At 40.4% G+C, this 144,179-nt stretch overlaps 3 protein-coding genes across 5 annotated transcripts; 2 read left to right on the top strand and 1 right to left on the bottom strand.

Moving 5' to 3' along the window:
• Window positions 1–3,168: 3,168 nt before the first annotated feature.
• LOC122655234 (zinc finger BED domain-containing protein RICESLEEPER 2-like) lies at window positions 3,169–4,234 on the top strand. Its single transcript, XM_043849445.1, has 2 exons — window positions 3,169–3,969; window positions 4,064–4,234. Exons 1-2 carry the CDS (start codon window positions 3,169–3,171, stop codon window positions 4,232–4,234), a joined length of 972 nt encoding a protein of 323 aa, XP_043705380.1.
• Window positions 4,235–30,363: 26,129 nt separating this feature from the next.
• On the bottom strand, window positions 30,364–121,679 carry LOC122656403 (protease Do-like 10, mitochondrial). 3 transcript variants are annotated; one of them, XM_043850892.1, is made up of 8 exons: window positions 121,231–121,679; window positions 120,533–120,778; window positions 90,091–90,286; window positions 65,727–65,986; window positions 61,229–61,356; window positions 44,019–44,222; window positions 31,058–31,108; window positions 30,364–30,736 (listed from the first exon to the last, which is right to left on the bottom strand). In XM_043850892.1, the coding sequence occupies exons 1-8, from the start codon at window positions 121,631–121,633 to the stop codon at window positions 30,491–30,493; spliced, it is 1,734 nt and encodes a 577-aa protein (XP_043706827.1). In that variant the 5' UTR covers window positions 121,634–121,679; the 3' UTR covers window positions 30,364–30,490. The 3 variants fall into 3 exon arrangements, with proteins under 3 accessions (XP_043706827.1, XP_043706828.1, XP_043706830.1); XM_043850893.1 differs by lacking the exon at window positions 31,058–31,108; XM_043850895.1 differs by lacking the exon at window positions 120,533–120,778.
• Window positions 121,680–128,034: 6,355 nt separating this feature from the next.
• On the top strand, window positions 128,035–130,829 carry LOC122655233 (protein FAR1-RELATED SEQUENCE 11-like). Its single transcript, XM_043849444.1, has 7 exons — window positions 128,035–128,584; window positions 128,762–129,054; window positions 129,119–129,156; window positions 129,256–129,700; window positions 129,824–129,948; window positions 130,162–130,684; window positions 130,794–130,829. Exons 1-7 carry the CDS (start codon window positions 128,035–128,037, stop codon window positions 130,827–130,829), a joined length of 2,010 nt encoding a protein of 669 aa, XP_043705379.1.
• Window positions 130,830–144,179: the final 13,350 nt, after the last annotated feature.

Genomic DNA, 144,179 nt, shown 5'->3' with positions numbered 1-144,179 from the left:
TTGTACAGCTCATGTAGTTTAATAGCTTTATATTCTTTGCATTAGACTGCATATGAATTAGGTTGCATTGGCATACTGCATTGCATTGATATTTATTTGATACTGTACAATTGATGATAATGAAGCACTGTTTACTTTACAATTGGTCTGAACTTACATATGCCATCATGAATTAGATTGCATTAGGTTAGGATATATATATTATTACCCCATACTACATCCCTTACCAACAGGGGAAGAGGTGTTGGACAACCCGTGGTAGGTCTGAAGGGTAATACCAGGATGCCATTCACTGTCCCATGTTAGCGTGCACACTTTGCTGTTGGAACAACAGTAAGGTTGGTCATTGGGGTTCTGCTAGGGTCAGATGTATGATGCCTAAACTGGCGGGTCCTCACCATAGTAGAATGGTTTCGCTCGGGTGACCGATGTCAGGTTATGTGTTTCTGGGACCGAGGTTAGCATCTACTACAGTAGTAATTATACCCCATATGACTTAGTTTCCATGATAGGAGCATGCTAGATTGGAACATTTATCATGGATTATTATGTTGTGTTTGTATGCATTTCCTTACTGGGCTCGGTGGAGCTCACCCCCGTGGATCCTCATATTTTTCAGATGAAACTACTCTCGGTGTTGCTGGTATTTCTATGGGGACTCCTTCTGCTCTGGATCTTCCTACTGCTCATAGAGTTGATTCTCCTCTACTGGTGGAGCATAAAGCTTCGTGCTCATGTGACCACTGCGCCTTCTCCTGATCTTCCTGATTGATCAGGCTATCTCTACCCCTTTTTGTTATAACACTTTTGTAAAGAGTACTGTATATAAGTCTTGTGGGTTTTTGGGTTACTTTTGAGAACTTACCTTGTAACCTCAAAGTTTCTTTTGAATATATATACATATCACTGTTCAGTTTAGATCTTCTTTATTACTGTCTTATTCTTATATTAAATTGCTTCCGTTGCATTTAATTCTGTTATCTGTGAATAAGACTTGTGAATAGAGTACAATACTTGCGATCCTGGTGGGTTGGTTGGATGTGAGACACATCCAGTCACACTTGGCCCTTACAAACTGGGCCGGGGTGTGACATAATGTATTGTTACACATAAAGAATACATGTAATTGATCAAGTGTAGGGACCAATAGGTGAATTTATTCCCCACCATGAGGCAGCTAGTAGCATTTGGTATCACTTCTATGGAGTGATTTTAAAGGTTTTGATGCTCAATGGAACAAGTTTAGTGCAAATTCTATTGTTTGACATGATTAAAGAATTTTTTGTACTATTTTATGCTTTGAAGTGACAAATTGCAAAGATGATACATAGTATATATTATTCATTCTCTGCAAAAATCACTAGTCAAAATCAAAGAATCCTTTCTCAGAGGAATCTCTTTAAGCAAATGAAAGGGATACCAAGAAGATAAAGAACAGATGACCATGGCTTTTCTGAGAGAATGGATGACCAGCCAATCAGCTCTGAAGTTTCCTTCCCAACATATTATCTCAGTGAAGGATCTGTGTAATGTGTATCCTATAAAATAGAAGAGTCCCAATTCTCCTTGAGCAACAGCCAAAAACACCCATTTGTATTCACATCCTCAGCCAGGTATACATGATTCCCATATTCCCAATCACTGTATTATATCAAAGACAATGCCCCAACTAACCAACCAAAACTCTACTGGTAAAGCACAGTTTGGATCCACTGGTAAAGCCTATTATGTCAGGAAACCACCAATTCAAGTGTGCAATCAAAGTATATGAGACTGAGGGTAATGAGTCCAGATCAACAGTTTGATTGGCTTCAACACAATCCCAGGTCTTGGCTATTTTCATGACAAACCAGGGGTTGAGAAGATTGTTACTTTTTACGTTCCAGCAGACTGTTATAGTCATGAGACCCCTTTTATGATATTTCAATTAGGGAAAAGGTTATCTATGCTGCTAGGGTAGGGTACAGTAGCGTCTTTTTGTCTATCTCTCTTCTCAAATGAAATGACTTTGCTACTTTCCAGTGCCAATTCTGTTTTGTCCCATTTTATTTGTTGTTGAAACTGTCTTTTATAACATTCCATAATTTACTTTTCACTTTCCATAGTGATGTTGGACTGTTGGTGGCCTGTCTTGAATTTATACTTAGCATGTAAATTTATTTCACTTTCCACAAATTTTGTTGATCTGAGGTTTTTCATTGAGTCCTATTAACATGATTCATTAATTTGGAATTGTAGGTGTTTAGATATTACTTCTTTCTTACTCCACTAAAATGAAATGGGTTACAACTGAGATGAGTGAGTCAAATCGGGGTACTTTTGTACCAGATCCCTCTGATAGTACTTCAGTACCACAGACACAGGGACCTTCTGAACCTTCTGTTAGTCAACAAGTAGAGAATCATGATAATGATGATAATGTTGACAATGTTTCCCAAGTAAGTAAAAGGGCCAAGGCTAGGTCATCAATTTGTTGGACAAGTAATTGGTTCAAAATGGTCGACCCCCAGAAATTTCCAGATGGAAAGCCCAGAGCAGAATGCACTAAGTGTGGGCAAGTGTTTATGGCTCACCCCCAAAAAAATGGGACCATTGATTTAAATAATCACATGAAAAGGTGTCCTAAACGTGATAACAAGGACATAGGCCAGATGATTTTGCAACCATCTGATGGGAATGTGAACTTAAGGAATTTGAAGATTGACCCCAATACTGTGCGAGACATGATTTTGACTTCAATGGTAAGAAATAAACTCCCTCTAAGATTTGTAGAGTATGAAGACTTTAGGAAATTGATGTTATATATCTATCCTGATTACTCTCCTATAAGTAGAAATACTCTTTTAAGTGATATTCATAAGGTGTTTAAGAGGAAGAAACATTCTATAAGAGAGGCGGTGAAAAATTCTGCTGGAAGAATGTCAGTCACTACTGATTTGTGGACCTCAATAGCAAATGATGGGTATATGACACTTATTGCCCACTATATTGATAATTCATGGGTTTTGCATAAGAAGTTGATCAAGTTTTCTATATTGGCACCTCCACATTCAGGTGCTAATATTTGTGAGGCTATTCCCAAGATATTGATTGAGTGGGGGCATTGAAGAGAGAATATTTTCGGTGACAGTTGATAATGCGAGTGTCAATGATTTGGGAATTAGTTATATGAAAACAACTTTGAATGCAAAGAATGCACTAGTTTGTAAGGGAGAATTTTTTAATGTTCGATGCTATGCTCATATTTTGAACCTTATAGTTCAAGATGGCATCAAATTAATTGATGCATCTATCCAAAAGGTTCTAGATAGTATTAAATTTGTTAAGAGCTCACAAGCTAGGAAGTTAAAGTTTCAAGAATGTTGCGAGCGCTTGACTTTGAATACCAACAGGGGCTTGCATGGAGATGTAACCACAAGATGGAATTCAACATTCCAAATGCTTAGTGATGCTTTGTATTATTGGCCAGCATTTGACACTTTGGAATTTTCAGAACAGTCCTACACATTAAGCCCTACCGAGGATGACTGGGAAAAGATAGAAAAAATTTTAAAGTTGTTAGAGCCATTTTATGAGGTCACCAAGGTTCTCTCGAGTTCAAAGTATCCAACTTCAAACCTCTATTTCCATACTATGGTGCTCATTTATTTGACTTTAAATGATGGATCATTCTTAGATGAGTTCATGATAGATATGATACATGCCATGAGAGCCAAATTCAATAAATATTGGGAAAAATACTCATTGGTTTTATCAGTTGCTGTCATTTTGGATCCCCGTTACAAGTTATCGGTTCTTAGGTGGGCATTTAATGAGATCCATCATGGAAAGACCAACTTAATGAATGAGGAGATTGATCGGGTGAAAAGTGCTTTGGAAAGACTTTATGGGGAATATAAGAGCATGCCAAAAGATCAAGGGTTTTCTTCTACTGCTCGTGTTGGTGATGTTTCAGCTCGTTATGCACAGGTATATTACTTTTTGACTATCTAATATTTTAACATATGATTGACATTTCACTAGTTTTTGTGTTTAATGGTGCCTTCTTTATCTCTTTTTGTAGGATTATCTCTCTTTTTGTATTCAGGATAATGATGTGGTCACCAATGGAAAGTCTAAATTGGAGCAATATCTGGAAGAGCCACCCAAAACTTGGGTGGCTGAATATAATGTTCTTGCATATTGGAAGTCAAATCAGAGCATATTGGAAGTCAAATCAGAGCCAATACCCTGATTTAGCTCAGCTGGCCTATGATATATTGGCAATTCCTGTGTCCACAGTTGCATCTGAGTCGCCATTCAGTGCTGGTGATAGGGTTATTGATAAATACTGAAATAAATTACTCCCTAAGAATGTTGAGGCTTTGGTATGCCTCCGTGATTGGATGTTCGATGTGAATTATGGAGGTAATATTTTTTTTTCTTTTAATCACTATGTGCATTAGTGCATATCCTTATTTTACAAGTTCAGAGAAATTACTTTAACTTTTTTTTTTGTTATAACTGAACCGGATCTAGATCAAGATACTGAAGAATTATCTGATGCATTGGGAGATGTTTTTACAATGTATAATGCTTATACTGTAGCGCATACAACTTCTAACCCCACTATTATTAACTAATTATCAAGTGCAATGTGAGTTTCTATCTTGGAACTTTTCTTCATTTGATTGATTGTCTCTTTCTTTAGTTATCAATAAATGGATCTTTAAGTAGCTATTTGCCTACTTCAATTGCTTTTGTTCGACTTCTCAAATGGTTATGTAAATTCTGTTCAACTTCCAATTATCAACTCAAATGTAATTTCTTTTGTAAACTATTTTAGCCTTCTGATTTTGTTTCCCTCTTCTAATTTAGTTGTTGATCTCTCTGTTTTCTTCTCTAGGTTTGAGTGTGCAAGACCTGTAAAAATGGGTGGAAGTGGACTATGTACTACGGAGACATTAGAGCAAGAACTTTATTTTTCTTATGTCAATTTGTTTAGTTGTCAGTCAATGTTCCATCACATTATCTGAGTTGATAATTGGAATATATTAGCAGGTATTTGGCTTTTGATCTATTGTTGCCTTGTTGGGTGTTGTTTCAAATGTGAATCTTATTGTATTCATTCTGATTGTTATATTGGTAAACAGGGATTTAGTTCATAGTATATCGGTACTGATATTGGTCTGCCCTTAAGATTCTGATATCTTATTTTTGTACATAGGCTATATAAAGGACATGTAGCCTATGTTCATTATGTTGGTTGCTGGCATGCTGCATCCCACAAGTGAAACAAAGGGAAAGGGAGCAAGGTAGGGTGGGGATAAATGTCATTAATGGCATGGTTCAAGTATGCGTAACCATGCCCAAATGAAGAAAAGCTCATAGCCACAATATGGCATTCTTTGATTTATCAAAAAAATTTGGCATTCTTTGTGTTATTGATCCCATATTCCCATATTCATAATTTCATATGATAAAAACGTTTCAATAATGAATAAAAAATTGGTTCCAATATCGAATAAGCATCATTTCTAATACCGGTAAAAAAAAATGAATTTCAAACCATTTCAGATCGAATTTATACTATTTTTATACCCTTTTTTTATAAAAACCAAATTTATACCATTTTTGTACCATATGCATACCATTTTCATACTGTATCGAAACCGTATTATAGTGGTACGGTTACGGTATTAAAAATAGAACTCCTAAACAGTACGGTATGGTATCGGTATTGAGTACCTATTTTTGGTACCGTACCAGTTGACAAGCCTAATTGTAATATGCATTAATAAATTATATAAGTACAAATATTTAACATTAATACAATGATATTTCACAAAAGTATAATTACATAAAACAATACTTATGTCCTTTGACATTTTAAGTCTATTCTATTTTAATTTATTAGTATATATATTATTTATATAACTATAATATAGTACTTTCTTTTATAGTTTTTAATTATATTTTATTTTGATTTTTATTTTAAATTTTTGTGTAAGTTTTAAGTCAACCGGATTTAGGGTTTTATACCCTACGGATTCAGGGTTGAAGTCCTACGGTCGACCGTAGGGCTTCACAGTGGCCTACCTGAGATTTTAACCCAACTGGATTCACACTAAAAATTCGATCGGATTCAGGCTTCGGGTGAACCGGTCGACCGGTTCACGAAACAGTGGCTTACCTTTATAAAAACGTGATTTGTTTCTTTTCATTTCACACTTTAGTCTTTTCTTCTCCAATCTCTCTAACTCTCCAAGGAGCTTGCCTAAGGTTCTCTAACTTATCTTGGAAGGCTTCCAACCTCAAGAATCTCTCCTCTAAACTAAATGTAAGTGTTCTAAACTCATCTTTCCCAATCTCATGTCTCCTTTCAAAAACCTAGCTTAGGTTTTTATTCTTTTTCCTAAGTTCTTGAGCAATGTATCAAACTTTACTTTTCTTTGTATTTCTTCTTAGATTCTTTCATGTTTGTGTATATAGTGCCCTCCTCTCTTTCTCTTTCTCATCTTCAAGGATTTTTATCATTCCTATGTTCTCTATACTTGTAATGCACCAACAGTGCACACCAAGTGTTTGATAGAATGTTTTAAAGACCCTTTTAGCCTATTTCTTACCTATTTTAGAGTCTAATATATTTGTAATGTTAGCAATCTCACTCCTCTATCTTCCTTTCCATAAAATTGCTCTTCTTATTAGTTTTCCTATGTCTATTATCTCTTTATCTAATCATGTATTAAAACAATGCACACTAAGTGTTTGATAAAATGTTTATATGAGGTTTTTTGCCTCTGTCCTTGTTTATTTTGAACCCAATGCATCCTTAAGTCTTCTTAATACATATACATACAAGTTGTTATTAGTATTCTTATACTTATACACACTATGGTAACCATATGCACACAAGCCTATTACCTATACTTCACATTTTTATGCAACTCATACAACCATTTCATTTGAATAGTTGCTGTCTCATTCTATTCATGCTAGCTTAAACACCCAATTACTTTATCCTTCTAATGATTTTCTTATTAAAATGCAGCAATCAACATAGATGGCTGCAGCCCGAGGTAGAGGTGGTTGAGGGAGGGGTGGAAGAGGAAAAGGGGCTGCAAATCTTGATGCCGAATTCGAGCCCTTGTTCTTCCGTAATGCACAGGAGAAAATTAGATACGGGGAGTACTTCATGGAGCGATCTATAGAACTAGAGCGCGGGGTAGTTCTCGAGCATTTGACAGCATTTAAAATCCAAGAGAGGTTTGAGAATCAAGGTTGGCTGCCAATGATTCAGCCGAAACGCCATTGTTATCCCCGCCTTGTCCGGCTCTTCTACAGTAACCTAGCCTAGAGACATGAGGGGGGTGACTTCTTCGTGAGAAGTTATGTCAAGGGCAAGGAGATCTTCTTCAGGTCGGGCAACTCGCCCAACTATTAAATATATCCAATAAAGGGGAATGGAGGTACTGCCCTCCAAGGACTAAGACTACGGAGTTCCACTCTCTTGTGGAGATACAGTGGTTGTTTTCCATGCTCACCAACGAAACTTCTTATGAAAGAGTGATGTTAGAGTTGGATTTCATCCCTTCATCTCGGGTGCCCTTGAGGATCTCTGGCCATAACGTCTCCCAGAAATTAGGCCATCGCACTGAGCTCTCTTCTATGCAGGTTCTCACCACCTATTGTTTATACACAGGATACCAGATCTGCTTGCCTTACGCCATCATGCGTACTATGTCGTACTTACATGACCATCCCAGAGGTGGAAATTTTCTTTTTGGAAGATTACTTACTAAGATCTTCTGGAGGTTTAGGGTCCCACTTCTTGATGAAGAGCCCTTGACAAAGAAGGTTTTAAATGTCAACCGGGTTACTTTGATCAAGATGCACATTTAGATGCCACCATTCTCTCCTGAGCTAGGCCACCTTGATTGCACAGAGACAGGACAGGCCGGAGTGACAGAGGAGATACCCATTGAGGAGGAGGGAGAGGATGTTCATATGGAGATGCCCGGTGACCTCCCTATTACTACTCAGCCTACAGCACCACTTGGATATCTGGGTGCTTCCTCTTCTTCTGCTGCCCCACGCATTCCAGGCGATGGTACCACATGGGGACAGATCTTCAGTCTCCTTGACAGCTTGGAGAGGGCTGTACACCAGGGTTTCTCACAGTTAAGTGGGCGAGTGGGTGCAGTGGAGGCTCAGTTGCTAGAGTGGAGATCTCACTTTTCAGGGTAGGCACCACCACTACCACCATAGCCATGACTACCTGATGACTGTCATCCTTACTGTTTCTAGATTTAGGATTTTAGTCTTCAATCTTTATAAAGACAAATCAACTTCTTCAAGTTTTTTACTTCACAAATGTAACTTGATCAGCACACAATGCTAAAATTTTGTACTTAACATCTTGTAGATATATATATAAGTTTATATTTTATTTTTCATTACATTTTTATACTTCACTATTCTTTTATACTTATAGGTTTTAGTTGAAGCTTTTAATTTTTTATTCTAAAGTAGACTCACCTTCAGGCCAATGAGTCTAAGATGCTGTTGTATTATGATTTAGGTTGTAAACAGGAGTAGAGTACAGTTGCTCTGATACCACTAAAATGTTACACCCCGGCCCGATTAGTAAGGGCAAGGTGTGACCATCCGATGCCAACTGGCACCCAAACAATCCACCAGGATCATAAGTGCAGTACTCCCATTCACAGTTCATCAAACATAGTAAATCATCGCAGCGGAAGAGAAATAAACAGTAATAATAATAACAATAAATAGAGAAATCAAGTGATAACTAGATATTTATATTAACTAAACTTTGTATTACAGTGATAATGTTCTCACAAGATACTTCCCAACAAAAGTATAACAGTATCTGTAAAGTATACTACACAAAAAAAATTTATAAACACAAAAAGTAATAGCCTGCTCCATCAGGCCAATCATGAGAAACGCGCAAGCATCACATCCACAGGATGCTTCATGAACTTCAAAGTCTTGCATCGTATGACCCTCATCGGTGTGGAAGTCCAAAGCAGAAACAAAACTATCATCTAGTTTCTTAGAACCAGTAGCACTATCTGAAAAAGAAAAGGTACCAGCGGGGGGGAGCTCCATTGAACCCAGTAAGGGAAACATGCAAACATGTGCATATAGTCCATGATGCATGACCTAAAACTAAGAATGCTACTAGCATCAATTCTAGGTCTCATGAGGTATAAATGCTACTGTAATAGGTATGATATTCTCAATCACGGAATGAACTCATCAGTCTTTCCAAAAATACCATTCTACTACGGTGGGGACCCGTCAGTTCTGGAATGAACTCATCAGACCCCAATGAATCCCCAATGATAACCCTACTATTTGTTCCCATTCCGGTATATACCCTTCAGACCTAGGACAGTGAATGATATTCCGATATGTGCTCTTCAGATCTGCCACGGGTTATCCAACACCTCACCTCTGTTGGCAAAGGTTGTAGCATTGGGTTCATGCCAGTCCTAACCATATGCATACTATCATGATGACATATGAATCATTATCAACTAAGAGAGTATTTTCATTTCTGTCCAACAATAATAATAACATCAATTCAAGAACATAAGTAATTTTTATGCATATGCATCACGTAATGCATTCTAATAACATGCATCATCTAATGCAAAGAAGGAAAAATCTATAAAACTATATGAACAGTATAATAATATGTTGTATGACATGACACACATTAACAAATAGAAATTAATCCAACAAACACACTGAAATTAAGTCAAATCCCCTTACCTGTATTAGAGAAATATCCTAGCCAAATGAAGCTCCAATACACTCAAACTACCCCACCACTTGATGATATTATAGCCTATATAAACATTACACATAATGTATTAGGTCTAACATGGCCCTAAGTAAAAGGCCCAAGCATACAAGAATCAAAACTAGGTCTATGGGTAGAACCGGATTCAGAGTTGGCTGAATCCGGTCGGCCGTAGGATTCAGCTAGATGAATTCAGTGGCCAAACCAATGGCTATTTTAGGTCTTATTTTTGCTGGATTAAACCTTGTACAGGTCCCCATCACCCAAATTGAATTAGGGCTATACAAGGGTATAGTCTTGGGTCTAAAATGACCCACTTGTATGAAGCATCCATCTAATGGTTGAAACCCTAGAAAGGATTAAAGGAAATTTCTGAGTTTTATAGGTAAATGGGCAGGTATGTATGGAACTAAAAGGATTAGGGTTCTAATGGGTTGGGTGATGCCCTAGAATGGTAGATTGGTCTAATTAGGTTAGGATTTAGGGTCATTAACAACCCCTAACTTAGGGTTTCTTATGCTAGGGTCGGTATGGGTTATGAACCCAGCTGAAACCAAAGAAGAAGGGAAGAGATTGATATTTCAACATGGCTTTGGTGACCTACCAAGCTATTTCCATGTCCAATTTTGGGATTATACCATCTATTATCGAATCCCTAAGGTTTGGGCTAAAATGAATTACAAATCCAAGAAGAATTCAGCAAGAAATTAGAGAAGAGATTGAGAAATCAAAGTTGGGGTTGGGTTATCTACCTGAAATTTGGGTGGAGATGATGGTGATAGCCCCAATTCCAAGCTCCAAGTGAAATCCCCAAGTTCCAAATGATCAAACCCTAGCTTTCCTTCTCTTCTCTTCTTCCTCCTTCTCTTTTCTCTTCTTTCTCCTAAGCTGAATTCGTTTCTTAGCCTTAGATAGGAAATGAAGTGAATAAAAGCTAAGTCTTATATTTATAGTAAGGCCCTACTGAGGAGTGTTTGGTTTGGGTTAGGTAGAATTAGTTTTAGGAAATGTGTTTCTCAAAACAAATTTTAAAAATAATTATTTACTCAATTCAAATTTTTAAGTTATGATTTAAGCCTTAATAGGCCATAAAGGTGGGTCCGAGTATGCTGGCACATAGGTAGCCCCTGACTACAGTTTGGGTGTGGGATCCACTAGGAAAAAATTACCATTCTGCCCCTAATACATTAATTAAACTATTATACCATACACATATATATAAGAAATAGATTATTACCTATAATCTGGCCTAAGAGATTGTGAGGTTCTACATATGCTAGATCCAGCATGTTTGGCATATGAAGCTGATATGTTGGGACCTGGCAGGATTCTCAGACTCAAGGATATCTAGCAGTGCTGGCTCCTCGGAATCCTCCATAGGTGAGTCAATGGATTGCTCCGAATCCACCACTAACGTAGCCCACAACATAGAGGCAAGCATAGACTCTGACCTAGAACTTATAATCACACAAGTTTAAAAAAGTTCAAATTTGAGGTGGGTTTCACATCTGTTCTTGTCACTGTTGTGCGTAGAGCGCAAAGGTGCATAGTAGAGAGAGAGAGAGAGAGAGACAGAGAGAGAGAGAGAGAGAGACAAGCGTGCACGTGCTAGGGCCATAAAAGGGAGCAGCCGCACCAGGCGCATGGCAACAGGGAGCAGCCACGTGAGGTGGCAGGGCATAGGTGTGCAACAATGACAGTTTGTGGTGGTGCATGCACATTGCCATGGTAGCGTGCACCGTCGCTGTTTGCGAATCTCAAGAAAACTCCCAAAAAAATTTCTCCTAGCGAACCAAAAACCTAATGGCTTTGATACCAATATAAACAAATATTGAATCTCATAGATACAGTTCGGGTGTTACCTAAAGATGGGAATGCAGCTGAAATAGGAATACCAAGGTATAATGGTTACGAGTTCCATGATCTTCTTCAATGTCTAGATATCTTGAAAGACTTCTCCATGGAGAAATCCACACCACAAGATCTTGGGAATTGATGGAATCCCACAAAGAACACACTAATAGGTTGAAGAGCAAGAATGAGACTAAGAGAGAGAATTTTGATCTCAACTTAGGGTTTAGGGGGAAGGCCACATAAATTGGCCGACCTCCCCATGCGAGTCGTACCTTGCGCGGCTGCCCTCCCACGGGTGGGCGCCAGAACTGGGTTATACCTTTTTCGATTTATATGAACCATTACTGAAGTTGAACTGCCACTTGGGTGACCATTGAACCAATATACTGGTTGTGTAAGAATTATGAGCTTAATTAATTATTTAGGTTAATTAATTGGTGAGAATCAAGTTACACAGACTGGTTCGGTTTACTCTCTAGTTTAGACATATGCTGACTCGATCAATTGAGATTTAGGATTTAAGGTCAGGATAATATTATATATACTATGTTTTGGGTCCTCGCAGCCCTCATTCTATTCTTCTCTACTTTACCACAAAAGAAAGAGAGAGAGAGAGAGAGAGAGCAAAAAGGAGGTCTGAGGTGTTGTGGAAGATCCAAAACCAAAGGGGAGAAGATAATGAAGAACTGCATCAAAACCATCGCTAATATACTTCGATGCAAGGACACATCTATTCTTCAATATTTATTTGATTCGTATTCTAGATCTTGTATCAGTGTCAATTAGGGTTAGATGCAAAACCCCAAGTAAGTCTAATAGTTGGTATTAGAGCAACCCATACAGGTCTGGAATTGATTTAATTGTTTGTACGGTTATATCATAATCTGAGTTTTGTTTTATTTAAAAAATCTTGGGTGTGATCGAGTAACGCAGGGCAGTGCACGCATAGGTAGAAGACCTCCCACTTGAATTCGTTGTGATTGTGCTGCTCATTGTCCAGGCAGCATGCAACTGCTTTCTGAGACTTTTGTTGTCATTTCTTGGTGGGTCTTCAATCTGTAGATATTGTTAAAAAAAAAGGCAAAACACGATCTATTTTGGGATATTTTTGTTAGTTTTTAATGGGCTTAATTAATTATACCTTAACTATTGGTGTGGGTCCATGGACATAAAACCTAGCTTGGGACCACTTTGAGGTTAATGGGGGTATATTAATCCTTTCCATTGTGGGGGTTGACAAGGATTAGGGTTTTGTATTATAAATACAAGGTTGGGGCCCCTGCAGTCACTTGATCTAATTCTCTGTTCTTTCCACCAAGAATTAGAGAGGTGCATATGAGTCAAAAAGACTGGAGAAGACTCAAACCAAAGTTTTTATTCGTGTTCTTCGTGGGATCTCTATCAAATCTTCTCCAACATACGTAGGTGCAAGGTACACACCGTCTCTCTTGTTTTCATTATTCAATCGTGTTCTAGTTCACTGTATGGAATTGACTTAGGGTTTTGATCGAGCTATAATTATGCATTGAATTTCTATTTAATTGTTGGTTTCAATTTAATATCTTTGGTTTAATTAATTCTATTTTGCTATGTAATTGTGATTGCAGGGTGTTACAGGGTCATGCATATAAAAGATATTGAATGAAAGGATTTGATGTAATCTAGGCACCGGTCTACCCATGGATCGACTCACATGTGATCAAGGGCGAGATGGAAAAAAGTTTCACTGAAGACCCAAGGGCATTGAAGAGATTTCACCTCAAATTAGAAGTATGACCAAGAAATTGGGCAACAAAGGAAAATCAAGTACAAGGGCATAACCATAATTTTAAAAAATTAGAAAATTTTTAGAAGATACTCGATATTGGGCTTATATAGTCTGAAACATTAATTGGAGCAACTTTAATTCTCAGATTAGGTTCATCCGAGGCCAGGATAGAGAGAGATTTTCAAAAAGAGGATTTTAATCAATTTTAGAATTTATGTTGATTTTTAGATTTAAATAAATAGGTTAAATTCTCTCTCATTTTCTAATTCTATCTCTCTCTTCCCTATCACTCTCACACACGGTTCTCTCTTTCCTAACTCGCTCACATCTTCTCTCTCCCCAATGTTTTTCAATCCCTATCATACCTTTTCTATCTCCCATTTTCTCTCTTCAAATCTCTCTCATAAAATCCTTCCCTTCACGTCCCTTTCAACCCCAAAAATCTCTCCCACCGAATTTCTATCTCTTTCCAAAAACCCCTATTTCTCAAAATCCTTACACGATTCTTTCTCCCTTTCATCTCATAAAAAATTCTTGGATGGTTCCCTATTTTCATCTTATCTTTTCATTTCTCTCCAAAAGGAGGTTGGACGATCTCTCTCTTTGCTCTCATTTTTATTTTTTTTTCTTTTGGATCTCCGAGCAAGCAAAGGGACAAAGACGCACCGCATACTTCACCACCATCACCCTAGCCTTGCCCTCCATTGTTTCAGCAATAAATCCATTCTTCACCACAGCTGCTCTTGCACTCGGTGTTCCATGGAAGATCACCATTGCTGTCCCCTGTCAGTTAGCCCCATGAGTGGCTAAGTATCTTTTGTTTTTAGGTATAGATGAAGCATTGAATTTTGTTAATTAAATTTATGGATGATACATTTGATTGCTTGATGTTAAGACTTATAATTTTATTTCATTGAATGGATTTTATTGCTAAATCTAGTTTAGGGAATTTGTTTCTGTGATTCATCTTCTCTATTCAAACAATGGTATTCCTGTGATTGTAATTGAAACCAATGATAGTCTATAACTGACCGAACTAAGCGTACTAAGCTAAAAGCGAAAAATGATAGTGATCGGTAAGATAGGTTATAACTAGGTCGAATTGTAATTTATCATTATGTGGTGTCATTAGGCTTGTAGTTGTAATGAACCGTAAGTGTATGCCATAAATTAATGAATCAATATGGATTCAAAACCTGAAGATAGTCTCTCTCTTTCATCTCTTAATTGATTTTTAGTATCCCTTATAGTTAATTAAATTATTGCTTTTTGTTTAATCTAATCAAAACCTGAAACGACTATATTTCATCCTTAGCATTTTAGCATTCCAGTTCTCAGTGGATTCGATCCCTACTTACCACTGTTCTAGTAGTTCTAATTAGGGTTTATTTTTTATCACATAATGACACGATCAGGTTTTACAAAACCCAAAGAGTTTCTAACAATTGGTATCAGAGTCATCCATACAGACCTAAAATTGATTGCATACATGTCTACACACTTGAATCGATTTTTTAAGCATGAAAAATGATTTTTCATCGGGTTTTTGGTGAGCCCGTACGGTTTTTTGCCCATTGCCAGAATTTTTCACTGGATAAATTCAATATTTTTATACCAGAATGTAGCCCTCAGCGAGATGATCACGTTGATGTGTGGATCGTCACCATCGGCAATCGAACACGGTGCTATGCGTCAGCCAAAGTGGCGAGTAAGATCCACTCGCCGATTGGTTTTTTTTAAAAAAAGTTCAAGGGGTAATGCCTTGGTAGGGTTTTTTTAGTCGACTTGGCCGAGTCACCACGGGCCAGTCCAGTTTGAACCAGGATACAAAACCATTGGTGCACGTGCGAGTCACACGTACGACCCAGATACGACTCGAGACCTGCCCCGATGGTCGGACAACACGACCATTGACCCAAAATTCTGACCCGATGACCCAATTCAACTAACCATACTGCACCGGGTTGAGTCATCGGGTGAACCACGATTTGACCTAATCTAAACCAGACTGAGAGTAGTATCATGCATGAGGGCGCGTAGAGCCTCTGTTTGGGCCTCATTTTGGCTTGTTTTGCTCGCCTCCTCCTTCCCTACATGATGGTACCTTGTTTCGGTACTGTTGACACCTACAAGGACTCATTTTGACTATTTTTTTATATTTTGATAAATTTGACCCCGATTTTTTTGTATTTTAAGTTGTATTTGTGGGTGTCTGGATTTTAGATTTATTGATTAAATGGGGTACTTAAATGTACCATAGTGGCTTTAATGTTAAACTTAATTTGTGCATATATTTTGAAATCCCCAAGTTGGCTGTAAAGATTGGGATTGAAAAATATGATGATAGAGTTAGGCGAGACCCACCAAAGTGGCATACTTAATTCCTATTATGATGTTTTGCAATTCAAGGACATCTAATTAAATTACATTGGCAGCAAAGTGGATAATGTTCACCCAAAGGTGACATTGTCAAGGTTAAAAGGATATATGCACAAGGACATAAGAAGCATATCTTAGGAGTTTCTTATCACCCAAAGGTGGGGAGATTTTCGAATGTCATTGTGTTTTTGTAGTAATTACGGTGAGAGGACCAATGCATTTTTTGACCCAAAGGTTGAAAAATATAGTGCGGTTGAAACTCTTGTTTGCTAGTTTTATTCACTGCCACAGTTTATTAGGTGTGGGTGTATCACATCCAAGTGTTTACTGATTAATTAATATTGGGTTTATTTGATTATTTGATGTTACCACCACAGGATGGTTTTGAACTCTAATTTTTTAAATATATCCCTACCCTCACTGGGGAAATTATAAGAAATAGCTTAAGAAATTAGAATTGTGTTTGGTGCTTATGGACTTGGACCTCTGTTTGAGGAAAAATAAGTCTGCTGACCTTACTGTCATCACTCCTGATGGAAAGACATACTTTAAGCAGTGAAAAACAACCAATAGGAAAAGTATGCAGGTGATCAAACATTCTATTCCTGAGGAAATGCAAGGCAGTGTGGAATCCAAGGAGTTAGCAAAGGACTATTTGACAGAAGTGAAAGCCATGTTTGAAGAATCCAAGAAAGCAGCGTCAGGAAATTTGATGAGCAAGCTTACAAGAGCAAGATTTGATGGTAGTGGTAGAGTTAGAGAACATATATTAGGAATGGTAACAACAGGTAACAAAATTAGGGAACTAGGTATCAAATTTGATGATGATTTCTCGATCAACTTAGCTCTTAATTCTTTGTCGGATGAGTACAAGACCCTACAAACAACATACAATGCCTTGAAGGAAAAATGGACCTTGAATGAACTTATCAATGTGGTTACACAGGAAGAAGAAAGGATGAAACAGATTAAAGTGGAAAGTGCTAACATAGTTGAGAACAAAAAGACATCAGGTAGTGGTTTGCAAGGGACTGGTAAAAGGAAGAATAGGCCATATGATAAGGCCAACAAGGATGATATAAAGTGTGACTGGTGTTGTAAGAGGGGACATGTGAAGAGGGACTGTAATGCTCGTAAGGCGTGGATTGATAAAAGGAAAGGTACTGAGGCATCTGGTCAGGAAGGTTTCAACAAGGCTAATGTTTTGGTTCAGGTAGTTGGTTTAGACATTTGCATAATTTATTTAACTTTAAATTTTGTGGTGGTACATTGTTTGTTTTGGTTAATCAGTGGGAGCTTGTTTATTTTTATTGACTGTTATGTTTTAAATTCAGACTTGATTTATTAAAGCATAATTATGTGAATGTTATGGTTTATGCTTGGTTTAGCATTTGTGTGCATATATTTGTTGGCATGCTAAAGTTAAAGGCGATATTTAGCCAAAGTTAGGTGATAAGCCATTAGGTATTAACCGGATTTGTGGTGGTTTGCCCAAGAGATGATGGTTAATATCAAAGTAAAGGACCCTAAGGGCATGACAACAAGGTTTATGTGATCACAGGTTGGTTGTCATGGTTAATTTTTCATTGCAATTTTGGTTGGTAAGTAGGCTTGTGTTTGTAACTAACAGAAAGTTGTGCTCTGTATATTGAGGTGTATCTTTTGCTGTTGTTCGACATGAGTCAATTTGTTGACTGAATCAAGGACCTAAAGTAGTAATTTGCTATGTGACTCATTGGCAAAGCCAATAGAGAGGTGTGCATAATTAATGTAGCCTTAGTGGGAGACTGTTAGTTTTTAATAGGCTTAATTAATTATACCCAACTATTGGTGTGGGTTCATAGGCATAAAACCCGGATTGGTATCACTTTGAGGTTAGTGGGGGTATACTAGTCCTTTCCATTGTGATGGTAGATAAGGATTAAGGATTTGTATTATAAATACAGGGTTGGGGTTCCTGCAGTCACTTAATCTCATTCTCTGTTCTTCCCACCAACAATTAGAGAGGCGAATGTGAGTCAAAAAGACTGAAAAAGATCCGAACCAAAGTTTTTGTTTGTATTCTTCATGAGGTCTCTATCAAATCTTCTCCAACATACATAGGTGCAAGGTACACACCGTCTCTCCCGTTTTCATTATTCAATCATGTTCTAGGTCACTGTATGGAATTGACTTAAGGTCTCACAAAACCCAAAGAGTTTATATCAATTTTGACTGAAAATTAAGGGGTTTTCGACCAATGGATGAACGGTGATGGTTGTCAAAGTCCGACGAATCTTCGTCCGATGATGGAATGGGCGGCGGTGGGGTGTTTTATCACCTACTACCGCATATATAAAAAAAAATAAAGGTTTGGTCGATCTGCCGATGTGGTGCAAGGATTGTTCGCCAGAGATTCAAGGCATTTTACACCTGATGTCTGGTCGCCGGCCCATCACTATCCTTCATCGGAATTTTGGATTGCCGTCACCCTGTTTTGGCCTCCGTTCGCGGCTTTTTTTTAGGCAGAACCCCAACAAAGGGTTTTTGTTTTAGTTGATTTATGAAGAAGAAAGAATATTCTCCTTTGATTCCCTTATTAATTAAATTAAAAAAAGATAAATACAAACAAATTTAAGTGATTGTTCAAGACCAGACCGAATCAGAGTAAACCAAATCGAGCCGGTTTGGGTTAGTAGGTTAACCCGATCAGTTACCCTTTTTTTCCTATTAGGTCACCCAGTTCCTAGTGGCGGTTATCTCCGGTGAGTGACCGGTGTTGACCAGAAAACAAAAAAAAAAAAAAAAAAAAAAGGAAAATGAAAGAAAAATCAATTTGGTTTGGTTTATAGGCTGATTTAACTTTTTATTGTTTCTGATTCTGTTTTGGAATAAATTTCTATAATGGAACTGTTTTTGTTTCAAAAGTAGATTTCTGTTCCAGAATAGAAAATGTGTTCTAGAATTAATTTGGGACAATTCTAGCATTGTATTTGTTCCAGTTTTGCGCCGAATTGTTCTGAAAAATTTATAAATAGTTTAATTCTTTTATCTGGTTTGTTCATCTGCAATTTTATGCCTTATTTTGTTTCTAATGTCTAAGAAACACATTGAAATGTATATTCTTATACATATATGCATATATCCAATAGAGAAAACATGATAAAATTGAGTGGAATCCACCAAGTGGTACATTCAGTTCGATTTTCCCTAATAGTAAAAATGTCATTTTTTCAAAAGTGATGTCATCAAGTTTGAGATATATGCACATGTATAAGAAGAAACATTGACTTATGGGTTCTTTTTCCTAAAGGTGATTTAATTTCTGAAAGTTAGTGTTCTTTTCACAGTAAAGATAGCATTTTCTAAAAGATGATGTCATAAAGTATGTAGCATATGCACATGTATAAGAAGGGACATTAACTTAGGGGTTCTTTTACCCAAAGATAATTGAATTTCTAAAAATTTATGTTCTTTTTACAGTAAAAATAATATTTTTTTCAAAGGTAATGTCATCAAGTTTGTAGTGTATGCACATGAATAAGAAGAGACAATGACTTAGGGGTTCTTTTGCACAAAAGTGATTAAATTTTTGAAAGTTGATGTTCTCTTCACAGTTAATGCAAGGAAATAATAGGACCAGTTAATTCCTATCCCAAAGAATAGGGATACAATTGAAGTTATAACTCTTATTTAGAACACATCGCACTATTGTTTGTTTTAATATTATGATTCATGTTTTTAAATTAGCATGCATTGTGTTATTATTATTGTCCTTGTAGGATGGCTATTCCTTCTAGTTATTTATCTTCCATCCCAATTCTTACTGAGGATAACTATCAAAAATAGATGGAAGATTTGGACCTGCACTTAGGTCTCCTAGACTTAGACTTGACACTTAGGAAGCCTAAACCTAATGCTCTCACAAGCAAAAGCAGCACTGAGGAAAATATCAAGTTTGAAAAATGAGATAATGCAAATAGAAAATGCATATTGGTTGTGAAAAAAGGCAGTTTCTGAAACCATACATGGGAATGTGAAAGTCAAAGACATTACCAAAGAGTTCCTGAACGCAATTAAGGTCAGATTTGAACTTAACAAGAAAGCTGAATTAAGTGCATTGATGAGTAAACTAATTAATGCAAAGTATGATGGGAATGGTAGCGTTAGGGAATACATTTTGGGATTAACTACCCATGATGCTAAGCTGGGGGGGGATCTTGGCATTAAAATTGGTGACGAGTTTGTTATGCACATTGCACTGAATACTCTCTCTAGTCAGTACAACGTTCTTCAGACTACCTATAATGCACTGAGAGAGAAGTGGAGCTTAGATGAGTTTATTTTCATTTGCAACCAGAAGGAGAGTAAACCATAACATAACAAATTTGAGAGTGCAAATGCGACTTTCCATAAGAGATCTTGTGGTATACCGAACAGAAAGAGTAGGAAGTTTTCCAAGAAAGGAAAATTCAAACCATATGGCAATACCAAGGGAATTAAGTCACCTCAATCTGATCAAACTACTGAAGGTCCTTAGGACCTCAGTAACATAGACTGTTTCTGGTCTGACAAGAAAGGACAAGAAAAGGGATTGCAAAGCTAGGAAGGGTTGATTGGATAAGGAGAATGACTATGAGGTTCATAGGAGGGTACCGAGCAAAGATGATGTAAGTATTTTCGTGCAGATCGCGGTTGAAGCCATAGCAGTAGTTAGAATTTATCTTATTTTCGATATCTATGTTGATTTGGCAAACACCTTTTTGTTCCCTCCATGAGGAGGAGTAGATTTCTATTTCTAAAATTTACTAAAGTTGGATATTCTTTTGGTTTTTAATAAAGATGACTTCACCTTATCCCATGGTTCACATATTTTTGACAATGGTTGTTATTGAGTTGTTCGATATGTTTGGTTAGTGAAAGTTTTGTATCCTATTGACTGTTTATTTGTGTTTTGAACCTTAGCCCGTATGTTTGGGCATAGTTTGATGAATATTGGTTATATTCCTTATTTAATTTCTGCATTCATCCTATGCAAAGTTATTAATCATTCATTTATTTATTGAACGGTTTATAGGCAGTACTTGTCATATTTTATAGGTATTACTTGCCATAATTTATAGGCGGTTTTGCCAAAGTTCATAGGTAGTTTTGCCACAGTTTAAAGGCGGATTTGTCATAATTTATAGGTGGTAAGCCGCAGTTAGATATTAACCCCAGATTAAAGGCGGTTTGCCAAAGCATAGGCTACTATCAAAGTCAAGGACTTGCATGGAATGACATTTGTTTGACTGCACGATATGTCTCTATTTTCATGTTTATATCCCACAAGATTCATATTGGTAAATTCATTTATGTTTGTAATGATAGAAAGTTGTATACCATATGCCGAGGTGTATATTCTGCTATTGTTCGACATTAATGGATTTTTCAACTGAATCAAAGTAAGAGTGGTTAATTGAGTTCTATGGCCACACCAATTTAAAAGACATATTTATAATTAAAGTAGTCCAAGTGAGAGATTGTAAGAATTATTAGCTTAATTAATTATTTAGGTTGATTAATTGGTGATTCGGTTGACTCTCCAATTTAGGGATATGTTGGTCTGATCCATTGTGGTTTAGGGTTTAGGGTCAGGACAGTATTATATATAAAATGTTTTAGGTCCTTGCAGCCTTCATTCTATTCTTCTCCACTTTACTACAAAAGAGAGAGAACAAAAAGGAGGTCTGAGGTGTTGTGAAAGATCCAAAACCAAAAAGGAGAAGATTGTGAAGAACTGCATCGAAATGATTTCCAACATACTTCGGTGTAAGGTACGCATCTATTCTCCAATATTTATTTGATTCGTATTCTAGATCTTGTACGGGATTCAATTAGGGTTAGATGTAAAACCCCAAGTAAGTCTAACAGGTTGAACCATTAACCACAAAAACAAAAACAAAAAAAATTTGTTGGGAACCTTTCAAACTCAAACCCTTCAACCTGAACCAAATTCAACTTGTTACCACAGTAATCAAATACTCTACAACTGAGCCATTAAACTTCTTAGTGTTTACATCAATGCCAACCAAGCCGAACCACTGTGAACATATTTACTAGACAGACATATTCAAAAGTTTAATCATAAACAGATCCCCACATAGAATCATGAAAATCAATTAACAAGAAACATAAATGACATACCTGTCAATGACGGCTGCAGTCGATCCACGTAGCTTTCTCCTTCCCAAAAGCCTTCCACAACCTTTCACTTTTGCTCTCCCGTGAGTAGGAATAATAAAATAATCAAGTGATGGCTGTGGGGACCTTAGGGTTGAATATATAATATTTTCTCTGACCCTAATCACACTCCCACAATGTGTAAGGTCAGTTATACCCCTCACTTAACTTGGAGTAAAATAAAACACCTTATGGGCCCAATAAAGCAAACCCACATTAATTAAGCCCAATAAACCCAACAATCTCTCACTTGGGCAAAATTAATATAGGTGTCTTTATTGGAATTGACCAAAATCCCACTTTCACTCAAAATTACTTTGGTCCTATTAATGCCCACTTGTGTCAAACGATAGCAGAAGATATGCCTCAACATACGGCATACAACTTTCTGTCATCACGGCCACAAATGATCCATTAACTTGAACCGCCTTGGGTATATGTAACAACAAGAAAATCAAGAGCATAACAAGTGATCAACAAGTAAATGATCATTTCCTCATAAGTCCTCTACCTTAAAATTTCTCACAGATAGTACACTTTGATATTAACTCATACTTGGGCTAAACCGACATGAACTGGAGTTAACACCATACTTTGGCTTACTGCCCATGGCTTATCCTTTAATCTCAAAGCTTTGGCTAAATATCTCCTATGGCTAATTTCCATTTTAAAAACTTTGGCTAAATACCGCCTATGGCTAACCGCCATTTTGTAAGACATGTCATATAATAATAAGTAATCAATCATAACCAGTAGATGTATTAAGATGGCAAAAGAATACAAAAATCACTAGTTAAATAAAAGAGCTCAAATAATAACCAGGGAAAACAGACTCCCACTGAACAAGCATAAGAAAAACCAGACTCTTACTAAACAAGCATATCAAAAGACTCTGCTAGTCCCATACGAGTAACATGACCCCTGAATACTCCCACTGAAAGAGCCTTGGTGAGAGGATCAGCCACTATCTTCTCAGTAGGAATGTGTGCAACATCAACTTCTCCCTCAATCACTTTCTCCCTGACCAGAAGATATTGTATTTCAATGTGCTTTGAGCTGTTGGACTTCTTGCTATTCTTTGAGAAAATGACTGCAGAGTTGTTGTCACACCAGAGCTACAAAGGTTTGGAGATGGTGTCAACAACCCTCAATTCTGCAATGAAATTTCTCAGCCATACTGCTTGCTTAGTCACCTCAAACAATGCCACAAACTCTGCTTGCATGGTGGATGAAGCAATAATAGTCTGTTTGACACTTTTCCATAAAATTGCACCTCCACCTATCAAGAAGACATATCCAGAGGTTGACTTCATGTCATCAGTACAACCACTGAAATCTGAATCTGAGTAGCTGACCACCTCAAGTCTCTCATCTCTTCTATAGACAAGCTTGAAATCTCTGGTCCTCAGTAAGTACCGCATCACCTTCTTAGCAGCAGTCCAATGAGCCAAACCAACATCAGACTAGAACCTACTAAGCACGCTAACTGCAAAGGCGATGTCAGGTGGAGTACACACCTGTACATACTTCAAGCTTCCAACGGCTGAAGCATAAAGCTTGTCCTTCATAGAATCTCTCTCAAGGTTATTCTTCGGGCACTGTTGCTTATTCAACTTATCCCCTTTGCTGATGGGTGCATCATTCCCTGAACATTGGGACATGTTGAATCTCTTCAAAATTCTATTAATGTAAGCCCTTTGTGACAAACCAAGAAGACCTCGCTTTCTATCCCGACTTATCTCGATGCCAAGTACATAGGTGCTCTCACCCATGTCCTTCATCTCAAAGTTACTGGACAGAAACAGCTTAGTATCCTTAACAAAACCAAGATCACTACTGGCAAGTAGGATGTCATCAACATAAAGTACCAAGAAAATGAACTAAGAAAATGAACTTGCCCCTGGTAGCCTTCATGTAAATGCAATTGCCAATTGCATTCTCAACAAAACCGAAAGAGGTCACTATCTGATCGAACTTCAAGTACCACTTTCTCGAAGCCTGTTTCAGTCCATACAGTGATTTCTTCAGTTTGCAAACTGGATGCTCCTTCCCTTTCTCTTTGAAGCCTTCAGGTTGACACATATAAACCTGCTCGGCCAAATCCCCATTCAGAAAAGCCGTCTTCACATTCATTTGATGTAGCTCAAGGTCAAAGTGTGCTACTATGGCCATGATGATTCTGAATGAGTCTTTTGAAGATACAGGGGAAAAGGTCTCCTTGAAGTCAATCCCCTCTCTCTGGGTGAAGCCCTTTGCCACAAGTCTGGCCTTGTAGCGCTCTATGTTTCCCTGAGAATCAGTATTAGTCTTGAAGACCCATTTTGATGCAATGGTTTTGTAGCCCTGTGAAATCTCCACCAATTCCCAAACACCATTATTGTGCATAGATTTTAACTCTTCCTTCATAGCTACCACCCATTTATCAGATTCCTTGCTATTCATTACCTGCAGAAAAGTAATAGGATCCTCCTCCTTACTGATATCAAACTCACACTCATTCAGATATGTGACATAATCTGAGTGAATGGTAGACTTACGAGTCCAGGTGGATCTCCTCAAAGGCTCAGGGTCCACAGCAGTAACCATGTTGGCTAGTATCGGATCATCAATCTCAGGGAGTGGCACATACACTATTGCAGTGGCAGGGACGACAGGATCTGTAGGCACATCCACATCAACATCCATGCGAGAATCATCGTCTTCAATCAATAATGGCCTGCTCGACTCTGGTGCCACATTGGATGTTCCAATCTGTCTTTCATCAAACCTTAAGTTTTGGGGTACAGAAAGATCTCCTTCTGACTCAAGAAACCTGGCATGGGTGGTTTCCACTATTCTATTCCCTGCACCTAGGCAATAGAATCTATAGCCTTTAGACCTTTCTGGGTACCCAATAAATTAGCAGCTCACAGTTTTTGGGTCCTAGACTTTCTGTTGTGGATTGAAGAGTTTGGCTTCGGTAGGGCAACCCCAGACTCGAAGATGTCTAAGGCTAGGCTTCGTACCTGTCCAGAGTTCATAGGGAGTCTTGCTTACTGACTTACTCGGCACTCTGTTGAGAATGTAGGCAACAGTTTTGAGTGCTTCTCCCCATAAAAACTCTGGAAGGCTGGTGTTACTGACCATGGTTCGCACCATGTCTTTTAGAGTACGATTCCTCCTCTCTGCTACACCATTTTATTGTGGTGTGCCAGGCATGGAGTACTGTGGAGCTATCCCCTGTTCCTGTAGATACTTGGTGAAAGGTCCAAGTAGTTGTCCTATATCACCGGCTCTTCCATAATATTCACCACCCCTATCAGACCTGACCGATTTTATCTTTCTACTATGGAAGAGTTCCACTTCAGCCTTGAAGATCATGAAGGCGTTCTCCGCATTTGCTTTCTCAGCTAGCAAGAAAATATAACCGTATCGAGACCAGCCATCTATGAAAGTAATAAAGTAACGTTGACCTCCAAGTGCTGGAGTGGGAAAAGGCCCGCATATATCTGTGTGGATGAGATCTAGGGCCTCACTATGACGAAATGCATCCTTCTTGGAAGAAGAAGTCATCTTCCCCTTTATACAGTCAACACATATTTCCATGTCCTGGAATCCATCTCATCTAGTACCTTCTCCTTGATTAACCTATCCATTCTCTTTCTAGAGATATGGCCCAACCTTCTGTGCCAGAGTACAGGAGATTTCTCATCCACAAGTTGGAGTTTAGTGCCAACGTTCATAACCCAAGAGGAGATACAATTCAGTCTATACAAACCATCAGAACAATAGCCATAACCAATAACCACAGAATTTGAAAGTAGAGTGAAGCCAACTTTATTGAAAACAACAGAATATCCATCTGAAACTAGTCTGGAAACAGAAATCAAATTCTTCCTCATGGAGAGAATAAAAACTACATCCTTCAAATTAATAAAATGGTTTGTACTGTCTGAATTTAAACATAATTTAACAGTCTCTATGGCTTTCACTTCCACTTCCGCTCCATTCCCAACAAACACCGTCACCTCCTGCTTGTGAACCCCTGCAAGGTATGAGTGACATGAATGGAGGATCCAGAATCTAACCACCAAGAATCTACTGGTGCATCTATGAGGGAAGATTCATAACAGACTAAGGATGTATCCTTACCAGTGTTCTTTTTCTTTTCAAAATAGGCCTTCCTCTTGAAGCAGTCCTTCTTCATGTGCCCCTTCTTTTTGCACCAAAAACACTCAACACTGTTTGAATCTTTCTGCCCTGTGTTGTCTCTGTTGGCCTGTTGCCCTTCATAACCCTGTCCAGTCCGGTAGGGTGCAAATCTGCCTCTCTTGGAGAATCTCCTGTGATTCCTGTGAGGTCCCCCAGAGGAGGACCCCTTGCCCTGTGTCAGATTGACACTTTCAATCTTGTCCCTTTTCATTCTAGCCTCTTCCTGCCCAACTATGGTGATCAGCTCATCCATACCCCATTTATCCTTCAAGGCATTGTCGGTGCCATGAAGGTGCTTGTACTGCTCTGGGAGCGAATTGAGTGCAGTGGTGACAAGGAAGTCATCATCAAAGTTTATTTCTAGCTCCCTAATCTTGTTTCCTAAAGGAACAAGTCCTAAAAGATGTTCCCTGGTACTGTCATTTCCATCAAATTTGGCAGTGGTCAGCTTGCTCATCAAGTCGCCTGATTGAGCTTTCTTGGATGATTCAAATTTGACCGTAATAGCCTCTAAGTACTCAGTAGCAGTTGCCTTCATAGTGATGCTATCTTTCATTGTTTCTGGGATAGCATGCTTTATTAACTTTTAGGCACTTCCTATTTGCAGTTTCCCACTTCTCAAGTTCAGTCTTCTCAGCCTGAGTACTGGCTGGGGTGAGATCTATAGGCTTAGGCTCTCTCAGACAAAGATCTAGGTCCCTAAGGCAAAGATAGACCTCTAAATCTTCATTCCAACTCCTATAATTTTTACCAGAAAGCTTGGGAATGTCCAATAAACCTTAACCTAGAGACATCTACCATAGGGATATCATACAATCACTTATCTATCATAGAAGAATAGAATATAAAATATCGCGTATTTAAATACCGCTAACTCATGCTGTTTATATTAATTTATGTACTAGCACATCACCGAGAGTGTCAACCAAATCTACATTTTCTAACCTTTGGGTTTTGAAATGTACTGGTCTACTCGATACTTTGCATTACAGCGGGACAACACCAACCTATGAAAGAACTGTCACCTTTGGGTAAACAATTATTCCTAGGCTAGTCTCTCCCTATGTGTGTGTGTCTATTATTTTGGTCTTCGATGATGCTACCTTTGGGTGAGCGTCATCATTCTTTGCTGCTGTTAGAAAAACCTTAAGTTATCGGTCATTCTAATAAAATCAGATTTTACCACTTTGGTGGATTCCACCTGACCTTATTAGAGTACCCAACAACTCATGATGCAGCGATGGGATCTTGTTTATCAATTAAGACAATTCAATATATAAACTTTATGACACACATCAATTCTATAAAATTACAGTTGTTTATGCATCGCATCATGACATAACATTGCATATGTTCATTTATGATCGACAGAGAATCAGGAATGTAGGAACACATGCTTTCAAGAATTGCATAACACATTAAAAACTCACTGTGGGTCCCAGAAGTCACAGTTGAAGCAAGTGGGGCATACCAATGTGTAGCCCTCGAAAAAACAGATGTAGTGGAAAAAACCCCGACGTCAAAAGCCCTCCCATGCACCCTCACGCGCTGTTTGAATCCGACGCGTGACATCACACGCGGCCAATCAAACCCAGTCAACCCAACGGGCTGAACCGGGTCGAACCGGACCGGTCCAACCAATGGGGTCGATTTTTGGGTATGGATCTGGGTTCAGTCACTCCGTTTTGGCCGGGTCGGTTTGCCCCATTCGGGTTGGATCTGGGTCTACTCCACTTAGATTGGGGCTGATCTGACCCATCTAGGTCGGTTCGTTCTGGTCCGGTTGGGTCGGGTTCGGTCTGCCCCATTTGGATCAGGCCTGGTCTGACCCACTTGGGTCGGGCTTGGCCCAACCGAGTTCGGGCCTGGATGGGTCTAACCCGCCTGCTCACCGGGTTGACTCGGAAACTCTACCGAGTCGACCAGGCGATGAATCGTCGCCGCCGTCTCTTCAAAGAAAAAAGTTTTTTTTTTTTTTTTTTTTTAAAGGTTTCTGGTGCGTGAGATGCAGGCGCTTTTACCGGCAGCGCGTGCTGATGCGTCGAGACAATTCTGGCGAAACAGTTTACAGATCCAGAATCGCCTTGACTTCCTCTTCCATTCCATGCAAAAAAATTTTGATTTCGGTGGCCGGACACCACCGACAATGGCCATACATGAACGATCCAAAACCCAAAATTTTCAAAAAACCTTGTTTCAATCATAACCTAAAGTCCAGATCTATGTAGGTTGGCTCTGATGCCACTTGTTAGAAAGTTTGATCATAAACAAATCCCCACATAGACTCATGGAAATCAATTAACAAGAAACATTAATGACATACCTGTCAATGACGGCTGCAGTCGATCCACGTAGCTTTCTCCTTCCCAAAAGCCTTCCATAGCCTTTCACTTTTGCTCTCCCGTGAGTAGAAATAATAGAATAATCAAGTGACGGCTGTGAGGACCTTAGGGTTGAATATATAATATTCTCTCTGACCCTAATTACACTCCCACAATGTGTAAGGTCAATTATACCCCTCACTTAATCTGGAGTGAAATAAAACACCTTATGGGCCCAATAAAACAAACCCACATTAATTAAGCCCAATAAACCCAACAAGACATGCACTTCACTTTCTCATGCATTGTACATATCTGCACTTGTGTTATCAATAACAATATAATGTGTTGCTCAACACATTGATAACAAGAGTCACACAACATGCATGCTTAGGATTACAAAAATGAAATACAAATTATAATATCAATCCTAAGACATGAATCCCATCAAAAAAAAAAAAAAAAAAAAAAAAATATCCTAAGACATGAAGGAGACATCTCCACTTAATGATGTCCAACTGATGTTCTTGACCCAATTGTAAGTATAGATGTTGATGTGCTTGATCCATTGTTGGTTTTGACGATCTCCACACTTGGTCTTACTAATGGAAGTTTAGTCATAACCTTATAGGCTTTTTTTTTATCATGCCACATAAGGTTGGACTTATGCAAGGCTCTTGATCTCCATAGAAGATTTCATTTAAAGCCATACGAATGGGCTTACACAAGGGCTAATGATAACCATTAGGTTGTCACTTGTTGCCACACATAGGAAGGCCAACCTCACAATAGAAACTTGACCAACCAAAAATTACAAGAGAGATTAGATACATCGATAAGAATAAATATTTTCACATTTGAACAGAAGAGAGGAATCACCAAAAAACAATCATAGACAAGCACGGTCTAAATAAAAACCACATGCTACCTTGGTGTACCGTGATTGTTGGGCTCTAAGGCCCACCACGGTTGTGGTGGCCAAGGTCGACTCTTGGTGGTCTTCACACATGTCCTCTGGCGATTCCAAAAATGTCGAAAAAATGATGCTTATATTATTAGTATTAAATGTAATAAACTCAACCGTGAATTGAAAATAGGCATAACCAGCAGCCGCCGGGCGTGGTTGTTGTTGGTCGCCCTGGGGTTACTCAAAGTGTGGGCAGCCTGTGGGAGCCTGCTCTAATATCACATGTAAGCGATTAAACTGCAATGTCTCTTAAGGAAAATTATCTGCTCCATTTCAAGTGCCTCTAATAGGGGGAGGAGGGAGGAGGGGACCCCACCCAAGCAGTGTGGTTGGGGAGGGGTAGGGTGGTCATTCCCCCCCCCCTCTCAACATTTGAGGAACTTGGGAAAATGGACCTGCCCATGAAATGGAGCAGATAATGATCCCGCAATGGTATTAGTACACGATAAGCCTATACTTAGGCTGTGTTTGGTATGCATTTTTGGAATGCATTCTAGTTCGATTTGATAAAGAGTATTGATGCCCAACCAAGGAGATGCTTGTAGCTGCTGCATGAAAGTGCACCTACAAAGTAGGTGATTGACATAAGTAATACAGATTACCAAATAAGAAAGATGTTGGGGGTACAATATCTTGTATTTCGTCATTTGGATTATTAGTGGGTTTATTGATTACAATGACACAAACACGTCTTTTTGGACTGTATTTTTATCCATGATTAGATAATAATGTAGATAAATCCACCAATTTGAGCATAACTGAACAGCTACATCGCATTTGGCAGGGTATAGGAAGAGCAGATTCGAAGTGCCTTTCCCACCATGTACATGTAAGATCTCCAAATAACTTCAACCAGAATCCTTTTGACATAAATCAATCGATGACCATGAAAGAATTGACTAATGTTTATGCAGAATTAATTATACAAATCAAAATGATTAGACAGGAAAATTTGGCTCAAAGATTGTAGAAGTCAGGAAAAAGAGGAAAAAGCCTCAGCTGGGACTAGCCAAATCAATTTCTACCTCTACTTTCTGTTCGTCAATAAGATCACTTGACATGGCAGAAGGTATTCTGTGACGCTTTAGTATCCGAGAAGTGGCAACTTTGGCCAACTGATAGTTCAAAACAATTACTCTATCATCATCCAAATCAATCCTCAAGTTCCCTTCACCGCAACCATCCACAAGTTGCTGTAGATGTTTCAGATTCTTAACTTCCACACCATTAACTTTCTTCACCTGGCCACAGAAAATGTTCAGATTTATTGGATCCATACGAATATCTCTATCCCTTAACTGAAATTCTAATTTGGTTGTCCATTAAACCTCCATCCTTTTTATGATAATTGTACCACCCAAGCAGCAGATAGTTGGCTGACCATTTCTGGATGGCACAATAATCTTTAGCTGGTTGAAATTTGAACGAGGAGATCATAGGACAAATCTACTTACATGTGTGCTTGTTTCCTCGATATTCAATTATGTTCAATAATTACCATCTAAGAGTACTAATTTGACCATTGAGAATAAGCTACTAACAATACTGAAATACTGTAATACCTGCAGTTCTGAAAGGCGTTCATAACCCGCATTGATTTCATCCATCAGCAGCTGCTTATAAATCAGAAGATGAATAGTCAATAGCAGAAAACATAAATCTGAATTAGTAATATCAATGGCCTGCAACAAGTATGTTTTTTCTTTATTTATTTCATTTATTTTCTTGGTCTGAGCTTGGACAAATCTTTACCTAAACATAATCCAAAAAGCAAGACTGTAAAAAAAATATATATATTACAAACAAATACGTAAGGCAAAAAGGCCTTTGCACAACCCACTGAGGCACACCTTACCCGATGCCCACCTTATTGTGCCACAAGGGGAAGGATGATATGGCAACTCCAACTGTTGCATATAGAGGACATTGTCAGGAATTAGCCTTTGGTGTATTGGCATGCATCCTTGGTCGGTTGTTCCTTGAATTGGCATGCACCCTCTTGATAGTCCATGTACTATACTGCACCCTCTTGGTAGTCCTGAATTTTTAAAGCTTATTTTGCTATGTGGCTGACTGTGTTCAGGCTGAAATTTGACATGTGAGGAGGAAACCTTAGGGCCAACTCGTTCACAAAATTTGCACTCGATCCAAGCTGCCATGTGACAGATATTTGGGCAACACGGGTAATACTTCCTCGGTGGGCCATGCAGGAAACCATTGCTTGCTAAACAAATTGTTGGAAGATGAGAGAAATAGTTTAGAGCTGAAATGCTTGAGTTGTCAATTAAACAACTCAAGCTTCTATTTATAATAGAAGCCTCAAAGAGGCAAATTACACAAGTACCCTTACTATGACTAAACAAAAAAAATACATAGAAAAATACCCATATAACCCCACAGTATACCATACAATTTAACACTCCCCCTCAAGTTGGAGCATAGATATCCATCATGCCCAACTTGGATACAAAAGGATGAAATAGTTTTCCACTCAATCCCTTAGTGAACACATCAACGAGCTGATCTTCAGACTTCACGAAGGGAATACAAACAAGACCACTCTCAAGCTTTTCTTTGATAAAATGTCGATCAATCTCCACATGTTTAGTATGATCATGCTAGACTGGGTTGCGGGCTATGTTGATTGCAGTCTTGTTGTTACAGTATAGCATCATGGGAAAAGAAATAGGAACACTAATATCTTGAAGTAGCCCTGGAAGCCATAACAGCTCACAAATAACTTGGGCCATTGGACGAAATTCAGCCTCGGCGTTTGATCTAGCCACCACATTTTGCTTCTTGCTGCGCCATGTGACTAGGTTGCCACCAACAAAAGTACAATAGCCTGTCACAAACTTGTGATCAGAAGAGCCAGCCCAATCAGAATCCGTATAGGCTTCAACTCAAAAGTGATCATGTGCAGATAGGAGAATTCCCTTTCCTGGTGCTGACTTCAAATATCGAAGAATGCGAAGAACAACCTCCATATGAGTGGAATAGGGATCATGCATGAACTGGCTTACCAGGCTCACAGCAAAGGCAATGTCTGGCCGTGTGTGAGATAGGTAGATCAGCTTTCCTCCCAACCTCTGATAACGACCTTTGTCAACTAGTTCTCCATCATATTCCTTCAGCCTGGTGTTAGCCTCTAAAGGGGTTTCACTAGGCTGACAACCCAGCAACCCAGTCTCGGATAAAAGGTCCAGGATGTATTTTCTCTGGGAAAGATATATGCCTTTTGATGATCTGGCAACTTCAATCCCGAGAAAATACCTTAGCTGCCTTAGATCCTTGAACTCAAACTTAGGTCCGAGAAACTCCTTAAGACGATTCATCCCTGTCATTCCCAGTCAAAACTATATCATCAACATATACAATAAGAACTGTAACCTTGTTGCCATGGCACTTGATGAACAAAGTATGATCAGTATTGCTCTGTTTGAACCCCACAGAGGTCATAGCCTTATGAAATCTGTCAAACCAAGCTCTAGAGGATTGTTTGAGACCATATAGAGCATGCTTCAACTTACATACTTTGCCACTGGTTGTATCAGATGAGAACCCAAGAAGAAATTCCATGTACCCCTCTTCATCAAGCTCTCCATGAAGGAAAGCATTCTTCACATCAAGTTGTTGTAGATCCCATCCTAGATTCACAGCACAAGACAATAGAACTCTCACTATATTCAACTTGGTAACTGGGGCAAAGGTTTCCTGGTAATCAATCCTATAGGTTTGAATGAGCCCTTTAGCCATAAGTCTTGCCTTATCTATCAATGATGCCATCAACTTTCTGTTGACCGCAAACGCCCACTTGCACCCAACTGGTTTCTTTCATGGAGGAAGAGCTACAATATCCCATGTGTTATTTTTCTTTAAAGCCTTCATTTCTTCTACCATGGCTGCTTTCCACTTTGCATCTGCAAGGGCCTCCTGCCAATTATGTGGAATACAAACAGAGGAAAGGGAAGAAACAAAGGTAAGATAAGAAGTAGACAATGCATCATAAGAGACAACATGAGATATGGGGTGCTGAGTGCAGGACCTAATTCCCTTACGGTGGGCAATAGGTACATCAAGATCAAGAGAAGGTTGAGGAGAAGAGAGATTACCAGTGGAACTTGGATCTAGCTCAGGGGATTCCAATTGAACAGGTTCAGGTGCTGTTGTGGTGGAGATCTCAACTTGCTTTTTCTTTGACTGCTTTCTATGAAAGACTTCGAGGTTGGATACATTAATCAGCCTCAGCCTTTATACCTGAGAAGTAGGCTCCCCCTGTGTTAGAATGTTAGTGACAGGCAAGGCTGAAGGAACACAAATAGGGAGAAGAGGTTCCTGGATAGCCACATCTTCGCTATTACACTCCCCCTAAAGAGGTGGGAAGGAATTAACTCATGAAAGACAACATCCATACTCACCACAATACGGCGAGCAGGGGGAAAGTAACACTTATAACCCTTCTGTGTGGGAGAATACCCAAGGAAAATACACTGGAGACCACGACGTTCAAATTTGCTAGGGGAATGTGTGTCACGGACATAATACACAGCCAAAAATGCGGGGAGGGACAACAAAAGAGAAAGACCCCTCCAAAACCTAAATAGGAGAGCTAACATTCAAGACCCGAGTAGGCATTCGGTTTATCAGATAAGCAGCAGTAAGGACAACATTACTCTAGTATTGGGAAGGAACATGACGAGCAAACATGAGTGCACGAGCTACTTCCAAAAGATGGCGGTTCTTTCTTTCGGCCACCCCATTTTGGGCAGGAGTGTCAACACAGCTGGTTTGGTGAATGTTTCCATGATCAGTTAGATATTTCTGGAACTGGCCCTCAGTGTATTCAGTGCCATTATCACTACTAAGAATTTTAATGGTAGCTTTATATTGGGTCTAAACCATTTTATGAAATAGTTGGAAACAATGGAATACTTCACTCTTATGGTGCATCATATAAACCCAAGTGATACGAGAATGGCAATCTATAAAAGTAACAAACCAACGGTGACCAGAAATGGAAGTACGACGAGAGGGATCCCACACATCAGTATGAACCAAATGAAAACTGGTACTACTTTTTTGATTAACTGGAGAATAGGTAGCTCGAGTTTGTTTGGCCATAACACATGCCTCACAAAAAAACTCAGTTCGATTACATTCTTTAACAAGTTTAGGGAATAAAAAGGAGAGTTTAGGGAATAAAAAGGATAAGATCCCAAGGGGGGATGGCCCAAACAGCTATGCCATTGATACAAAATAACAAAAGAAGCTGAACTAAGCTGAGGAGGAACCAAATGAAGCTGAGAAGGTAAAGTTGTTGATGTAGAAGCGCCCTCAAGCAAGTAGAGATCATCATGCATTCTACCCCATCCAATCGACCTCTCATGCTTCAGATCCTGGAAAATGCAATGATCAGGGAAAAAGGTTACTTTACAATTCAAATCTCGAGTCAAACTACTAATGTAGTGAAGGTTAGTAGTAAAATTAGGAATATTGATGTAGAACTGGAATGAAAGTTCAACCAATCCCAACACAGGATCTGAATCAGGGGAAAAGAGGTTCAATTCGATGGGGTTTAAGGCTGGGATGGTTTAATAGGATATGGTAAAGTTCAAGGGTGAGGGTAATGTAATTAGAGGGAAATAGATATAAGGAAAATAAGGAAGTCAAGGGGTAATGCAACAGATCTGCAGCAAGTAGTAACAATGAATTTTGACTAGAAAGGGGATGTCTCTAATGGCTGGAATGCTTGAGAAGAATGAGAACAATGATTGAAGAGTATCCTCCTGGGCTTCCCACCGCAAGGAGTCAGCTTGGACCACACACCAACTCCATCACCAAGGATCCAACACCATGGATTTACTTCAAAAGAAGCAACTGCTTACAACAATATTGAATTATCAAAGTAGTCTTCTTGGCTGAAAACAACCTTACATATAAATAAAAGCAAAAGCTTCCAAGAAAGGACATCAAAACCCAACTTTCCTACCTAATTCTTGACTTTAGAAAATAAGAAATCTCCTACCAAACATTGGCTTACCAACTATTGACTTATTATCACCAAACCCATACCTAACTTTGACATAGGAGCCTCCTTTTGACAATGGAGCCTTCCTTTGATAATAAGGCCTCCTTTATTGACAATACCTACCACCCACATATAACACATGTTAAAAACATAGATTGACCAAACCCAACTTGCATGAGCTGGGCCTTAGTCTTGGGTCTAGGCTAAAGCCCATTAGGACTAATAAAAGTTGGGCCTATGATGTTGGATCTGATCCATATCAATAGTCCTAGCCCATTATGGATCAATAGTCCTAGTCCATTAAGGATCAATAGGCCTGGCCCATTAAGGTTGGGCTGATCTTCATCACACAAGCAACAACCTTCTTCTTTTTCTTCTTTGAGTATACACTTGGTTCTACATCAACTCTCCCCGGCTTAAAAACATTCGTCTCCGACGAATGGGTGAAGGCCATATAACGTTCATACAAGTCCGGATCAAGCTTCTTGAAGTCATCGGTGTGTATCCAAGTGCTATCATGTCGTGGGCGACCCTTCCATTTGACGAGAAAGGCATGATAACCAGTGCCACGACGAGTGGTTTTGTACATGTCGTCCAAAACCTCTTCAATGATATCCATAGGTGGGGTCCATCGGGACTAAAGTTGGGCAGTCTTAGCATCTGCTCCGTATCACCATTGTCGGAATGATGTCCCACGTACACATGGAGATCAGCAACGTTGAAAATGTTGCTAATGCTCATATCTTCAAGCACCTCTAACATGTAGGCGTTAGGTCCAATGCGTTTCAGCACCTTGTATGGACCCATTTTCTTAGGATCCGAATGCGCACCATCACCATATCTCTTGGCTGGAACTCGACATAACGGCGATGGCGATCAGTTGTGGCTTTGTACACTTCATTGTTGAGGGCGATGCGTCGCCTAAAATCAGCATGCACCTCAGTGATGTGCCTAATGAACTCATCAGCTTCAAGGCTGAGGCGTGCTTGAGGTGGGAGTGGAATGAAGTCAATTGGACGCCTAGGCTGCAATCTAAGAAGTGCTTAAAAAGGAGTACGCCCAATAGTTCTATTGACTGAACTAGTGTAAGCAAACTCAGCTATGTCTAAAATGGCTGGCCAAGTCTTCTCATAATCTCGAACTAGGCACCTCAAGAGATTTCCCAAGCTTCGGTTCACCACTTCAGTCTGCCCATCAATTTGTGGATGAAAGGTTGTAGAGAACTTCAATTTATTGTTAGTTTTCAGCCACAACGTCTTCCAAAAATAGCTGGTGAACTTGACATCCCGGTCTGAAACTATAATGCTTGGTAGCCCATGAATACGCACAACCTCTTGAAAGAACAGCTTTGCAACATGAAAGGCGTCGAAGGTCTTGCGACAAGGTATGAAGTGAACCATCATGGTGAAACGGTCAACCACCACCATGATGGAATCATGTCGATCCTTGGTAAGGGGTAGTCCGAGAACAAAGTCCATGCTGATATCTTGCCACGGTGCATGTGGCACAGGCAATGGAGAATATAGACCTGTATTTGCTTCGTTCCTTTGGCCAGCTGACATACATGACATTGTTTGACCACATGGTCCACATCTTTGGTTAAGTGAGGCCAGTAGTAACGATCAGCCATCAGTGAAATAGTTTTGTCCTTGCCAAAGTAACCTCCTAAACCTCCTCCATGTAGCTCCCTAATGATGTGATGTCGTAGGGAGGAGTTTGGAATGCACAAACGCGTTCCTAAGAACAAATAAGCATCATGTATTGAATATTTAGCATGCTGCCCACCACGTTGCAGCTCTTCGTAAAGAACACTGAAGTCAGAATCGGCTGCATATTCTCCTTTGATCTGATCTATACTCAAGGCATGAGCTGAAAATGTAGTAAAGGTCAGCACCTTTCTACTCAAGGCATCGGCTACAACATTCTCCTTACCAGCCTCGTACTTCATAGCAAAGACAAACTTTTGTAGGTATGCAACCCACTTGGCATGGCGATGGCTAACCGACTTTTGTGAATGTAGATGCTTGAGTGCCTCATAGTCGGTGTAGAGGATGAATTCCTTGCCAATGAGATAGTGCCTCCAATGACGTAGCACTTGAACAACAGCATAGAGCTCTAGGTCATATGTGGAATAACGTTTCTTTGCCTCATTGATTTTCTCACTGTGATAGGCAATAGGGTGGCCAGCTTGCATCAAAACTCCACCTAAGCCAACATGCTAGGCGTCAATAGCAACCTCAAAGATCTTGTCAAAATCAGGTAGGCAAAGTATAGGAGCTTCTGTCAACTTTTTCTTGATCAGCTGTAGTGCCTTAGTTGCTGCCACTATCCACTCAAAACTGCCCTTGCTCTTCTTCATACATTCAGTTATAGGTGCCATGATGGCACTGAAGTTTCGAATGAATCTTCTGTAGAAAGAAGCCAAACCATGGAAACTATGAACTTCAGTGAGTGTGCGAGGAACAGGCCAGTCAAGGATACTTTTCACTTTCTCAGGATCCGCTTCAACACCCTTTGAGGAGACGATGAATCCAAGGAACACCACCTTGGGCAGCATGAAGGAACACTTCTTGAGGTTCGCATAGAGCTTTTCCTTGCGTAATACTCTTAAAACTTGTTTTATGTGGTCGATGTGGTCATTTGGGTCCTTGCTATAAATTAGAATGTCATCGAAATAAACCACAAGAAAGTGACCAATGAAAGGACGAAGGATCTGAGTCATCACCCTCATGAATGTGCTTGGTGCATCAGTCAAACCAAAAGGCATGACCTTCCACTCATACAAACCATCCTTGGTTTTAAATGCTGTCTTCCACTCATCTCCTTGTCGAACAGGGATTTGATGGTAGCCACTACGCAAATCCAGCTTGGTGAAGACTTTCGAACCGGTTAGCATGTCCAACATGTCATCTAACCGTGGTATAGGGAACCTATACTTAACAGTTATTTTATTTATCGCCCTGCTGTCCACACACATATGCCATGATCTGTCCTTCTTTGGGGTAAGGAGGGCTGGTACAGCACATGGGGATAAACTCTCCTCAATGAAGCCTTTTTGTAGTAGATCATCAACTTGTCTCTTGAGCATGGTTCAAAATCTCGCGATATTTCGCCGAAATATCGCTTAATTTCGTATATCTCGAGCTTACCGAGATGCGAAATCAGGTCGAAATGAAAAAATACCATATTTCGTCGATATCTCGTGAGATATCGTGAGATATCGACGATATCTCGATATCTCACGAGATATCGACGAAATATGGTATTTTGGCTTAAAGTGTCACGTGAAGGGGGGCTTTAATACAATATTTCGCAGATTTCGGTCCATATTTCGACCGAGAGCTGCATTTGCTAAGGAATTTCAGTCTTTTGCCTATTCTTCCACTCTTCCAAGCTCTCATCCAACACTCTAGCCATTGTTCAAGTACATTGTTGTCGGATTTTCGCCGGTAAACTCATCGGAGGGTCATCTAAGCTCATCATCCAAGCATTTTTCCACTATTTAAGGTAAATTCTATTCCTCTAAAACTATTTTTTTGAAAAGACTATGTACAAATTTTGTTGGATGGTGATGATATTAATATATGTTAGACACCGGAGGCCGATCTATAGCCTCACGGTGTCGAAATTTTTTTTCCATATGTATTTTTTTTTTTTAATTTTCTGGTTTTAAAAATTCATTTTCCTACAATTAAAATAGGAAATAATTAGGGGTAATATGACTTAGATGGTAATGAATTAAATATATGTTAGACACCAATGGCCGATCTGCGGCTTCACGGTGTCGGATTTATTTTTCTGCTCTTAAATAATTATTTTAATTTTCGCACATACCACTCCATTGGCATCGGATTATGGTACTTCACAACCTTACAGTGGATATGGATATGGATCACTATCATATGGGCAGTTTAGTGGGGTAGGGGACTATGACTACCAGTCCCAGTCCCAGTCTCAGGGACATACTGGATCATCTTTTGTAGATAACATCTTTACATACCCTAGCGGACCTAGCTATCAACCTCACCAGCCATACATGCAGCCAATGCCATCGCCTCTTGCGCCCGCACCAACATCATATCACAGTGGATCATCTTCTTCACGGACTGGATCGATTGGTAACCCTAGTTTATAACCTAGGATAGGTTACCTACAGTATGTTGATGATTCCATTTACGTGACACTTGTGGGTGACTACACTCGTTTCTTCTCCGATTCTATACCGTGGTCCACATATGTCCTTCAAACAGAGAGCAATGGACGTCGACTCCAGCGAGGCATGAGTGGGATTGATCCAGGGAGGCACAGCAACTACTATTAGCAGTTTAGCACTTGTAATTTGTAACTTAAGTTGTGATTTCATTGATCTATGAACTTGTGAGTTGTGACTTGCGAGTTGCGAGTCTTGTGACTTACTAACTTTGACACTTAGTGTATTGCCTTTAAGGCTTTAAGCGAGTTATTGAATATTATGGAGTTTATGAGAATCATGGCACTCATCAATGTGTATTGGCTTTAACTTGATATGTGATGAAGTTAAATACTATTATTAAATATTAACTGCCTAATCTATGTGTATTTAACTATTTATACATTAGGGTCGGCGACCGTATGTCAATCAAGGGTGCAAGCCCAAAACACCAATTTGAATTCACATTTTTACAATTTTATGGTTTAAATGTGTTTATTAAGCTTAAATAAGGCTGTCCATGAAGTTTCAGGCCTAGATATGGCCAAATACCCCCCGACATGGACCCCCGAAATATTGCAGAAAAAATGCAATATTTCGGTCATATTTCGCGATATCTCGGATATTTCGGATATCTCGGTAGGCTTAAGATACCGATATATCGCGAGATGTAGTACTATGCTCTTGAGCGCTATATGTTCTGTAGGACTGAGTCGATACGCAGGCAGGTTTGGCAAGACTGACCCTGGTACCAAGTCAATGGCATGCTGGATAGCTCTCAAAGGGGGGAGCTCATTGGGTAGCTCGTCAGGTACTAGGTCAGCAAAGTCGGAGAGGAGCTCCTTGATGGGTGGTGCTAGCTGAACCACAGGCTGTGGAGTCACTTCTTTGGTCACTAGTGCCAATATCAACCCTGTGTCGTGGCTGGTCCAATCAAACTCCTTCGGAACAGCTAACATCTCTTTGTGGGGCAGAGCTAACACCTTCTTCTTAGGGGTGGGAATTTTTTGGTTAGTCCTCAAGGACCATCTCTTTCGCAACTCCTCAGGCAAATAGATAGGTTCAAACACTGTGTGTTGACCCTTATACTGAAAAATACACTAATTTTTCTTTCCCCCTGTGAGAACATCATTGTCATAAAGCCACGACCTCCCTAAGAGTACATCTGTCAATTTCATGGGGATAACATCACACCACACCTTTTCATCATACCTAGAGAGCTGTAAGGGGACAGCACAATGCTGATTGACCTCCAAGATAGTCCCATTCAGTAAGGAAACCTTGTAAGGTTGAGGATGCTTCTCTATCTTCAACTGAGCTCTCTTCTCGAACAAATCAGAGACCATGTTGACACAGCTGCCACTGTCAACAATGACTTGAGCTGTACGACCGGCTGAATACATACGGCTGTAGAAGATATAATTTCGCCGCCAATCTTCACCTTTAACTTCAGCCACCAAGATGCAAGTGACTTCACACACCAGCTCCATCACCAAGGATCAAACACCAGGGATTTACTTCAAAAGAAGCAACTGCTTACAACAATATTGAATTATCAAAGTTGTCTTCTTGGCTGAAAACAGCCTTACATATAAACAGAAGCAAAAGCTTCCAAGAAAGGACATCAAAACCCAACTTCCCTACCTAATTCTTTACTTTAGAAAATAAGAAATCTCCTACCAAACATTGGCTTACCAACTATTGACTTATTATCACCAAACCCCTACCTAACTTTGACATAGGAGCCTCCTTTTGACAATGGAGCCTTCCTTTGACAATAAAGCCTCCTTTGTTGACAATACCTACTACCCACACATAACACATGTTAAAAACATAGATTGACCAAACCCAACTTGCATGGGTTGGGCCTTAGTCTTGGGTTTAGGCTAAAGCCCATTAGGACTAATAAAGTTGGGTCTATGATGTTGAATCTGATCCACATCATTAGTCCTAGCACATTATGGATCAATAGTCCTAGTCCAATAAGGATCAATAGGCCTGGCCCATTAAGGTTGGGCTGATCTTCATCACACAGGCAACAACCTTCTTTTTCTTCCTTGAATACACCCTTGGTTCTGCATCAAATATGTAGTACAGAAGACAATATAAGAGAAGGAGAGCAGCGTATGAAACCCTTTCCAGAGACAGAGGAGAGAGATCCAACTGCCACTTGAACTTTGTCTTTTCCAGATGAAGGGTTATATTTGTGAAATAAGTTGGAGGAACCTATTATGTGGTCAGTGGCACCGGAGTCAATGATCCACGTAGCGGAAACAACCGATGCACAATAACCACCAAAAGGAATACCTGACTGAGCAAAATGGGAACCTGAAGAGGCCGGTGTAGAGGTAGTGGAGGATTTAGCGGAAGCAAATGTGACCCTCATCATGCGACGGAAGGCCTGGAGCTCCTCCGGAGAAAGACCCAATCAGTAGGAGGTGAAGTGGCAACTGTCTCTGTGTGATGAGCCTTGGTCTTGGGTTTACCTTTGGCTGCACGTTTGGCTTCAAAGTCAGCAGGCTTCCCATGGAGCTTCCAGTAAGTAGCCTTTATATGGAATGGCTTGTTGCAATGCTCACATCGAACAACCTCTTTCGAAGAGTCACCCAAATGAGAGGAAATGTCAATAGTGGGAGTAGGGCTGGCCCCAACTTGGAGGGTTGATCGATCAATAGTAGGAGTGTGCAACATAGCAACTCGGCAACTCTCCTTTGTAAGGACCAACGCATAGGACTGCTCCAAGGAAAAGGAACTCTGCCCAAAATTTGAACCTGAATCTGATTATACTCGACATTTAAACCAGCAAGAAAATCATACACTCTAATCTTGTCCACATGCTTGCGGTATGTATCAATGTCTGTAGCATTCGTAGGCTGGTAGTCGGTATAATGATCAAGTTTCTGCCATAAGCTTCGAAGGGCTGCCCAGTACTGGGAGACAGATAGTTCCTTCTGGGTGGTGTCATTAGTCTTCTTACGAAGTTCATACACCTGGGCATCATTCCCAACCTGACCATCTATCTCCTTTGCACCAGCCCAGATCTGGGCTGCAGTATCAAGCAGCAAGTACCCACTAGAGATATCAGATTGCATAGAGTTAAGTAAGGACATTACCATGGAGTCATTTGCAATCCATCTTTTCTTGGCAAGACGTCCTCAGTTGGTTTAACAGTGGTGCCATCGATGTGTCCAGTGAGATCTTGACCTGCAATAGTCAAGTAGGTAGATCTGGACCACATCAAGTAGTTGGTACTGTCGAGCTTGATCGTAGCTGAATGATGAAGATAATCACTCCGAGGTTGTCCATCAGTTCCAAAGGAAGCAGAAGTAAGGTCTGAACCAGTCATGATGATCAGAAAAAGTCTTCAGAATCAGCAGCAACACAGAAAAAATTTCTGAAAATAGTCACACCAGTAACTCCAAAAATACCCTGTAGAAAGGGCTCAAATCTGGATCGAATCCTCCTCTGGTGGTGAACAGTAAGTCCTCCGAAAATCAGCAACTTCAGATGAGTAAGTAGAAAACCCAAGTTGGGCTAAAACCTGAATCGGGTTTTGAGGTTGCAGCACTTTCAGCCGTCAGAATGAGCTGAAACTGGAACCGAGTTCCCCTCTAGTGGTGGGGAAGAGGTCCTGTAAAATTTAGCTCTTACGGATGAGCCAATAAAAAGCCCTAATTTTGTCAAAAAATTAGGTCAAAACCTGTTTTTGGAGAAATCGCAGGGCTGAATCTGAGTTGAACTTGATCCAAAGCTGCAGCCTTCAAACAGGAAGGGGTGTGTACCAATAAGAGCAGGAACCAATCTCCAAAAAAACCAGAAATCGATCTTCAAGTGTAGGAAGAAATCGATCTCCAAAGATGGAGGAAACCTGCCAGCAGAATTAGGTCACACATGTAGTCTTCAATCTTCAATGAGGTAGGATTGAGGGCAGCATCCAAATCTGTGGTAGATCACCTCATAGTTGCTGCCCAGAAGCAGTGAGAAGAACCAAGAGTGGTGGAGGAGGTAGAATCAAATCGTGGAAGAAAGGGAAGAAGAAAAAAATAAAAAACTGAAAAAATTGCTTTGTAGATCAGAAGTTCTGCTCTGATACCATGTTGGAAGATGAGAAATAGTTTAGAGCTGAAATGCTTGAGTTGTCAATTAGACAACCCAAGCTTCTATTTATAATAGAAGCCTCAAAGAGGCAAATTACACAAGTACCCTTACTATGACTAAACAGAAAAAATACATAGAAAAGTACCCATATACCCCCACGGTATACCATACAATTTAACACAAATAAATAACGAGAACAAAGAAGTACCTGAGAAAGGATTACTAGTTGTTCACCAGCCATTTTGGGCAGTTCCCTCAGTGCACGTTCACACAATCGACGGGGGGAAGTATTATACCATTCTTCTCCATACTCATGTAGGAACGGCTGTGTCAGTGGAACAAAAACGAGTCCAGCAAAAATGAAATAACTAGGCAGCTGATCAAACTGATGAACTGGAACCAATGGCTGCAACTGCAAAATTACCAATTTTATATGTTAATTACCAATAATGATTGAATGGAATAGACAGGACAGACCAAATCTATTAAATACAGTGGCTTAGCTGATCCACTTGCCATTTAAGGGTTTTCAGTTTTGACCAGTTACAACAAAATTTTCATCGAAGGAAAAGATATGCAAGGAAAGACACAAGAGCACAAAGACTACAGCAGCCACAAACAAACCCCAAAACAAAGACAAGACTGCGAAGAAAACCCAACTGTGCAGCACCCTCCTCCCCCACTGCAGGAAGGTACTAGTGAGTTCTACTGGTGAAGTCTGTGGCCTGTTGTCACCTAGACCTGGGATGGATTCTCATCTTCACCTTACGCAATACGTGCCTTGCTCCCTCTCTTGTATCTTCAACACACTATGGCACTTTGCATTGCGAACAGTCAATGCTTGACCATTATTGAGAATTAGGGGTAGTTTTGTCATTGTTATTTTGGGTTTTGTGGGGTTCTATGTTATTTCTTTCCTTTAAGTCTTTATTTGTTAAGATGTAATAGGTGAGGGCTTAGGGATAATTTCATTATAAATCCCTAACCAACTTACCTAATTTAATTTGTCTTTATTATTAATAGAACCCAGGGCCTGCGATAGAACATATCTTCTATCGCAGGCTGCCTTTCCTTCTCTCGGCAGTGTGCTTCTTCTCCTTCTCTTTTCTCTTCTTCTTCTTCTCTCTTCTGCTGGTTAGTTAGTTCTCATTTCTAACATGGTATCAGAGAAATACTAATCATCTGAAGGATCTTCTCTAATCTCCTTCTGTTGATTCCCCTCTCGGTTTTGGTTTTCTGGTGTGCAGCCACCCATTGCTGCTCTTTTCAGTTGATGGATTGAAAACTACTCATACATATGAATGGAGTGCTTATTTGTGATGGTGGTTGGCGATTTGCAGACCATCCCTTGAAGTTTCGATTGGAGGATGGGAAGGTTACTATTTTCTGGAATCGATACTGTCATGTTTCTATTTTCAGAAAATAGAAACAATTGAGTTTCTTCGAAATTTTTGCATCTTCTGGTTCTGAGTTTTTGAGGACTACTTGTACCTACCTAAAGGAAGACTCGACCTGAGTTTCATTCTGTTCTGGTGATCTGATCGATTGCTTCTTGTTTTATTCTTTACACCTGCGAATGTTCTGTTTTCAGTCTTTTTTAGCCCTACAGTTGGCTTCACAGTTTCTGCTCAACTAGCTTGCTCAGCCTGATCTTTTGGGGTTTCATTCCCCCCTCCAGGTACTAGCTTCGATCACTATATCAGGCCCTTCCACTCTGCTGGTTGTAAGTTCTGCAAAATCTCTCTTATTACTGCCGGAAGTACTCTGTTTTTGTTTTTTTTTTTTTTGTTGGTTCTGCTGGTTCCAGGCTTCTAACCTGCTTGATTTCGGGCCTCGGTTTTTATTCTGCTGCCTATTACTATGGAATTCTGCAACAGTTGGTGACTTGTTCTCCATTATTTATTGTGTGGCTGCTTCCCTATTGTTGGCTAGCTGTGCTCTTGTCTTACCTTTTTGACTGGTTTTATTTTCCCTATTGGTGCTATGGGAGAGAATAAAACTAATCCAGTGGTTACATCTCAAACTGAAACTGTGAATGTCACTATTACCTCTATCAAGCTGAAAGGGAGTTCAAATTATTTGTTATGGGTCCAAGCTGTGAAGGTTTATATTATGGCCAGGATGAAACTCAAGTATCATATAGTTAAATCTTCAACAGATCGATTCTAATGAGATATCAAAGGATTAACAGCTAAGAGAAAGGGAAGAAGGAGGAGAGAAGAGAGATTGGGAGAGAATCAATTATGTGTGTTGAGTGATTCTCAACACATAATAACTTCATTAATAAACTTCTGAAAATTACATAAGCCCCCCCAGGGAGGAAAGAAGAAATAAAAATAAAGAGTAAATAACAACTAAGTCATGTCTTATAATAAGAGTATAAGACAATGACAGAACTACCCTTACACACATAACTCTAACACTCCCCCTCAAGCTGGAGAATACATATCATACATTCCCAGCTTGCACAATAAGGTACTAAATAGACTAGGACTGAGACCCTTGGTGAAGATATCTGCTACTTGATCACCTGTCTTCACAAAAGGAGTACAAATGCATCTAGAGTCCAACTTCTCTTTGATGAACTGATGAAGTGTTGATCAACCTCAATATATTTGGTTCGATCATGCTGAACCGGATTATGGGCAATGCTTATAGCAACTTTGTTGTCACAATAAAGTCTCATTGAGCCTTCAATTTCAAAACTCAAGTCTTGAAGTAGTCTCTTTAGCCATATAAGCTCACACACTCCATGAGCAATGGCTCTAAACTCAGCTTCTGCACTGGATCTAGCTACAACTGGTTGTTTCTTGCTCCTCCAGGTAACTAGATTACCACCCACAAAGGTATAGTACCCAGAAAAAGATCTCCTGTCACAGACTAAACCAGCCCAATCAGCATTTGTGTAGCCTTCAATCTGCAAATGATCATGCCTAGTAAATAGAAGACCTTTTCCTGGACAGGATTTCAAATATCTAATGATGCAATACACCGCATCCAGATGTCCACTCCTGGGAGCATGCATGAACTGACTCACCACACCAACTGCATAAGAGATGTCTGGTCGAGTCAAGGAGAGAGAGATTAATTTCCCAACCAACCTTTGGTACTTGCTTGCATCTATTAGAGAAGAACCACATTTATCACCAAGCTTATGATTCGGATCAATGGGGGAAGTTGTTGGTTTGCACCCCATCATGCCTGTCTCTTTCAGAAGATCCATGACAAATTTCCTTTGGCAGATGTTGATTCCTTTCCTTGATCTAGATACTTCAATACCCAAGACGTATTTCAAGAGTCTAAGGTCTTTGATCTCAAACTGTTTAGCCAGATAAGACTTCAATCCGTTTATCTCAGTAACATCATTCCCAGTTACAACAATGTCATCAACATAGATAATGAGAGTTGTAACTGTACCATTACCTCTTCTAATAAACAAGGTGTGGTCAACTTGACTCTGATAATACCCATTCTTCAGGATGGCTTATCTAAATCTCTCAAACCAGGCCTTAGGAGACTGCTTGAGGCCATAGAGAGCTTTCTTCAAGAGACACACTTTCCCTTCAGCTGAGAGACACTTAAAACCAGGTGGAGGCTGCATATACACTTTCTGCTAGATCTCCATAAAGAAATGCATTCTTCACACCTAATTGATACATTAGTCAATTTTTATTGACTGCCAATGAAAGAAGAACCTTGATTGAGTTATGCTTAGCTACAGGGGTAAAAGTCTCCTAGTAGTCAATGCCATACACTTGACTATATCCTTTTACAACCAGCCTAGCTTTGTATCTTTCCATTGTACCATCGGATCTATACTTGATGGTATAAACCCATCTGCATCCAACTGGAGTTCTCCCCCTGTGAAGATCAACTAGAGTCCAAATATTGTTTTTTTCCAGAGCCACCATTTCCTCAGGCATTGCTTGCATCCATTTTGGATCGGATAAGGCCTCTGTGACATTTTTGGGAATGGAAGAAGACTCAAGGGCAGTGGAAAAGACAATACCTGTAGGAGAAATAAAGCCATAGGAAACAAACTGGGCTATGGGGTTAGTACAAGCTCTCTTCCCCTTTCTCATAGCAATGGGAAGATCTAATTCAGAAGGAGAAGTATTACCTGACTGAGGAGGATGAGACTGAGGATGTGGATCCAAAGAGGGGTTTTGGCAGGGTTGTTTTCCCTTCAACGCATACCAGGGTTGCTTTCCTTTTCCCTTCAACAAGCATTAACCTCTTGTGAATACAACATCTTTGAATCCTATTCCCTTGTATTCTTTTTCCTGCTAGCATCATCACCACTGCTAGCATCAATATCAACAACACCATCAACATCAACAACATCCACTTCTTTGTATTTTCCAATATCAATAGGAATGGGAAAGTGGAGGTAGGCAAGGGAGATAGAAAATGAATGACATCAGCATCCTATTCGCTTCTAGTACTCTCCCCCTAAAGAGGATGCCGAGGAGAAGAAAAGTAAGGAATAGACTCAAAGAAGGTGACATCTTTGGAGAGAAGTCGCCTTCGGGAAGGAGGATGGTAGCACTTATACCCTTTGGTTAAATCAGAGTAGCCAAAGAAGATGCACTTAAGAGCTTTGGGATTAAGCTTGGTGCGGGCTGATTTGTTGACATGAACATAACAAATACAACCAAAGATTTTTGGAGGCAAGGAGAAGACTGAGGATTGAGGAGAAAAAAGAGTTAGGGGAGATTTGGAGCCAGGGAGTGGAGTTGGCATCCGGTTAATAAGAAAGGCAGCGGTAAGCAGTGCATCAGACAAGAAAGTCTTAGGCACATGCATACCAAAGAGAAGACCCCTAGTGATTTCCAATAAGTGGCGATTTTTTCTCTCAGCCACCCCATTTTGTTGAGGGGTGTCAACACAAGCCAGTTGATGGATGATGCCATTATCAGTAAAGAACTATTGGAGCCCCCCATACATGTACTCACCCCCCTTATCAGACCTAACAATTTGGATTCGAGTACCAAACTGAGTAATGATAAGTCGATAAAAATCCTTGAAAGCATCACAAACATCACTCTTTTGTTTCAACAAAACAGTCCAAGTAGATCTAGAATAGTCATCCAAAAATGAAACAAAGTAATTAAATCCAAACAATGAAGTAATAGGAGAAGGCCCCCAAACATCAGTATGAACATGAGAAAAAGGTACACTAGTGACAATGTTTAGCAAAAATACAAGATTCACACTGAAAAACATAAGAAGGAAAAGAAGTAAACAAGTGGGGTAACTATATCCTCATATCAACAAAAGAGGGATGACTCCAAAGTACTACGGTCACTTCGACCACAAACATAAGCTGCAACAGTATATTGATCAGGTAACCGTGGTTCAAGAAGGTCTCCTCCTTTTTCAATCCCACTGCTAATAACCCTCTGTCTCCAAATCCTAAAAAAGACAATATAGGAAGGAAGAAAGTGACACAACAATTTAGGGATTTGATTAGGTGACTCACAGATAATAGGTTAGTAACAAAATCAGGAACATGACGAACAGACTCAAGGGAAATAGAAGGGGTAACTCTCACATTACCCTTACCAGAGGCAGAAGAAAGGGAACCATCAGCAACCCTTACCTTGTCCTGGCCAGAGCAAATGGAGTAGGAATTATAATACTGTGACATACCAGTCATGTGATCAGAGGCTCCAGAGTCAATAATCCAGGTGGGCACAGTAGAAGGAGCAGACAAGACCTGCAGAGGTGAGGCAAAAGTAGTTGACCCTCCAGAGGTAGGACTAGTAGTAGACCCTCCAAGGTGAGACACCAACCGGCGGAAGGCTGCAATATCATCCTGTGAAACGGAATCAGGGGTAGGCTGGGGTCCAGATGTTTTAGACTCAAATGTCATAGAGCTCCCCCTCGCTTGCCTCCACGGGCACTAGAGGAACCACCACGCCTACCAAGGGGCTGTCCGTGAAGATCCAAACACCTGTCCGTGGTGTGTCCAAGCTTTCCACAGTGATCACATTTAAACCTCTCACAGTGATCTCCACAAGTTGGTCCTTGGCCTTTCCCCCCACTTTTCCAGTCTCTGGGGGAACTAGAAATAAGAGCAGATCTCTCTGTTGATGGTGCCATATCCATAGTTATTCTCCTGATTTCCTCACTTTGTAAGTAGCTACACACTTCATCCAACGATGGAAAGGGATCCCTAAGATTTGCAAGCAAAGAGGCTTATATTCTGGGTTAAGACCACCAAGCAAAATAAGGATCATTTCCTTTTCGTGGCTCCTATAGACCTTTGCCTCATCATCAGAATTGGACAGTTGGAGGTTGTTATAATGATCATATTCCTCCCACAAGCTAATAATAGTGTTGTAGTAGTCAGATATACTCCTATCACCCTGTTTCATATGGATGATTTTTGGAGGATTTGATACACTTTGGCTGCATCACCAACTCTATCAAAAACCTTGGAGACACTGTCCCAGATATCTTTCACAGTCTCTTTATTCATAAACCTCCTACCTATCTCAGGTTTCATAGAGAATATCAGCCAAGTCATAACAGTGGAGTTCTCAGTCTCCCACTTGAGATAGCCTGGATCAGTAATGGTAGGCTCATTAATAGAGCCAGTAATATACCCCAACTTTCCCCTACTTCACAGGGACAACTTCACAGAACGGGACCAATCCAAGTAGTTGGTATTGTCCAATTTCACAACAGAGATTTGAGTGTTGAGGTTATCAAAGGAAGCCATCATTTAGGAACCACTACTCAGGCTGCTAGCTGTAGGTCCACTGACCTCAAAATCTTGCCCAGACATAGTAGACACCATATGCAAATACTTCAATAGTCAAACTAGTATGCTGCTCAACTTGGGAGTACACTCAATCCAAATAAAGGAGGTAAACCAGTACACAAATGGTTCTAAATCAACCAAATCAACTATGATGGGGCAAAGCCTAAAAAATAGCAGGCATACAGAGAGCAAAAAACTTGCATAACTCAAACCAAATCCTTCTAACACCCAAGGAACTTTAGTTCATAACACCCAACAAGTGGAACAAGGTGCAAACATTCCATTCTCAAGAACAAACAACCATCCAATGCAGCAATCTTCAAAAAAGGTCAAACAAGAAGCGAAAAGCAGCTGCCGATACCGCATAACAAAGAAAAAAGGAGCAATAGTCTCCAAATCTTCCCCTTCAAGAATCAGGCTCTTGGGGCTTCAAAACAGCACTCTATGCGACTCAAATAAGCCTAGTTTCAAGGCAAAATAGTCTGCCAAAGGCATAATCGAAACTCAAACATCCCAGGGCTGGCGGAAATTCTGGGTTATCTTCAAAGGCTTCACAGCAGCTTCCAGCCAAACAACACTCCTCTCAACAACCGAGAGGTCAGGGGTCTAAGAGAGTACCTGTAGGCGATTCAAATGCACTAGGTCTCATTCGAAGAGATGGAGAGATGAAGGAGAATCGAGACAATCACTCCACAAGCAAGCGGTAGCTAGGCAGGCACCTTCTAAAGCTTCAAATCACTTCAGCAGCTCCTAAACTCTCTCCATATGGACTTGGTTTGAAGAATAGCACTCCAAAGACTGTAAGAAGTATAGTTATCTCACATAGTACAGCCTCTAATGGAACCCTTTACATTTCTAGGGTTCCAACGAGAGGAGAAGACAACCACTGAGTTCAGCCGACTCTCAACTAGAGATGCTAGCTCTGATACCAAGTTAAATCTTCAATGGATCGATTCTAATGAGATATCAAAGGATTAACAGCTAAGAGAAAGGGAAGAAGAAGGAGAGAAGAGAGATTGGGAGAGAATCGATTATGTGTGTTGAGTGATTCTCAACACGAATAATAATTTCATTAATAAACTTCTAGAAATTACATAAGCCTCCCTAGGGAGGAAAGAAGAAATAAAAAGAAAAGAGTAAATAACAACTAAGTCATGTCTTATAATAAGACAATGATAGAACTACCCTTACACACATAACTCTAACACATATCTCCAACCTTCCTACCTCCGATTCAAAAGATTATGAGGATTGGATGCAAGACAATGCCATTATTTTGATTTAGTTATGGAACAGCATGGAACCGGATATTGTTGCAAAAGTGATGTTTCACACCATTGCTAAAGGTGTGTGAGATTACTTGAAGGATACTTATTCACAGGAGAAAAACATGAATTGAGTCTATGACATATATGAGAAACTCTTTCAGCTCCGGGAGTCTAACAAGCCTCTCCAAGACTACTACAACACTTTTAAAGGCCTTGTTAAGGAATTAAATGTTTTTCAGCCCCTCACCACCGACAATGACAAATTAAAAGCACAACAGAATGAATTTTTTGTGTATACATTTCTGGCTGACCTAGATTCTGATTTGAAGTCTGTCAAGGGACATTCTTGCTGGAGAAATTGTTCCTACTCTTGCTGACACGTTCTCTCACCTACAAGGCTACAACGTATCTCTTCTCCTGGAAAGCCTGACTTTACTCCCAAGTAGAATTCTGCCTTTGTGGCTGGTCGTAGACGTAACTCAGGGGGAGGACATGGCGGTGGTGGTGGTCGTGGCACTGGTGGTCGGTAAGGTGATAAACCTTTTCAAAAGTGTACTCATTGTGGCAAAACTGGTCACACTGTTGATTTTTGTTGGGACATGCATGGTAAACCCAATTGGGCAACTCAATCTGCCACATGCAGCGTATGAAGGAGGTAGTGATAGTGCTGCCCATAGTGATTCTCCATAGGTTTCCCTACCAAGGAGTGGTTCTACTACAACTCCTCACCATGATTATCTCTCCCGGATATTACGGCGTTTACAATACTTGGAGGCATCCAGTCTTACATCCACCGGGCCCTCATCTTCTTCTACTACTCTGGCTCATGCAAGTACACCTGCTCTTCTTACCACTACTACTCCATCCTGGATTATTGACTTCGGGGCTTCTGCTCATATGACTAGTAAGTCATCATTATTTACCACTTATTCACATACACATTCATCTTCACCTGTTATCCTTTCAAATGGTTCTTCTACTCCTATTTTTGGGCATGGTACCATCTCACCCACTTCTTCCATGAGTCTCTCCTCCGTGTTACATGTTCCTCAGTTACCATTAAATCTTCTTTCTATCAGTCAAATAACTAAAGCTTTACACTGTTCTGTGACTTTCTTTCCTTCTTATTGTGTTTTTCAGGATCTTCACACGAGGAAGAAGATTGGTGGAGGGTGTGAAAAAGATGGACTCTACTACCTTGACCATGGTGCTCCTACCTCATCTGCCGTTGTTGCTTCTGTTGGTGGGGTGTCTCCATTCCAGTGGCATTGTCGGCCATTTGTCCTTAGATTAAACTTGTTATTTCCTTCTTTTAAGTCAGTGTCTCGGTTAGAGTGTTAAGCTTGTGAGTTGGGAAAACATCACCATGCCTCTTTCCCTTCTCGTACTATGACTCATAGTTCGTCTTTATTTTCTTTAGTCCATTCGGATATTTGGGGTCCTTGTCCAGTTAAGAATCGGAGTGGGTTCATGTATTTTGTCACTTTTGTGGACGACCGTTCTCATCTCACATGGTTATTATACCTCTTGAAGGATCACTCTGAGTTTCTCTCTGCATTCCAAAATTTTTATAATGAAATAAAAACTCAGTTTGGTTCATCTATAAAATAGTTTCGTTCTGATAATGCTTTGGAGTATGTTCAAGGTGATAATTCTGACTTTTGTGTTTCTCATGGAATGATTCACCAAACTAGTTGTTCCTACACCCCACAACAAAATGGGGTGGCGGAACGTAAGAATAGACATTTACTTGAGGTTGCCTGCACTATAATGTTCCATATGCATGTTCCCAAGCAATTTTGATGTGAAGGGGTACTTACATGCATGTTACTATAATGTTATGTATGATTCTTACCACTGCTATCGCTGTTTATATCTGCTGATAAATCTTCCTTCACTAATCCAGGTCAGATTGCTTGATTAGTAATCCTTTTATTTTTTACTCCCTCTCAAAATGATCTTTCAGATCACTAATCCAGTCGAAAACCATTTTCTCTCTCTCCTAACTAACCTCCCTCGAAACTAGAGGAGATGAGTTAACTTTGGCTGTTCCCGGAATGCCCCCTCCTTCTCCGGCAGCCCCCACCGTTGCCTGCTCCCCTGCTTCCTGCCCCCCTGCTCCCCTCTCTGACCCTCCGTCCCACTCTCCTCCCAACTCCCCCCCATCCACCCCAGCTCCCGACCATCCTACCTCTGTCGCTAAACCTTGGACTTCCTTCTTCTCCGGTAGCACCTCTGCAACCCCTGCCGGACATCTTCTCCATTTTGTCCCACCCACCTCCCTTGAAGATTCCAAAGTTGGCTTCTGCCCCAATGGTTTACTCGACGAAGAAATCTCAATGGCGAGTCTTGCCTTGTGGGGCATTTCTGGGTAGCCGTCCTCCTTACCATATCGTCAAGTCCTCTCTTCTCAAACAATGGCGAACTGCTGGCGCTATTTACATCTACTTGTTATCTAGTGGGATTTTCATCTTGATTCTCCGAAGGCGACCAAGCCCGAGCTCTTGAAGGTGGCCCTGGCGGTTGGAAGGAAGCGGATCTTTCTCGAGCATGGGATCATCGTTCCACCCTCACTAGGATTAACCTCAAGTCCATTCCCATTTGGATCAACCTTCCTGGCCTCCCCTTCCATTACTGGTGCCCCTCTGGTCTCAGCATCGTCGGATCGACCGTCGGCAATCCCCTCTTCTCCGATGAGCGCACAAAAAAAATGGACCGCCTCTCCTTTGCTCGCCTCTATGTTGAGCTTAGTGTTGAGGACTCCCCTCCTGATTACGTCACAATCCAGGAAGAAGATGGTCACTCCTTCTCCCAACGTGTCCTCTATGAAGGTCTGCCCCACCGCTGCTCTGTCTGCAAACTCTTTGGTCACACCTCGAAGAGCTGCGTGCCGGACCCCAACACTGCCAAGGATCTCTTGGCTTCTTCCCAATCTGCTCCGGTGACGCCGGTCGAGGTTGAGACCCCAGCTGGAGAACTCCTTCCTGCTTCGTCTTTGGCCACAGGTGCTTTGCCTGCTGAGGCTTCGCTTGCCTTGCCTGCTGCTGATTCCGCCGTCCCTGAGATCCCCCTGTTTGGTTCTTCTCAGGTGGTTGCTACTCCTGGAGATAACTCGACTGGCTCTATCGCGGTTGTGGCAGTGGAGCAATCAACGATGACCTCCATGGCGCCTAAGGCAGGCGACCCCAAAACCCCCCCTCGTGGCTGGAAAAAACAAAGGAATCGTCGTCGGAGAAGTCACCGGGAACCTGCAGAGATCTCCTCTCTTGGCGAGCTCCCCGAGGCCCACCTACCACGCTGCTCTCCTGACGCAGCCCACAGTCGATTCACTGCCCTCATGAGTCTCGATCCTGAAGACGATTGTGCTATCACTGTCTCTTCGGCTTCCAAGGAGTCCAGGCTGACTCTCAACGAAGGTCTGCAACATCTCTCTGCGAAACCCCCTGCATCTCACCTTTTGGCCCTGCCTCGCTCCCCTTCCCCTTCTACTACCTTAAACATCAGCCCCCCCCACTGCTACGCTACAAGACCCCCCTTTTTTTAGCTTTCACCCACCACCACCAAGGTCCTCTGTTCCCCGTATAACCCCGTTGACCACTCCTCGTGGGCCCCCCCTTGTCCCTTCTCAATTTAACCTCCCCCTCCTTATCCCTTCTCACTTAAACCTGGCCCCTGTCAACCCGACCCGCATACCCTCCCCCCTACCCACTTAACCACCCTTTCCACACTTATACCAATACGGCTGAACCCAGCCGAACCAGTCCCAGCTCACCCTTCCGGTTCAATTGGGCCCACATCGCCTTGTGTCATCCCACCCTCCTCCCCTTCCCTAGTTTGCTTTCCCCCTTTGAAAGACTACCGTCTCCGGCCTCGCAGTGTCCCACCGGGGTCCAGGGTTAATTCCTCCACTGGTTGGCTGCCCCCTCCCCCCCCCTCTCTCATGATCCCTTGGATTATTTGGAACGTCCGTGGGCTCAATGCTCCGGCCAAACAAGCTGAAATCCGTGCCCATCTCAAGTCCACCAAATCCTCCCTCTGCTGCCTCCTTGAAACCAAAGTGCTCAAGCAAAATTCTTCCCGCATCGCCCACTCCCTTGCCCCCTCTTGGTCCTTCCTTTCTAACTATAACCACTCCCCCAATGGCCGAATTTGGGTTCTCTGGGATCCCACCAAATTCCAAATCTCGGTCTCCTCCTCCTCTGCCCAACTTCTCCACCTTAGCATTTCAGATCACCTTCACAACCACCTTTTTTTCTTCACCATGGTTTATGCCCTCAACCGTCACCCTGATAGGATCCCCCTCTGGGACGACATTCGATCCATCTCTTCTTCTGTCGGTTCATCCCCTTGGGGTATTGGAGGTGACTTCAATGTCGTCCGTTTTAGCCACGAAAAATTGGGTGGTTCCTCTCTAGACCACCAAGCGTTGCGGCCTTGACTCCATGCGGAGGACTCGAGCTTAGCGACCTCGGATGGTCAGTGCTGATCTCTCCTGGCACAACAAGCGCTCGGCCACGACGAGTTGCTGCAAGCTCGCGAGTCCTTGTCAATGATGCTTGGCTTTACTCTCTTCCTTCCTCCTATGCCTTCTTTGACCTTCCTGGTCTCTCTGACCACTCCCCCATTTCTCTCTTTGTCCTTCCCTCTCTTTCTTTTGGCCCTAAACCCTTTAAGTTCTTTGACATGTGGTCCTCTCACCCCGGCTTCCTTCCCGTTGTCCAAGCTGCTTGGAACATCCCAATCCAATCCTTCTCCTCTCCCCTCCTCGCCTTTTCCAAAAAACTCAAAAATGTCAAGGTGGCTCTCAAAGCCTGGAATTCCACCACCTTCGGCATTATTTCTTCTCGTGTTTCCTCTTGTCGAGACATCCTCTCCGCCATCCAACTCCGCCTCCAGTCTGACCCCCTCAACCCCTCCCTTGCTGAAGAAGAAACCATTGCTGCTTCCGAGCTTGCCTCCTCTCTCTCCCAAGAAGAAAGCTTCCTTAAGCAGAAATCCAGGATCAAATGGCTTGAGCTCGGCGACTCAAACACCGCCTTCTTCTACCGCTCCCTCAAAGCCCGCTCCAACTCCAACTCCATCCTCTCTCTTACCTCCTCTGATGGATCTCTCCTCTCCTCTGTTGATGCCATCAAAGCTGAGGCCGTGAACCATTTCACCAATATCTTTTGCCCTCCCTCCCACACCCTCTCCCCCCTCCCCGATGATCTTATCAACAAATTCCTCCCCCCCCATTTGCTCAACTCCCTTAGCTCCATCCCCTCTGACTCCGAAATCTCCTCCGCTGTTCGCTCCCACAAGGCTAACAAGCTCCAGGCCCGATGGGTTCAGGTGGGATTCTTTTCCACTTCTTTGGGACATCATTGGCGTTGAGCTTATCGGTGCCATTAAGAGCTTCTTCTTGACCCTCACCGATTCATTACATCAACCACACCTTCCTTTGTCTCATCCCCAAATTCCTGAGCTTCGTCCATTTCTGACTTCAGACCCATCTCCCTTTATAACCTTCTCTACAAATTCATCGCTAAAATCCTTGCCAACCGGCTCAGCCTTGTCATCGACTCCCTTGTCAGCCCTAACCAGTCTGCCTTCATTGCTGGGAGAAGCATCTCGGATAATATCATCCTTTACCAGGAAATTGTCCGCGGCTTCGACCGCAAGTCCCACTCTCCGACTGCCCTTTTGAAAATCGACATTCACAAGGCTTTTGACTCCATCCATTGGAACTTCATCTCCCAAGTCCTCCTCAAAATGTCCTTCCCCCCCATCTTTATCAACTGGATCCACTCTTGCATCTCCTCCCCCCGTTTCTCGGTCCTCTTGAATGGCAGTCCTGCTAGGTTCTTCCCCTCCTCTGTTGGTATCCGGCAGGGTTGCCCCCTCTCCCCCTTTCTCTTTTGCCTATCCCTCGAGGTTCTCTCCCACAGTATCCAATCCAAAACTGATCTCTACCTCATCTCCCCCATCCCTAAATGTAAGCCCACAAACCTGACTCACCTTGCCTTTGCTGATGATCTTATGATCTTCTCCAAAGCCGACTCTCTCTCCATTGAGTCCATCATGTCTTCCCTCCACCTTTTCCAAGGCCTTTCAGGGCTTCGCATCAACCTGGCTAAGTCCAAAATCTTCCTTGCCGGAGTTCCTGACACCACCAAAGCTACCCTTTCCTCCCTCGCAGGTTGTACCATCGGCACCCTCCCGTCCGCTACCTTGGCCTTCCCCTTATCCTCGCCCGGTATCGCCGCCTGCTGCTCCCCATCTTAGACCTTCTTCGCAGAGAGGTTGCGGCTTTGGAAAGCCAAACTCTTATCCTACGCTGGTCGTCTCGAGCTGATCAGATCGGTGCTTCAGTCTTGCTATATTTATTGAAGCGGTATTTTTGGTCTTCCAAAGGCTACCATCAAGGCAACGGAATCTATTATGTGTGCCTTCCTTTGGAAAGGTGTTGACTCTGCCAGGTTCCTCCACCCTATGAGCTAGGCTTCCCTTTGTGTCCCCAAATCTGAAGGAGGCCTCGGGCTCAGGAGGATAAAAGATGTCAACATTGCTGGTTCCATCAAGCTCATATGGAAGATCCTCACCAACAAATCCTCCATCTGGACTTCTTGGGTGTATTCTGGACCCCTGCGCAGTGACTCTATTTGGTCCGTTAGCCCTCGGGCTGATTCTTCTTGGGTTTGGCGCAGAATTTTTCAGGTGAGGCAGCTAGCCAGAGATGCCATTTCGAGCAGGATTGATGATGGTTCGACTCCCTTGCTTTGGCTTGACAAGTGGCACCCTTCTGGTGTTCTCTCTTCCATTGTCAGCCCTAGAGATATTTACTCCTCCGGGGGACATATCTGCCTATGTTGCCGCTATCATCTCTAGTGGCTCGTGGTCCCCTCCCCCCTCCACTCCCCCCCTTGCCGACCTCTGGAGCTCCCTTCCCCCCATCCCCCCTGGGCATAGAGGCAGAGGCGACACCATCTTATGGCTTCCTTCCCCTTCGGGCAGATTCAGCTCTCACTCCGCTTGGGATTTGGTTAGACATAGAGGGACCCCTTGTCCTTGGTACAGAGTTGTTTGGTTTCGTGGCCACATTCCTCGGCATAGCCTCACTGCTTGGCGCGCCCTTGCAAGCTGTCTTCCTACCCAAGCCTTTCTTCTTCATCGGCATATTCAGGTCCCCTCCAGCTGCTGTCTCTGTTGGAACGGGACTGAAGACGTCGATCACCTATTTTTCACTTGCCCTTTTGCCTCCTCCATATGGACCCAAGTTCTTCGCCATTGCTGGCCTGGTCGGCGCACTCCTCTTCCTCTCAGTAGGGAATGGATTTGGATCGACATGACCTTCGGAGGGAAGTCAATTTGCGACTCGGCTGGCAAGATTGCCTTCTGCGCCACTATCTCCCACATTTGGATGGAACGAAACCTCAGAAGATGGACATCCAACTCCCGCTCCTTAGACATGATTTGGAAGGCCATCTTTTTTTATGTTTCATCTAAAGTTAGATCCCTCCCCCTCAAGGATGTTAAGGATTCCCCAAGGAACAGGCTCATTGTTGTCTCCTGGGGCCTCCCTTCTTCCATTTTGCGCCCTAACTAGTCCCTAGTTTCGGCTCTTTTGCCCTTGGGCTTGTATATTCCTTTTTTTCTTCGTAATATATTTTTATTCATCCAAAAAAAAAATTGATCTTTCAGTTCTAGTCATTATTCATCAATATCAACCACTAATACAGCAACAACAACAAACTCAGCCTTATCCCAACTTAATGGGGTCGGCTACATGGATCCAAACAAAACATAGTAGGGAAAACAGAGGTCTAACCAAAAAAGGGGAGTGAAAAGATGGGAAAAGAGGGATGAGGAAAGAGATGAGAAATGAAAAACAGAGAATGACAAATGAATAGAAAAAGAAAGATGAAAGATGTAAGTAAGAGGAAAGAGGCACAGCCCAGTAGGTCGGAAGAATCTCAGCTAAATGGGGTCTGCTACATGGACCCTTACCCTCCAATAGGCTCTATCCGAGATCATACTTGCTACATTCCCCGATTAATGACAAGCTCCGTCACAACTTCTACTATGGTCATTTGAAGCCTACCCCTAGCTCTTTTAGCTCCTTCAATCGGAATCATATCACTCCTCCTTACTGGGGGCATCCCTAGGCCTCCGTTGAATATGACCATACCACCTTAAACGATTCACTCGGAGCTTGTCATTAATCGGGGCAACTCCCAAATCCGCTTTAATACATTCATTCCGTACTATATCCTTCCTAGTTTTTCCACACATTCATCTTAACATCCTCATCTCGGCTACACATGACTTCTCAATATGACACTTCTTAACTGCTCAACATTCAGCCTCATACATCATAGCCAGTCGTACAACAGTCCTATAGAACTTTCCTTTAAGCTTTAAAGGCATATGTCAGTCACATAGCACTCCAGACGCACCTCTCCACTTCATCAATCCCAATTTAATTCTCCGTGAAACATCATCCTCTATGTCAACCATTAATAATCAGATTATAATTGTCTCTTGAAATCAGATCCTACTTGCAACCTGTTCTTGAACAGTCTTTGGATTCCCATTCCTTGATCAGGTTTCCATCTTTCTTTCTATATTTATTGTTCTTTTTCATATTGGATTTCTCCCTAACCTGTTGGTATTCCCTATGCTCGATTCGTTTCTCATTTTGTCTTCAACCCATACCCATTTCCATTCCAACCAGTCAATGCAAGAGATGGGAGAGATTTCTCCCACCATAGCCCCATAACTAAATAGGATTTACAACCATATGTGTGAAATGAGATTATGTTGAAAGAATTTAACATGGTTTCTGTCATTTCTCCCTGTAAAACCTACTTCATTCACCACACACTTGTCATTGATAATACCTCACCTTGATGAGACACACTTTGTTATTTTTCTCTCTCCCTCGTAATATTTGAAAAGCAGTACCATACTAGACAGTACTTTTTGTTGATTAAATAAGTTTGGTATCACTAAAGAAATACTCTGCAGGTAATTATATATCTAAGAGATTCCTTATTGAGCTGAACTGGCAGCACAAGCAGACTCCTGCTCTCATTTGCGGTAATAAGTCACAGTTATATCCCCCCCCCCCCCTAATTTTCTCTTCTTTGTTACTAAGATATGTTGCTAGATTAATTGTAAGAAATTGTCTGCCTATCAGCAGCTTGCATCGTGCCACCTTCTGTCTATGTCCAACCAGGAAATGTCTTGTCACCCCTGCTACATGACTAACCCCCATAAAACGACCTATATAAATGAGAATTTCCAATTCCAGCTATAGGAGAAAATACAAAGCCACACAATGAAATCAACATAGTAGGTATTGCAGAATACAAATTGAATGGGATGAGGGAAAAAGCTTACAGGTTGAAGGGTGATGCTGAATTCATTCTCTACACCATCCCTCAATACTCTTACTTCAGCTGTTTCATTAGGTTTCTTCATAGAGACCAGGTGATCAAAGGTTATTCTTTCCCTGTTTCTGAAAGGAACTGTGAACATCATCCAAAAAAGTAAAAAATAAAGCCCCCAAAAAAGAGAGATTGTGAAATATTCAATAATTTCTACAACAGAAGATCTTTCCATTATTAACCTCATTTGCATCTCTCGGTTGCTAATTGAAAGTGTAATTAAACCAATTTATGGTAGAAAGCACTACATTGCAAGAAGGGAAAACTTCAATAAAGAAAGGAAGGGTAATACTTCTGGTAAAAGATAGTGAATAAATACTAGGGAGACCAGACAAGAGAGTTGCCAATTCACTATAGCATTATGCTTACAAGATCCAAGGTTTGTGATACAATAAATTTTGTTGGGTTTTGATGCATTTACCCACTACTAATCCACATTAGCTATACTAGAACCAGAATATGTCTAATCCCAGGCAGGATCAAATAGAAAACCCTCCAATAAACAAGAAATCATATAAGGGAACCAAGTGAACAATGGGAATTCAAATGAGGGGACAATTTCCTTGGTTGAAGTAACAAATAAAAACCCACAAATTTGTAACCTGTTGAAGCACCAATGATTTTGATGTGGTATTCTTCAAGAAATCCATGTGACAATCAGTTGAAAGAAATCCCAGCAGCTTGTAGCATTCTTGAGATCGATTTGAACAAAATTAGAGTTTGGATTCAAGAACCGATGGAAGGGGATGGGGGAATGGAATGGGCATCTCACCCTAGGCCTTTCACCTATCCTATCTCAGGATTTCAACATTGCATAAGCAACTTTTCTATTCATTCAAATTCGTATACAATGCTGGCCTCCCTTACAAACTTATATAGAAGACTCAAAAATAGACTTAGACACTAAAAAGGAAAGGCCTAACCTAATGTAGAAAGGGTTCAGTTAAGAACCACTCTACAGTAGGATCGATAAACCCATAAATCCAAAATAGAAACAAGAGGCAGAATTAGAAAGTATATGAAATCAACCAAACCAGCCAAAGGAATTCTCCCAGCTTTGGATTGAATGATGCTTGTATAGGGTAGAAACACTGCTGAGAGTTTCAATTGAATCTGATGTTTGAGCTGAAAGATATAACAGCAACTCCCAAAATATAAGCTAATTCTCTGCAGGCCAAACCAGCCATGTGATGGTGATCAAACTTGGATCGAGTGTAGGATCCATGGAGAGAGGGCTCTGCTGCAAGTTTGATGAAGTTCTGATGGATAGAAGTGAAGTTATGGGGGTGGAATTAAAATAGAAGGTGCAGCCAAAAGAGTTACAGAGATGCAGCGACAGTCCCAGTCGAAGGCACACCCAGGAGCAGCAATCACAATGAGGAAAGTATGTCTCCAGCAACAGCAGCAACACCCGATTGGTTTTCTGGATGGTTGGGCAGTCTCAATATCATAGCAGTACTCAGAGATAGATGGAGAGGCAGAGAAGATGGAGAAGATAAGAAATAGAAGGTTGGGGGGATAGATGGATTTAGCTCTCCCAGCAAGGCTCCTTCAGCCCTTCAAGCTTCACAATCAAACTTGAGAATAACCATGCTTGCAGCAGGAAAATAACTTTCATTCAACTGAGATAAATCATGGGAAATGGCTACAACAGCCTTAAAATTAATAGAGGGCAAGACTTGCTCGTCAAGAAAAAGAGAAAATAGAAACTAGGCTTTATAGTTCAGTCAACATGCAAGGAACAAAATTAGAAACTAAGTCTAATTAAAAAAAGAAACTTAAGCCTACTTTCTAAATCTAAAATTAGAAACTAAACTAGACTTCTAAATCCCCACTCATAGACAAAATTGACCCATCTAAAAAGTGTTCACATGATCTGGTTTTGGGCCCTACGGAATCTTCTAATAATATTCCACCAAGGCAAAATAAGGGGTTGTGGCACTGTTCACGTGAACAGTGTTTTGGCCTCTTTTTCTTCATGTTTTGTCCTACATCATAACCCTATCCTTAACTAATAAGGTAACCTAAATTGACTAGGAAAGTGAAATAATAAAGGAAATAGACTCAAAACAGGACTGTAACTAAACTAATGAAATAAAACTCGTTTTCCTACTTTCTACCTATATTTTAGGCTCGTTAAATTGGCCAATTACAAAGTAAACCCATGGGATCAAAAGCCCAACATCTACATAACCCATCCCAAGGTTTGTTTCCAATAAAATAAGCCCTTTAGGTGACTTATGCATCACATGATCTCTCTTAATTACTCAAAGACCGCTTCCTTAATATTTTATTCCTGTTTCATCCCCTCTTTATTTATAGTAACTTCCAGAATTGCCCCTGTTTTTCTAGAATTAATTCCTGTTGTGTCCCATATTCAATTATCTTGATTGTTACTCTTAAGGGCTTGACTTGTCTCAAGAATTACAGAATTACCATTACTTTCAAATTTTGAGCCGTTTATCGCCTGGGCCCATAGAGATTCAAAAGCAAGGTGTGCTGAACTTGGGGGTTGAATCACTATCCCAACCATACCAGCACCCAATTGACAAGGAAAAACTTGAACAATGCCTACAATACATATTGAAGTGCAACAACAAATGTCTCACGGACTCATCTGTCCTCACCCTCATCACACAACACATCTGACTTCTCTGAAATTCCAGCAATCTCATACCTACCAGGTAATTTACAGACTAGTTTTTGCCAAGTGGCTAACCATATAAAGAAAGATACCTTCAAAGGGACATCAAGGGACAATAACTTCCAGGAAACATCACACCATGAGGCTGAATGGCCCTCAAAATAGATTTTACCAAGAAAGAACCTTTAGCACTCCTAAGCCACAATCTTCTGTCCTGATCCTCAATGAATTGCACTCCCTTCAGTTGTGATAGCAGCCACACAAGATCTGGAACCTCCTGGCTTCTCAAGTTTCTATCCGAGGATATTGACCATACTCTAGTAGCACACGATATTCGAAATTTCGCAAGAAACCGAAATGAAATGTCTATCAAAATTTATGCAAATTTTAGAAGAAAAAAAAATTTTCTCAGTTTTGGCAGAGGGCGAAACACGGGCAAAATCCGAAATTTCGAACCTTGGTAGCACATGATGTGTCCAGAAAATCTGTAACTACACCATCTCTACTATAATGAAAATGAACTTCCAAAGGAGGGCTGCCACACCAGACATCAGACCAAAAATTCTGGAGCAATTTCCCACCATATAAACTAAGGTTTTCTACATTAAAGGTCTTATAAGATTATACCTGTCCATAGCGTAGTTCGAAATCTCGTTTCAGTAGGCCATTTTGGTCAGACCAAAATTATTGAAACACCAAAATTTCGCCGAAACAGTGTATTTTTTCCGTGAGTTTCACTTGGGCATTTTGGGGGCAAATGGCCGAAATGGCTGCAATGACCGAAATTTCAACGAAGCAGTGCATTTTTGTGACTGAAATGAGCAAACTTTCGGCGAAACAGTGCTGATTCTGGGTTTCAGTTCCTGTTTCGTCTCGGACATGTCAAAATTAGCAAAATTTCGGTGAGTTTTTGAACTATGGTCTATAGGACAACACCATAAGAACCAAATGTTCTGCAGGTCTCCCAAGTCCCAACCCCATGACTAACACCATATTCGAGAGCTATTACTTCCCTCCATAAGATCCACTTTTCAGTTCTCACCCAAATGCCCCACCAATTCCATAAAAATGATATGTTCACCCACCTCATAGGTCTAAGCCAAACCTCCCTCTTCCTTTGGGGTGCACACCACCTTCCAATCTACCCTACAGATCTTCCTGTCCCTTCTTTCCCATGCCAAAGAAAATATATTTGGAACTTTCTCTATTCCACTCCTCAAACTGGATGAGATATAGGAATAGATAATGAGTTGAAAGATTTGCAAAAAACTTCTGATTAATACCATTTTACCACATTATGAGTATATGCTGCCTTACAACACAAGTTTCCTCAAAATTCTTTCTGCCACAGGATTCAAAAAGGATCTTTTGTTTACACTTAACATTCATGGAGAAGTCGAATTATCATGATACTCCCTTCAAGCCACGTCCGAGTGATTGGTCCAACAACTACATTGTAATGCCCTACAAGACCCAACTTTCAATTCTATACAGGATTCTTTCCCCCCTGAATAGCGCCAAAAGAAACTTATTAGCAAGGAGGAACAAGATACATAAGGGATTCCAGAAGGGGTGTTGGCCTGCTATGTGTCTCTTGTGCTTGCTTCTGCATTTTACTTTCATTCTGGGATCATTATCTTTTATAAATGACAGATTGTTTAATATTTATAATGCAGAATACAATTCAGCCTTTTGTATTTGTGTTCTCTGGACAGATAAAAACAACAACAAAAATCCATACCCATTTAGCTTCAAATAAGTAACTGCCAACTAAAATTAAACACTGGAAGAGAAATAATTTATTTACCTGTTCCATCATTTGCTATAGGTACACCATCAAATGCAAGGACAATGTCATCTTTCTTCAGCACCCTATATGCATCTGAGAGAGGGTTAATTTTGCTGATAAGCACTCCAGTCATCTCAGGACGCATACGAAAGTTCTCTCTCAGTTGTACATTTTCAGTTGGCTGGCATGACAAACCCAGAGAGCAAAATCCAACATATTTTCCGCATTCCTCCACACCAGAAATGAAATGTTTTATAACAGGGACTGGGATTATATACCTGTAAAAAAAAAATCTAAGAATAACTCAAAAACTTAAAAGAGTCGTGATGTATAGGTGATTACAGTAAGTGTACATACAAAGAACTACATAATTCAGCATGTCCGGATCCCTAAATGCAACCATAGTCCCTAAATATGGGCCTCTCAACAGTTGGACATGGTTCTTTGCCACTTATTTTCTTGTTCTGTTCACTTAAATGTTGGGTCATGCATAGTGCATACTAAGTTAGATTATTTTGGTATCGGTTCATCTCTGCATATGTTATTGGTTGTTTGGAGGTCAAGGGTCCGACCTCAAATCCATTACCTGCATCCATCTTTGGGGACAATAAAGATAAAGGCAATAAACATGGGTCAAGTGAAAATATTAACTTCCATGATGGATAGAGATTCCATTGGGTTTTTATTATAAATTTTAAACACAATCCTCTTTTGACATTTATTAACACGACATTACAGATGAATAATGTCGTATACTTTTAGAAATTCACTGTATATAAAAGTTGTGATATTGCAGATGCCAGGTATATCAACGTTTTCAGATGTTTCCGTATAACTGGGAACAATCTCATACAAATTTGAAGTTCATGGATACTGTCATGAAGGGGAGGGATGAAATCAAAGATAACATGAAACTCATGCTTCTTGAAGCTGCTGAAAGACAAGTGAACCTCTAGCCGTTGACTCCCCTTGCAATGAAGCAACCCCTAATACGCTTGTAACGTAGTGTAAATGTGACAAAAGCATAGGCCGTTCAGCAGCTTCAGCTATTGATGGCTGAAAAATGAAACAAAACCCAGACAATAACAAATATTTATATCATACTATCATACTACTCTTTAAAAGTCTGTACTCCACTTTTTGGAAAAAAAATTCAGATGACAAAATTGCCCGTCTCCCCCCTCGCAAAGACAATACAATTCTCCACCTTATCTCCCTCTCACTCTTGAATCATCACCCCCTCCCTCCTCTCTCTCTCTCATCCCTTCTTGCTCGAAAGCTGATGCCTCTCTCTCTCACTGCCGGCCCCTCCTTAACAATCCCTAAAGAAAGGAGAAAAATAAGTGTGATAAAAAATTAGCACCCCTTCGTCTCTCTCTCTCTCTATTGGTCGCTCCCTCTGCACAAGACCCTCTATGAAACGTCCCCTCCCCCCTTCCGACATCTTTCCCCTCCCTCTTCCTCATACCTCTCTCCTTCCCCTCCATACATCTCACCTATCTCCTTCACCCTCTCCCTCTCCCCCCCCCCCCCTACACAATATCCCCCAAAAACGTCATGCCCCTCACCTCCCCTCCTTAAAACTCTCCTCCCCCGTCAACATATCTCTCATTTAATTTAACTCTGTAGTGATTCCTGATTTTGAGTTTTGGAGGCCTACACTATGACAGAAGCGATAAAGCGAGGTTGGTTGGGAAGCCAGTGGGGCAGGAGATGGCGATTCTGGATTAGAACAGTGTGGCATGGAAATTCTTATAACCAAGACCAAGGGACCAGGTAAGAAAATAAATCCACCATGGAAATGCATACTTTTTCCCCTCTTTTTCTTATACTGTTCTTTCAATTTTTGTTTATCCTGGAATTTCTGGGATGAACGTGAACATATATATTGGAAGGCAATTGCACTGAAATGGCTTTTGTTCCTCCCTTGTTTTTTCCCATCCCAACTTTTTCACATTCGAAGATGGATCTCCCAATATGTCAATTTGTTTCCTTTTGTTTATTCTGAGCAAAAACATGGCAAGTTGTTCGTTGGCTGGCCTTACCTTTTATTTTCTTATCACTGCTTCCCTTTTCCTTTTACCAGGTTCTCGTACACATCGTTATCATGTGAAGTTCTTGGCAAAGAAAGGAAATACCCTTGAGAAGATTCAGGAGGATCCGGTTGTGAAACCATTCTCTCCCAAAGAAAAACCGGCAATGTTCTTCAACAAACAAAGGGAGAGAAATGAATAAGGAGACTATCTGCAAAGGTACATAGAGTCCAGATCAACTGCATACGCTATTTAGATGATACATTTCCAACTTAAGACGGAAATGAGTGAAGGTATTATGTATTTTTCTATAGCCTACTAAATGAAGACATTTCGAGTAATAGAGTCACGGAAGATGCATTACCCATCAAGACACCACAAGTCGTAGATATATACAAAAAATTAGGGTGCCTAAAGTAAAAGAAGCTTTAAGGAGGATGAAAGTAGGCAAGACACCAGGCCCAGATGAGGTCCCAATAGAAGTGTGGAAGAGCTTAGGAATCTGCAGTTTATCTTGGCTAATAAAGCTGTTTAATAAGATTATGAGCACAAGAAATATGTTAGATGAATAGGGTAAGCATTGTGGTTCCAATTTATAAAAATAAAGATATTCAAAGCTGCAATATAGAGGCACAAAACTAACGAGTCATACTATGAAATTATGGGAAAGAGTTATGAAACCCATTTGAGACAAGAAACTACTATTACGGATAACCAATTTGGTTTTATGAAAGGAAGATCCACAACAAAAGCTATTTACTTACTTAGGAGACTCGTGGAAAGATTTAGAGATTATAAGAAGGATCTCTATATCGTCTTTATGGACCTAGAAAAAGCTTATGACAGAGTCCCTAGAGAGTTAATCTAGCACGTAGTAGAGAAGAGAAGTGTTTCAAGTAAATATGTGGACATAATTAAAGATATGTATAATAGTCTGGTTACTAGTGTAAGAACTGTGGGAGATCAAGGTAGGTGGATTCCCAATTTCAATTGGGTTACATCAAGGATCATCTTTAAGTCCGTATTTGTTTGTGTTTATCATGTATGATTTAATCAGAGACATTTAGGATGGGGTTCCTTGGTAAATGCTTTTTGCCGATGATATTGTTTTGGTAGATGAGACAAAAGCAGGGATTAACGCCAAGTTAGAGCTATGGACATCAATCTTGGAATCAAAAGATTTTAAGATAAGTAAAACGAAGACAGAGTGTATGATGTGTAACTTTGGTTACACTAGAACAGATAATGAAGTGGTGAAAATTGATGAAAGGAAGATTCCGCAAAGTGATTATTTTTTTGTATTTGGGATCAATCATAAATAAAGAAGGTGATATAGAGGATGATGTTTCACAAAGAATTAAAATAGGATGGATGAAGTGGAGAGGTGCGTCCAGAGTGTTGTGTGATTGAAGTATTCCTTTGAAAATTAAAGCAAAACTTTATAGAACAGTCATACATCCAACTATGATGTATGGTGTGGAATGTTGGGCAGTTAAGAAAGCATCGTACAGATATAAACTCACAGTAGCTGAGATGAAGATGTTGAGATGAATATGTGGCAAAACTAAAAGTAAGGATCATCATATTAGAGCTGATTTGGGAGTAGCTCCGAAAATGATAAGCTACGAGAAAGTCAATTGAGGTGGCATGGCCATGTTCAATGAAAGCCTTGGGATGCTCCGCACGGAGTGATTTGATTCAGATTGAAGGAGCTAAAAGAGCCTGGGGCAGACCTAAAATGACTCTAGGAGAAGTGGTGAGGAAAGACACGCATAGCTTTGGCCTTGTATCAAGTATGACCTCGAACAAAGCTGATTGGAGGGTAAGGATCCACCTAGCTGACCCCATTTAGTTGAGATAAGGCTGAATTGTTGTTGTTGTTGTTGTAGTTACTATTTTCTGCAATATTGATATAGCCCTATCCATTCGTTGGATCATTCTCATATTTTAGTATTTGTTTCTACTCATTTTAAGGAGCACTCGACCACACTGTGACATGATCTGATTGTTGTCTATGATATTCTTGGAGGAAAAAAAAAAATTATCAGAGTGATGTCAGTAATATATATGTGATCACTTTGAGATTACTTCTTCTCTGCGATTGGATATTCTGGCCTGATATTGCTCTACCACTGCTGGTTTTCTTGGTGTTTTTTATCCTTTTATATGATATGGTTTATTTTAGTTAGTGTTGGTTGTTGTTGTGATATTGGGACTGCACAAGTTCTTCTTTGTTTTCATCCCCTGAAGTATTGTCCAGGTGTAGTGCTACACGTGATTGGAAAAGGGAGATGTGAAGATTATTCTTCCTATTGGAGATTTTCTGCCCATGTCTTCTTATCGAAGATTTGAAGATTGTCAACCATGTCTTCTTATTGAAGATTTTCTGCCCATGTCTCCTTAGAGATTTATGCTTTCTTACTAAAGATTTGTGTCTCCTTGTTGGAGATTATTGTCTCCTTGTGAAAATTATTTATTGTGTCTGTGTTCTTATGAAGATTATGTGTGTCTTCCATGTGTAGATTATTTGTCTGTCTTCATATTGAAGATCATTTTCCCGCAGTGATGCTTTATTCATCTCCTTTTGTTGCTCTTCTTTGGGATTTTGCTATTGCTGTTGAAGACTTCTGACCTGCAGCGATGTTTAGTTCATCTTCTACTGCTGCTCTTTTCTGCCCTGCGGTTGATTTTTATTGCTGCTTATATTGTTCATTGTTATAAGGATTTCTCCTTCACAAAAAAATTTCTCTATTGCTGCTGCTGGTGGCTGATATGTTTTGTTGATGTTGCGACCGGAAGGAAATTTTTCTATGGCTACTGGCTTTTATGAATTACGACATTTATATCTATTCAAGTTTGCTTCTGTTGGCTCTGTTTGTTCTCGTTGTTCCAAGCTGGAGCCTAGGAGATATATATGCTCCAGCTAGAGGGGGAGTGTTAGAGTTTATATTCCATTCTTACTGTCTATTGTCTTTACAGCCTATCATAGGGTTAAGTTTAAGTCTCTTACGTTATTTGCTTGTTTACTTAACAGGGTTAAGTAGGTAATTTTCCACTTTAAATTTTAGAAATAAACATATTGTTCACAGTAGGGCATAGATTTTCTCTCCCACTGTGAGCCTCTCCTCTTCCCTTTCTTCTTTCTTCCCTTCTCTTCTTCTTCCTTCTCAACTTGTGTGGTTGCTGGTTCAAGGACTTTGATATTGTAACATGTTACAACCACTTATCCCAAAAGCTCGAGTTGTTAAGTAAAGGCCATGATAATGCATGTCAACAAACACAAACAGAGAGAGCTCTTGTTTTCTTGGAGGATTTAGGTCTGCTAATTCCTCAGTAGATCAGTCAGGTAGGGAGGGTATTAACAGGGATCCTTATCCTTGGGTCATTTCCCATCTACTTAGTATGTAGAAGGTGCAGGCTTCAGCATGGTGTTGCTGTTGCGTTGTACTTCTTTTCTTCTCTTTGCAAAAGAATTTCTTCCCATGTATCCAAAAATAAATAAAAATTACTAATAGGGGCGTAATGGTTCAAAACTGGAAATGCATAATGAAATAAACTGGAGTCAAAAACAAGAAGCCTCGATGTCAGAACTTTTCTTTCAAGAAGTCTAGTTTACTTTAAAGTTTAAACTTCTAATAAATTGAACAGCTTCTGATCCTTCATACGAAATCAGAGCCAGAGGGATTGACCAGAGTTTGAGACAGAAAAGATCTGAAGAGATGCAGCCTTCATCGGGAGCTATTGCTGCTACTACTTGTAACACCAACATCTGCTTCTTCAGTTAGGTTGCCTCCAGATACTACGTCAGCTTGTCATAGGCATAGTTGTCAAGGCGTTTATGTGACCCAACTCCCAAGGCATTGGAGGGGCCCCTAGGCGTTGCCTAGGCATACAGTATATGCAATGTAGCAATGATAATTTTATATAATTATGCTTCTATGCAACATAAAAGCCATATCAATACAATATGATATAATTATGCTACTAATGATCTAATATGAGAAAACCAACATATAATAAACAAAGATAGGATATAATATAAGCATATTCATCAAAAAAACATAGCAATAAACATCAACCTAAACTCGTGAAGTGTCAAAAAACTGATATATTATAAGGCGTCCAAGGTGACATCAAGCCATCAAAGGTGATGGACACCTAGGTGTCCAATGCGGTCACCTTTCTTGCATCAAACAAAGTGTGCTGTTGCCTTGGACCCAAAAAGGCGCCTGGGTGCCTAGGGGGGAACACCTTGACAACTATGGTCATAGATTTTAGGGTGATTACAGGAAACACATGGACTCTGTTCTCAAAGAATGATGCACCAAAGAAGAGCCATGTACATGGATGCCTTAAGAAAAACACAACAGAATAATCAGGGAAGAGGTGGCCGCAGGGGTGGTATCAGAATACTGGCGAGAACACAAATAACAGCCAAGCTATACCCCTGCCTTGACGTCTCCAAGAGGCTGAGTGATTGAGTGCTGATTGGTGACAAGGAGAAAGTCAGTTCTATGAAGTATGTTTCTGTTTACAAGTAGTTGGCACAGACATGAGTGGCATCACAAGCCATAGGGAATCAAACTATGGAAGAACTGGACATATATTGCTAAGGATGGAGACTGACTGGAGCATTGAAGAATTTGTAGATCATTTTGTTGAGAGCAGTAGAAAATCAGGTCTCCCCATCGGGGTGCGGAACATGCACATATACACTTCAAGGGAGAATCTTTTTCTAGAGGAAAAAGAGAAAAAGAGAGAGAGAGAGAGAAAGATACCCTTCAATGGATTAACAGATTCTGTTGCCATACCAGATCATCACACCTCCTGGGTCAACAAGAAGTAAACAAAGTAAAAGATCAAGATAAAATTTGTTAATACACTGAGAGGATCCCAGCAAACTGATCCAGGATACCGTGGAAGGCCCAATGTATGGAGCTGCACAAAAAGTCTCTTAGATACTTAAAGCCCAGGAAATACTTCAGCCAGTCTTCTAATGTCTGTAACTGAATACAGATGTTAACAAAACAGGAAATAGGAGAATGCTTGAATGATCAAACTGATCAACCAAGCCATATATTTATAATATGGAAGATTACATCATAGAAACAAAAATACCGATAGCTATAGCCGACTTAACTAGGCAGCACAAACACTTAAATATAAAGCAGTAAAAAGACCGGAATACCCCCACGGTATTCTAGTGTACATTATTCCACACTCCCCCTCAAGTTGGAGCAAATATGTCAATCATGCCCAACTTGACTAAATTAGGATGAAATAGCTTTCCAGATAATCCCTTGGTGAAAATATCAGCAAGCTGATCAGTAGACTTCACAAAGGGAACACAAATCAGCCCTTCTTCCAATTTCCCTCTGTAGAAGACTTCTTCCGAATGGCATAATTGTCCCCAAATGCGCCTCAATCTTCAAAGAAGACTGACTCCTCTTTCTCCTTTAGGATAGGTCTTTCAGAGCCTTCTTTCCTGATCTACGACCACCCTCTCCTGGTGGTCGAGCAAATAAAAGATACCAAGCTTTGTCACACCTCGAAGCCACCCCCTGGGAGGATTCGTGGGTTGACCCGAATATCCGAACTATTCAAACACCTCCAGGATCCGGATGCAAGAAATACGAGTCACAAGCAAAAATAAAGTTTAAAATATAAACAAGATTTCATTGTCAGAGTGCGCCCAAGTTAAAATATTTACATGAGGTTCCAGTTACATTGTCCACATTCTCGTCCCTACATTCAGATTACATTTTTATACACAAATCCCCAAAAAGAAAAATGTAACCCATCTAGTATTTACAATGGATTTTCATCCATCAAAAGAATGTAAGGGAAAAACAAAAGAAACAGAAAGGTTGGTCTACATCACTAGTCCCTGTTCTCTCGGGACACCCTGATCGTCCAGATAATAGGGGTCACACCCCTCTCGGTCCATATCAGCATACACACCATTATCATTACCCTCTGCCTCGAAATTATCCTCCCCGCCGTCATAACATCCACCTGCAGGATCATCTAAAAGAAGAATTTCCACAGGAGTGAGCTCCATTGAGCCTAGCAAATAAAGGGTAAACTAAACACACAAGCAAAAATCCTAAATGCATGGATTCAATTTTAATCCTAATTCCACCAAATAAACAAATGCCTAAGTCTCTAAGTTAATGCTACGCCAACAACGGGAAACAATCTCAGTTCCTTCCCATTTCCCCAAGACGTACCTCAATTGTTGTATGGAACCCATACCGGTCATTGGTAATACATACCTCCCCGTGGGTAGACCCCGATAACCATAGCCTGGACCCCATCCCGACATGTACTCCTCAGGACAAGGGGCTATGATCACCCAACACCTGAACCCCTGCTGGTAAGGGTTGTAGCATCAAGAAATGACATTCCTAGCCATATGTAATCTAAATGGCATAGTACGAGGTGTACAGTGCTCCCGCATCTCATACTACGGCACACCATACCTCTCGTTTCCAAGCCGACTTCGGCATCTATTCTAACACAAAGATTCATATTGCAAACCATTCCACATCATATCGTTCACAACCATAAGTCGTAAGTAATGAAATCAATAAATATCATAAACAAAAAAGGAATCTAAATATGCATATGATTCCTAACAAATAAATCTAAGAATGAAATAAACACTCTTAAAAGAAAATCAAGCCTACCCCCACTTACCTTGTTATGATTGCAGTTGTGAAGTTAGATTGTTCTTCGAGTCGGCCGCCGATATGATTCGACGATCGAAGGGCTAAGTCCTAAGATTATTTTATCACACACAAGTGTTAGAAGGTGTCTAAGTACTTGTGGGGTCCTAGGGTTGCTTTAAAGTTAGGTTGGGTAAGGTCCAAGACTCATACACAAGTTTAACAGCAACTCAGGATGATGAAGTAGTCGACCGGGTCATCATCCTGAGATAGCAGTAAGCAACTTGACTGAGACTGCATTCTCTGGTGGATGAAGTAATCGACCAGAACTTCCACCAGAGATTTTGCAGCAAGATGCCATAGCCAAAATCAGGGGTTTTGATGGGGTTTTTGGTTGAATTGCTCCCAATTGATCATGGGATGATGTTCACATGAACCATATCATGAATTGAAACCATGATTTAGTCAATGACATGGGAAAATTTGGGATTTGAAGGTGGGTACAGCCATATGTGTAATTCTTCGATTTTAATTGATAAAACAGCCACATATGGCTGAAACATGAATCTAATGCTTCAATTCCAACATTAGGTATGTGAATTTGATGGCAATAACATATGGCTAGGGTTTAGGTTTCGGACATGCTTGTAGGATTGGGGTTCCAATTTTATAGATTTACACTTAATTTCATAAGATGACATGAAAAATTGAACAGAGCATGGTCATTCCAGAATTGAACTTGTGCCTTAGGTCTAGGAAGAGGTTGGATTAAGCATGCATGAAGGGTTTAAGTTCAATTTCATGATTTCCTAAACCAATTTACATTTAGACATGGATAATATTGGATAATTCATGGTTTTAATCATGAATACAAAGCTTAGCAACATAATTAGATGGTAGGGTTTCAATTTAGATCAGAATTACCTTAAAGATGTAAACAAGAGATGGATTCAACTTGATTCCTCCTACAAAGCTAAGCAATTGGAAAGGAATTTCTTTTAGAAAAGGTTTGACATGAGAGAATGAATTAAGATGATCAGAGGGTGGTGAAGGTGATGATCTTCACCTTAGAGCATGGATCGATCAAGACATCAGTCCTCCCTTCAACCTCCCTTCTTCTTCTTTTCCTTTTTCTTCTTTCAGTCGGTTAGGTTGTAGAGAAGTGAATAGCAATTAGGGTTTTGTTTATATAGACATAAGTCTGAGGGGCTGTTTGGTTAGAGGGCTAGGTTGTAAAAACTGATTTTAAAGCCGATACACACGTACGTGGACTGATTCGTGGGCCTCGCATACCCACATTGTTGGGGAAACATTCTAACTAGATAATTGGGACGCGTCGGCGAGATTCCCAACTCAAAACATTGGGCCCCGCGCTCTTGAGAGCGAAATCTGCTGTAACAGCAATCTCAGGTCGATGTAGTAGTCGACCAGTGCCATCGACCAGTGTTTGCTATCCTTGTTGTCTTTGTACCGGGACACCCGAGTTTCGGGGTTTCTCGCGTACGAACATACACACGAAGATATTTATATGACCAAAATACCCAACACATGGTTAGGGGCACTCACCAAGAGTTGTACATTTGCTTGTGTATTTCACAACAGCACGGGGAAGGTATCCGACGCTTTATCGGTAAACGACGCATTGCCGTAAAGATTCCTTCTTCCTCACTTACCCGATTGCACACCCAACCAACATTCCATAACGTACACGGTGCCATGACTTCGGGTTCCGGACCTACATTCGGATTCGGGTTAGGGTTCAGGTAAAAAATATGCCAAGCCATAACATTCCCCCCACCTTACAGAAATTTCATCCTCGAAATTGACGTATCCGGGGATCCGTATAGGTGAGGATACCTTGACCTCCTTTCATCTTTTCGTCACCCAGACTTTCCTTAATCGGGACGATTACTCCATAGTATCTTCATAATAAGATAATATGGTTGTGGAGATCATGCTCTTTTCCTTCGAAGATTCCTTCGGGTTTCTTTTCACAAGTCATGGCAACAGCAAGCTCAGGTGGTCCCTGAGTCAAGTCATGAGTCGAGTCCGTGAGGTACTTCTTCAGCTTCGATATGTGGAATATGTCATGGACTTTTGCCAATCAGTACGCCACTGGTCATGATTCTCGGACTCATCTTCTCTTCCTTACCGAACCGCATCACTCCTTTGGATTGGTGTTGCCCAAAGAAATGCCTGATCGTCCACGACGAATTCTATGTCCTTTCGTCTCGTATCGACCTAATTCTTCATTTTGATTGAGTTGCCCCCACAACAAGTAATATAAAATCACCCCAGGTTTGGTTGATCTAAGGCTCTACTTAATATAAGGACCCAAAGGGAAAACGAATCCCAAACGTACATTTCAAGAAATCAACTAATCAGACTACTCCCGCGTATTTCATCCACTAATCTATACTTCTTATAGCTTTGGGTTATATAGTATTAGTTTATACTATCTTACTTACGTGCCTCTTTCAGACTTTCACTTTAGGTTCTTCAATACCTAACTCAACTTTAGAATGAATTGGAATATGGATGGAATCCCTATTGTTCACTCCCAATGACGGAGGGGACATTCGGTTACCCATTACTCCACTCATACCTATTGTTGATTAAGATTTTGTCAAAATCCTTCCGTTCCAGTCCTTTTTATTCTTGGCTATTCTTAGTTACACTGACGCCCGCTTCCATTATTTTTGCCAACTTAAATCTCCAGATCAGTTATTCGTTCCCAATTACTTGATATACCTCATACTTACTTGAATCCAATTTGTAATGTTCTATCCATTTGATTCGTGGGCATATATCCTTATCGAGACTTTTTTACACGTCTACGGTCTCTCACCGCCCTTCCCGAATCTAAATACGAATCTAAGATTTTCTAATGGATAAGGTTCATATACTTCATTTAGATTCACAACATATCCAGCAGGAGGGCTAACCATTAATTTGTACCCTAAATTCTTCGGGGGTATGCTCATCTTAATAGCAAAATTCTTCAATACGAAGGAATGTGACACACCATAATCAAACAATACGTATGCAGTTGAAGATGCTATAGATAATGTACCTAGGGTTTCAAATAGAGGATAATGATGCAATTGAAGTTTGCAATTCATAATGACTACTGAATTCTATATGCCAAGTTTCGATTGTGCACCTGTCATCACATCGGAGTTTTCCTTGGCCTCCTCGTTGGTCAGGGCATATACCGTCCCTTGAGTTCTATTGCCTTGGGGCAGAAAAGTTTGGTTAGTGGGCTGGACCTACGAAGGCGCACCTACCCTTCGGCGAGGATAGTCCCCAGACACATGTCCGATTTGATTGCACTCATAACATCGGATCGGACCATAGGGTTGTGTAACAGACGAGGAATTTGCAAGCTGAGAGGATGCCTGGTTTGCCTAACTGGTTGCCGGACGAGGAAGTTGAGCAGCTGTTGTAGCTTGGTTTGAGGCAGAGCGATTGTATTGAGTGGATTGACTGAACGTAGGCCGAGTAGTTTGTGAAGCTTGACCAAGTTCAGGCCTACGATATTGTAGGGGAATAGGGTTGTACACAGGCCCTCTGAATGACTTGTTGGGCCAACCATAGTTTTGAAAAGTGTTAGGCCTCTTTCCCAATGCTTGTGATGCTACCGCCTTCTTTTGCAACTGATCTTCCACAATCTTTTCCTTCTGAACCATCTGGGCATATGATTGGATTTCTAGAATGGCCAGCATGGCACTGATCTCGAGCTTGAGCCCCTACTCAAACTTCTTTGCTTTGCACGCATCACCTCTCATATGTGCCGAAGCAAAATGGATTAAGTCCTCAAACTGTTGCTGGTAGTCTAGGATCGATCCCGATCCTTGGGTGAGAGCTTCAAACTCCGCTTCTTTCTCATCCCTGAAGCTTTCCGGAAAGAAGTTTCCGAAAAAGGCTTCCTTAAACTCTTCCCAAGTGGGATTGGGATGAATCTCTTCCAAATTGGGTCTTGCTGATTTCCACCATGCCACGGCCTCGTCTTGTAACTGGAATCCGGCACAAATTAACTTTTGAGCATCCGTGCATTCCAACACTTCGAAAGTTCTTTCCATGGCACTAATCCATCGCTCAGGTTGCAGTGGGTTCGTGCCAATCTTTGAGAAAAAGGATGGTTGAAACTTCTTGAATCTTTCCATCACTGTCGAAGTAGAGTTGTCCTAAGTATTTGAAGACATAGGAGGAGGAAAATTGGGAACATAGTTGGGTCACGGTGCTCCCCTTTGTTGCATAACTGCTATGAACTGATTGTTCATGTTGGTCATCAATTCCTGTTGTTGTCGCTGGATCTGTAATGTATGTGCCATGATGGCAGTCGTGTCACCATTTGCAACAACAGGAGGTGGTACAAAAGCGGGAGCAGAAGTAGGAGCAGGAGCAGAAGGAACGACTTGAGGATTAGTAGGGGAAATAATTGGAGGATCCTCAGTTGCCTGTGGCCTGTGCTTGAGGTACATCAGATACACTGGCAGAGGAGGCAGCAGCCCCATTGTCCTCAGCTACGAATCCATGAAGAATGTCTCTATTTTCTCTTGTTCCAGCTATGAGTGCCTTCAGAGAGGAGTGGAGTATATGAATATCAACATATTATGGATGTTCCATTTTTTTTTGTTCATGGTATATGTGGCAGAACAATTGTCAATATGGTGGCCAATCCAAATGGAAATCATAAACTAAGTTATCATGTAGAGAAATCACATCAGCAGTTAGTATGGAGTTTATATACATGTATATGTATAGGATACCTGTGGATTTAAAAATGCAAGCTGTTGGAGTTCGAGTTCAAGGTTGTACTTTTCCTAACCGCATGGAATTATTATTTGCCACAGCTCGTTTATCACTCAGGAAAAGTTAGCTCAATCAATGGTCCTATAGGTCAAGAATAGCTCTTCTTGTTCTTTCAATATCTTCTTTGCCGCTTCGATGACAGTGTTAAGTTTAAAGATCTTTCTCCTGAGTTGGCTTAGGTACTTCATAATATTAAAAAGCCAATTGCTCGAGTCTCTTGCTGGCCATGTATATTTCTAAATAAATATAAAGTATGTCACTCCTCACTTCCTCGGCGAAAGCAAGATAGTATCCCCTATCCACAACCCAGCAAACACCAGCTCTTTCAATTATCTTTTCTAATTCCTCCTTGGCCCTAACTTTAATACGTTCGGGCCTTGCTATTCTTCTTCTCAACCTAGTAAACCAGATCATGTTGTCAGTAGGTGACTAAGCTCGGGTGACATGCCCATTCCTTGTGAGTTTCTTTGAGTTAAATCATGGGTGAGGTGCCCAAAATTCAAACCACAAGCATTTAAACTCATTCCCCTTCATTTTCTCACAGCTCTGTCCATCTCTGGTCGACGCAGTAATCGACCGGGACATCGACCAGAGTATCGCGGTCAGGCTTAAATTCCCAATCGCAACCCATTTTCCCCATTCTAACTTTTGATTTGGGGGAGAGGGGCTGCCCTAGGAGCGACCGGAGGTCTTTGTCAAGCATTCCATTCCCCATTCCAAAGTCCCTCCTCAAGTTTCTTGCACTTGGCATCACAAATAGGTAAGCTTCCTTGTAAAACTCAAATTTCTACCCAACCTAGGGTTTCTTTTTGTTCTTTCCCCTTGCAAATACCTTAGGTTCTCTTGTTTACTTGCGAAATCTTTCTGTTTTTTCCTTTTCTTGTGACTTTACATTGTTGCTCAACCCTTTTGTTATGGTTTTATAGGTTTCCTTTTTATCTAATGTCATTCTCTATTTCATTTCTCTGTTTTACTTTTTTTTTTTTTTAATTCTGTTTTGTGCGATTTCTCCTTCCATTGTTATGAAATCATGATATCCCCTTTGCCTATTTCATTCCCCTTTAGTTTGGTTGTTGACTCCAAGTCCTCTCCATGTATTCAAGGTTACACTTTTTTTTTTTTGCAAAAGTTCTTAATTCTTCCGTTTTCCTTTTACTCTGAAATTTTTCTTTTTAACTTTGTATCTTTTCATGTCTATATGTGTTGTCATTAACTCGTGGTCCCTTGTACTCTCTAATCTGATTTTATTAATCAAAAAATTTTTTTATAGTCATGACTTCAAGAGTAACTAGAAGTGCCAGGATCAAGACCACGGCAAGCAAACACCCACGTCAAGACAAGAGGCATCACCATCATCACCAGATGAGCCTTGGGACGAAGTCCTCCATGACACATCAGAGGAAGAGGATGAAGTAGAGGAAGAAGAGGGGGAGTTTAATGAGACTTGGTTCTCAAGCTACCGAAATTCGCAGAAATGGGTGGATTATCAAAACAAGAAGGTAGAGAATGGAAAGGAGGTCAATGTGGATGACCTCAAACAAATTTAGAGTGTATGAGAGGTTCAATGCTTTGGGTTGGGCACCCATGCTGACACTGGACTTGCCGTGCTACCCAAACCTGGTTCGACATTTCTATTGTAACCTGGCTGTTTATAATGATGATGCGAATCCGGGTTTCCGTTTGAAGAGTCGTGTAAAGGGGTTTGACATCATCCTATCAGTGCATCGACTGTCCGCCATTTTGGGAGTTGTCCCAAATGGGGGAAATTTCTATTGTAAGCCGAGGTTTGACTCCTCGGACATTATACCTCTAGCAACACGTGACAAGGTTTATAAGGCTCTTACAGGAAAGGATCAGACTCCAAAATCAGAAGTGGAATACAAATCGTTGGCTAGAATTTTAAGCCGAATAGTCCAATACAACATTTCTCCCAAAGGTGGAAACAGAAGTGGGGTTGCCATAGCGAGAGCCTATGTAACCTGTTGTTTGTACATGGCAGGTAGGGGTGGTCCACAGATTTGTTTGCCATACCTCATCCTGAAGACAATGTTATATCATGCGAAGAATCCAGAGGATGGTAACTTACCATATGGAAGACTTTTATCTCAAGTTTTCCAACATTTCAGGGTTGACTTTACTGGGGAGTTGACAGGTGGAGAGGGGACAGAGCCAATCAACAAGGCCTCTCTAAAGAGAATGAAGATGCATGACTTGCTTAGAAGCGATGGAGAGGGAGAGCCTAATCGAGGAGCTGCTGCGAGAGGTCACACTGGGGCTTCATCATCACAGGGATTACCACAACCAGCTGGAGCTTTCGGATGGGGAGATGTGATGGCCCGCCTTGACAGCTTGGGTACAGGGCTCACTAGCATATCTACTCAGATGGATCAGAGTTTTTTGAGCATACGAGGAGACATATCTTCTTTGAATGGCAGGGTATACATTACAGAGTATTGATTTGATGTTCGAACGGGTAGAAGATGAAGAAGGAATCCTGGTGGTAACACACCGCTTGCCATCAAAACGACGCATACCTCCCCCATACAATTTCAAAATTCACAATCATGGTAAGCAACTCTAATCATGCCTTGGGGCATTTTGGGAATATGAATAATGCTGGAAATGTTCGTACGCAAGAAACACCGTCACTCGGGTATCCCGACACAAAGACAACAAGGACAGCAAACACTAGTCGATGGCACTGGTCGACTACTACATCGACCAGAGATTGGTGTCACAGCAAATTTCAGTCTCGAGAGTGCGGGGCCCAGTGTTTTGAGTCCGGGATCTCGCCGCCACGTCCCAATTATCTAGTTAGAATGTTTCCCCAACAATGTGGGTATGTGGAGCCCACAATTCAGTCCACATACGTGCGTATCGGCTTTAAAATCAGTTTTTACAACCTAGCCCTCTAACCAAACAGCCCCTAAGACTTATGTCTATATAATCAAAACCTTATTTACTATTCACTTCTCTACAACCTAAACGATTGAGACAAAGAAAAGAAAAAAAGAGGAAGAAGAGCAAGAGATTTTGGAGCTCATGTCCCTATCATTCTTTCTTCTTAAATTGAATCTCTTCCTACCTTCTTGTTGTACCATGCTCCATAACCCAAATACCTTGATGTTTGGAAGATATCCATGGTGGAATTTACCTACCATCTATGTAGAACCTAATCAAGACCAAAGCCCCAATTCCTAACCTCCTTCTATACCAAAATTCAAGATTTAAATTCTGAATAAAGCTTACTCTGTTTCAGTTCATGTTTTTTATGAAATTGAGCTTTAGATCATGGAATTGGAACTCAAACATACATGCATGTTCAAATCCTAAACCCTAACCCTATGTTAGCCTAATTACTAACCAATTTACATCTTTGATGTTTGAATTAAAGTAATTGATTCATGTTTCAGCCATGCATGGCTATTGTTTTAATTTAATTCAAAGAATCACTCATATGGCTGTACCCATCTTCAAAACCCCCAGTTTCCCTTGTAAATTGATCATTGTATGGTTCCAATTCATGATATGGTTCATGTGATCACCCTCCCATGATCAATTGGGAGAAATTCAACCAAAAACCCCCCATCAAAACCCCTTATTTCAGCCATGGCATCTTGCTGCAAAATCTCTGGTGGAAGTTCTGGTCGATTACTTCATCCAGCAGAGAATGCAATCTCAGTCTAGTTGCTCACTGCTATCCCAGGATGATGACCCGATCGACTACTTCATCATCCTGAGTTCCTGTCAAACTCATGATTGAGTCTTGGACTTTACCCAACCTAACTCTAAGGCAATCCTAGGACTCCACATGTACTTAGACACCTTCTAACACTTATGTATGGTTGGTTAATCATAGGACTTAACTTCTTGATCATCGAATCCTATCGGCAACTGATTCGAGGAATAATCTGACTTCACAATTGCAACCATAACAAGGTAAGTGGGGGTAGGCTTTGATTTCTTTTGGGAGTGTTTAAATCATTCTTAGATTTGTCTATTAGGAATCATATGCATATTTGGATTCCTGTTTTGTTTATGATATTTATTGATCCCATTATTTATGACTTATGGATGTGAATGATATGATGTGGAATGATTTGTAATATAAATCCTTGTGTTAGAATAGATGTCGTAGTCGGCTTGGAAACGAGAGGTATGGTGTGCCGTAGTATGGGATGCGGGAGTACTGTACACCTCATACTATACCATTTAGATTGCATATGGCTAGGAATGTCATTCCTTGGTGCTACAACCCTTACCAGCAGGGGTTCAGGTGTTGGGTGACCATAGCTCCTTGTCACTGAGGAGTGTGACGTATGCCTGGATGGGGTCCTAGCTATGATATCGGGGTCTACCCACGGGAAGGTATATAAAACTAACGACCGGTGTGCGCTCTATACAACAGTTGAGGTTACGTCTCGGGGAGGTTAAGAAGGAACCGAGAATGTTTCCCGAGTTGTTGGCGTAGCACAGACTTAGTGACTTAGGCATTTGTTTGTTAGGTGGAATTAAGATTTAAAATTAAATCCATGCATATAGGATTTTTGCTTTGTGTGTGAATGTGCTTGTGTGTGGTCTATCCTTTACTTACTGGGCTCGGTGGAGCTCACCCTTGTGGAATATTTTCTTTTAGATTATCTTGTAGGTGGATGTGATGGTAGCAGAAATGATTACTTTGAGGGGGAGGCTGATGACTACTGTGAACGTGTAGATGTGGACCCAGAAGGTTGTGACCCCAATCATGCGGATGATTAAGGTATCCTTGGAGAACAAGGACTGATGACATGGTGTTATCTTTATGTTTTCTTTTGCTAAACACCATCCTTTTTTTGTGGAAAAGTTTCCACTGTTTATATTTTAGAATAGTTGTATGTTGACCCCTCCTTGATGAAATGCCTATCCGCTTCAACATGCTTAGTACGATCATGTTGTACCGGGTTATGTGCAATGCTGATTGCAGCCTTGTTGTCACAGTACAACATCATAGGAAGACGAATAAGAACACCAAGGTCTTGTAGCAAGCCTTTGAGCCAAAGTAACTCACAAATGCCTTGTGCCATAGCACAAAATTCTGCTTCGGCACTCAAAAGAGCAACCACATTCTGCTTCTCGCTACGCCAAGTGACAAGATTGCCACCTACAAAAGAACAATACCCAGAGATAGACTTGCGATCTATAGAACCAGCCCAATCAGCATTAGTGTATGCCTCTATCCATAGGTGACCATGAGAAGACAAGAGAATGCCCTTTCCAGGAGCTGACTCCAGGTAGTAAAGGATACAAAGAACAGCCTCCATATGAGAAGAGTAGGGATCATGCATAAACTGACTCACAGTACTCACAGCAACAGCAATATTAGGACGTGTGTATGTGAGAGATAAATCAACTTCCCCACTAGTCTTTGGTACCGGCATTTATCAACAGGTTCACCCTCTTTTTCCTTGAGACGAACAGTAGCATCCATAGGAGTATCTGAAGGGTGACATCCTAACAAACCAGTTTCAGCCAATAAATCTAGGACATACTTCTTTTAGGAGAGAAAAATGCCTTTAGAAGATCTGGCAACCTCAATCCCAAGAAAGTACCGTAGCTTTCCTAGATCTTTAAGCTCAAACTCCTGCCCAAGAAAGGACTTCAACCGGCTGATCTCATCACCATCATTGCCAGTGACCACTATGTCATCAACGTAGACTATAAGAACAGTGAATTTTCCACCAACCCTCTTTATAAAGAGAGTGTGATCAGCATTACTCTGCTTATAGCCCACAGAAATCATGGCCTAGTAACCGGCCAAACCATGCTCAAGGTGACTGCTTTAGCCCATAAAGTGCACACTTCAATTTACACACCTTACCTTGGTTTTTATCACAAGAGAACCCTGGTGGAATGTCCATATACACTCCTCATCTAGTTCTCCATTGAAGAAAGCATTCTTCACATCCAACTGTTGCAATTCCTACCCAAGATTGACTGCACAAGATAGCAAAACCCGAACAGTATTCAGCTTTGCAATAGGGGCAAAGGTCTCCTGGTATCAATGTTGTATGTCTGGGTGAACCCCTTTGCCACGAGTCGTGCCATCCACCCCAACAGTTCTCTTCCCAGGTGGAAGAGCCACAAGCTCCCATGTGCTAGTTTTTTTTTAGGGCTTCCATTTCTTCCATCATTGCTACCTTCCACTTTCCATCTGATAGAGCTTCTTGCCAATTGTTAAGAATATGAAGAGAAGAAACAAAAGCACGAAAAGATGGAGAAAGGGAGTCATAAGAAACAACATGGGATATAGGATGCTTAGTGCAAGCCCTGACACCCTTGCAAATAGCAATAGGTAAATCAGGAGAAGTATTACCAGGTGGAGAGGCAGGTCCTGGAACCAGGTTCGGCAATTGGATGGGTATTGCTGCTATAGTTGGTTGAAGCTGCTTATGTTTCCTTGTATAAGTCTGCACATTAGATTCATTAATCATCCTCTGAAATTCACTAATGGTTTTCTGGACTGGAGTCTGAATTGGAGTTTGTTCCCCTTAAATAGGAATGTCAATAACATCATCTGGGATGGTCTCCTCCTATATAGGAACCTCTCCCCCTGAGACAGAGGGAGGACTAGGAGTAGGAGGAACAGGAACAGACTCATTGTAAACAGACTGTAGGGGAGGTTCTATGGTCAACACATCTTCACTAACACTCTCCCCCTGAAGAGGTGGGGACAAATAATAAGATACAATCTCATGAAAAACAACATCCATACTGACCAATGTACGTCTGGCAGGAGGATAATAGCACTTGTACGGTTGTACCCCATCTGGGTGGCAGAGTAACCTAAAAAAATGCAACGTAGATTACGAGGTTCAAGTTTACCAAGGGACCTAGTACCCCTGGCATAACAAACGTAGCCAAACACCCTAAGGGGAACAATAAAAGAAGAAGAGCCAAGGAATAGCTCGACAGGGGACTTGGAGTCAAGAACCGGACTGGGCAGCCTATTAATCAAATAGGCCGCAGTGAGGACAGCATCTCCCTAATAAAAAGAAGGAACATGTCGAGCAAACATAAGTGCTCTAGCCACCTCCAAGAGATGGCGGTTTTTCCTTTCAGCCACACCATTCTGGGCTGGAGTATCTACACAGCTGGTCGGATGTAAAATCCCATGGGCAGCAAGGTATCTTTGGAACTGACCTTCCATATACTCTGTCCCATTGTCACTTCTGAAGACTTTGAGAGGCATTAAATTGGGTCTGGACCATCTTGTGAAAATGGTGAAAACAGGAAAAAAAAACTTCAATTTTTGTGTGCATCAAGTAGACCCAAGTGAATCGGGAATAACAATCTATAAAAGTGGCATACCACCTATGACCAGAAAGAGAAGCTTTTCGACTAGGATCCCACACATCAGTATGAACCAATTGAAATAAGGAAGAAGACCTTTTATTAGAAATAGGATAGTTTGAACGTGTCTGTTTAGCCAAGACACAAGGCTTACAAAAAAAATCTTCTTTAATACAATTTTTTATTAATGCTAGAAATAAATGTGATAAAGTTCCTAAGGGGGGTGTCCTAGTCTAGAATGCCATTGGTGTACTTCAGAGGAGAAGGATGCAGGCTGACATAGCTGAGAAGGTAAAGCCTGTGTAACAAGAGGGTCACCATCAAGCAGGTACAATCCACCATGCACTTTACCCGATCCAATCGTCTTCCCCGAGTCCAAATCCTGAAAGACACAATGAGATGGAAAAAAGGTCATTTTACAATTCATATTTTTTGTAATACTACTAATAGATAGAAGGTTAGTAGTGAAATTGGGAATATGCAACACTAAAGACAAGGTAAGAGAAGGGGAACAACTAATGGATCCTTTCTTGGAAATAGATGAGACGGACCCATCAGCTATTTTAACCTTATCCTTGCCAGAAGTAGGGGAATAGGTATGAAAAAGGCTAGAAGAACTTGCCATGTGATCAGTGGCACCGGAGTCGATGATCCATTGAGTGGAGAGAACCGATGCACAGTGACCAGCAAAGGAAATACCTGAACGGGAAAAATGAGAACCTGATGGTGTGGAATAACTGGCAGTAAATGTAGTAGAGGCAGCGGAAGTCTTTAACATATGCCTGAGAGCCTGAAATTCTTCCTGGAAGAAAACTGGTTCAGCAGCGGGGGCTGTAGTTACACTTTCAGTGTGATTAGCCTTGCCTTTAGGTTTACCACGACCACGTTTGGTCTCAAAATCAGCAGGCTTCCCATGTAATTTCCAGCACTGAGCCTTAATGTGATATGGTCTGTTGCAATGGTCACACTTGATTAGCTCTCTTGCAGGGGCAGCAATAGTAGAAGCACTACTCTCAAGTATAGAATTGGAACCAGCAGCTTGTAGGGCAGATCTCTCAACTGTAGGAGTCAACATCATAGCAGCTCGACGTATCTCTTCAGTGTGAACATAAGAAAAGGCCAGCTCCAATGTTGGGCAAGGAATCCTACCAAGAACTTGCACTCGAATTGAATCATATTCAGCGTTAAGACCAGCCAAAAAATCATAAACTCGAAACTGGTCCACATACTTGGAATAGGCAGTAATGTCAGCAGGTGTAGAGGGCTGAAATCGAGCATAGTGATCCAATTGTTGCCACAAGCTCTTGAGGACAGCATAGTATTTGGTAACTGACAACTCCTTCTGAGTAGTGGTATGGAGTGTCGTCCGGATGTCATAAACTTGTGCATCATTCCCCAATTGTCCATAAATTTCCTTAGCAACAGCCCATATCTATGCGGCTGTTTCAAGGAGAAGGTCTTGACTGAAGAGTTCTTGAGGCATGGAGTTCAGAACGAAGGACATAACCATAGCATCATTGGCATTCCATCGAGCTTGAGAGGGGCCCTCTTCAGTGGGCTGTTTAGAGGTGCCATTAAGATGGCCACTGAGTCCTCTTCCAGTCACACAGTCAAAGAGAGAGATCTGGCCCACATTAGATAATTGGTGCCATCAAGTTTAACGGAAGCAGCATAAGGGAGGAATTCAGTCCTGGACTGACCACCTCCTTCAGAAGTAGCCGTGGTCACATCAGAGTCTGGCATAATGAAGATAATCCTTGGCAGAAAATCAGAAGTAAAAGCCTAGAAAATAAGGTCGAGTGATCCTCTTGGCAGCAAAAAAACCTTGAAAGTAATAGCAGCAACAAGCAGCCCTAACCCCCAAAAATCGATAAGGATCAGGGTTTTGAAAAACCCTAAAAGAGGAGATCGATTGGGGTTAGGGGTCTTCAAAAAAAAACTCGAAAGGGGCGGATAGTAATGTCAAGTCCTCCTTGAAGTAGTGTGAATGAGATCTTCAAAGATGAGCCCAAGCAAAGAACAGAAAACCCAAAAAACAATAAGAGTCAAGGTTTTCCAAAACCCTGAAGTTAGATCGATAATGGGTATAAGCTGCAAATAGGTTGAAATTTCTGTAATATTTAAAATCGATCTCCAAAAAGGAAAAAACAGCTTCCAAGGCAAAATAGAAGCTGATCTTCAAGAAGGGGAGATCTCCAAAAAATCGCAGGGACAAGGGCAGCAGCTATCGAACTTGTTATGCGATTAAACCATCTGTTGAAGAGGTTGGATTGAGGGCAGCATCTAGATCGTATGATCACCTCATTAGATCTGCCCTAGTGAGAGAAGAAAACCAAAAGAAAAGAAAGCAAAGGAGAAAGAGAAGATCGAGTGGAAGAAGATGGAAAAGAGGAACAATGGAAGGTAACGGGGTTTTGAAAACCTAGATCAGAGAAAGTGGCCCTAATACCATGTTAACAAAACAGGAAATAGGAGAATGCTTGATGATCAAACTGATCAACCAAGCCATATATTTATAATATGAAAGATTACATCATAGAGACAAAAATACCCCTAGCTATAGCCGACTTAACTAGGCAGCACAAACACTTAAATATAAAGCAGTAAAAAGACTAGAATACCCCCACGGTATTCTGGTGTACATTATTCAACAAGAAGAATTCCTCATGATGAGAAGACCCAAAATATAACCATTTTCTTTCGATCTAGCTCCAACCTTCGATACTGATTCCATATTTTCTTGAAAGTCACTTGCTTCTAATAATACAATTGATAGCAGCACGAAACAATTCCCACATCTTAGATCCATTATAGCCCAAGACTTTGAAGACCAGAAACTAAAACACCACTTAATGAATCTGGCAATACCCAGATGATTCCGAAACTCACCATAAAATGGGCTCCGGAGCAAACGGATGACACAGTGAGAAATGATGGACAGTCTCAACATTCTTTATAAAAAGCACACTCATGTATTTAGGTCTTCCTGACTTGTGCTGGGTTGAGATTCCTCTTTCAGATTAAAGAACCTGCTACCAATTACAGATTTTGTACTTGGGGTATAACGAAAAACGATAATGACAAAGAAGAAGAATAGGAAACGACAGTGCAAGCACGAGTTGCTCTCCTCACTTCACTCATTATGCAGAATAGAAAATAATACCCCCAATTCCTGAAATTAAAAACCTTTAAATAAAATAATGACCAAGATGCCGAAAGTATCCTCGTATGTAAGGGGATATCTCAACTCCTTATCATCCAACTTTTGTACGAGTCCCTCAAGTAATATAGAAAATATTGTCTATGTACAAGATGAGGATGGATTAGAAACAATAAATGAACCAAATGTATTTGGCACATCTCTTCAAATATAAATATTTAAAAAAATGAACAGAAACAATTTTATTGAGAAATCAAATCCCCAAAAACTTTACAAATATACTATGTGATTCTACCAAAAAAAACATGCAGGGAATAGTTTTTACAGATTGAAAGCATAAAGATACAGGCTCAACCTCTACTCATTGTAGAACTCACCCAATATTCTCCGCACCTGAAAGGTTTTGAAAAGCAACACCAGCAACCTTGTCACCCATTATCGCAGGGCCTCCACTGTTCCCCGGGTTGATGGCTGCATCAATCTGAATGGCCATCAGCTGGGTTGCACCATGGACATATTGTGTAGGCTCAACTCTAGATACAACGCCTTTGGTAACAGAGATGTTGTCCCCACCTGCAGCCAGGAAAGGAAACTAAATAATTTTGCATCTGTAAAAGTACAACCACATACTGTACTATAAGACCTATTCCAAAATGCACAACTAACCAAAGAGTGGAGATTAAGGGCATTCCATGGTTGCAATTTTTCCATCCATATTAAGTAAGATATGCATGTTGAATAGAACTCTCCTTAATAACTTACTGAGTCATACGAAATAGAGGGTTCCAAAAGCATATAACAGGGCTGGAGAGCCAAAATACTCAACGAGAGTTCTATGGCAATCATCTTCATACAGGAGCACATCATAAGGTCAATGTTGTCTTCTTTTAACAGGTAAAATAGAACATGTTTTTTGTGGAAATAGAAGTGGTGTGGACATAGTAGTGGATAAAGATTTAAAAATTATGTGGTGGATGTTAAAAGATTTGGAGATAGGATTATATCCATCAAGTTTGTGTTGGAGAAAGAGGTTGTCAACATGATGTAGATCGAAATATGAAGAAAAAAAAATTCAAAACACTGTTCACGGTACTGTTCACATGAACATTGTCACAGCCCCCATCAAACCAGATTCTAATGGGCCAGGACTGGACCAGCTCGAGCTAGCCTAGCAGGACCAGATCAAGCCAGCCCAGCAGGCCTTCTAGAAGACCCAAGATTGTGCCTCAAGATTTTGACAAGGCTGGTCTTTGACCAGTCAAATCCTAGTTTCTTAGTTTCTAATTTATTAGTTACTAATTTGATTATTCTTGCATGTTTAGAAGGCTGGATTATAAAGCCTTTAGTAGTTTCTAATTTCAGCTAGTTTCTATTTTCATTCAGTTCCTATTTTCATAAGTTGCAGTTTGCTTGCTTGAGATGCCAAAAAAAATAAACAATTTCAGTTATCCAATTTGTTCTTCTTTTATTGTGATTTTTTTTTTTTTTTTTTTTTTTTTTTTGGTGAATAAAAATTCATTACCAAAGAGAGAATACAAGAAGCCCCAAGAATTCAGGCGGAGAAAAGAAAAGAAGAGATCCTACAATACATAGGGCTAACCAACCCCCTAGGGGGAAGGGGAGAGAAGAGAAGAAGGGAGACCCCAGGAAGCAACAATGAGCTTGTTCCTTGGGGAGTTCACCCAAGGGAGAGGGGGGAGGGGGAGAAGGATTTGAAGCTAACATCCAAAGAGATGGAATCCCAAATCTGTCTAAAAGACCTAGAGTTGGTAGTCCATCTCCTAATGTTGCGCTCCATCCAATGTGAAATGGTAGCTCCAAAAGCCAACAAGCCAATTCTATCACAATGCGAGGAACCCCCAAAAGAATGGATGATCCACTTCCACTCTCTCTGAAAAGGCAGAATCATTTTTCATTATTTTGTTGGTCCTGGCTGCAATCGATCTCTCGCTAGTTTCCCTGGTTTGAGGTCGAGTTTCCATTATTTGGTATCAGATCCATCGAAGGACAGCAGACGGAGTTGACAGTTGTTGAATCCTACTTCCTATTGAAGGTTGATTGTGCACATCTGATTCGACAACTCTACCAAACTCGTGGACAAGTTTTTTTTTTTCAAGAAGGAGAGACTTGATGCAGATCAAAGCATGAAGAACAGGACAAAAACAGATTTCAAAAACAAGTTACTGTTCACGTGAACATTGTTGTGGGTCCCAGCTTAGATCATGTGTACTCCTATTCGAGAAGCCTTGGACAGCAAGATACTCCAGGATCGATGGGATAGCTTTTAGAAGATTGAAGACCAAGTTAGCTTCCTTTTTAGCAAGGATCTAATTTCTATTTTTGAGATTATTTGTTTCTAATTTAAAAGTTTCTATTTTAGAAACCTTGTCAAAGTTAGAGTTTCTATTTTAGTTGCTTAGCTTTTATTTAGAAGTTTCTATTTTATGGGTTTTATGAATAGTGGTTTCCTTTTCTAGGATTCTTTAGTTTCTTACTTAGATGAGGAATGGGTTACTTTGTAATTAGGTTATTATAAATAAAAATATGAGGATGAGCAGAAAAGGACAGAGATTGAAGAGAAAAGAGTTATGGTTGAAGCTGTGAGACGCGGCAACGGTGAGAGGATGATGTGGGCTGAGAGAGCTGACCCTATCCTCCCCCCCCCCCCCTTCTATATCCCTTTATTCATCTTCTTATCCTTTTATGTTTTTCCTTTCATATGTAACAGAAAAACAGCAATAAAAAAAAAAGTTTTAGTAATTTAATTTTTTTCCTATTGTTGTATTGATCCTGCTGCAATCGCTCTCCCGCTGGTGTCCCTGGTTCGAGGTCGACTTTTGCATTACAACATAATTAGTGCTTACACACCTCAAGTAGGATTGGATGAAAGTAGTAAGTTACAATCGTGGGAACTCATGGATGGTTTAGTGCAAAGTTTTAGTCAAGGGGAAAAGATTATTATAGGGGATAATCTGGATGGACATATTGGGAGAGATCGTAGAGGTTATGAAGGGGTACATGGAGGTCATGGTTTTGGCTAGAGGAATGAGGAGGGGATCTCCATTTTAAATTTTGTTGTGGCTTATGATTTATCCATTGTAAACACTTACTTGGCAAAGAGAGAGGAGCATTTATGTGAAACCCGGTCAAATTTCCGAATAAATTTGAACTTTTGGAATCTGTGTGATTTCAAGTTCTGGTTCAACTTTGCCCATACTAGCCTCTAAGTTGTGGGCCGTCTTGATTAAGAAATTCAGACCTATCTCATGACTCGTCTGTAAAGGCATTCCGATCAGCCAACTACCGTGGCCTTAAATGAGTCTGAGGTGTCTAGCGAAAGACAACACATAAGCGTGGCATGCTGGATTGATGGCCTGCGAAGCCCCTCTCTGTCTTAAGCCGAATCTCAGGTAAGAATCCCATTTTATATGTATATATGTTGTATTTTTAATTAATTAGTGTATTAGGGGCAGAATAGTAATTTTTACCTTGTGGGACCCCGCACCAGAGCTACCTGTGTCTGGTCTGCTGGCTGGACAGACTGCAGGACCTCCCCCTTAATTAAACTCAATGTAAGTATAATTTAAAATATATTTATATAACGTTTTGTACGATCAAATACGGTTAGAAGGGTATTTTAGTAAAATTGACCCCGTGGGACCCAGTTCCCCAGTGGGGAATGTGGTTCCGGACAGTTACCCGTATCCGGATCATCCCTGATGTCGCATGACATCGATCTGTATCTAGAATAAGGTAATAAATACAAAAGAATCAATTTTAGAAATAATTTATAACCAAATGACCATTCTGCCCCTTAGTGGTTAAGTATCCTATATATATATATAACTTCTCTTATACTATTTACAAAACACATTACAAGTTAATGAAGCTGAAAAATTCGTTCCAGCTTGGAGAAGGAAGAAAGAAAAGGGAAAAGAGAAGAGAAGAAGAGAGAACAAGGGCTGCTCTTGAAGGCTTACCTCCCACAACCGAACCTGAACTTGAATCTCCATTAGAAGTGCTTCCAGCACCTGTTCTGCCTCTAATTTCTGGTAAGCCCTGAGAACCCTTGTTGTATCCTTCTCTTTCTCCTCTAAGTTTAGTTTATTTTTAGTCTAAATACACCTAAGATGGCTGGACTCCATTAAAGCTTCAAAGTTAAGCTTGAATAATTAGATTTTGTTGTGAGATTGGGCTATTCTAACTAATTCCAGCCCAATCAGACCTGAAATTGAGTGTTAAACTCTAATCAAACCTTCAATGTTGAAGCTATTACTTGTATAGTAAACCCTAACCTAACTAATTTAGGTTTAATTGAAGATATTCCTAAATTAACTAACTATTTATGAAATTGAACACCTAAAATAGATTGACCCACCTTGAATTAATGTTAAAACTCCTAATTTGGGCCATACATGCAAAGATCTAGCCAATTGAAGCAAAACCCCCAAATTCGGACACTGACCCGGATGCTGTTGCAGGCCCAGGGGCGGTTGACCGGCTCCCTGGAAGTCTGCATCCGGCTCCCCCATTTTTGTGCCCTTATGACCTAAACCCCTTGGGACTTGACCTTGGACCATCCCAGAACCTATTACATGGTGTTTGGTATGTTGTTTAAGGCTGTTTCTACTGTTTTCTAGTCGATTTGTTGGATTGTTGGTGGGTAACTGACCTAGAATTCCTTCTATAACTAATCTATAATATTTTTGTCTCATATTTAGGATCTGTCTTAGTCCTTTTCGCCGCTATTGGAGTTTATTCACCTAGGCTAGCTACAACTACAAGTAAGGGGATTCGACCTTAATTTCCTGCGTGTTTATCACATTAATTTCAACTTTATGCTGAATGCCATGCTCATGCATCATTACCTCTATACCTGGAACATGTAGTTTTCTAGCTTTTATTTAATGCATTAGACTGCATATAAAATAGGTTGCACAAAGACATACTGCATTGCATTTGCATTGATTATTTATATGATGTGAATTTATGATGATGGAATTTGGTAATTTATAACTCAGATCATGCTTGTCTCATCATTTTAGCTTATACTCAAGCAAGGGATATTCATTACCTAAGATCTGCGCCCTTACCAACAGGGGAAAGGTGTTGACAACCCGTGGCGAGACCGATGTGTTAGTTCCTGGATGCCATCTTACGTCCCAGTATTAGCGGGTCCCTATTTCTGCGTGGGAATAAACAGCGGGGTTGGTCATTTGGGGGTCTGTCGAGTCCGATGTGTCGCTTCCGAACGGCGGGTCCTCACCGGTGGTAGAATGGTTTCGCTCGGGTGGCCAGAAGGATTAGTTCCGGACCGAGGTTAGCATCTACCACTAGTAGTAGTACTTATACCCCATGAGACTTAGTATCTCGTCTTGAGAACATGTTAGTTTAGCACACGCATCACGGATTTATTGTGTTTGTATCGTGTACCCCCTTACCTGGACTCGATTGAGAGCTCACCTGTGGATATCCTTATTTTTCAGGTGATTTTGTTACTTAATGTTGGATTTGCGCGCTGGAGTTTGAAGTGCACGATACTTCGTGTGCACGTGATGATTGGGCAACCTCCTGATCTTGGCCTGATAGTCCAGGCTACCTCTCCACTCTTTTATGCTTTATAAATGCTTTATATAGTTATAGAATAGTTTCTTGTATACTTTTACTCTGTACTACCTTTGAGAACTGTATAGTTGTATCACAAGCCTTATCATTTATATAAATGAAATATCATTTAGACTTCTCTTACTAATGATGTTATCTCTATTAATTAAATTGTTTCCGCTGCCTCTAATTACTGTATCTATGAGCAATGATTGTGAATAGGGTACTGCACTTGTGATCCTTGGGGATTGGTTGGATGTCAGAGACATCCCGCCACACTTGGCCCTTAATAACCGGGCCGGGGTGTGACAATTTAGTTACCTACAAAAGTGGGCATCATAGTAGGTAAATAGATTTCTTCCTAACTAGAAGATCCGGTAGATGGTTATGTAACGACTGTAAAGTTATACCAGGAGAGAGCCTAACGTCACAACATAGATTAGTGGGCATGGATATGTGCCTCATTATGCAGAACCATAAGATAGGAGAGCTTATTTTCCCTAAGATAAGGTGTTGAAGCTTAAAAGGAGATAACTTGAATTCTTTTTTAGATAAGGTGGTCAAACAAGGGAAGCGGGACTCTTAGGGAGACACTAATACTATGTGGAACAAGATGATTACTTGTATCAATAAGGTTGCTAAAGATGTCGTTGGGGAATCGAAAGGAAAATGTCATTCCCCTAGGGAGACTTGGTGGTGGGATGATGAGGTTCAAGTAGCCATTAAGACTAAGAGAGCTAGTCTTAAGACATGGCAAAGGACCAAGGATGTAGATATTCAAAAAAAGTATAAAATTCTCATAAATGAAACTAGGAAGATTGTGGGGAAAGCAGGGGCAAGAAATATGATGATCTTTAAAATAGCCTGACACCAAGGAAGGGAAAAAAAAGCTATATATAAGATAGCTAAAATAAGGGAAAGAGAGAGTAGAAATTTTGACCATGTTAGATGTATTAAAAATGAAGATGGTAGAGTACTTATAAAGGATGAAGACATTAAGGAGAGATGGAAAGCGTATTTCTACAACCTACTAAATGAGGATCTTTTAAGTAATAACAACTTCCAGTCTGGCCTTTCAAGCCCTACCAACCTACTGCCCAGCCACCCCAGGCCTTGTCGTTCGCTGCCATAGTTCGAGAACTCTCGCCGAGTTTCTCGGTTTTTGGAAAAGCCGAGACGAGACTGCCTACGAGTCTCTAAAGTGCAATATCTCGGTTGGATCTCGGTTTCGACCCATTATTTTAACCCACCTACCACTTAAATACCTTACCTAATTGGACAAAACTCGACATATCTCGGCGAGATCTTGGATCTCGGGTCCAGATCTCAGGTTGACCCAAAGTTGAGGCTTCGAGTTGAAGAAAAAAAAATGCACCAACTCGGCAAGATCTCGGCGAGATCTCGACTCGTCTCGATTTTTCCAAGAGTCGAGTTGGTACCAAGACCCGAGTTTTAGTACCTTGTTCGCTGCTAGCTCCGTTGGGCCCTTACCACATCTCCACCTGGCCCCCTAGGACCCTGTCGCACCTCCAATGGCCTTCCCAGGCCCTGCTGCTTGCTGCTAGGCCCTGCAGCTCACTGCCACTCGCTGCTAGGCCCCTTGGCCTCTACCTCGAGCACCTCAGCGCCCTTATATATCTTGCACCTTCATCACGGGAATATTATTTTGCATGCTTCTGATACGGTAGAAACATCCATGACCCTCTTTACTCTTTGCATTCATTTTTCAGTTTCCTATTACTTGCTTGTGATTCCTTTGAATAATAAATCCCCAGAAAGGAATACCGTGGAACTCATAAGGGATCTACGTGTCTATGTATCACTCCCCGACTGAGTAACGATACTGGCATTCTCCTTGGGAGGACTTGGGGGCAGTGAGGAGAATCGTTTTGGGACTCATAGCCATAAGCCATCCCTCCAGCCGAGTCCAACAAAGTAATGGGTCTAATTACCTTGCCATGTCAAGGGCTTGTCTACTCACTATTTGTGATAATCATTTTCAGGGTACCTGACGGGTGACACCCCTATGCCACAAGAAGGCACTGCAAAGAATACTTGTTTGGCCAATGATGCACTGTATATGTCCTTTTTCCTCAATTCCATGGAACCTACAATCAGCTCTAGCTTTGTTCTTATGATTTCTCCAAAGGAGTTACGGGATGTCGTGCAACAGACTTATGCCCAGACTAGTAATTATGCACAAATCTAAGAGCTCCGTCTACAGGTTCGCGAGACCACACAGAAGGATTTGTCTCTTACAGCTTACTATGCTGCTCTCAATGCTCTCTAACAGCAGTTGGATGGACTTCTATCACCTTATTCCCATGGCTTGTACTACAGATGCCACTGACTTTCAGCGTGAACGTGAGCATGAGATGGAACAGCTCTATGATTTTCTTACCGGTTTGAATCTGGAGTATGATCAGATTCGTGTTCAGTATCTTGGTAGAGACAAGTTCCCAACACTCCTTCAGTCATATAACTTATTTCAACATGAAGACTGCCGCCGGTCTTTCATGATGCCTGCAATTGCTCCTACTCGCTCAGCTCTGGTTTGTACTCCTGCAAGCATGGACTCTTCCAATGCTAAACCTGCTCCCATAGCAAGAGAGCCGATCAAATGTGACTACTGTAGCAGACCCCACCACACCTGTGAGACTATTGTAAACTACATGGTCTTCCTTAAGGCGATCGTGGTGGGAAACAAGGTTCTACTCACTCCTAGGCACATCTCTCTGAGACTACACTCTACAGTTACCTCTCAGCTTATGCCTGCACCTCCTATGCCCGCCTCTGCATCTTCAGTGCCTTTCTCTTTGGAACAGCTACTAGCTCTCCAGCGCATGATGTCTCAAATTGGAACTATTCCATCTACACCTAACCCTACATCTGCTTCTCACATTTCCCAATCAGGTATTTTTCATGTCTCTTCTGGTTCCAGTCCTTCCTGGCTTCTTGATTCAGGAGTTTCAGATCATATGACTCATTCCTCAAACCTGTTTTGTTCTAAGCTTCCTTGTTTGGGTAAGGAGTAAGGACAAGGTTTGAGTGGTTGTTGGGTCCCTATAATCCATTTTTGGTGAAGGTTCAGTTAAATGTTCCCCTACTATATCCTTCTCCTCAGTTTTATATGTTCCTAATCTTTGTGCGAATTTGCTTTCCATTTATCGTCTCACAGTTGAACTAAATTGTTGCATCTCATTTTATTCCACCTACTATGTTTTTCAGGATCTGGTGACAGGAGCAACGATTGAATATGGTAGGGTATGGGAAGGACTGTACTATCTGGATCCGGGTCTTACTGCTATGCCTCCACAACTTTCTGCTCATACTCTTCCGACCGATAGTTTTCTCCAACAAGTACACTGATGGCACCAGCGTCTTGGTCATCCTTCTTTCTGTACGTTGGGTTTAATGTTTCCCTCTTTAATAAAGGACAGTAGTCCAGACAAATTGCACTGTGAAACTTGTGAGTTGGCCAAACATACCCGTACTTTTTATTCCCCAATTTTATTTTATTTTTTGGTGAATACAAAATTCATTACCAAAACTCCAAAGGCAGGGAGGAAGAAAAAGGGGGGGAATACACAGGGGAAAGAGAAAGGGGAGGGGAACTATACAAAACACAAGCCACAGGCCTAGGAAGCCTGGTTAGGAGAACGAAAGAGAGAAGAATCTAAGCCCCAAGTAAAAACAATGTGCCTGTTCCTTGGGGAGTCTACAAGGGATCTATGGGGAAGCATATGAAGTCTAGAGCTAACATCGAAAAAGATGGCTTTCTAAATCAGGTCAATGGACCAGGAGTTGGAAGTCCATCTACGAAGATTCCGCTCCATCCAGATGTGTGAGATAGTAGCCCCAAACACAAGCTTGCCAACAGTGTCGCAAATAGAGCTACCAGAAAAGGACATATCGAGCCAAAGCCACTCCGGGCGAAGGGAAGGGCCATCTACTTCGGGGCCAAATGGGCTGCAAAGCTTTTTTCCAGATAGAGGAGGCTAGGGGGCCAGAAAAGAAAAGGTTATCTACGACCTCAAAACTGTTCCAACAAAGGATACAGGAGGGGGAGACAGGGATGTGGTGGTGAATGAGGAGGGCTTGGATGGGGAGGCAAAGGTTTAGGGTTCTCCAGACATTGAAAGAGTGTCTAGGAATGAGGCCTTTGAACCAAACAAGATTGCGCCAGAGGACAGATGGGCTGGGGGGTCTAACAAAATCCCAAGCAGAGCGGGAGCTAAAGATACCATTGGGGGAGCCAGGTTACTTTGTCCGCATGAGAGGGGTGGGGGGAAGGGGGAGAGAGGCCCAAACCATAGTGAGACCGGGGGGAAGGGGAAGGGGGGACCAGGAGCCATGAGAGAGGGGTAGATTTGGGGATACAAGAAGAGTAGACCCCACGGACACCTAAGATGTTGTAAAGGACTCTAGGAGGATGCCAAGGATCAAGCCAGAGGAAGTTGGAGGTACTATTAGCAATCACTGAGGAAGTGGCACTAAGGGCAAGGGGACGAAGGAGAAGGATTTTGCACCAGAACTAGGAGGGGTCCACAGGCTGGGGAACAGTCCAGATGGAATCATTTTTGAGGAGGTAAGAGTATACCTAATTAACCTAAATTGAATCCTGCTTGGAGGAGATTTTCCAGATCAGCTTGAGCAGGCCAACAATATTGTAATCACGGATGCGACGGATGCCAAGGCCTCCTACAGATTTGGGCCGGTAGATTGCTGCCCAGCTAATCGGGTGGAGGAATTTAGAGGACTCTTGGCCTTTCCAAAGGAAAGCACATAAGAGAAATTTCATAGCTTTGATTGTGGATTACAGAAGCCCATAGATACTGCACCAGTAGAAGTAAGAGGATTGGACAACGGATTTGATCAAGACAATCATACCCGTATAGGAAAGGAGTTTGCCCTTCCAAAGCTGAAGCCTCTTGCAGATAAGATCTAACATAGGGGTGCAATGATGACTAGTCAGCCTGGTAGGAATAACGGGGAGACCAAGTTATTTCACAGGAAGGGACACGAGGTAAAACCCAGTCAAACTGAGAAAGGTGGCTTTGACGTGCTCAAAGACCCCGGAAAGAAAGATTTGAGATTTTAAGAGGTTAATGCACAGACCCAAGAGAGATTCAAAGAGGTGAAGAGAAGACATGATGGAAGAGATAGAGGAGGGGGAAGCCTTGGAGAAGATCATAAGGTCATCTACAAAGGCAAGGTGGGTGAGATTGAGGCTTTTACATTTAGGAATGGGGAGATAAGATGTTGGTCAATTTTAGCCTAGATGCTTCTAGAGTGGACCTCTAGAGCAAGGGAGAAGAGGAAAGAAGAGAAGGGGCAGCCTTGGCGGATACCAACTTTCGAAGGGAAAAAACGCGGCAGGGGAGCCATTAACTGTAGCGACCCAAATTTTGGGCGTGACCCGAGAGCCAATTGGGTCGCTGGGCAGATCCATTGAGGGATCGTGGAGAACAAAAAAAAAGGGAAAGAATGAAAAGAAAAAACAAGGGAAAGAGGGGAAGGGGGGAGGAATCGTGACTGATTTCCTTCCCTATTTCTGATGGGGTTTTGGGTCTTATATACGAAGGAGAATAAGTCTTTTATCATCCCATCTTGGCCTAAAGACTTCAAGCATAAGAGGAGCCAAAGAAGATTGGAAAAGGAGAAGAGAAGGGCTAAGAAGAATCACGCCTGAGGAGAGGAGTGAGGACGTTGGCTTGGTTGGAGGTAGGTTCCTTATTCGACGTTCCTTCGTTGTCGTGGATTAGGGTTTAAGGTTTAAGAGTCCTTCAAAGGTTAGGGTTATATGGAGGAAAATTCTGATTTGGGAATCCATGTTCACATATTTGAATGCATGACACGTAAATTAAATTCTGATTTGGGAATCCATGTTCACCTATTTAAATGCATGACATGTAAATTAAATTCTGTTTAGGGAATCCATGATATGCAATTCAAATTCAGTTACAATTTAAATCTGTTTTGGAGTTTCATCCACTAAAATTCTGCAGTTACGATTTAAATCTGTTTTGGAGTTTCATCCACTAAAATTCTGCAGTTACGATTTAAATCTGTTTTGAAGATTCATCCATTAAAATTCTGTAGTTACAATCTAAAATCTGTTTTGGAGTTTCATCCATTAAAAGTTCAGCAATTGCGATTTAAATTCTGTTTTGGAGTTTCATCCATTAAAAATTCTGCAGTTGCGATTTAAATTCTGTTTTGGAGTTTCATCCATTAAAAATTCTGCAGTTGCGATTTAAATTCTGTTTTGGAGTTCATCCATTACATTTTTGCAGTTGTATTTAAACTCTGTTTTTGGTCTATGCCCTGTTATGTAGTGTTATGATTCTGTTTTGGTTCACACGCTCTTATATAACATTAAAATTCTTGTTGACAGAATCGTGGGCTAGAAAAGAGAGAAGCAGAGAATAATTGCTTGTATTAATTGATAGATAAGCCCCTCTATTTATAATAGAAGGGAAAGTTACAAGAGACTAAAATAGGCGATGTGGGACTAAAACCCACATAGCCGACTTACACTTAATAACATAAAAACTACCCCAAAAGGACCAGAATACCCCCACGATATTCTGGAGTACATATTCCAACACTCACCCTCAAGCTGGATTATACAAATAATTAAAGAAAGAAGATCCAACTTGAATTAAAGAAAAAAGAACTCCATAATAATGCTAACACTCCCCCTCAAGTTGGCGCATACAAGGTACTAATGCCCAACTTGAACAAAATGGGAAAATAAGTTGTAGCAAAATCCAACTTCAAGACGAATGCAGCTCCCAAATAAACCTTCAAGAACTTGAAAAAATAGATCTTCAAAACTTGGGCAAACTTGATCAGCAAACCGGGACTGGAATGTCTTCCAAAAAGGCAGCTTTCACCAATCTTCTATTGCTGTCCAGTGATGAATCTCTAAATGATAATCTTGAAGATAAGTAACTAGGGTAGCGAGCATATGAATCAAGCAGCAAAAAAGATCAAACAGCGGAAAAAATCAACCCAACTGTAGAACCTCATATAGGCAGGCAATAACCAAACATCTTCAATACGTTAATACCAACCTCCCCCTTACGGCAAACTCAACCCAATAACAAAGTAGATACCCATTGGCAATAGTGAAAACTCTGATCTTCATGTTTTGCACCGAGTGTTCCTGCATGTTCTGCTTTCTGCAATGGCTGCAGTATACTGTACATAATCCCCCCCCCCCACATGTAGTACACGTGGACATAACAGAGATGATGTAAGAGATAGGGCAAAAACATAATATCCAGAAGTTTCCAAAAGGTGCTAAGGGTAATGGAAAAAGAAGAAATGGCTAATTAGAGAATACCATAAACTTCTAAGGTGGTTATGGGTAGATGCCAAAGGTATGGTTTGGGAGGTGGTGAAGTGAAAAGAAGCAGTGGTATAATGAACCATGGACAAAGCAACACAGTAATTTACAACCTTCTTTCAATCGATCAAACTAATTCCAAAACACCAATCTCCAATGATCAGATTTGAATTATAAAAAAAGATGTCTGATTTTTAGAAGGAGAAGGCACCATTCTTCAAAAACTTGATCGATCTTCACACAAGGAAGAACCAGTGTGCAAAATTCCAAACCATAAACTCCCACATGCTAAATAGAATTGACGAAGATATCTGGACAGCAATGGATGTAAGAAGCTTCAACAAAAACTTGGATCAGATCTGAGTTTTGTGAACAATGCTAGGATCAAGCTCTCAAAGTGAGCTGGATATGAACCAAAAAAGCTTCACATAACTAAATAGGTTCGTAGTTGCAACCAATAACCTTGGAACACACTGTTGTAATCCCAAATAAGCTGATCTCCAGGGTAGTAGATTTGAATCTTCAATAATGAAAGAAATTCGATCTCCAATAGTAGGATACTCAGTCTCAATAATAGGGTAGCAGTAGTCCACATAAAGGCAGTAGTAACATGTCAACCAATCATGCTTACAGAAGCCAATCAATAGAACCAGCAAGGTAGGTAGTAAAGCTCAATAGAACCAGCAAATATAAGATAATCACTCAGTAGATCCAATAAGTAGTTGAAGCAGCCAGCCACATAAAAACAAGGAAAATAGGTTGATAATTGAAAAAATCAAGCCATAAGAATGAACCTGAATTTTTTCCAAAAATAACTGATGAATGATGCTGAAATATGAGTTGAATACTCCTCTGATATGTATAAGACTCCTCAAAATATGAGCTTGATAAGAAAACCCTAACCCTAAAATCGATTGTTGTCAGGGTTTTAGAAACCCTGAAATTGAGATCGATTTAGGGAAAGGGAGTTGTAATTGCTGATGTAGACATGTAATAGATGCTGACCAAGGCTGCTAGAATGGAACCTCCAAGGTGAACAACCACTCTCCAGTAAGAGTGAGACCTGATCTTCAAAGGGGAGAGACTCCAAAAAATCGCACAAGTAGAGCAGGGCAACATTACAACACTACACCAGCATAAAGGACCTTCTTCAAGCCTTGAACTGATGAAGGAGAGTTCTCTTTTAATGTTAGAACCACCTCTAAAGCACTCGAACAGCAGCAAACATCCCTAGCCCAAATCGATTTTTTTCAGGGTTTTGGAAAACCCTGAAAGAAGAGATTGGGATAGGGGTCTTCAAAAAACTTGGATAGGTGTAATATTGAGGTCGATTGGTCCTTGAAGTGGGAGTAATCAGCCCTCAAAAAATTAGCAAAAACTGAAACCTGAAAGTCAGGGTATTTGGCAGGTAACCAAATTAGCAGGTTAAGGAATTTTTACTGTAGAAACAAATCCAGCCATCAGAAAGGGTCCAAACTTAGGTCGAGTAGGGCTTGTAGTAATAGGGAATCACCCCCAAAAGATCAGCTGCATCTGAAAAAGGAAACACCAAAATCGATTGGAATTAGGGTTTTGAAAAACCCTAACAAGTTGAGATCGATTTGGGTATGGAGGCTGGAAAAGTTTATAAAAGATGGAGAGGAAAAAGAAAGTGAAGGAAGACTAAGGAATAGGGTAGAAGAGTGTTGGAAAAAGCTGCACATGAGGCTCCAACAATGGAGGATCAGTCTTCATTTGGTAGAAATCAGATCTCCAAAAATTCTGGACAGCTCCAATATCGCAGGTATGGCTCCAGTAGATTTCGAACAGAATTTTTTTTTAATAAAAAAAGGTAGAAAGGGAGGGGGCAGCAACTAAATCATTGATATGCTGTGTTTACCTCATTAGTGCTGCCCCTTTACAAGGTTGAGAGGAAGAAGAACAGAAGAAGGAGAAGCCGAGAAAGGTAGAAGAAGGGAGAAGTCGATTGAAGGATGGATTAGGGTTTTTCTTTCTCTTTTTCTAACCTAGATCAGACTAGCTCTGATACCATGTTGGCAGAATCATGGGCTAGAAAAGAGAGAATGAGAGAATAATTGCTTGTATTAATTGATAGGTAAGCCCCTCTATTTATAATAGAGGGGAAAGTTACAAAAGACTAAAATAGGCGATGTGGGACTAAAACCCACATAGCCGACTTACACTTAATAACATAAAAACTACCCCAAAAGGACCAGAATACCCCCACGGTATTTTGAACTCTGGAGTACATATTCCAACACTCACCCTCAAGCTGGATTATACAAATAATTAAAAAAAGAAGATCCAGCTTGAATTAAAGAAAAAAGAACTCCATAATAATGCTAACAATTCTGTTTGGGTTTTATTTCATGTAAAAGTTCAGTACACCGATATATTGTTTTAAACCCTGTTTTAGGGTCCATTCTTACGTGATTAGTCTAAAGAACTTTCAATGTTTTACTCTATTATGTTTTGAGAATACATTTGAGGCGAAAGTGGGGCTGGTTTATTAGTCCTTGGGGGTAGCTGCCCAAAAAGATGGATTATGGTCCTACCGGTACAGTCCCTTTTGTTGCTGCTCACTAGAAACCCCGTACGATGGTACGGGAGGTGAAAGCCCTTTGCCTTTGAATCTAATTTGTTTTGCAAGTCCTACACCACCTTATGACGGGTAAGGAACGGGAATAGGCCGGCATTAGTATTTATGCCGTATTAGTAAAGTAGTCTAGTGGGCTATACTTGTACCATTAGTTATTTTGGTGATTTTTGCCCGTCTCTATAAGTATATAAGAAAAAAAAAATTCCCATGTAATCACGTTGCTTTGAAATGAGATGTCATATTTTGTCGTGGGATACTTTCAATGGCTATTTGCCCCTTTGATAGACAGGCTATACGAAATTTTAGTATAGTTGTCATTTCGAATTTGATTTGGATTTTGAAATGTAATTCATGAGTATCGTATTTTGAAAATTTATAGATGTAAAAATTTGCACTTGCATACATTACATTTTGTTACTCAGCTAGTCCTTGCACCACTGATATCGTGACTTCTCAAGCATTTCTTTCCTTTATAAGGTAGCCTATTGAGTTTCCAAAACTCGGGCAGAATGTGATGTTTTGCAGATGAGGGCTTTGTCCAAGCTTGACATGAGGATGTAGATATAGCCGGAGAATTTTGGGAAAGAGTAGTTTTGAGCGCGAGTGATTTGGAAGAGCTTGCCTAAGAGAAATTTTGTGTTTATCTTCAGAGTAGTACTTTATGTTCTTTGAGTTGGATAATCCATGTTGAACCTTAACTCTATTTCAGTTTATTTGGTTTGGAACATTGATTATGTTTCTCCTTTGGAGGACTGGGTTATTTATTTCGGTTTTAAATTTAGGACTGTCCAAATGAGATTTTATCTTAAATGTTCATTGTGTTGCTTTGAGGATTAGCAGGTTGATTTGAGTTAACGACTCGAAATCCATTCGTTCGGGTTTTGGGGCATTACAGATTGGTATCAAAGCCTAGGTTTAGTGGTCCTAAGGCGATGTGAGAATGGGTACACATTAAGGTTAGGTAGAATAGGTTTCCTATATTTTGTTTGTGTCTTACTCTAAGATGAATTTTGTTTGTTACTAGGAAACCATGTAGGCAAGAAGAGCTGCAAACGATCTTCATAGATTGATGAAGGCATTTAAGGATTTCGACCCACGACGGTTCGAAGGAAACCTAGAACCACGTGAAGCGGATGAGTGGATTGTACACCTTGAAGCAAGGTTCGAAAACTCGGGTCTCGGTGCCAACTCGGACCCTTGAAAAACCGAGTCGAGTCGAGATCTCGGCGAGATCTCGCCGAGTTGTTGCATTTTTTTTTCTCGACTCAAGCCTCATCTCGGTGGGTTTTAGACCTAGTTTGGGTCCAAACTTGGTATTCAACCTATTTTAGGCCATTTAAACACAATGGCACTTCAGTTTTTGCAAAAACTAAGTCCAAATAGGAGTTTCAGTTAGTAGGAAAGCGGATGACACTTACTTATGCTAGAAACCAGGATGATACGGACAAATACACTTATTTATGCCTAATATCATTTAAGTAAATGATATTGCATTTACTTAAGATATTATTCATAAATAAGCAAATACCCCCCTATTTGAATCCAATAAAAATAGTTAAAAAATCAAATTCCAAAAGAAAAAAAGTCAACCCCCAGTCAAGAACAAAAACTGAATTTTCGGCGGTAGGTGCAATTTTCAAACTTTCTAACGCAACTGGATTTTGACAGCATTCGTGCACACCGAATTAAGTTTGACCGGTGCATAACTCTTTCAATATAAATCAGATTTTAGCAATCTTGGACTTGTTGGAAAGCTTTGTTTTGAAAGCTTTCCAACAAGTCCAAGATTGCTAAAATCTGATTTATATTGAAAGAGTTATGTACGGTCAAACTTAATTCGATGTCTTGCAATCTTTGTCAAAATCGCTCGAATGGAAATAATTTTTGGACATCAAAACAAATGAATATTTTACCGCACTTTTGGTTTTTAGCAATGTTTTACCATAATAAGAATTATGGAATTTTTAGATTTGAGAAAAACCCCAGCATTAGGAAGTTGAAAATTGCACCTACCACCGAAAATCCAGTTTTTGTTCTTGAACTGGGGGGTTGACTTTTTTTCCTTTTGGAATTTGATTTTTTAACTATTTTTATTGGATTCAAATGGGGGGGTATTTTCTTATTTATGAATAATATCTTAAGTAAATGAAATACAAATACAAAAGCACAGTCTGTATACCAAGAATTTCCAGCAAGATCTCGAGATCTGGCACTCATGTAAAGGACCTAGATGGGCATTTTCCTATGTCAAACCGAGAAACTCGGATATCTCGCCGAGATCTCGATATCTCGCCGAGAAAATGCACTTTTATAATGCGTATGTGATCTCGACTCGAGATTTTGAAAAACCGAGAAACTCGACGAGATCTCGCGAGTTCTCGAACCTTGCCTTGAAGACATCTTCGGCGCACGGATGATCAGAAAGTCAAGTTTGCGGTGTTCAAACTATATGGTGGCGCCAAGTTGTAGTGAAAGGGAGTGGAAAGACTCCGCACGGCAGAGAGTCCGCCTCTGCGTGGCAGCTGTTCAAGGATTCGTTCAACGAGAAGTATTTCCCCGCATATGTTCGGAATTGTTTGGCTAGAGAGTTCATGAACTTGAAGCAGGGGAACATGACCGTGGCTCAGTATGAGTCCAAATTCTCCCAGTTGTGCCGCTATGCTCCACACATGGTAGCGGCTGAAGAATTGAAAGCAGACAAGTTTGTTAGAGGTCTTCGAACATTTTTTAAGAATAAGGTGTCACTTTTCGAGTTGAAGACTTTTGCAGCAGTAGTAGGAAAGGTGTATGCTGCAGAAAAGGGGGACAAGGAGTTACAATCTGTCAGAGCTCAACAGAACAAGAACCGCAGCGGTGGCTTTAAGGCTCAAGCTCCACCAGGGAAGAAGCCGAAGGTTCAGGGCGCACAAACAAATGTTCAAACTCAGCACCCTATTTGTACTCACTGTGGTAAACGTCACGGAGGGACTTGTTTCAAGCTCACCAATGCATGTTTCGGTTGTGGACAGCAGGGACACAGGGTCAGTGAATGTCCTAATCCAAAGAAGACATTTCAGTAAGACAAACGTCAAAACCCACAAGAAGGACAAAACCAGAACAACAAGCAAGGTGGCGATCAACAGACTCGCCAGGGGAGGCTTTATTCCATGAACCTTCGAGATGAGAAGGCTAACGAGGCCGTCATAGAAGGTACCCTATCTCTTTCTGGTATTACAGCTCATGTATTAATTGATCTAGGGGCAACCCATTCCTTTATATCTGTTGTGTTTGCTAATAAGCTGAACAAAGAACCCAGCAAACTAAAATTCTCCTTACGAGTAGAAACACCAGTAGAAGATACAATGGAAGCAAATTGGGTGTATGAGAATTGCATTGTGGGGATAGGAGAAGAAGAACTTGTGGTAGACCTTATTGTGTTGAATCTAGAAGACTTCCATACTATCTTGGGCATGAACTGGTCAGCAGCGTACCATGCTAAGGTTGATTGTTTTAACAAGTTGGTCTCATTCGAGATACCTGGTAGGCCAGCATTCCAATTCAAGGGAATAAAAAGACAAAATGACATTAGGCTGATATCTGCTTTGCGAGCTAAGCAGATGCTAGATGGAGGTTGTGAGTGCTACCTCGCTAGTGTGAGCAAGGTAGATAAAGATAAGGTGAACCTTGAAGAAATACCTGTAGTGAGAGAATTTCCAGATGTATTCCCAGAGGAATTGTCCGGCTTGCCTCCTATAAGAGAAGTAGAGTTCACTATTGAGTTGGTGCTTGGGACTGCACCTATTTCCAGAGCACCGTACTATATGGCTCCTTCAGAACTTAAAGAACTTAAGAACCAGTTGGACTTGCTAATGGATAGGGGTTTCATCAGGCCAAGTACTTCACCATGGGGTGCTCCGGTTCTTTTTGTGAAAAAGAAAGACAGTAGCATGAGGATGTGCATTGACTACCGCCAATTGAATAAAGCAACAATTAAGAACAGGTACCCGTTGCCAAGGATTGATGACCTGTTTGATCAACTTCAGGGAGCAGAATTCTTCTCTAAGATTGATCTCAGATTGGGTTACCACCAATTGAGGGTCAAGGAGGAAGATGTGTCAAAGACGACACTCAGAACAAGGTATGGACATTATGAGTTCACCGTTATGCCATTCGGGTTAACCAACGCCCCAGCAGCGTTTATGGACTTGATGAATCGAGTGTTCAAGGCCCACTTGGACCATTTTGTTATTATATTCATCGATGACATCTTGGTATACTCAAAATCTGAGGTGGAACATAGTGAGCACCTGAGAACAGTGTTGCAATTACTACAAAAGAACCAGTTGTTTGCCAAACTCTCGAAGTGCGAGTTTCGGCTGGGACATGTAGTGTCTAAAGAAGGGATATCTGTGGATCCAATAAAAATTGAAGCGATGGTAAATTGGACAAGGCCGATTACAGCATCGGAGGTCAGAAGCTTTTTAGGCCTAGCAAGTTATTACAGAAGGTTTGTAGAAGGGTTTTCTAAGGTTTCAGCTCCGTTAACTAAGTTGACCAGGAAGAATGAGAAGTTTGTGTGGACAGCGGAGTGTGAGGAGAGCTTCGTGGAATTGAAGAAGAGGATGACAACAGCCCCTATACTTACCCTACCGTCCGGAAACGAAGAGTTAGTGGTTTATTGTGACACATCGAAGAGGGGTTTGGGTTGTGTCCTGATGCAAGGAGGAAGGGTTATTGCTTATGCGTCAAGGCAATTGAAGACACATGAAGTAAATTACCCAACTCATGATTTGGAACTTGCAGCAGTGGTGTTCGCTTTGAAGATTTGGTGACATTACTTATATGGTGAAAAATTTGAAGTCTTCACCGACCACAAGAGCTTGAAATATATCTTCTCGCAGAAGGAATTAAACATGAGGCAGAGGCATTGGGTGGAATTCCTTGAGGATTACGCTTTTTCTGTTAATTACCACCCTGGCAAGGCAAATGTGGTGGCCGATGCCCTCAGTAGACAACCAGCTGCAAGATTGGCAAGCTTGATGAGTAAAAAATGGAAACTATTAGAAGGGTTTAGTGAACTGGGATTGCATATGCTTTATAGGAAGGAGAAATCCCTGATTGCAAGTTTCAGAGCACAACCAACTCTTATGAGTCAGATTAAGGCAAAGCAATGTGGAGATCCTTTCTTGGAAAAAGTTAAGTCTAACTTAGCTTCTCATCCAGATTTCTCAAAAGGGGAAGATGGAAGTATATGGTTTTGAGGAAAACTTTGTGTTCCAAAGGATGTTGAACTAAGGAGAACAGTTTTGGAAGAGGCACACAACTCTTAAGTATACTATCTACCCAGGTAGTATGAAGATGTACAAGAATCTAAAAGAAACCTTTTGGTGGGGTAACATGAAGAGAGAGATAGCAAAGTTTGTGTCTACCTGCTTGGTATGTCAGCAGGTCAAGGCAGAGCATCAGAGACCGGGAGGGTCGCTTCAACCTCTTGAGATCCCAGAATGGAAATGGGAAAATATCTCTATGGATTTTATTGTGGGGTTACCAAGGACAGTGGCAGGGATGCTATTTGGGTTATAGTTGATCGACTAACTAAATCATCACATTTCTTGGCCATTAAAGAAAATTGGTCCTTGGAGAAATTGGCAGAGATTTATGTGACGGAGATAGTACAATTACATGGGGTTCCAGTATCGATCGAATCCGAGCGAGACGCAAGATTCACCTCGGGATTTTGGAAAGGTCTTCAGAAGGCTATGGGGACAAGACTAGATTTCAGTACTGCCTTTCACCCTCAGACTGATGGTCAGACAGAGAGGGTGAGGGTTAACCAGATAGTGGAAGACATGCTCCGCGCCTGCGTTACGGATTTTCACGGAGATTGGGATAGACATTTGCCATTGGTGGAGATCTCGTACAATAACAGCTATCAGTCTAGTATTCAAATGGCTCCCTATAAGGCTTTGTATGGGAGGCCTTATAGATCACCAGTGTGTTGGTCCGAGGTTGGAGAGGGAAAGCTCCTTGGACCAGAATTAGTACAGCAGACCGCAGATAAAGTTGCACTCATACGGGAGAGGATTAGATCAGCTCAGAGCAGACAGAAGAAATATGCAGACAACAGACTGCGGGAATTGGAATTCGAAGGCGGCGATCAAGTGTTTCTGAAAGTCTCACCCTTCAAGGGTGTGATGAGGTTTGGACGGAAGGGCAAGTTGAGTCCAAGGTACGTTGGGCTGTATCAGATCACTCAGAAAGTGGGCAAGCGAGCTTATCGGTTGGCGTTGCCTGCAACGATGTCAAGGATGCATAATGTATTTCATGTTTCTCTGCTTCAGAAGTGCAATACAGATCCATCTCAAGTGATTGACCCAGAGCCGATAGTTATTCAAGAAGATGGAGCATACGAAGAGAATCTTACTCAGATCGTTGATCGAAAGGAGCATACCTTGAGGGGCAAGGTGATTCCACTAGTTAAAGTGAAATGGCAACATCATGGAGCAGGAGAGGCGACATGGGAACGTGAGGAGGATGTAATAGCAAAGTACCCAGAGTTATTTGAATCAGGTATGATTATTTAAATTTGGGGACCAAATTTCTTTTAAGGAGGGGAGAATGTAGCGACCCAAATTTTGGGCTTGACCCGAGAGCCAATTGGGTCACTGGGCAGATCCATTGAGGGATCGTGGAGAACAAAAAAAAAACGGAAAGAAGGAAAAGAAAGAAAAGAAAAGGAAAGAAAAAAAAAGGAAAAGAGGGGAAGGGGGGAGGAATCATGACTGATTTCCTTCCCTATTTCTGATGGGGATTTGGGTCTTATATACAAAGGAGAATAAGTCTTTTATCATCCCACCTTGGCCTGAAGACTTCAAGCATAAGAGGAGCCAAAGAAGATTGGAAAAGGAGAAGAGAAGGGCTAAGAAGAATCACAGCTGAGGAGAGGAGTGAGGACGTTGGCTTGGTTGGAGATAGGTTCCTTATTCGACGTTCTTTCTTTGTCGTGGATTAGGGTTTAAGGTTTAAGAGTCCTTCAAAGGTTAGGGTTATATGGAGGAAAATTCTGATTTGGGAATCCATGTTCACCTATTTAAATGCATGAAATATAAATTAAATTCTGTTTAGGGAATCCATGATATGCAATTCAAATTCTGTTTTGGAGTTTCATCCACTAAAATTCTACAGTTACGATTTAAATCTGTTTTGGAGTTTAATCCACTAAAATTCTGCAGTAACGATTTAAATCTGTTTTGGCGTTTCATCCACTAAAATTCTGCAGTTACGATTTAAATCTGTTTTGGAGTTTCATCCACTAAAATTCTGCAGTTACGATTTAAATCTGTTTTGAAGATTCATCCATTAAAATTCTGTAGTTACGATCTAAATTCTGTTTTGGAGTTTCATCCATTAAAAATTCTGCAGTTGCGATTTAAATTCTGTTTTGGAGTTCATCCATTAAAAATTCTGCAGTTGCAATTTAAATTCTGTTTTGGAGTTTCATCCATTAAAAATGCTGCAGTTGCGATTTAAATTCTGTTTTGGTTTTATCCATTAAATTTCTGCAGTTGTATTTAAACTCTGTTTTTGGTCTATGCCCTGTTATGTAGTGTTATGATTCTGTTTTGGTTCACACGCTCTTATGTAAAATTAAAATTCTGTTTGGGTTTTATTTCATGTAAAAGTTCAGTACACCGATATATTGTTTTAAACCCTGTTTTGCGGTCCATTCTTACGTGATTAGTCTATAGAACTTTCAATGTTTTACTCTATTATGTTTTGAGAATACATTTGAGCCGAAAGTGGGGCTGGTTTATTAGTCCTTGGGGGTGGCTGCCCAAAAAGATGGATTATGGTCCTACCGGTAGAGTCCCTTTTGTTGCTTCTCACTAGAAACCCCGTACAGATACTTTCAATGGCTATTTGCCCCTTTGATAGACAGGCTATACGAAATTTTAGTATAGTTGTCATTTCGAATTTGATTTGGATTTTGAAATGTAATTCATGAGTATCGTATTTTGAAAATTTATAGATGTAAAAATTTGCACTTGCATAAATTACATTTTGTTACTCAACTAGTCCTTGCACCACTGATATCGTGACTTCTCAAGCATTTCTTTCCTTTATAAGGTAGCCTATTGAGTTTCCAAAACTCAGGCAGAATGTGATGTTTTGCAGATGAGGGCTTTGGCCAAGCTTGAGATGAGGACATAGATATAGCCGGAGAATTTTGGGAAAGAGTGGTTTTGAGCGCGAGTGATTTGGAAGAGCTTGCCCAAGAGAAGTTTTGTGTTTATCTTCAGAGTAGTACTTTATGTTCTTTGAGTTGGATAATCCATGTTGAACCTTAACTCTATTTCAGTTTATTTGGTTTGGAACATTGATTATGTTTCTCCTTTGGAGGACTGGGTTATTTATTTCGGTTTTAAATTTAGGACTGTCCAAATGAGATTTTATCTTAGGTGTTCATTGTGTTGCTTTGAGGATTAGCAGGTTGATTTGAGTTAACGACTCGAAATCCGTTCGTTCGGGTTTTGGGGCGTTACATTAACAATGACCGAGAAGAACGGGGAAGAGATGCATGAGTGAATCCAACGGACAAAGACTGGGGGAAAGGACATCTGAGTTAGGACATCACAAATGAAGTCCCATCTCAACGAGTCGAAGGCTTTATGGATGTCAATTTTCAAAAGGGCAACGGGAGAATGAGATTTGCGGTCAAAGCCCTAGACAATCTCCACACAAAGCACAATATTGTCGGCAATGCTCCTACCGGATATGAAGGCCGATTGGTTCGGGCTAACTAAAAAAGGAATCACCAACTGAAGTCGATTAGCTAGAATTTTGGCAATGAATTTATAAAGAATATCGCAAAGGGAGATAGGCCTAAAGTCTAACAAGGAAGAGGCTCCCTTTTTTCGGGGATGAGGCAAAGGAAGGTTTGGTTAATTCGAGGGAGCTGGTCAGGAATATAGAAGAAGTTGTGGATCGCTTTAATGAGATCATCTTTGATGATGTCCCAACAAGCCGAGAAAAAACCCATACTAAACCCATCAGGACCTGGAGCCCGATTGGATTTATGTGAGAGAACCGCTTTAAGGATTTCATCATCCGAGGGAATGGATTAGAGGAGATCCAAAGAGGAAGGGACGAATTTATTGATGAGGTACGGGGGATGGGGGAGGGGAGGGCAAAAGAGAGAAGAGAAAAAGGAGATGGCTTGATTTTTAATACCAAGGGCATTAAAACTAGGGGTGCCATCCGAAGCCAGGAGCAAGGAAATGCAATTGGAGTTGGATCGGGCTTTCAGAGAACAATGGAAGTAAACCGTGTTGGAGTCTCCAAGCTCGAGCCATTTAATGCGGGATTTTTTACGGAGAAAGCTCTCTTCTTGGGAGGAGAGAGAGGATAGCTTAGAGGAGATCCTTCTCTCTTCCTCGGCAAGCAAAGGGTTAAGCATGTCCAACTGGAGCTGGGATTGGACAAGGGAGAGGTTGGAGCGGCAGAAGGAAAGTCGGGAGGAAATATTACCAAAGATGGTGGAGTTCCAGACTTTGAGAGCAGCTTTGGTATTACGGAGCTTTTTTGCAAAAGCAAGGAGAGGGAGAGAGAAACAATGAATAGGCTTGGACCAAGCCTCACGGACGGAGGGGAGGAAAAGGGAATGGGAAGTCCACATGTCAAAGAATTTGAAAGGCGTAGGGCCAAAGGAGGAGTAGGGTTGGATGAGAAGGTAGCAAGCGCTATGATCAAGTATCATTGATGAGGAAACGGTCAATTTTACAAGCAATCCGATCAGGCCCCACTCTCCTATTATGCTAGGTAAAAGGAGATCCCGACCATCTCAGATCATTGATTCCAATATCGTCGATGCAATCATTGAAGGCATGACCGAGGGGAGATCAATAGGGCAACCACCAATTTTTTCAGATCCGAAACGAACAACATTGAAGTCGCCTCCAACACCCCAGGGAAGGGAGCCAACAGTGGACTGGAGGAGAGAGAGGTCATTCCATAAAGGAAAATGATCGACAGCTCGATTGTGGCCATAAACAACCGAAAGGAAGAGAGAGGACGAGGGGTTGAGGGATAGATGAAGGTGAAGAATTTGGGAAGAGGAGGAGGATGAGATATGAATTTTTGCGGGGTCCCAAAGGATCCAAATACGACCGTTAGGGGATTGGTCATAGATGGAAAGGAAGGATCAAGAGGGGGCAATAGAGGAGACAATGTAGGGGGCATTGTCCTCGAGAACTCTAGTTTCAAAAAGAGCACAGAAGGAAGCATTGTTGGATTTGATGAGAGAGCGAATCTTAGCATGCTTGGCCAAGGAATTAAGACCCCTGACATTCCAAATTAATCCTATATACATGGAGAACTAAAAGGGAGGGAGCGGCTACACCCGAGGGGGAAGGCTTCTATATCTCTTGCGAGAGTAGGTAGTAAGTTGGCGATGAGCCAAAGGGTTAGCCACAGGGGGGAGACCACAAGAGGACAGAATAAGGAGAGGGGGATGCACGGCAGAATCTGTAGGGGGGGGAGGGGGTCTCACCAGAGTGGGCCAAATAACCAGAAGGGCAAAGAGGGGGAGGGGAACTCAAACCGGACAAAGGAACCAGGGGGGAGGATTTGGGGAGGTTTGGTTCAAAGGGTGAGGGTTAGAAGGGAGACGATTCAAGGGAGGGGTTAAAAACCGGGTCAGAGGAGGTTGTGGGTGTAAGGGGTGGGCCTGGGTTGGTTGGATAGGACCAAGGTTAGAGTTAGAGCGTGAAAAAGGAGCACGTGGGGCCAGGGTTGGTTGGGTGGGGGCCAGGTTTAAAAGAAGTGTTTGAAAAAGGAACACGTGGGGCCAAGAAAGGTTCATTGTCATTGTGGTTCATGGGATGGGGATTAAAATGGTTATTGGGGTTAAGGGATTGTAGGGATACCTTCGAGGGAGTGGCTGCAACGCTGAGATCGAAGTCCATTCTGGCAGAAGCTTGACGTAGTGAAGGCAGGGGCCTAGATCGGCAGACCAGTTTAGAGTGTAGTGACTAGAGGAGCAAAAGCTTGAGCTCTAATCGAAGATCCAGCTTTTCCAACCCCAGAACTTGCGACTGCAACAACGGGGCCATCTAAACTTGGGACCAGAGGATCAGAAGCTTGAGCCATTTGAATGGCTACAAATGGTTAGTTTCTCTTATTGATAATTGCACTCGCCTAACCTGGGTTTATCTTCTTCGAAATAAATCCGAGGCCTTTACTTGTTTCTGTTCCTTTCTCACAATGGTCCAAGCACAGTTTGATGCCCAAGTTCAAATCCTTCGAAGTGATAATGGTACGGAATACATTGATGCTAGCTTTCGTCGATATCTTGATGAGCATGGTATCATATACCAAACTTCTTGTGTTCACATCCCAGAACAAAATGGCATTCCTGAGCAGAAGAATTGACATCTTCTTGACGTTACCCTCTCTCTTCTATTTACCATGAGTGTTCCAAATTTTATTGAGGGGATACTGTCCTAACTGCAGTCTATCTCATAAATAGGGTTCCAATCCAGTATTCTGGACTTTCAAACCCCAGTGAGCCGTCTTCCGGATCCCTTCCTTGCCTCCCATCTTCCTCCTAGGGTGTTTAGTTGTGACTATTATGCTCACAACTCCACCCCCTCACGGTTTAAGCTTGCTCCTTGGGCTTTTCATTGTATCTTCCTTGGTTACTCTGCGTCCCAGAAGGGTTACAAGTGTTACCAACCTCCCTCCCACCGTCTCTTTGTTACCATGGATGTTACCTTCCATGAATCTAAGACCTACTACCAGTCATCTCTTGAGGAGGAGAATGTCACGCTAGAGATTCCTCACGACAGAAGGATCGGATAAAACAGCCTACAACCGACCTACCATTTCAATCGGAACTCCCTGATCAACCTCCTCCATCTCAGTCAGGTAATAAGGATCCTCCCATTGATACTGATGACATTGATGTTCCTATTGCTATTAAGGGGTTAAAGCATGTACCAAGCAACCCATTTCTAACTTTGTTTCCTATGAATCCCTATCTCCTTAGCCTTCGTTTCTTCTCTGTCTTCTATTTCTACTCTATAGGGCTGGAAAGATGCTATGTCTGATCCTAAGTGGAAGGATGCTATGGTAGAGGAAATGCAAGCTATGAGGAAGAATGGTACTTGGGAGCTTGTTCCCCATCCAAAAGGTAAAAAAGCTAGTGGGATGTAAATGGGTGTTCATTATAAAGCATAAAGCAGATGGAACCATTGAGAGGTATAAAGCAAAGTTGGTTGCCAAAGGCTTTACTCAAACCTATGGCATTGACTACCAAGAGACATTCGTTCATGTTGCCAAGATGAATTCAGTTTGTGCTCTGCATAGTTATCAAGGGGGGAAGGCGACCATGGCGTTTTAGAGGGTCAAAAATCAAGGCGACACCGCCATGACGGCAAGGCGACCAAGGAGCTTGGACGCCATGGGCGACGCCTCGATAACTATGGTGCTTTGTTATCATGTGTTGCTAATCTTGGATGGAGTCTCCAACAATTAGACATAAAAGATGCCTTCTTGAATGGCGATCAGGAAGAAGAAGTGTACATGGGTATTCCTCTAGGTTTTGAATCATCATCTACAACCAGGAAGGTGTGCCGATTATGAAAGTCTCTTTATGGTCTAAAACAGTCTCCAGGGGCTTGGTTTGGCTAGTTCCTGAAGGCTATGCAGAAATTTGGTTACAAACAAAGCCAGGTTTATCACACCTTGTTTGTCATACATAGGAGAATAAGGTTACTGCTCTCATTCTGTATGTTGATATAGTGGTGATAGAAAGTAATGATACAGAAAGCTCCACGATAAAAGCTCAATTAGCCAAGGAGTTTAAGATTAAGGATTTGGGACCTTTCAGATACTTCCTAAGAATAGAAGTTGCCCAATCTAGCAGCAGTATCTTTATTTCCCAGACAAAGTATGCCCCAGACCTTCTCAGTGAGACAGGTATGCTCGGATGTGAACCAACGAAATCTCCTATCAAGGTCAATCACCATCTCAGCAACAAGGCTGGTGATCCGGTAAATAGAGAAAGTTATTAGAGACTTGTTGGGAGACATATATCTCTCTCATACCCAAGTAGATATTATATATGCTGTTGGGATTGTAAGCCAATTCTTACATGGTCCACAGGCTGCACATCTCGAGGCAATATATTGAATTCAAAGATACTTGAAATCAGCCCCTGGAAAATGAATCTTATATTCCAACAATGGCAATCTGAAGCTAGAAGCCTTTACTAATGCTAATTGGGTTGGTTCCATCGATGATTGGTGTTCTACTTCAGGATACTGCACATTTCTTGGAGGAAATCTAGTCACTTGGAAGAGCAAGAAGCAACCGGCGGTATCTAAATCCAAGTGTTACTTAGCGATCTAGAGGTGACTGTGAACTTATATGGCTCAAAGTGTTACTTTGGGATCTAGGGGTGACTGTTGAAGAGCCTATGAGATTTTACTGTGATAACAAGGCTGCAATCTCATAACATGGTCCAACATGACAGGACCAAGCATATTGAGATGGACAGACACTTCATCAAAGAGGAGCCCGATCAAGGCTCAATTTGCATTCCTTTTGTCACCTCCGAGAATCAGTTAGTTGATGTGTTCACAAAGAATTTAAATTATTAGGTGTTTCATCCTATTGTTTGCAAGTTGGGCATGAGATACCTATATGCACCAACTTGAGGGGGAGTATTAATGTCAAGATTCATTGTGTGTGTTTAGGTTCATTGTATGTATGTTAGGATAAGGACTGTGACTCATCCTTACCTAACATACCTTAATTGTAATTCCCTCTCCCCTCTATAAATAAAGATGGCCTTTGTAATTCTAGACAAGCCAAATCATTCGCCCTTACTCTGGTTCTCAACTCCCTTTTATGTCCTCTCTCTTTTACCTATTAACTTAAATTACAGCCCTGCCACCCCCTCCCCCTTGAAAACTTTATATATTTACAAAACTGGCTGTATCTCTTATTACTGATACATTTAGAGCTTGGATGGACCCCTAGCGAACCCAAACAGGGTCTTCGAACCCCGGGATAGCCATCACAAGCTTCTTCCTCCCAGCTACAAAAAACATAAAACCTTGACCTTGATACTGAAATCTGAAACCCACCTCAAATGGATGTACCCCATTGTGAATGAAGACCCAAGAGAGAGAAAGCCAAGGAAACAGAGAGAGGGAAAGCTCACCAGAGAAGACAAAGGAGAAAAAGAGACCACTGGAAAGTTGCAGGGATGAGAAAGATCACCAAGATTTGATGAGAATGAGAGTGACAGAAACCATTGGAGTGTCACCAGAGAAGAACAATATAGCTCATATGAAACATTAGATCAGGGTCTATACAATGTCTGTCATAATGATCCTTCATCACATAGTTTTTGCCTTTAGATTTTGGGTTTTAGTAAATAGAGATTCTATAAGGGCTAGAAGATTTCTGTTTTGTTCAAAGAGGGGTTCAACATGTAATTAGGAATTAGTAAGCAAGGGTTTACAATTTTTCAATAATTTCTAGTCTATAGAATGAAAGTGGCCAGCCAGGCTTATTTTTGCCATTACTGAAATTGAAGCAGTGTTGTTGCTTCACGTTACTCATTCTTGTGGTCTGTACTAGAGTGATTTGGTCTTAGTTGTTGGCGCACCAATTCAAAGGAGAGTTGAAGCTCATCTAGTTCTATATCTGTTGCTCATCTCTCTTTAAACTCTTTCAGTCCTTCTTTACATTCTGCTGTGACCATAGAGTAACCATTTTAGTTATATTCCTCAATTATTTTCAGCTTTGAACCCTCCTGCACCCACAAACTGCCCTCTTCAATCCCCTATCAAGCCCCATCCAAACCCCACCACAGCCTATCCCCCATTGAGAGGTAGCCTCCATTTCTTCTATTAACTACTTTTGCATAAGAGAACCCTGGCTTACTGCTCTAAAATTTCCACCCCAATAAAAAATTTATACATGTACAAGAGGAACTAAGAAATACCTCAATCTTTTCATACAGTGTTAAGACAATTACCTCGAAAATCAGAAGCTGGAACAACAACAAATTCCTTCTTAGGGGCACCCAGCCTATTTAATAATACACTTGGTGGACAGACCCAATAAAGTCTTCTTTATTAATCGGCCAGGTTCAGGCAGTTTAAAGCAGACTAGGCAGCCTGATATGGGAATTTTGAGTCCCCAAAAGCAGGCTTACTGATGAGCTAAAATTGTTCTCATTCATTTACTGTTTGAGTCTAGAATACCAAACCTTGAGGGTATCCAACAACAGCTACTGCTTCTTGCAGATATGGAATGTCTCCAAGCTCCAAATGATTCATCCCCTCCCAGAATTCTTCACTTTCAACAACAAGAATAGCCAAATCACATTCATGTCCAACAGCTTGAACCTCTGCCCTGTATTTGGTCGGTGATCCGTGCTTTCTCACAAGTACAAAGGTTTGATCAGCTACTACATGAGCATTTGTAAGAATTCTCCTCCCAGAGATAACAAATCCTGCAATTACACCACAACCACATTGAAGTTATGTGAAGTGAAGACTTAAATTCGCTATTTTTCTATGATTGATGGAATCGACAATCTTTCACAGGATTAGAAACACAGAGTGATTCTCAAAGTGGTACATGCAGATTATAGGGATGGGGAATAAATATCATGGATGAGCATACGGAAAGAAGCTCATCAAAAATTGATCTTGCCACTCTTCCTTCTTGTGATTTACTATTTTTCTCTCATTCTATTCAAATAAAGTGCTAATTTCCAATATATAAAAGAATTTAGATTACTATTAAACTACCCACAACATTTAGAATCACACACAAAAAAAGCAATATGTATTATGCAAAATTACTCTCCTGGATGTTTGAGTCTGTTTGCAGGTCACAACACAGACACACATACACACAATACAGAAAGAAAGAAAAGATCAATGGCGGCAAGGGGATTACCCGAACCCATAGTTTCTCGTTGTGATTTGTTCTGCCATGGAAGAAAGTAGTTGGGGCAACTCGTCACAGTGAAGACCTTCACTACAGAATCGAGCGCTAGTTCGATTGCCGTATACGCGTCGGTGTACCGAGGACTCACCAATTCTTCCCCATCAGAAACTGGGTATACAATGTTCTTACTGCTGTCATTGTTGTTGTCATGAACCAAGCGATTGGTTACAGAAGTAGAATAGAAACAAGTAGTAACAGTTACAGCAGCAGTAGCAGAAGAAGAACAAAAAAGAGCTCTAGACAGAGTGGAAGACACAGAGAGAGGTTTGCTTGAGAAGGGGAGAGGGGGGTGGAAGATGAGTGAGCGCATATAAGAGAGCCTGCGGGCTGTACGGACAGAGGTCGTGAGCATTATGGATTTTGTTGCTTTGCCTTTGCCTCTGCGCGTGTTTGTGTGCGCGGAGGGGGAAGGAAAAGAGAGAGACACAGGTCATGTGGGTTTTTAAATGGCCGGTTCTTTGCAAGTTTTGTTCCACAAAGTAGCCAACTGGGGATGGAGACGGCGGAATTTCGCCTTACACGAAAACAGGTTTAAGATCCAACCCTAAACCCGAACCCGGTTCGTCTCGACCTGCTGCCCAACCCTACCCCCAAATATAAAAAAAAGGTAAATTACATGTCACCCCCTAGTTTTTAAGCGAAACTCAAATCCTCTCCTGATTTTTTAAAATACTCAAATCACCCTCTGTATTAGACCCCAATATGACAAATTAGTCCCTATCGTTAGTTTTATACTGTTAAGTGATGATGTCAGCCAGTTAAATAAATTTAAATCCCTAAACTACCTTTGACATCCAAACATAGATTTTAAAGAGTAGTGTTATAAATTTAATTCTAATGTTTTAGTACAAGGGTAAAATAGTCCTTTCACACCAATGACTAACAACATACTAACACCGTTACTATAGAGGGGGATGAATGAGTATTTTCAAAAATCAAAGGGTGATTTGAGTTTCATTTGAAAACTAGGGGGTGACGTGTAATTTATGGCCACTCCTGACCTCTAGATTGGTTACTGATCTGGTCCGTCGACCCGAACCGATACCCCAAAAACCTGTTTTTTTTTTTCATAATAAAGTACAAAAGAATAGTTCCATAGACCAAATGTCGCTTGATTTCAATCACAATGCTAGATTTGCATATTGACACCGACTAAATCCACCTCTTCATCTTTATTGATTTTTATCTTTAATTTTCTTCCCTTTTCTTCCCTTTTTTTTTTTTTTTTGTTACTTTTTTTTTAATGATTCCTGCTATAATATGAATCGTTTAGTCGGTTATATTTAATTTATGCGTTGATTTGCTTGATTTACATGAAATTTGAGAAAAATTCAAAGTAGAGTAAATAATAGATCACCCCTTAGTTTTCAATCGAAACTCAAATCACCCCCTAGTTTTTGAAAAAACTCAAATGTCTCCCTCTACAGTAACGATGTTAGTTTGCTGTTGGTTATTGGTGTGAAATGACTATTTTACTTTTGTACTAAAACATTAGAATTAAATTTACAATACTACCCTTCCTTCATCTTCAACATTGGTCAAGGGTAGTTTAGGGATTTAAATTTATTTAACTGGCTGACATAATCACTTAACAACATAAAACTAACATTAGGGACTAATTTGTCATTTTGGGGTCTAAACCAGGGGGTGATCTGAGTTTCGATTGAAAACCAGGGGTGATTTGTAATTTACCCTTCAAAATAAATAGCATGAACTATGCAATTTTGGAAATTTTCTATATTTGGCTAATATTTAAAATTTACAAAATAGGCTATATATGTTGCTGATATTCAAATATGGTGTAAATCAAACTAGAATCTACAATATTCATATAATCAATTTTTAGGATTTTTACAAAACCTTAAGATTTTTTTACAGGTTGTTATCAGCGTAACAAGGGTGGGTTACTTTTTCAAATATAACAAAAAAGTGAAAAAACTATGATATAATAAAAATAAAATAGATAAGTATCATTAAGTAGGACAATTTAGATATTTCATTATTTTATTAAAATCTCATATTTATAATGTAAAATGATATTTTAAAAGGATATTTCTATCATTTAACGACCTACACTACCTCTCTAATACACGATTGAAAGGATTCTGATTTTCTACGGCCTTAGCGGCTATCTTCCGGCTCTTCACCCTGGGGATGACACATGTAAAGCAGAGTATCTAACGGTTTCTTTTGAAACTTTCAAATTCAGTAGTAAAAAACGCTTTATCCCATGCAAATCAAGCCGGACCAGATAGACAAACCAGAACCGACCCGGCCCAACTCGATTTTGGTAACAAAACCCTAGGATTTGAGAAACCCTGCTGGGCTCTTCTTCCTCTGGCAAAACTGGAACCTCTCTCCTCTCTTCTTCCTCTCGCATGGTTCTGGTTTGTGGTGTTATCGAAAGCCTTCCTCTCCAAACATCTGGTTCCAAATCAATAGCAGAAATCGAAGGTGTAATTGAAAGCCTTCCTCTCCATTTCAAAACTCTCCAATCGTTCAAGCATCCGGTTCCAAATCAGTAGCAGAAATCGAAAGCCTTCCTCTCCAACGACTCTCCTCTCATAGAACCGAACCTATCGTCTTCTTCCTCTCACAAAACCCCATTTTCCCATTTTCAAATGGCTTGAAGGAAGGTGTTAGCTATACTTTTGAACTCACTTGCAAAGGAAAGCGGAAGTCATGGAGTTCTCCTTGCTTTGAATCTGGCCATCAAAATACTTTCCAATCTTATTGAATCCCAGAAAAGGGTTCACAAAAGTGCTTAAACAAATTTGATTATCTTTATTAACGATAGAATGTGATTGTCTGAAACAAATTTGAAATAAACCCAGAATGTCTTGATGTGTTTCTTAAATCTGAAACAATACTTTATCAAGAACCGTCTCTGAGACCAAAGCACCAACAAATTCGTGGGTTTCAGAAAGGGTTCAAATCTTACCCAGATCACCAGATCTGGATTTTTGTTCCATCTTCGAGCTTCGCCAGACCAAAGTAGGTAAAAGAGCTGATATCTCTGGGAAGAAGAAGGGATTCATGGGTTTCAGAAGGGGAGAGAGGGTTGAGGACGATGTCGTACGCTTTGGGTTCGCTGGAAAGAACAGGAGTCGTCGGCTTCAGAGAAGGGAGAAAGGGTTGACGACGATGGTCGGTTTGGGGTTGAGGAGTCGTGTGTTTCTTTTGTTTTAGTTGTAAACCGAGCTGGGCCAAACCGGTTTGGTAAGGCCAACCGGTCCGGTTTGGTTTGCACTTTCAACAGCTTTTTAACTCAGTTTTTTCAAATATTTAAAACACCACCATTGAATTGCTAATTTTACACGTCAATTGAAATTACAATTCTCTGTTTGCCTCTTTCCCGCAGGTCTCTCCTCTCTCTCACGTTGGTGCTTCTCCCTCACTCGATCGTTTGCCGGAGAAGCTGCCGGAGAAGCCATCGTAGAACTAGCCTCATCCCGCTGTGGAAGAATTCAAATGAGAAGCAGCACAAAAGCCCTAACTTGATCACCGCCTGCCTCTGTCACGGTCTCCTTTCTCTACAGTCCGGCGCACCCTCACCTCTCTTGGCAAGGTTTCGATTCCTGTTTCCTCTCCACTCTTCTCTCTCTTTCTTAAGAGGTTTGTGGTTGCTGATGGTAAGATACTTCCCTTGTTTTTTTTTTCCTTTTATTTTTGTTTTGCCTCTTCTCTCTCGTTCTCATTAGGGGTTTTCCATTCCTCTTTTGATTTTTTCGTTTATTTGAAATTCACAAACTGTAACCTATTATATATGGGAAATAATTATTTACTCATGTCATCATTCTGCTTAGCACAGTAGATCTTTACAGTCGTGCCATTGTTTTATATGTTTTTTCATGAATGCTTGTTGCAATTACCTAATTGCAAAATATAAACAATAAATTATTGAAGGATTTTTGCCCTTGCTAACCTGTGGTTTATTGAAGGATTTCTTTGGTGTAGGATTAATGCAGCACTAGGATTCAAAATAGTCTACCAATAACCTAGTCTACAATAGGACCCTTCACGCTGACAATACAATATGTTATGGTGTTACCCAATCCCAACAATAGAAATCGAAAGAAACACCTATCCAGTAGGTGTACAACAAGGTATATAAGTTCTTACAACTCCAACAATGCCTAGCAATGGCTTAGGATGATCCCAGCCAGAAGAGAAAATCGAACAACAACAATGTAAGGTTTATCTCTGGGCATGAAACAAGCCAAATAACCAGAAAACAAAGGGTGACCAGAAATATCAACTAAGTTGCTTGGATGAAACTGAAGTTCCATTCGAAGGAAGGGCTCTGGTTGAATACTGAGATATCAATAGGTCTCAGAGTCAGAAGGTTAAGTCAGATTCAGAAATTCACAGATATAATCAAACCTCACCAATGGATTGGACTCAATTTGCCATCAAAGGAAAGGTTCAATGAGGGTATTATATTGACAAAACCTGGGATGGATTGGCTGGCTGGATCAAGAGTTATAGCCACTCGAAAATCTCTAGAATTCTTCAATAACAAGGAACCAAAAGGACGAGATCTGGACTTCAGTCCTACTTATCAATTGGACTCAATGACCTTCTAATACCTGACTGGTGCTTGAGGTTGCTGGCTCAATAATAAAAATAGTAAGTGGATTGAAGGGAAAAAGTTGGAGAAGAAGATGGGATTGATGGTAGAGTCTCTCACTCACACCTAGGTCTCTCACCTCACATAGGTCTTTCTCCTAAATTGTTTTTCAAAGACATTAGCAAAAACGAGAATCAAGTTTCATTCAAAATCATGGGGGAGGACTCCAATGATCCATTAAATATATTATGATTTTTATTAAAGCCAAAAAGGAAACAAACAAGTTAAAAAGCCCCTTACAAAGTAAATATTGAGACTTGTACACTAAGCTAATGAAGATCTTAGCTATTAACCAATATAAAGTACTAGAGACATAATAAAATCTAAGCTAACAGCTCCCACAATATGATTTTGAGTGAACCAGTAACACCCAACGCAAAAGTGTTGGCCTTAGCCCACTGCTAGTTGGCCCAAAGGCCCACAAGCCTACTCCACTTAAGTGGTATTATGGACCTGACCCCTTACGTTCATGCGGCTATATTCCTGGCCCAGGAACCTATCTACACTCTACACCAAGGATGTTTGCTCGAACTATCACCTTTAGATAAGGTGTCTTGAAAGCTCTTCCGATTGTCAGACCTCTTCAAACTATCCTACTTTATACACTACCTGTACGATGTCCTCCATTGTAGGCAGTCAACTAGAAGCCAATGCAGCACTAATCTGGTGGTGCAAACCATTCCAAAACTTTGCCACCAAGACCTCTTTGTCCCACTCAAAATTAGACTTGGTTATATAGCAAAATTTTGCCACATTCCTCAACAGCCATGCTGCCTCTGTCTCAACTGTGCGAACTTGAGATGCATGCGCTGCTTGTAGTCGATAGGCAAAAATTGGTGGCTCATGGCCTCTCACATTTTAGCTCAAGTGTTTACGAACCCGATGCTGCAAGTCTGATTTTGTTGCTGATACTTGATCCACCCGACACAAGTCGTACCCTTTCGTTTGGCTTTAGTAAAAAAAATGTCCTGGTCTCAATCAACACTTGCTACCTGAAGAAAGTCTCCAGGTATGAATCCAGTCGAAAGTCTTGCTCTGAATTATTTTCCCCATATAAATCAAGGTCATCTACCGGAAGAAAGTCTCTAGGTACCATGATTTCCATTGCAATTTGGCGGTTGAATGTTGATGTTCTTCCTTTGAAGTTTTGGACAACTTGTTCGATTGCATTCATTCTCATTAAAGGAGTTGTTTCTTAGCTTAGGAGTTTAGCATTGGTTTTCACTGGCTTCACTAAGTTTTCCCTATGTTTTGAATCAAGAAAGACTTGAGATTAAGTGCCAAATTTATATGAAAAAACATTTGTTTGCAGCTCTCTTTTAAATACTCATTTGCATAATTTGCTAGTTTATTTTTTAATCCTTTATAAGTTTAGCTGAAAACAGGTCTCTTTATTGAAAATTAAAGTTGAATGTGTGGTTTTTGAGTGTTTTTGATAGTTTGGAAGTACGTCATTTCATCTTTATGAGCAAGGCTTGTTTCTTCTATAAACTGTTTAATAGTATTGATCATGGAAGCGCATCTGAGCATAGTTATAAAGTCGTCGCCTGACATCCAAGCTCCTTGGTCGCCTTGGACACCTTGGCGGTCGCCTTGCCACCATGGCAGTGTCTCCTTGATTTTTGGCCCTCGAAAATGCCATGGCCGCCTTCCCAACTCTATAACTATGCATCTGAGAGAGCTGTTCAGATTGGTCACATCTCACACACCAAGGTTACCCACCCCTTATTAACATAACTTGTAAACCGGGAAGTTTTGTGAGGGTGAGCCTTGTGCAATGGTAAAGGGCCGAAGATGAAATGCTAGTGCCAATGACAAAAAGGCTTCAATTTTTTTGCTCTATTCTTATCGTTACATCTGTAATGCATTTGTGACTTCATATTTTCTTTTCATTTTGACTTTATTATTGTTCAATTTGAAACCGTTATTTGTGAAAAGGGATAAAACAAGATATATGAATAGGTGAGCATTTGTTACTTATGAGGTTTTTATTTGTGGTTTTGAATTTTGTATGCTTGAGAGGTGTTTGCTGGAAAATATTGTAATTACACTCCTTGTATATATGATGATTTATTGGAAATTCTAAACTAATCTGGTATATTATTGATGCTTTATATTTGTAGATGGAACCACTTTTTATTGAACGGCCAATTTATGAAGAAGGGGAGGCTTTAGAATGTGGGAAACATGATGTTGATGTTTCTAGATTTGGACCAGACAGTGATCAAGAATTGGATGATATTGTCACTGGGTTAGATGCGGTAGAGTGTAATATAACTGAAGGTCAAGAGTTCCCCAATTTTGAAGATGCATTTGAGCATTATGTGCGGTATGCAAAAGTTCATGGGTTTGCTGTTAGGAAACAACGTACTTTTAATCGGGACTGGGATGATAGAGGTGTATATAGGAAGGACTTTGTATGTTTCAAAGCTTGCAGTAGACAGAAGAAGGTAAATGCTAATGGGGATAATCTTCATCCAACTAATGAAAGAACACACAATGATGATGATAATATAGGTGGTAGTAATGGTAATGATGCTTTGGGGAATCTAGTCAATGAAAATAATGGTTCTGAAAATCTTCAAAACTACTTGCAGAAGCATAAGAGTAGCAAACGGACATCTAAGAGATGCAATTGTCCTGCATACATGAGTGTGAAAGAGGTAAAAGATGGTGATTTACGGGTTTGGAGGGTGTATCGATTCAACAATGAGCACAATCATGAACTTTTAACCCAGAACAAAGTGTGTCATTTAGCTTTGTATCATCATATATCAGAACAAATGAGAGACCGTTTGTTGACCCTTAGTGAAGCATAGGTTCCTGTTCGGCAAATTATATTGATTTTAGAAAAAGAACTCAATGTTGGTGTTGGTGGACTTCCTTTTAACTCAAGGGTTGCTTATAATTTTTTGCGGGTTGCCAAAACTATCAAGAAGAAGAATGATGCGGATAGACTTGTACTTATTTGTAAGAAGTTGAAGGAAACAGACAATGACTTTCAGTATGAATATGTGATCAATGATGATAACCGATTGAAGCATATTGCTTGGTCACATTCAGCATCTCTATATGGGTATCAACATTATGGAGATGTCGTAGTGTTTGACACGACGTACAGGTTGAACATATACAAAATGCTGGTAGGTATTTGGGTCGGTGTAACAAATCATGATTCAAGTTGTGTTTTCGATTGTTGTGTGCTAGCAAATGAGACAACTGAGTCCTTTCAATGGGCATTTAAGGTAATTGATCAAATTTTAACCTACCAAATACTAATATTTGGATTATAGTTACTGTCCAGAGTATATTGTACTCCTATTTATTATTCTTACGGTATGCAGGTTTTTTATAAATTTTATGGGTGAAAAAGCTCCTCAAACCATCATCACTGATCAAGATCGTGCCATTCGGGATGCCATTCAAATTGTGTTGCCTAGCACAAAGCATGTTTTGTGTATGTGGCACTTAGGTAAGAAAATCCCAAGTTGGGTGGGTCTGAGGTTGGGTGCAAAGTTGAATGAGTTTCATGATGTCTTCCACAAATTGAATGAATTAGAAATTGTTGAGGAATTTGAAATTCAATGGACTTGCATGCTTGAGAACTACAGTTTGAGTTCGAATAAGAGAATGGAGAAGGTGTATAAAAATCGTAAACAGTGGGCCAAGCCATATTTGAAAGCCTATTTTTTTGCTGGGATGAGGACATCTAATCGATGTGAATCAATGAACGTTGCTATTAAGAAGTATGTTAAATCCCAAACATTGTTACAAGACTTTATTGGACAGGTACTTATCCGCCTATAATACTTTTATAATTGGTATTTAATATTATGTATGAGATATGATTATTTAGTTTACTTAATGTAAAACATAACTAATGTTGATAAATATATATATGTATATATTTAGATTGGTAGAGCTGTTGAATTGCTGGACCAAGCAGGAGAACATAAAACAATTCAACAGAAGGTTAACAACATCAATTTCTTAACCAAAGCTCCAATTGAAAATCAAGCAGGCAAAACCTTGACTCCGTATGCTTTCGATCTATTCCAGAACCAACTATTAGAATTCTTCTAGTATTCATCTATCCTCACAGAGCCCGGTGTATGGTTGGTGAGATGGCATGGAACATTAGTTGGGGGTCGTTCTGTTATTCATTCGGAAGGATCTGACTTAATTTCTTGTACTTATATGGAATTTGAGTTTTGTGGTATAATTTGTCATCATGCTGTATTGCTACGTAGCAATTGTTTCGAAATTCCAGATCAATATCTTCCACACCAGTGGCGGCGTGAATCGTGTGTAGCACTACCCCCTGTTCGAATTGGACCGGAAGGCCGACGTGAGAGGATAGATGTATTACGGTTAGCCACAACAAAACTAATTAAAGTGGCTTATATGACCAAAGATCGATTCAATGTTGCCATTGAATACATCAATGAAAATATTACTAAGTTGAAGGGAATGGCGTGTGCAACCAATGTAGAGCCTGTGGATGATTATGAATTCCATCCAACAGTGAGTGGACGAGATGGTTTGAATGAAGAAGTTGGAATTGACAACGAACATAAATATGTTGATAACCCACTTGATTGTCTAACTAAGGGAAGACTGAAAGATAAAAGGGATAGGTCATGGTTTGAAAAGTCACAAATGAAGCCCAAAAAGAATTTAGAGAAAAAACAGCAGACATGTGGATATTGTGGAGTGAGAGGTCACAATCAGAAGGCTTGTGCATTGAAGCTCAGCCAAAGTCAAACCATAGAGGTTTGTTTCCTTCGTTATTTATGTTTTTGAAGTGTTACTTATGATAATGCATAAAAGTAGGTCTTTAAATGAATATCCTCTAAATCTAAATGTTTATTTGTTGTAACAGACTATGAATGAGGAACTCTCAGAGTCTGTTGTTTGACGATGCCAATTCCTATCACAGGTGATGCACTATTTGTTGTGTCATGTATTGTTTCTTGTATTGTGGCATCATTCAATTGTTGCATGTAGCTTCCATTTTGTTATTGCTGTCTTATTTGTATAGAAACTATTTGATATACTTGGGCATGCTACTACTACAAAGTCCATTACTCAGCAATCAGTCAATAACTTCCTTACCCATTATTTGGCTTCTGCCACAGTAATATTTTCATAGACTTATAGTTGCCTTCCTAGAGCCATAGATAACAGCAATACTGCTTTTACAACTTGTTTTATTTAGTTTGCAATTCCAAAATAGAAGATTTTTTCATGTCATCTGTAATAGTTTTTTCATTAAAGTATGTGAGAAACCTTGGAGATTGTACAGTTTTCTTTTTGTCTCTGCTTAGTTACTCTTGGCCCATCTGATCACTCTAATATATTGACACTTGAAAAGCTCTATTTCCTATGTGCAATAGCTATGTTATGTTTGTATATTATCTATGAAGAAGTAACTAATGATCACACACCTGCTATACTGTTGTAGGCCAAGGCTAATGATGGTGAGGGTCCAGAGCTTTTACAAAGTGTGCAAGATGGTGTGGTACTAGTGGCCATGTCGAATCTTTAGCGGCAACCCTGCATTTCAAATTTGAAATCCGAACTGTCCTACCAGGCTGCAATAACAGGAACTTGGGTTGTTTTAAAAGGCTTTAAAGAATTACATTTATGGGTCATGATGGAAGGATACATTGCTTATGATCTTTCGTGCTAGTTGCTGTCGTTTTGAATTTTTTTCGTTTTTACCTTCTACCAGTAAAGGCTTTTCTCTTTTTTGCTTAGGTGTCAAGCCTTGTAACTGTACATTACCTTGTGATGTAGAGGTTTATTTAGAAATTTCTATTTTCAATAGTTTCCTTTTGTATTAGTTTCCAATTCCAAGTTAGTTTCAATTTCCTATTTCTTTAGGGATAAGATATTGTTGCCTATAAATATGTATGAGTTCTTGGGAGCCTCCTAACAATTTATGATGATGAATGAATGTTGCTTTTATGCAACTTGTGTCCTAGTGAGAGGTTGAGAGAGCTGACCCTATCCCCCTTCTTATTCTTGTCTTCTATCTTCTTCTTCCCTTACTCGATAACCTGCTGTTCCTCCTACTGTGTGACTGCAACCAAGTGTTGCTGCTACATCTGTGAAGGCCTGAATGCAACCTTGATTAAACAACTAACACTCTTGCTGTCGATTACACCACCAATGTTGTTATCACCATCATCACTGCCATTTGAGCTTGTCCAAGTGCTTGAAGTTGCCTCAACCTGTTAATTGCATGTTACCTGATTTCTGTGGTTGATTGCTAATAAAAAGATTAAAAAAAACATTTGTGACATTTTATAACTAGTTTGATTGGGTTGTTGAAACAGGAGATGGTTGAAGTCAGAAGGGGATGTTTCTTCAACTCCCTGAGATGACATTTTAGAGTGACCATCATTTATGGAGTATTATCATAATACAACATCCATTTGGAACGACTATAATCTTTCCTCTCGGAGGTATCTTCACTCAATATATCAATGAAATATGGATATGAATTTCTTGAATAATGTATGAAAATGACACTAACTATGATAAGGGTACTGTTAATACATCATTGCTTCAGCAAAAAATCTTCATTGGGAGCTTGGTTTGTTGCTGAAGATGAGTATTGAACCAGGTCTTTTTTACAACCCCCACCAACATAGAGTTGAATTTTGTATTTATTTAAGTTTTAAATTTAGTCTTTCAGCAAGTTCAGAGCATGGATTGACTTGAAGAATGCAGCACCTTATCAAGAACTTTTTTCCTGCCTTGTAATTGGATGGCACAAGCAAAGGACCTTAGGTTTGAGGGAAGCTCGTTGGACCTCTCTCTCTCTCAAAATCCCAGGCATTCGGTTATTTCCTCTCTCAACATAGAACCTAGCTCTCGAGAGAAGCTCGCTGGACCTCTCTTTTTCAGAACACAAGTTAGAATGGAATGCTCTTTCATCATAAAGTAGAGGTATGTTTATTTTATCTGTATCTCGGTCTCTCTTTTTTGTATGTATGTTCAGATCTAACATTTTTTTTACAGGTTGAGGCCTTAGCTCAAAATGGAAGAGCACCTGGGAATTATTTCCTAGGTTATGATGGTTCGGAGGTGTGTGTAGAGGCTACCATAGGTAGATAAGGGAGACAGATTTGGTACTCAAATATGAAAAATTCTTTTGGCTCAGTTGACACATAGGAGCTTAGAAGTTCAACTTTACCACTAACTTCTTGAAAAATGCTAGTCCAATCAAAATGGACAAGATACCCTCATACTGGTAATAAAAAGAAATAATACTAAAGTTCAGCAACGACAAAGCAAAATCTATACCCTTTCTTTGGAAACATTATTTTCTCCACCCCCACCCCCTCAATCATAGGGGAAAACAAACTTTCTAAATACCTAAGGTTCTTAGGTTCTCAGATGCATAAACCACATTACCCGATTGCACATCAGCATTAGCATATTCTATCACATTTCATAAACTTCTCACAGGCCACAGCCCAGACAATAAGTTTGTAGGTAATCAAAGTATCCTGTGAACTCCACTTCCTAATTTGTATATCACCTCCTCTTCATTTAATATATTCTTATCACTTAGCCCAAGGGAACATTGAACTAGAAGAATAAAAGAAAATGGAAGTACCAACATAGAATGCCTGAATCAAAATTTCCTGTGAAAAATGCATATAAGTAAAAGCAATTTATGAGAACCAATGAATTATGTTCTGATATTGTTCTGATATGTGGATCCACTACATCATCATTGTCAATAGCTAATGCATAAAAATCAGAATCATCAAAATCATCCTGGAAAGACAAACTACTGGAGCTCCTGGAAAATGAAATCCAAGGTGAACTGTTGGATGATAACTTTGCTCCAGACAGATTCACAGCCTCGCCTTTTCCAAAAGAGTACATCTTCATAAGATAGAAGGCATGTCTCAATAAAGTAAAAAAGAAGCTAAGAAAGCTAGAAAATAGTCTGTTGAGAATTTTTTGAGCTCACTTCGTCAATAGTAGCATTAAGAAGAGTGATCAACACAGTACCTTCTGAATGGTAATGCTGCCTTGAACCTCTTCGAATTTCAATGGAGTTCTAGCGGTACCAATTTGAGAAGAACAAATCTTGTGCTTTAGGAGAAGAAGATAGAGGCAAGATGTGGCTGTTAGATACTGCTTGGCTCCTACCAAGCTTAGCTGTAGGTATGCTGATCGGAGCACTTTTAGAGTGCAAATTGCTCCGAGAAGAAGGCATAATTCTCACTAGGGAAACACTCTCATCACTGCAAACCCAAATAGGATTGAAGCTTTTGAACGATAAAACAATTAAAACCTTGGAGAATTACCAATTACACAGAACAAATTTGAACTTAGAAACAGGAATAAATTATTTCAAGCTGAAGAGAGGATCAAGACAAGCGATTCTCATCAAATTCATCAAACAAAATTCAGTAACTAACTCCAAAATGAGGGTGAAGGAAAAGATGAAAACCAGAGCATTCACTCAGTTTTCTACTTTTCCTACTGCTGTTTCGCGATCTTCAATGAGGGTGAAGGAAAAGGAACGAATTTCTTTTCTTAACCTCCATAATCCAGAACGATGTGAATAGATCATTTACCAGCCAACAACCTAGAATGCTGCCGCAGAGTTCTTCATAGTACTCGCCGACCACTTGAAGGGACAGCTCCGTCGAAAACAACAGAAAGAGGTTGGGTTGGATCATGGTCGGGGAGCGGGATGAGAGAGATGTTGGGTTGATGTTTTAGAGAAGATGGTTGCCCAATTACATTTTAATCCTTTGATAAAAAATCTAATTAAAATTTTTTGTTTTTTTGGATTTTCTAACGGTGAATGTGATTTCACTTAACTATCCTCGTAATTTCATTTCCAGGTCTCCTTAAGTGTAGTTTTAAGAGGGTATTTGGTGTCTTGTTATGTTTGGATAAATAACAGACCCTTGTTATGTTAATAATTCCCCTTTTTTTACACATTTGTTGTATTTTTATTGTATTTTGTCCAATATTTAACAAAAATAAATAAATTTTACAATTTTTTGGGATTTTTTTCCAATTTTTTGCTTCTTATTTTTATTATTTGTTAGGCCGATATTATGGTTGATGCAAGATTCGATACCAAAAAATGTTTTTTTAAGCATTTCAACCTAATCCAGGCCGACACATATCGATATTGGTATTGGCCGAGACCAATACCGATACTAATATTGATATTTTAAACCATGCTCAATGGTCTAAAGATAGTTGTCTGTTTCAAGGATGAGGTCGCTGAAGAGACAAATAAGTGGGAGGTGGCCACCTTTGGCTATGTCTCAGGTCCTAATGTTGCCTACCATGCAATAAGAAAAATCATTGAGAACCATTGTAGGAATTTGGAGAAATTGATGCTTTAGGTCTTGACAATGGTATATTTGTGATTGATTCTTAATGCAAATTCATTGAGAGACATTGTGGGAATTGAAGAAATTGATGCTTTAGGGCTTGACAAGGGTACGCTTGTGACTGGTTTTTAAGGCACGACCATTTGCAATCTAGCCTACTTTGACCATGGTATCGAAAGCTATGGCTTGCTAAAAAAGAGGTAAAAAGCTTACCCCTATGGGGAGAGTGGTCATTTAGTAGAATAGAAAGGGTACTTGGCCAACCCCTCTTCATTAACCAGAGAATGTGTTGGCATTGGTGTGTTAATCAAATCCAATTTAATATTTAAATATAATTAATTTTACAGTTTTATTGAGCAGTTGGTCGTCCATAGGTTCATACCTAAAATAGTCACAAGTAGTGATAGAATTGAGCATTCTGTTCACACGGTTGTTATTGTTGGATATGTATGTCCATCAAATCTAATTAAATGGTTAATGTATATTAATTTGCATTTGTAAATTTGAGTAACAGTGTGCCTTAAGGGTTTACCTTATTCGCAACTAAGGACCAAATAGGGTGTTCTTTTTACATGTTTGTTGTATTGTGTGTTCATGTGAACGACAATTCTAGACACAAGTACATGTATTCGTAAGTGTGTATATCAAACAAGATTGTTTGAGAACCTTGTATGGATTACTATCAGTTATGTATAAAGCAAGGTTCTTTGTGATAGTTGTATGATCCCCATTCCTAAGAAGTCCTTACCGTTGCAACCAAACATTGTGCATTTTGGTTGACACCTCCACTAGCTATATATTTCAGCATGTCGAATTCAACGGTCCTTATTTTATTAATAGAATAGATGCTCAATATGGAATTCACTCCCCTAATAGGGTGTAGATCTCGAGAGATATATCTAACTATGATTGAATAAAATTTCAGGCACCTCAGTTGTTTTGTAAATAGTTTGCAAATGATTAAAAAAAATGGCCAAATGTTCTGTAAGGGTATTATGGTAATATCCCTTTATAATTTCTAATATAATCCTACATGTATTATGGCTCTGGCTGTAAGGGGCAATCTAGTAATTAATCCATCTGACCTAAACCCTAGGTTCCCTATAAATACTAGCTGGAGGCAGCAGCCTGGGTATTCTAAACTTGATACACATGGTGTAATGCTTTAAGCAACAAGTGCTTAAACCTTAAACCCTAACAATCTTAAAGCATTACATTACTTTTGTTTTCCTCCTTGATCGGCTTTAGGGTTTATGTAATCGGCTTTGGAGAAGAATGATCGACTTTGGTATTCGTCTCGATCGTGCAAAACCTTTTCGAATCTTGGAATCAAGTTTGTGCCTTGTTGATCGTATGTCACGATTCTGCAGGTATTTTGAGAGATTGGCTTCAGTTTTTGGAATTGCGTCTTTGGTGGTCGACGTTGGTGGTTTGGTGATTAACAAAGAAAAAACAGGAAAACCAAAAAGGGTAATTTTGAAGGCACTATTCTTGTCAAAAGCTTTCTGTTATTCACAACCAAATTGAAGCCACCTGCAACTAGTGACCCGCGCCAACCAGCACCAGTGTACACGCCGCGAATATCGATGCCACTGCAACTTCGTGATCCTTCTTCCGTCGTCAAAATCCAGGGTTCTCCATCTCAGGTGTGATTGTTCCTTAGAGCATTTATTTTTATTTGAATTTTTTCTTAGGCATATAAACAAATCACATAATAATGGAGAAACATATTGTTCCAATTGAGATGATCCAACTGGAAAGCTTTAGTTGGTCTGAGTTTAGTTCTTGGAAAAGAAGGACTCAGTTTGGACTGAAGTACCTCAATATTTTTTACACTGTAGTAAATGAATTTTTTAATTACACGGACCTAACTGAAGCCCAATGGATAAGTGATGAGGACTTTTGCAAAGACTACCTTTTGAACTACCTATCAGATAGGCTGGTAAAAACCTATAGTAGATATGATACTGCAAAAGAGATTTGGAAAAACCTAGAAGCCCAATTCAAAAAAGAGGAGGAACTATCAAAGACCCACTTGGTTGATAAGTTCATGGATTTCAAGTTTACTGAACTAAGAAAATATCCATATTGTTGATGCATTCTTAGTGGGTGTCATTATTTTCAAGTTACCCTCTACCTGACATTTCTTTAAAACTGAGATGTATAGGAAGAAAACACAAGTGGGGTTAGATGATCTCAAATGGTTCATTAGAATCAAAGATGAGAATAGAGCTAAGAATAACTTAAAGGTGGTGAAACAACAACAGGCATCTGTCAATTTAGTTTCACAACCCAAGAAAAATCCTAGGAAGTCCAAGCCACCTAAGAAAGAACCCCAACAATTGGAGGCCAAAAAGACTAACTTTAAAAAGAATGGCAAATGCAACAACTGTGGAAAGTGGGGTCACTATGTATCTGAGTGTAGGAGTCCTAAGAAATGAAACATTGACACACCAAAGAAGGAAGTTCATATGATGGTGGACAAGACTGAGCCTACTAACTTTGTTGCCATGGTCAACAAGGGTAAGGGATTTTCCAGTACATCTTCAGATTGGTGGTTAGACTCTGGAGCGACCTGTCATGTTTGCAATAACAAGAATCTGCTAACTGATGTTGTTCAAGTAGCAGAGGTTGTCACTGTTGCAAATGGAGACATCGTGCAAGTGGCTCAACAAGGGGCAGCGAACTTGGTTCTATCATCAAGTAAAATACTTACTTTGAAAAATGTTAAAATCTTTCCTGGTTTTGAAAAGAATTTAATTTCAATTAGAAATTTGCTTCATACTGGCATGTTTATTATTTTTAATAGTGGTAAAGTAACACTGTCTGTTAACTCTTTTTATTTTGAATGTGCTTACAATTTGAATGGTATGTTTAAGTTGAGTTTAGCTAATGAGACAATAAACCAGGTTAACTGTATTTCATTTGATCCCAAAATACTACACTATAGGTTAGGACACGTGAACTATAAGAAAATGCTCAAACTAGCTAAAATTCATAATTTACCATTAGACACTTCAATTAGATTTAACAGATGTGAAGTGTGTGCTCAAACCAAATTAACAAGAAAACCTTTCAGACCGATTTATTGGAGCACTTAACTTCTTGAACTTATACATTCTGACATTTGTGACTTTAAAAGCTACACAATTAAAGGAGGTCGGAAGTATTTGATAACATTTATAGATGATTTTTCTAGATATTGTCATTTATACCTGTTAAAATCTAAAGATGAAGCATTTGAAAATTTTAAGATTTTCAAGAATAGGGTAGAAAATCAGTTGAACTTGAAAATTAAAAGATTTAGAAGTGATAAGGGAGAAGAATATAAATTGACAGAGTTCAAGGAATTCTATGCATCTGCGGGCATAATTCTTGAAACTACTATTCCATACTCATCCCAATCAAATGGCATAACTGAAAGAAAGAATAGGACATTAACAAAGATGTTAAACTCCATGCTATTGACAGCTGGTATGCCCTCTTGCTATTGGGGAGAAGCAGTGTTAATTGTAAATCACATTCTAAATAGACTATCACATTCAAAATTGACTTCTACACCTTATGTACTATGGCATAACCATCCATGTAGATATGACACTCTTAAGATTTGGGGTTGTATAGCTTATGTTAAGATACAAGACCCCTAGGAGACCTAAGGTGAGAACTAGAACAAATACTTGTGTGTATCTAGGTTGTGCAGAAGACAGTGCTGCAGACCGATTTTTGGATCTATCAACCAATATCGTGATAGAATCTAGGGATGTCATATTCTTTGAGGATAAATTCCTCAGAGATAAAGGCCTGATCTTGCCTGGTCTGACTGAAATGGTTACAGAACCACCTTTGGAATCTGAACCAATTGTTTCTTATACTACTCCCACAATGCTCCCTGAATCAGAGTCTAGAAGAGTATCTACTAGAGATCGAGTACCCAAGAATTTTGGTGAGGATTTTGTGACTTACCATTTAGAGACTGATCCATCCACCTATAAGGAAGCGATGAGATCTAGGGACTCACTGCTATGGAAAGAAGTCATTGATGAGAATATGAACTGTTTAATGCAGAATGAGACATGACACCTTGTTGATCTACCTAGAGGGGCTAAGACAATAGGATGTAAGTAGGTACTGAAGAAGAAACTTAATCCAGATCGGTCTATAGCCAAGTATAAAGCACGATTAGTAGCTAAAGGCTATACCCATGTGCGTGGGATAGATTATTTTGACATTTATTCTCCGGTCTGCCATTTGGCAATGATAATGATTCGTCTTGCCTTAGCATCTATTGAGCACTATGTTGTTCATCAAATGGATGCAAAAATGGTTTTCCTAAATGGAGACGTCACAGAAAAAATCTACATAAACCAACCTAAAGGGTTTGTCATAGAAGGTTCTGAAAAGAGAGTTTGTAAATTAAACAAATCTCTTTATGGTCTTAAACAAACACCTAAATTGTGGCATGAAAAGTTTAACAAGACAGTAAAGAACCTTGATTTTTGGACTAATAATTCGGATAAGTGCCTTTATTTTTTATCTGAGTCAAACAAGGTCGCGATTATTTGCTTGTATGTAGACGACATACTGATTCTAGGTTTTGATCTCTCTGTAGTGAGTGACATTAAAGAAACCTTGACCAAAGAATTCGACATGAAAGATCTTGGTGTGGTAGACACCATTCTTGGGATGAGAGTAAGCTTCAATGTGCAAAGGATCACCCTTAATCAGTGTCATTACATTAAGAAGCTACTTTCTAGTTGGAGATACAGTGATTGTAAATCGATTGAGATGCCCTATGACTATAAAAAATGATTGAAACCTAACATAAGTGACACCGTAAATTAGTTAGAATATTCTAAACTGATTGGTAATCTCATGTATGTAATGAGTTGCACTAGGCTAGATATAGCCTTTACGGTAGGCATGCTAAGTCGTTTCACTAGTAATCCTGAAAAAGAGCATTGTGATGCCCTGACGGGGCTGATGAGATACCTTAAGGGTACTCTAGGTTATGCTCTATGTTATACTGGACAACCTCCAACTTTAAAAGGATATTCTGATGCATCTTGGTGCTCAGATTTAGGAGACAACAGATCCACCAGTGGTTATGTATTTACACTAGGAGGAGGAGGAGTAGCTGTAGCATAAAAGTCCAAGAGACAGGCTGGTATTGCTATGTCATCTATGGAATCAGAACTTTATGCTCTAGCTTCTGCGGGAGATGAAGCAGAGTGAATAAAGGATCTGATCATGGATATTCTATTGAGGAGTTTAAAGTTAAATGCTATATCTATATTCTGTGATAATCAAACAATAAAAATGATAGTGAATAACTCACTCTTTAATGGTAAGAGGAGACACATCAGGCTGAAACAGGCCATGCTGAATTATCGAATAGAACAAGGGATTATCACTTTAATTGATGTGAGATCAAAGGATAATACGGCAGATGCCCTTACAAAGGGATTGAACAAAGATTGAACATTCAAAACTACGGGGAAGATGGGGTTAAAGACCATTTAGTCAGGTTTTAACCCAACCCAATATTATTTTTAAATTATTCAAATCTTATCTAGAATTGAAAAGCATTCAGGACAGTTTACATGTTTCAGATAACTTAGTTAGGTTACTAAGTATGGGGGTTTGTGAAACCATTCCAAACTTGATGGTGTAGTAAACTCTTCATGTGAAGTTTCCTTACTTCGTTATTCCATAAAAGAATATGAAAAATGTCTGATATGTTTCAATGATATTGTGCTAGTCTTTATGTCATTCCAAATTTGATGATATGTCTTTCATTGTATGGTGTACCATTCCAAATTTGATGATACAATATAAATCTATGACTGATATGACGAACACAGTATTCCAAATGAAAACATGGTGTGGTACTGTGGTCCTTGTGATAGAGACTATATAGGATCGAGTTCTTGTAAAGAAACTTGATGATGATGCTTATTATTTTTTATTTACCTTCAGCCATATATGGAATGTACTAAGTTCTTATTGTTGAACCAGATACTATTGTGCAAATGATTGAATTCATGTTATCTTATGAAATTCATATTTGACAAATTACAAAAAATGGCGTAGATGGAGGAGAACGGTTGAACCTGAATCTCGATGAGGATGACTTACTTGATGAGTAAAGTCACATGGATTGCAAGGACTTCTCTTTATTTCTTTTGGTTTAGCCACTTGCATATGAAACTTTGGATTTGTTGTTGGGTTTAGTTTTCCCTTAAAACCCTAGTTTTATTTCTTAAAGTTTACTTACTTGATTCATTGGATTGTTGATATTCAACTTATTCAATTTATTTTGATTCAATTACTAATTGAACAATGGTTTCTATACATGTGTGGTGGATATATGTAGAACATAGGAGGAGATTGTAAGGGTATTATGGTAATATCCATTTATATGTTCTAATATAATCCTACATATATTATGGCTCAGGCTGTGAGGGGCAATCTAATAATTAGCCCATCTAACCTAAACCCTAGCTGGAGGCAGCAGCCTAGGAATTCCAAACTTGATACACAGGGTGTAATGCTTTAAGCAACTAGTGCTTAAACCCTAAACCCTAACATGTTCTCTGTGCCGGGGGTGTAGGCTACGCCCAGACACATGGGGATGGGCGAAATGACCACCCTGCGCCCCTAAATACCCAGCCCATGTGTCTGGGCGCAGGCTGTGCTGCGGCACAAAGAACATCAATCATTAACAATCATATTTTAAAAGAGTTTGAGAAAAAACTGTTGTCCAATTAATGGTCCAATTTTTCTAAATGAGCCATTTTGAGGGACTAAGGTGGAAGTAGTAATTTATTCTATACCCTTAGGTCCATTATGGGATATTATTAGGTGGAGGGTCTAAGCCGTAACTAATTCAATTATATTGGGGGTTTAATTATTATATCCAGTTAAGGTGTATATATGAGTAAATAGTTTGTATTTACTAGATTGGGCCGTACTCATAAGTAAATAGTGTTGTTTGTTTTGTTGAGTCCGACTCACATGAGGATGTTTTGGTAGGATTTCCTATAAGATCCTACCACTTGACAATATCATCCTTAAAGAGATATGGGCTTAACTAAGGGAAAAGGTGAATCTAGACACTACAACCAACGAGGGGTTAGAAAATGTATCATCCATATGGGACTTACATAGGATCCACATGGTAAGAATAGGAGAGAGAAATATCATTGTGAGTTTTACTATAATTATGTGAGGAGGGTATAAGAGAATATATACAAAGGGCAATGTAGTAATCTTTTTCCCATATTATAAGTATGCAACTTAAAAGGAAAAATAGATGATGTTCATCGATTGCAATAATGAGGGTTTTAATAAAAACACAAACTATGACTCTCTCTCTCATCATTATGTGCGAGTCCTAGGGTTCAACCCTAGAGTGAAATGAAGGATTTTGCTGGGTTTGTCTCCACTAAAGGTTGATCGAAGTATGTCCATTCATCTCTACAAGTAGCTTATGTCAAGTGCTCTAATCCTTCAGAGGTATTGTGCTTATGGTACAAAGACATTGTTGAACAATGGCGGTCACTGAGAGGGGTGAATCGGTGATTTAAATATTTTTCCTTTTATTGCTTAGTTGACCTAACGGTTTTGCCCTAGCATGCATTGAACTACGTTGCTTTGTCGTTTAGTTGTTTACTCTGAATATTCATTCACATTCAAACATAAAATATCCTGCAATCACTCAATCACGCTCACAACCACTGGGCTACAAAGCTAGTGACCAGCCCCTACAAGGCGGCACGATAATATATATACACGTGTGTCTACCTTAGAAAGGTAAATACAGATAGAAGATAAATAACACACAACCACTATCCACAACACAAGATATTTACAGGGTTCGACACATGCCTACATCAACGAACTTCGTATATGCTTAATATATTACTCTTTTAGTTAACTGCAACTAACAAGGAGCTTCTACCCCCCCCCCCCTAATTTACCCAGCATCAACTAGGAGGGTGTTACAACGCATCACTTTTACGTAGCTTCAACCCCCTCGTGTAGTACCTACAGAACACCCCAATTCAATAAACAAGAACGGCTTATAAATGATTGCTCTATAATTCAAGCACAAGCGAGTCTAGGTATTCAACAATGCATCAATTTACGTCTAGCACATAAACAGTACAAGAATACAAATGAAACAAGATATAAATTATAAACCCTTATAACCCTTGCTCTATTTCGATGCTCTAAGAAATTCTAAGTCACCAACCACTGCTTTAATAACTACTAGAATCTTCAACTAATTCTTTGATGGGAGAACCATGAATCTTCAAGTAGACATTTGCTTGTGGGACCCCTTTTTATTCTTTTTCTTTTGCAAAAACCCCTCTTAGTTTACACAAGTGCTCAACTACCTCCTTTATAGCCTCCCATGAAGCAATAAATCACTCAAGAATGGTAGGTAGAGTGGATTTAAGCAAGAAACCTAGCTTCTCTCTTTTATATACCTTCTTATATTTTTTTTCTATTTTTTATTTACTCTTCTTCTCTAGACTTTTCTTTTCTCTTTGGAGTTCTCATGTTAACAATGCTCGAATTTCAATTATAAAAACCCCAAACCACAATTAACCGGTCCAAGTTGAATGTATCGCAATTCAACCATCATTTGCATGCTATAAAAAAAATGCCCATATCACACTATCCTATGTTAGATTAAATTGATTCTAGTGGAATTTGAAAGAATACATGAATCTCTACAACTTTCATGTTTTGAGCTTCAACCCAGGTAGTGAGGAAGACCTAGAGAAATGTGTTGCGTTGCAATATGTACAAATTAAGTATTATAGTCACATTGCGCTGCATTCACATTCAAGTTCATAACTTATTCGATTAGACTC

Source organism: Telopea speciosissima, chromosome 3, assembly GCF_018873765.1.
Source record: "Telopea speciosissima isolate NSW1024214 ecotype Mountain lineage chromosome 3, Tspe_v1, whole genome shotgun sequence".
Taxonomy (NCBI): Eukaryota; Viridiplantae; Streptophyta; class Magnoliopsida; order Proteales; family Proteaceae; genus Telopea; species Telopea speciosissima.
Note: the sequence above shows the minus strand (reverse complement) of the source record. Positions and strands in the feature narration are given on the sequence as shown.

Bases quoted from the DNA above. Each gene is read 5' to 3' on its own strand.
- LOC122655233 (XM_043849444.1), top strand. From the start codon at position 128,035: ATGGAACCACTTTTTATTGAACGGCCAATTTATGAAGAAGGGGAGGCT. The intron at 129,949-130,161 runs GTATGCTTTCGA...ATTGCTACGTAG, and splicing joins GCAGGCAAAACCTTGACTCC to CAATTGTTTCGAAATTCCAG. The intron at 130,685-130,793 runs GTTTGTTTCCTT...TTGTTGTAACAG, and splicing joins GCCAAAGTCAAACCATAGAG to ACTATGAATGAGGAACTCTC.
- LOC122655234 (XM_043849445.1), top strand. From the start codon at position 3,169: ATGAAAACAACTTTGAATGCAAAGAATGCACTAGTTTGTAAGGGAGAA. The intron at 3,970-4,063 runs GTATATTACTTT...CTCTTTTTGTAG, and splicing joins TTTCAGCTCGTTATGCACAG to GATTATCTCTCTTTTTGTAT.
- LOC122656403 (XM_043850892.1), bottom strand. From the start codon at position 121,633: ATGCTCACGACCTCTGTCCGTACAGCCCGCAGGCTCTCTTATATGCGC. The intron at 44,223-61,228 runs GTAAGCTTTTTC...GTAATTTTGCAG, and splicing joins TCAGCATCACCCTTCAACCT to TTGCAGCCATTGGTTCCAGT. The intron at 31,109-44,018 runs GTACTTCTTTGT...ATTTATAAGCAG, and splicing joins AACTAGTAATCCTTTCTCAG to CTGCTGATGGATGAAATCAA.